The sequence below is a fragment of the Ciconia boyciana genome, chromosome 7 (genome assembly GCF_034638445.1).
Source record: "Ciconia boyciana chromosome 7, ASM3463844v1, whole genome shotgun sequence".
Classification (NCBI taxonomy): domain Eukaryota; kingdom Metazoa; phylum Chordata; class Aves; order Ciconiiformes; family Ciconiidae; genus Ciconia; species Ciconia boyciana.
In genome coordinates, this window is record NC_132940.1 from 47,331,119 (window position 1) to 47,461,218 (window position 130,100).

Consider the following 130,100-nt stretch of genomic DNA (forward strand, 5'->3'; position numbering starts at 1 on the left):
ATTTTGCTTGTGGTAATGTATTTATCATCCTGATTTTGCTTGGCTCTGATTTCTGATTATGTATAATCCAAGTGACAAAATGTATAATAATAATAATAAGCAACTTTCACACAGACAAAAAGAAAGGTGCTCCCATGGGTTTCATGCCTGTCTCTGCTCCTTTGAAACAGTGAATGGGCTCTGAGTCATGACTGTAAGAAAAACCAGGCAAACAGAGACCAGTCCTCATCCAAACTGTGATCAGCACTGCCCCACCATGCCTTGATCCCTGTTTAGAGGGAAGCTAATAAATCTTTCCAAGGAAGCTATTCAGGTCAGCCCGTGCCGCGCAGAGCAGAGCCAGGCAGCGAGGCAGAAGGCAGGTCTACTTGCCAGGGCTGCCATCCTTGCTGAGCATCACCGCGCTCCCAGTGCCCCTGCCGTGCTCGCCCTCACCTTCCTCAGCAAAACAACATGCAAACGCATTGAAAATCAGCGGAGGTCCGTGGCAGTCAGTGGAGCTGTGCTACTCTACAGCTGCCGAGGCAATGAAGAATCACAGTTTCAAAAGCTTAAAACAGAATTAAAATAGAATTACAACAGAAAACCATTGTCCCGCACTTGACACGTTACTGGTACACAGACCTGTAACTCTACTGATTGCAGCAGAATCTCTTACCTTTCCAGATAGGTATTCTGTTGTATTCAAGCAAAACTACCTTTTCATTTACCATTATCTTAACCTTGCACAGGACAATCCTGTTCCATTACGCAGGCAGGACCCACCACTCCAGGATACAGGGGTATGGAAAGCATCAGTTTAAAGTCACGTCATAGCAGTGATTTTGAAAGATGCGTTGAGTGCACAGGCACAGCCATCTGCCGTGTATATGTATATGGATTGAAGACTCTCTGTACGCTGCCAAAGAGCTCCAGACTCACAAGGGATTCCTGTGGTAAAGCCTTTGCAAGGCGGAGAATATTCCCATTCATTTACCTCTCTCCATAAATTGGCCAAAGCCACCTCCTGCAGCTCAGGCCTCAGCAAAGCTCCTGGGCAGGGGTTTTATTTCTTCCCAGGAGCCTACGCACTCATAATGCTCAGTGCTCTTTCCTTTAACAAGATTCAAAACCCCGTTGCCAGCAAGGATGAAAAGCCACTGGCGGCACGTGCGTGATTTGGTATGCAGCCCTAGTCTCATCCCCCATCAGCATGTGCCTCTCTGTTCCAGTCCCAGGAGAAATTTGCTGAGTTTGCTCATGTATGTTTTTGCACAAAAACATGACAGATGTAGAAATATCTGCATACTACTTAATAAAAGATTTTAAAATGAGAGAAAAACTACTTAAAATACAATGAAACTGCTAGCTGTCTACAACTGTAATTCCCTCCCTGCAATTTAAGACAGCATTTAACCTGGAGTAGAATTACTATAGCTTTCTTTTTAATGGTTTTGTGGAGAATTAAAGATATAAGCTTGGTAACAACTCAGTGCAACGCAACTGTCCAGGATACCCCCTCTCCCTTGCAAAACCAGGGTGTTTTCCCTGAAAGCTGTACAATAAACAAACTCTAAGTTAAGGCACAAGAAGGTATTGTGAAAGTTCAGACCAAGGTTCCAAGACAGGGAAAGAAGAAGCCACTGCTGAAAAATGCAGCTGGTCTAATAAAACAGGTGACACATCAGTGTGTTGGTAAGCAGCTAAACTTTATTGCAAGGCCTCGTTGCCTTGTGTGGGTCACGGTTAGAAAGGACAGCAAGCCCATGAGCTGACAGGACATTAATCGCCGCAACTGTAATTGAGTTTCCTCACTCCAGTGCTGACTATCATATATATAGCACGCAGGACTCCAGAGCTTTAGAGCACACAAACCATTACTCTGACAAAGCAAGCAAGCCGCTCCTGCTCTTCAGGGTCATAGGGATGCTATGTCCAGGAGCCTAGTTGCATTTTTTAGCAGTTTTACCATTTTCATATTTGCTCTTCTTTTAGGATATTACGAGCAAAACTCAGCTAGATACTTCCCCCTCGATCAGAAAGAGGAATTCAGTGGTGGCATCACCCCGCAGCCCTGCGGTAGAAATTGATGCAGCGAGAAGGAGGATGACAAACTCACTGCAGAACAGCTGGGGAAAGGGAGGAGGAGATGAAGACAGATGAGGAAGAAGCCTCTTAACATTTCGAAGCATGGTTCTGCTTTACAAGACGACTTAATGCAGCAATGTGGGGTTTTGACATTGCCTTCTGTGGTGCTGGGGTGAATTTTCCCACTGTGCAAGCATAAAGAAGCTCCAGCAGCAACGAAGAGTTACACAGAAGTTTTCCAGAGTTACATACCATTACCACTTGTGAAGGTAATATAACATGAACTTAGGTAGCAATTAAAAATCTCTGTTCCCAACTGCCCTTGGCTGTACTCAGGAGTCCCTAGTGACTGTGCTTAGTGGTCTGTCTGCAATACAGACGAGCACTTACACGCTGTGCTTTAAACTTGCTTGTCTAACTGATTTCAGCGGCACATGCTGACGTACCTTCCCCACCTGAGTATCTGAGAGTGCATACAGTCAGTAAAATAAGCACTCGGAAAGGTGTTTAAAGGCAGGCACTTCTTTTAAAAGCTATTTTCTTGACTACTAGTCTTCTGCTACCTTTTAAAGAAAATCAAGTACTTACCCTTCAAATGAGAGCTGGATGAGCATGGGTGCCAGGGCATAACAAATATTCATTTTTAAATACAACACAAGTTTTGTATGTGCTTGGAGGAGGCGGCATGCCTAGCAGACAGCAGAACAAGAACCACACTGGGGAAGAGAGAACAACGTTCAAATTAGGTGGGAGGAAAGGGAGAGGAGGAAAAATCTTGATTTTCTGCAGTTTGAAGGTGCTTGGCCCAGAAACTATAAGCCTGAGAAACAAGAAAACACTAATATTTTTTTAAAAATGCCTTTTTCAAAGTATTTGGCTTCACAATTCACCCAATATATTTATGTTAAACTGTTTGCTGTTTCTTGGAGACTTGGTATTTAAAACACTTGTTAGAGACTAAAGAACATCCTTTGAGAAACAGATTTGCTAGCATTTCTAGCTGGGCATACTGAGACTGTAGTTTTGAAAGGTTGGGTTTTTAGGATGTTTTGTTTTTTTTTTCTCTAAAAAGAAGATAAAAAAAGACTTAAATTTTCCTTGCTGAAACTGTATTTCCCCTGAGGCCCCCCCTTGTTAAGAAAAAGAGCAAGACTTGCAAGTTTATGAGTTTGGCTTTTCAGTGACCAAAGTTGGAAGGATTTTGAAGGCTTCTAGCTTCAAAACCCTGGTGATGCCCAAATACCGTATCAACATAAACTGCAGGTTTTGATTTTCAGAAGAGTGCCTAGCACTCATTGTCCCTGAACAGGGCTTTGCTAATGGTAGCAACGTTAATCCTTATTTATAAAGAGTGCACCAAGAAACAAGTTTGTATGGAATAACCTAACCTTAAAAGAAAAAAAGACAGGAGATCTGACACACGAAGCCGTGTCGTGAGCTGCTCCTGCCACTCTCCAGGCGAGGTGGAAGAGCAATGTCAGGGCAGGCAGAGGCTGCTTTGCCGACCCCAGCCTGGAAAACTTTTCTATCTAAAACTTTAATTTCTAATTTGTTAGGACCTCTGCTAAATGGCAGTTAGATTTATGCACACTGCAGCTCCTAATGCATTTTTGCAAGTGTAATTTACTCATTTTTCAGTTGACCTACTTCCAGTCAGCCTTGGTATTAAAGAAATCTTTCAAAAGGCACTAAAAGCTCCACGCACTATATGCTAAATACTTATTTGTGCATGCCCACCAAAAAGCAAGAATTAGAAAGGGAAACCTTGATAGGATTTTATTTTAAGCTAATTCCTGATGAAGTCGGAGCTGAGCGCCACTGTTGGCCTCGGCCATTGGTGCCGCGCGAGCAGCACGCTCTGGCCAGCAGCCCTGCACCCTGGCCAGCTGCTTCCTTGCCACTCGGAGGCCGCCTGGGCTCTGCAGGTAGCTGCAGCCACCAACTGCCCAGCGCTTTCTGCCTCCACCCCTTGCCTTTTCAGGTGCTTGTAAAGCTGCACAAATGAAATCAATCACATGGAGATTTTTTGTCCAAGCCAGGTGTTTGCCTGAGGCTGAATTTTTCAGGAAGGTTTTAGTGGAAATGTTTCCATCAGGAATGGGAAGGGAAAAGAAAATTGTTGTTTTGACTCAGTTAAAATCTTACAGGAGTTTGTCCGGATGTGGAGCAGCACTTTGACATCATGGAGGGGTTGGTCTCAGCAGCCTTCAGTATTTCTGCGAGTACCTGCTTCAATTGGAGCACGTCCTACGCCTCTGCAGAAAGGTGCCTGGTCATACCACCACAGCCGGCTCCCGACTGGGGGACAGGGGATGAAATGGGGAGAGACAGGCAGTTCGGAGGAGAAATTAGGAATATGGAGATGAGAAGGAAAGCAGAACAGCACAGGGATATCAGCTAGGACGAGTGGGGTTGGAAGGAGCCATCATCACTGCAAATCTCCCCAAAGACAGAGCCAGTTTTCTGAAACTGGCTGTCTCGCAGCTGCCCATGACATCTGAGGGAGCAGTACGCGTCCCATCCCTCTCGGCCGCTGCCTATAGAAGAAACACTGGGGGCCTTCTGCTGCTGCTTACTCCAGGACCTTGCTGAAGGATGGTGGGAAGAAGCAAAATATACGGAGCACATGAACTGCATTTCAGACTGTGGGGTTGAGATAGTGCATGAGCAACGCCCCAGGAAGGGAACAGAGAGCTGGGGAGCCTCTGCGGTGCCAGGAGCTGGAGAGGAGCCTGCTGGACCCCTCTCGTGGAAACGGCTCAGCCTCTCCCGAGCCGCAGGCTCTCTCTGGCTTCTGCCCTGCGCTGGCGGCTGAACCACATCGGCTTGGAGCTGGAACGCGAGGCACAGAGCACGTGCTCACTCCCCCGTCGGACTTCCCATCTGCACTGCCACGAGATCTGCCAGTACTCGGCATCGCCAGCTCCCGTTAGCAGCAGCGTGCCACCGGCAGAGACAAATTGGGAGGTTTTGAGCAGGGAGGGCAGTTTTGTTCGACTTTTACTTGAAGGATGTTTAAAATCTGCAGGCAAGCAGCCCGTCAGCGAGCAAAGGGAGGAACCCAGCCCTTTGTAAGGGCTGTACTCTCCTGCAAGCACGCAAGGCCCTGCTGCCCGTGTAAGGCTTCGCCACGCAGGTGATGGCAGCTCGTTTTGGTATCCTCCCGCACTTTGTTCGTGTCCCTCAACTCTTCTGGCATTTACTTGAAGCACAAGAAATGAGCTAAAAATGAGCAATGGCATCTGAGGTCACAGCCTGTGCGAGGTCCTAGGGCCCAACTGTGCTTACATCACTTCAGTGCTTTTATGCTGAGTATGGAAATAATTTGAATAACGGACTTAAGGAGCTCTACACAGACAGGCTTACTCTGAGCAGAGCCTGCTGCCTGCCTGCAAAAGCAGCTCCGTGCACATGATTTTATTTAATTCTGGGCTTATCCCAGTGTAAATCTGGAAATCATTGGCCCTGAAGCTTCAGGGCAAGGAAGTTCACATCAGCATTACCTCCCCACTTTCTGGCGTCTCACTTTGCAGCCCTTCGCTGACTGCTGCTGCTCAGGACTCAAGAAGACTAGAGGTCTCTTGTGCATCTGAACGCTGGCAGCAGTCAAATTCTTCCTTTTGAGCATCTGCGTTACAGTATCAGCCCTGTGAGCCAGCAGAGCTGCTACCGTGCTCACAGCTGGAAGGGGGCTGTGGTGCCGGACCGTGTCCCACAGGGTGGAGCGAGGGGCCAGCGTGGCACAGCAAGCCCGCGTGTGCGACCACTGCAGCAAGGAGATGAACGCAGCTCTTGCCAGCTAACCCTGGGGACCCTGAGACACGCTGACAGGCTGGTACCGCAATATGGCAAAGGGCTGCCAGTCAGCTGGTGGGGGCACAGAAACGTCCCCTCCCTGCTGAGCTCTCACTGATCCCCAACCTAAGCCACCAGCTGCAATTTTGACATAGGAAACACTGCACTTGCCAATGATTTCCACTGCACACCATCAACCGCTGTGGATGTGCGGGAGCACCTTCACGGAGACCTGCTCCTCCTCTCACAGGCCATGGCTCCTGCCGTGTCCCCAGAGTGGTGACCACCAGCAGAGCCAGCGCACCCCTCCCCGGCCACCATGGCCACCCCTGCTGCCGTCCCAGCCCTGCTGCAGCCGCCGGGCTCCCCCCCTCCCGGGGGGCTGTTTTCTGCTCAGACCCAGGTCCTGGCTGCTCATGCTCCAACCATGGCAAGTCAAAAATTATAGAAAATAAAGCTCATCCGCAGTAAACAAGGATATTGTGCAACAGTCTGTGTATGGTTCTGAACAAAGAATATGTTGTCTTTTTTTTATTTATGGGGTATTAACATGGGAAAGCAGCTTAACACTGACATAACTACCCAAAAACCATTTTGTTTAGTTCTCCCATCAAACTTAATAAAATAATATTTGTATCAAAGTTAGTTTATTACAAAGCCCATGGCACAATCATAATTCTCAAAGGACATAACCTGCCAAACTCTTTCCAGAGAAGTTTCTATGTTTGCAACAAGTTATGTCCTGAGCACAAGCCAGCGAGCCGTGAGTGACAAGCTGCAAGGGTACTCACACCCCGGCTGCCTGTAAAATGCCAACTGGTCCCGTGGTCGATGAACAGCGTGTGGGACAGAGATACCTGATGGAGTTTCAGGCACAGTTTGCACAATGGCAAAGGATCCTATAGTTCCCCAGCACAAAGCAGTGAAGCTCTGCTTCAGTAATTTGGGGCACGAAAGGCATCCGTATATTGCTGAGAGCAGAGAAATGCCAGAGAGGCATTTATCTCCAGGGTCTTCTCAGGCAGGGAAGGAGCTCTGAAGATGGCATCCAAACAGAGCTGGGAGAAAAACAACTTATCTCTAAAACCAGAGAGACCGAAGGAGGAGGCAGAGCAGCTGTTTCTTGTTCAAGCGGCTTGACAGGCTCCGCAGCATCACATCGCGGGCTCCGGGCTGCAGCACGGCATTGGTAAACTGCATGCCCAAAGGGACAAAAGATGTGCATGGTTCCTAAAACGGCACAGAGAAAGCAGTGGAGTGGTGGGACTTTGCAGAGCAGAGGGCTGCAGGGGAACCCCCCTCTCCCTGCCCAGCTGAGCACTGGCAGAGGGGTTTAAAAATCTTTAAAACCCTATAAAAAGTCTCTTAAAAAAATCACAATATTCAGACTTACCTTTACCAAAAAGAGGTCTAAAGGGATTTTTGCAGCCTACTGCAAAGAAGGGTGGGGGATGCACTGTAACTTTACAGGCATGTATCAGCACTGTATTTCAGTAAGTGTTGGCCCAAATTCTTCTCAAAACAGTGGGAGGTTTACAATAACACCGCGACCCTGCTTATTCCAGGAGGGTTCCTCCCAGCTTACCCTCAGAGAGATGAGGCATATCTTATCCTCACTGAAAGATCATTCCTGTGAGTTCACATAATCCCACTTTTAATCAAATGATCATTTAAGTGTAAATTCCACTTCATGCTTTTAGGAAAACATTGGTATAATGTACACTGCTATTAAAACCTCATCCTCAAAAAGGATCGTTACCACAGTTGCCATTTAACAAAGCAGAAAAAAAACAGTACAATTCAGAATTTAGGCAGATATTTCATCTATATCTTTTTCTTCAAAAAGATTAATTCTATACAATATTAGAATCTCACATAGTACTTACAGAGTCCCCAAAGGGAAAGTACAGCAGATAAAGCACACAGAGATATTTAAGCCTGAATTTTTTCCTTCTGGAAGATAAACCTATACCATGAATATTCTGCTAATAGTCTTCCTTGAGTAATGTGTTTACAAGCAATTGCTTTGAAACCATCACTCCTGTGAAGTTTTAGGAACCTAATTGATTTGCTCCTCACTGGCAAAGATGTGAAAGTTGGAATATTGACAGGAACATCAAGAGAGTAGAAATGCATTAGCATAAAGTTCACATCAAATGCAAGGAGAAAAGCGAAATAAATCCACTCAGAAGTTTCAGTGCTCTCAGTAAAAGCCAAGACATTCAAACCACTGCTCGCACCAGGATGCGCTATTAGCTGCAGAGATGATAGGCCACTTCATCAGCTGGTGTATCATAGCAGACATGATGATCTGGCTCATTATTCTTGCTAAATTATGCATGCACGATGAGGGGGGTCAGGAGTGAAATCAGAAATCATTCCTGTTCATCACGTGCCAGATCACTGGAAAATCTGCAATAGATACCGCAGGCAACGCACAGGCTATACAGTCAGGCATTATATCTACAGAGATATTTCCATTTCACTTGTGGCTGCCCTGCTGGTTAATAGTAGGAAAGGATCAGAGCGATGCATCAGTGTCTTCTCTAGTGAGCTGGAGAATTAAAAAGACCTCAGTATTTATTCCACATTATTGCAATGATCCAGAATTACCTGGCTTAGAGTAATCAGAAACGAGCAAACGCTTCAGGGCCCAGCAAAGCCTTATTCCTCCCTCCGAGCAGCAGGATTGCCACCTGCACCCACTGGGGCGCAAGCAAGAGGAGGGCTGAATTCTCCTATCATTTAGCATCTTCCTGTCAACATGTGTGAAATGAAGGCACCCGGTAATGCTGGGCTGGCTGTTCCTCTGCATGGCCCCAGTGGAGTGTGGGGAAAGCTTCAAAGGTGGGTGCTGTAGGGAAAAAAAACCCAACCCGCATATATATATATGTATAGTTTTGCTCTGCCATACAAAAATGCACAAGCATTCAAACCCTTGAAACAGCCCGTCAGACTCACTCTCGCTTCGCAGCCATCCCTCGCTTCACACTCTGAGGGCTGCAGGGATTTTCAGACTGAACTGGATATTCCAGTTCCTCTGAAGATAAGCCCAGAATAGATTTCAGGGCATTTGCTTATTTTAATTCATATGCAAGCCCATCCCACAAGGGGTTTTCCTCCTTTTGGAGGTGGCTTATCTGGTGGCTGGGTATTTAGTGTTAAAAAGACTGAGCCCCCAAGGAGCTGTTCCCGAAGGTCTGGGATGTGGTGGCTCCCAGCAGACCCCCCAGCAGAGGCACCCCTGGAAGCCCCGAGCAGGTTGGGTGGCAGGCCAGCCCCAGCACATGGGGAGCGATGCTGTCTCCTCCGCCTCCTATACATGTCGAGTAGCCACAGGCAGCTCAGCAGCCCACATAGCTCGTGGCCTTACGGGAGAAGAGCCGTGCTACCACCCAGCCCCACACATGTGCAGCCCTGTCCGCCCCGCAGCTGTGCTAAAGAGAACCGAGGTCAGGAAAGAGGGATTATTAGGGTTTTTTCTTCCATTTTCCAACACGGAGAAACAAGACCGCACAGGCAGACTGTCCTAACACCAGTGATGCTTGGACAAAGCACAAAACACAGTTGATGGACCCCAGTGAAGACCGACCGGCAGCTAGTGGAAAGTCATTTGCTACTCACCAGCATTTTTCCCAGCCCAGCACAACGCTGGCAAAGTTTGTTTGCAAGCAGGCTTGCACAGCAGAAGCAACTGAATAAACATGGTCGTGGAGGTGGAGCCATCAGCGCTGGTAAACCACCACCACACACCGGGCTGCCGCCGCAGCGTGGGCTGACCGTAGCCTCGTGGGCAGCACCGCCGATCTCACACGATGCCTGGGGGACAGAGCATGGCCTCGCTCGGCCCCTGGGAAACCCACCAGCAGCCCCGGGGGCTCTGCTCACCCCTTGGGGATCTGGGACAGCAGCTAAGTGCTCTTTATCAGCGCTGGGAAGATACGACAGGATGAGAGCAGAATAACAAAAGCTCTGAGACGTGATTTATGGAGGAAAAAAAAACCAAACAAACCCTTAGTATTAGTTTCCAATGGCATTTAAGTTTCAGAGGCCAGCCAAGACTCCTTTTTGAAAAAAATCCGCTTCACTGAAATACTCTTTTCTACAGGGACTTTTCTGTGTTGTGCTCAGATGGTGTAATAACAATAAACAGGCATCTTTGCCTTAAGGGACTGCAGATACTGCCAAAGCAGGCAACATTTTAAACCTACAATAACCTTTAACTAATTGCAGAAGTCAAGCCAGACAGCCCAGCCAGGCACAGAGCTGGGCTTTGGGCAGGCTGGGAGCGCACTTCAAGGAAGAGTGACACAGCACGGGCTTTTACCCAGGCGGTGCTGCCAACTGGCTTACAGAGAAACTTTACATCACCGTAAAGCCCAGAAACTGCCTTTGAAAAACTAATCTGCTCCTTCAGCGTTCATACAGTTCATACGGTTTGTGAATTGAAGCCAGTGTGTGATTTCCCAGCCTCCCCGGCAAATAGCGGAGACCACGGCGAGGGAACGCGGAGGCGCAGCCCTGGACACAGAGACAGGCGTTTCTGCTCCGAGCCACAGAGGATGCTTGGCGGGAACCTGCTTCAGATGAGGGGAAGGCTGATGCAGCATGGCATGCTTGCTGAAAAATGTTAAAAGCTATGCCAGAAAGCAAGAAGGCAAATGACTTTTTCTAATCAATTCTCCCCCTCCTCAGACAACCGAGGCTAGCAGAGAGGTGGGACATGTTTGGGAAGCTGCTGAGCTTTGCTCATTAGTTGCTTATTGCTTTTCACTAATGAAGATCAATGATAGCTCATTGAACATCAGCCCTGTTACGGGGTTACTGGGCTAACAGTGCCAGTACAGCCACTGGAGTATTTTAAGTAGGTCTGAAAGCTCGTTCCTACTCCAGGGACGAAAAGCCCCTAAGTAGGGTAATCCAAATGGGGGCATTAATGCAGATGCCTTTGGCAGAGCCCAGGAGCTGGCAGTGGTCACCGACCAAGGCCACATGGCTGGGAGGAGACCTGGGCTCCCTTCAGGGGCCACGCAGCAGCACTCGGGTGAGAACATGGCACAAAGTCCGACCCACTCCGAGCCTTCCCCAAGCCTTTGGGGGGCTGTGAACCAAGGCCCTTTTGCCTGGCCCACATCTTAGAGCGGCTCAGGCAGTTTATTTTAAACTGAGATAATTTTTAGAGTTGCTGTTTATGAGCCAAGAGGATTTAATTTGAAATCCTACATTGTTTTTAAAAAAATAATTAAATTAAGAGCACCCTCCCCCCAGCCTGGTCCATAAAGCTTTCCCTGGAGATGCTCAATTGAAAGGATCTGGAACTCATCACGGTACCATCTGCCTCTCTCCGAGAGGTGATCAATCATCCTGAAAGTTTAAACACCCACAGTGCCTTAATCTGTTATAGTGTTCAAATCAACCTATTTTAAACAGTGGAGGGGAGGACATGCTGTCCCCTCACGGCGCAGCGGTCAAGGCCCAGCTTCCATGCCTGCCAAGCTATAAAACACCAACATTTCCTAATTTTTACAGGCAGCGCTAAGACAGAAATCCTTCTTCTTAGGGAAAGCACATAGACAGAAATGGAGAGCTGTGTGTGACACCAGCTCATATATTGCCTCTAAGAGGGACAAGGGAGCAGTGTGCATCCCAGCGTGCGGGTCTGAGGAGGGAAGAGCACTCCCCAAACCTGCTTTCCTTCTGCCCACATGCAGAAACTTTGCCTGGAAGTAGAGAGGAGTAAAACTAATACCTCGTCCTACCATGGTTAACATCGGGGGTGCACAAAGGGCTCCTTCTCCATAGGATACAGGTAAATTCAGAAGTCGAAGGACAGTTTTACAAAAGGCATGGAAACCAAACAGATACTGATGGCTCCATTCCCGTCTGCTAGGAGCAGGCGAGAGGCCAGGCCAGACCTACGAGACAGCTTTATCCATCCCAGAGGAACATTGATCAATCCACAGATCAAGTACATGGAGATTACTTTTCACTTGTGCTGCCTGCAAGCTTTGCTATTGCACAATGTGGGTGTTTTGGTCCACATCGAATCACTGCCTGAGAACAAGAGCGGCCCCTGATGCTGCCGAGGTCGGCTGTCCCCTGCCCTGCGGTGGCTCGGTGCACAGGCTGGGTGCTGCTGAGGAAGGTGGCAGGCGCCACAGCTCTGGTCCCCCCAGGTCCCTGCTGCCCGGTACAGCCCTGTGTGTCCAAGAGGCATCACCTGGTCTTTCGGGGACAGGGTGGTACAGAGAGACCAAGGGACCTGAAAAAGCTTGCCAGGAAAGCAACAACCAGCCTTTTAAATCCTGCTAGCATCACTGTCAACAACAGTACGTTGCTTCTACGACTGGGATTTAGGATGCACCAGTGCAAGCCATCAATGCCGGTACTGTTATGTGAAATACTGGGGGGAAAAAACAGTACAAAGCATTTAGTATCATTTCTGTTCCTAGCAGATGAGTAGGCAGTCTATTACGAGAGCTGAATTGAATGTAGGATTTCTTATAACAAGCTGGGATGAGACATGCTGTCATCATTGGCTTAGAACAAGTCCTGCTAAAAAAAAAAAAATTAAAAAAAAAATAAAATCACTGTTTGTCCAGATTGCCAACAAATTGTTTGTTTTCTTAGACAAGAACACTGGGTAGTCCACAAGTTTGTGATTCATTCTCCACCATGAAGACCTCCACCCCACATTTCTCTAACAGACGGCTATTTATTGACCTGCTAAACCTTTTCTTAGCTTACCTGGAGACACCATCCAGCTGATCTTCATCTATAGGGAGAAACACATGGGGCAGCTGAGGGTTCTTGCTCATCACTTCACACCAGGAGTTCGAGCTCCTGGATGTGGCTCTCCTGCGTTGGAAACGAGCTGTAGCCATGAAGGCTGCAATTCTGGAAAACACATGATGGTTCAGAAAAGCATGTACATCCCACCCCCAAAATTGTCTCTATTGGAGCTTAATAGAAAAGGAAGTAATTTAAGGTGCTGTTTGGTGTGCATATGCAATATCTAAGAGTTTAAGGACTCCCTAGATGGGTGAAGAATAATTCAGGTATGCTTACAGACCCAGACCTTGCAGAGGCTACAGACAAGCCTTCCACTGATTCTTCTGAGTGTTGTTATGATAGGGGGCGAAAGATGCAAATGTGGTGGGAAGGAGAGGGGGTAGAATAAAGTAGAAATATTTGAGGATTTTATAGATGAGTATGTGATTTAGGGGAGTTATAGGAGAAATTTATGCATTGGAGTTTTGCGCTAAAATATGCTGGGTTTTCACTCTGCGTGTCCAGGAGGCACCTGTGCAGTGGGCAATTGTCAAAGGGACACCAAGCCACACTATCACTTCAAAGAGGCCACAGTACGCACCACGGGATAAGTGAAAACAGAATAAATCTGTTACATTTATGGATTAAAAGAGAAGTTTCCCTGACAAGCTCTGAGCCCAAGCCAATCACGCTGTCCTGTGCATGCTGACTAGGAGGCAACCCAGGCATGAAATGCAACATCTGTCCCAGACCTTTTCAGTCTCGATCCAGCTGAGGATCTCTCAGTCCTGGCCATTAGGCAGATCAGACTGTAACAGAGATGAATCCAATTCTGGGTATGGATCCTCCTTCAGAGCCACTTCCAACAGCCAGAGCATTGCTGGGTGAAAAGGGATTTTCAGAAACCCTTACCTGCATGATAACTCATTGTCACTGGGAGCCAAAGGTGGCAATCGTCCCCATGCCACCGTCCCACCGGTTCCACTCTTCTCGGTTAGGAATGAGAAGGGAAGACCACAAGACCTGCTGCCTCTCTGAACTTCACCTGCAGGCCCACAGAGCTTGCCTTGGAGACAGCTTTCATGGAAAGGGCTTTCTTGACGTAACAAAGTCACATCAGGATCAGTCAAGACTGATAATCAAAAGCCACGGCAAATTATCCCTAAATCAAAAATATAGTCACCGCATGTACTTTGGGAAAGAGCACAAAGGGCCAAAACTTAGTTTTCCTTAAGTCAGCACATAAAATCTGAAACACAGCTGCCTCCATGATGCCCACTGAGATTTCTCTGGAGGAGAGAGGGAGAGAAACATATTCAAGACGTAATGCAAGTAGCGTGAGTTAAGCTTGTTAAATTCTGTCTTTCCCCATCCCCAGGTTTCGCTCCAGTGTCACTCACAACGCCAGGTTTTTACTGATGTCTACATCTGACACGTTTTCAAAGCCCAGAAGCAAAGAGTGCTCAAAACACAGCGAGAGCCGCTTGAGGACCGCTTTCCAATATTTATATGAACAACCTCGGAGCTTTGAAAACATCTCAAAGCCCCTGTGTCCCACGGAGGCCCTCCATCACGCCCGTGAGCTTTGGGTTTGGCCCAGAGCACAGGAAAAGCCTGAACTTGTGAAACAGAGGTTAGTCAGCTTTGACTAAACATCTGGTCATCGTCAGTGTGGAGAGCAGCACTCCGAGATGGGCGTTTATGATATTGGCTCTGAGCAATTGCTATTTCTTACGAAATGGAGAATTTAAAAGTTCGCTGTATACAAGGCTGTTTATTGGCTTCTGTTATTGTTTCCATCGGTTTCCTTTTCCAACACCCAGCTTGCAGAAGAAGCACTAATCGCATCCAGCAGACACTTCCCCAGTCACCCACCGCATACTTTACACTGTCAGCAGCAGTTGCACTGCAGTCTGCACTGCAGAGACAGCTCCACCATGGGCTGGGAACCACCCTGCCATGCATCTGCACTGCTCCTCGGTCCATCCAGGCTGTTTGCAGCACACTGAGATCAGCTCCATGAGATTAAAAAAAATACCTGGTTCCAATTGCAATGATAACGCTTACGGATTTGCAATTATAAAGAAAATCTAGGCCAGCAATTGCGAATTTGACTCTGCTTGGCAGCAGGGACTCCCCAGCACCTTCTGAAACCCAGCCGCTCTCGTCAGAGGTGCCTTCTTTGAGGCAGCCAAGTTGGAAAAACGTTGGCCAGAAATGTGTGAATTAGTCAGTACTGCTGTGAGTAACAGGAAGGGAGGTATAACGACCCAGACAACTGCTGCCTCGTCACACAGGCTGCGGAGCTCCACAGAAAATGTTAAGAGCATTATTCATCCTGCCGCTCACTGGGGAAATACACTTTCACTGCAAGGCTCTGGGGGATGGCATCCATCTCTCTGTGCCGTGTCCGTGTGGCACCCATGCTGGGACCCCTCAAATACCGCCACAGGACAAATGGGGAATGGGAGCTATACTGATGCTAAGACACCACACATTCCCCAAGCATGTAGAAAGAGGCGATCTCCAGGTCTTCTTTGGAGAGACAGAGAAGATTATTTAATTAAACTGCATGAGGTGACATCCCCTGAAACCCAGCTGTTCTCAATAAGACAGCAACCCCGCCAATGGCCAGTGCGTGCGTGCAGCGCAGTGCCCTGTCACCGTCTCCAGGCGAGCTCAGCCCGTGCCAACATTGCTCCAGAGCACAGAGAGGCCCATCAACACTGGCCGGGCTGAGGTTCCTCAGCCATGGAGAGGTCTGTCGATACAGCTAGAGCCCTCCATCAGACCTTGTTTGGGTAACTGCATGGTGCAGGTCCCACTACCCCATGCAGAGCACAAGAGCCAACCATACCCAAACCTTGCAGAGGGAGCTGCATACACTTACCTGTGTCTCTGAAGAGCCTTGTTGTGCACATCAGGGTCCTTCACACACTTTGCACTGAGCTTGGAGGGATTCAGAGCAGAAATACTTGAGCATGCGCTTTCCCGATCGAAGGTCGCAGCTCCAGATTGTTTCTCTGTGTTCAAACAATCAGGTTAATAAATCAAGATAAGCGCTCAGAAGATTCGTGTTCAGAAAGGACTAAAAACATCAGGGTTTTTGCCAGAAATAGTAGGCCCAGATACAGGGTTTGACCCCTCTTTTGCCAAACACACAGAAAACGTCTGCGCAGTCAAGCAAAACTATGTAGCAAATTGGATCAAGATGATTCTGACCATGTTTGTGGGTTCCTGAAATCCTTTGTTCAGATGGAAAATAAGCAAATTAATATGCAAGTCTTATAAAGTTGGGATATGCATCAATTTATAGGGGAGCTTTTATGCCTCTAGATAAACACTTCGCAGATTGCTTTGTTTAAAAGAGCACAAGACAAAGAATAGGAGCATTTTCACAGCACAGTATGAAGTTCACCATTGTCTGTAGGTTAGATTCAATGCACAAATACAATAAAAATTAAGTCGTGCTGACAAGTTGTATTTTATTCAACAACATTCTAAGAATAATTCAGTAGGTATGATAAAATAGCAAGTTTATGCCTGTTCAGCACTAGACAGGCATAAAAAAATATAGAAATAAATTTTCAATATTCACCCGTCACATAGCAATATCACCAGCAAGTCAGAGCCCTGTTAAATGAAGAACTTTACAAACATATAGCAGAAGACCCAGTTCTTGCCAACAGAAGTCACACTGACAAAAGCGCACTGGAGCCTGGCTGATTTAGGCAATAAAGTCACCTAGAGCAAATCCCAGTTAAACTAGGCATTTCCACCAAAGGTTCTCTCACCATTGCCTTTTCCCACCTAGATCCCTGTTATTCCAGCTGGGTATTTTCAGCTTTTGGGTCAAACCAAGAGCTTTGGAGTAAGTTGCTGCATACCCCATAACTCTGATTTGGAGGTAATGACCACCACGCCCTCTGAACGTGGGCTAAGAGGAACGGTATTTCTTTACCTTGTACAAACATTTGACCTTGTACGTAACCCAGATGAGGGTTTAAAAGGTGCGACCGTCTCTCATTTAACATTTCCATCACTCTCTCTCAGCTGTTTGCCTTCACGGATGGCCCGTTACCGCTTCGCTGCTTGAGCGCGATCCCCGTGGAGCACGTCGCTGCGGGCAGCTCTCCCAGGGAGCTCCTCCACCCGGCGAGGAGGAACCGCTGGCTGCTGCTGACAGCAGAGGCTTTTGAAAGATGATGGGCTAAATTCAATTGTTGTTGCTGAGGTTGTGCTGCTGAGATCTTATCACTCTGGGAAACACACATGGAAGAGATTTAAACAAATACAGACACAGAAAGCAGAGCAGAACATTAGATCTAAAACTACACCCATTAGAAAAAGTCCAGCAATGCCTAGTCTCTTGATAAATACTGAGCCTGTAGCGACGTCCTTTGCACGTAAGTCCTATAGAGGAGGGGTGGCCTGTCTGCCAGCTAGACTAGCAAAGGACAGAGGCAAGACAGAAGGTGTGGTTTTAGGCTATCACTGAAAACTCCTAATTTGAGTGATTATTTATACGACCAACAATCCCCTGGGAACAGCAGTACTCTGGACCCACCTTTCTCTTGGTAGTGTGATGACACAGGCTAAGGCACTTTGAAATCGTATGAAGTACTCTTATGTTTTAACTGGAACACTATCATAACTTTTTATTTCTTGGCTTCTATTACTCAGCCAGGAGCATTACTTACAGCACTGGGCCACCTTCCAGGCATAACATCTACTAAAGGCACTGAGTATGTCCTAGTTTTTCTCAGAATACAGACCAGCGCAAAATGACTACAACACGGCAAGTGCAGAAGAGAACCAGCAGCGAGGAGGTCAAATAGCAATTAAAACCAAACCAAGAAAGAAGCAAACCAAAACTGCCTAATCTGTGGCCCCAAGAGAAAATTATTGTGAACAACAAACAAAATCAGTTACAGTAACGCTTTGCAGAACCAGCAGTGCAACACAACTCTGCAGGGCAACACATGAGCAGGGGCAGCCCCAATATTCCCAATACCCAGCGCTGCTGGACCAGCATCTGTTTTCTGCCACCAGCAGGTAGGAGCCTGGGAATGAGCACTCCCCGCCTGCACGCTGAGGAGAGCACCCATGGGCGGACGTGGGGCTTCCTCAGCACCAGAGCACCTGAAGGAGGCGGCAAGCCTACTGCAGTTGTATAACTTCTAAAAGGCAACATCAACAATACATTAGCTGACTGACCTAAACCCACAAGAGACAAGCACAGCAAAGATATCTTAGGATCTACCCTCCCTAGTACCCAAATCACTGTACAGTACACAACCGTAACAAGTGCTTCTTGACTAGGGGAAGGGTAAAAACTCTAAGTGCTGCTAGAACTTAATTTCCAAGCACAATCAATGCTCCTGCCAAAGTAGGACCATCCACTTCCCAGGATCTTCCAGCAGCCTGTAGTAATAAGCACCTCCAAAGGCAGGAAAAAGAAGGAAATAGTTCCATTAACACATGCAAACACATATGGACCATGGAGATAAAAACATTCATGAGTTATTTCTGATCCCACCATTCACGTCCCTCTGAGATACCTTGTTGTCTGGGAATGCCCACATACACCAAGAAGTGCCTTAACTGTAGTCTAGCTGGCCTCCGAACTCTTCCTTTAGATGGAAGAAAGATGCACTAAATAGCTCATCATTTCTCCAAGCAAAGAGGACTTCGCTGTCATCCGAAAGCCCCTTCTCTTCCAGATGCCAAAACTTCCTTCCCTTCCACCACCACTGACCAGCCTTCACGGAGCCGTTCTCAGCCCCCAGCATCCCTGATTAAAGGCAACATCATCGTCTTGCCATCCCCCTGACAAAGAGGAATTATAAAGACTGAAACAGGGAGTGCTGGTACAGCATAAGAAAACAGAGAAACCAGCCTGAGTACCCAAGATCACTGCAGTTTGCATTTATGCCATACATCTGCATTTGTCCTCTTCCTAATTGTTCTTATCCTTCTTTCTAAACAATAACGGGGATTTTTTTCAAATATCAGACATAGGGTTCAAACCTCTGGATGCCTATTCAGGTGTAAAATCTTGGCATACTGTTGATTTTATGTTAAGCCAGCTCATTACCTCTGAACAATAGCCAGTGAATTGGCTATTGTTCAAAGAAATCACTTATCAAGGCCATGCCCAAAAAAAACAGTTAGTGCAAAGTTTTGAAGTGTATGAAAGGAGGATTAAGGAAGAAGGATGTTGTTGCAGTTAATGTGTAAGATTAAAAGATGAGATCTGTTTTTTATTAAAGGGACTCTCCCTGCGATGTTGGGCAAGCTGTATAAAATACCTTTATTTTCATTTCCCTCTGAATAAAATGGGAATAATACTATTTTCCTACCCAGTGGAGAGGTTTAGATCACTTCGGCCCTAATGCTCACAAAGTCCACCACCAAAATGTCTGTGAAGCACGAGGTGAAAGAAAAAAAAAAACAACTCAACCAACCACATCCGATTGACTGAATTTTTAAACTCAAATGAATTGACTTTCATCCAACTTCCAAAACCCAAACCGACTACACACCATTAGGCTAAGAATAAGCATGAGAAATGACACTCTACAGGGTAATTTTCTGGAGAGGCTGGAAGCCCCGGGAGAGGGACTGGGGACGAGAGCACCTCATCAACCGTGACCGCACGGCTGCGCCTATGACAATCTCATCAATTTTGTGCCACGGCACAGCGTCCCAGGGGCAGCTGGAGCCTGAGGCACGCTCTGCACCCCTGCCAGCTCTCACGCTCCTGCCCTGCACACCCACGCACATGCTGGGTTTCAAGGCATTAAATTGCATTTATGCAGCTGAGACCTCCACGGTCCCACAGAGGTAACTGAGTTTTAACCTGACACCTCTTCGGAGCAAGCTGGTGCGTTGCATCCTTTCCAGTGAGATGAGCGGCTTTGCAGTCTCGATGCTGGATGAACTAGGGGTTTCTGAGGAAAGGCTGAGCCCAAGTCTGAGCTCTGCGAGCTGCAGATGTGCAGGAGCTGGGCTGGGCTGGGAGGGCATGGGACCACTCTGCTGAAGCCTTGCTGGACCGAAAGGCAATCGCATCCAGGGCTTCATTTCCCACATTTCTGAGGAAAATACTGTGCTGCCTCCTACACACTTCGCAAAAGGATACAGCACAGAGCCGTGCTGCCTCCAGAGCCTGATCCTGTGCTTGGCTCTGACATGTCGCAGCTGGAACTGCTACCCACCACTGTGAGAAATGGCTTTCAGTCATAAAAAAAGAAGAAAAAAGAAAAAAAAAAAAGAATTTCTTCAAGCTTGGCAAAGCCTCATAGGAAATTTTCAAGGAGGCCTGTTTCTCCCACACATCCTCTGCATCAGCAAGGTTATTATTATTATTACAATTTAAGATTACAGACAAATAGCTTCTAGAACATACAACGGGTGACTGCTTCAGCTTTTAAAAATTGGCTGAGATGTTTTAGATGTTAAAAGGGGCTGCTGCATGCCCATAACATCTCCTTTCCCATTACCATCAGCAACACCACGCAGTCCTCCGCAAAGTAAAAACACATGCTGGAGCATTAATGATAATAGATGGATAGGTTGAGGTTGCCAACGTGCATTTCTGTGGGTAGGTCAAGCAAGACAGAACACAAAGGAGAAACATATAGAACAAATGCTCTCAAATAATCACCCTCCAAGCAGTAACTGCATATTGAATCAAAACCATGATAGATTCTCTTGCAGATAAATCCTACCCAGAATAGCAACTGGGAAATCTAGACAAGTACCCAGGAGGCCACCCGCTCCATGCACCATGGGTCAGCTGCTCGTGGGCGGCCACCACTGCTGTCTTCACCCGCCTCTCGGAGGTCCAAGATCTCTGTGGTGGGTGTGGAGGGAGGAGATCTCCATTCAACCTTGGCCTTGCAATACTTTCCAAGTATTTCCATTGTCAATACAGTTTCCTTCACAAACAACTCAAATCCAGGTTTTGATGGCGGTCTGAGGCTTGTCATTGCTCCTGCCATAAAAGCACAGCGGAACATGGAAAACACAGGAGTCCATCAAATCTCACAGTTACACCAGAATCAAGAAAAGCTCAGATTAAACCTGGAAAAATCCCATCCTGCTCTGTTTTTGCTAAATTGTGTGCTACCCAACTGCAGCAAACCACACGGGCGCCTCGCCAGGCAGCGCTGCAGTGGCTGCAGGGTGCGGGCAGCCCCCACGCTCCCAACACCCCTTCCTCCCCTCCCTGGGGAGCGAGGCTGTGGAAGCGCTACCTGGCTGGCTCACCGCGGACAGCATGAGTCACCGGGGGGACGGAAGTAGTCCGCACGCTTCCAAACGCTCTGAGACACGCTCTCATGAGTCAAACAGCTGAAAATAAAACCCAGCAGCCAGATAAGTGGGGCAAGGGCTGTAAATCTGTGAGACGTTGGAGGAAGTGTTTTACGGGTCCTCCTTCCTTCCTCTCCTCCCTTTCTTTTTTGGCTAAATGCACAAGGTTTTCTTTGGGACATGGCTTTCCGCATCACTTGTGAGCTTAAGTAACCCAGCTTGTGCAAGCGGCCATGCACCTGGCCATGACAGGGCTGTCTGGTTTTGCGGAGGGCCGCCGGGCTGATGTCAGCCCGTGACTCGGCAGCTCCCACCCTGAAACCGAAATCCTGGGAGCTCTCGGCTCCCAGCTACCATGTGTGCTGCTTCTTGGGTCGCTCTGGCTGCTGCTGCTGGATTTGTTTGCGCTGCGCTCCCCCGGCCGGATTCCGCAGGGACGGGCTGTGCCAGCAGCACATGCGGACAATGAGGAGGAGAAGGAGCCATTCCTGGCAGGTGCCGCGGCCAGCCTGCCCTGGTGCATGGAGAGGGGCCAATTTCAGACCCCGGCACGTGCTCCCACCACCGTCCCTGCTCCTGGTGACCCCTCCGTGTGAGCCCGCCTGCCAAGTCCACTGCACCTCTGACACCCGCACACCTCCTGCTCCCACCGATGCCCTGGCAGCATTTCTTTTTTTCCAGACTAAACCCAGGAACCAAATACAACACAGGGCACAGAAGGAGCATGATGGCCATTAAGGACCCCCACATTCAGCACCCACCTTACCGATGCCAGCAAATTGCAGACTGAATGTAATCTCTTTGAATGAGAGGCGCCTCAAGACATTGATCATTTGAGGAGGCACAGGGACCACGTATCCCATGCCAGCATGGTACAAGATAAGGCTTGTCCACAGTTTGGTTACACGTCGAGCAGAGCAGGGGAGAAAAAGCCCTTGGTGCTGATGAAGGCAGGCAAAGTCAGCATACTGACACAGGAAGAAATGAAATGCTGGGGAGGCATTTGGTCTGTCATCACTCAAAACTTGCAAACACAACAGTGGTTATTACCAGAGTCGAACAATGACACTGGAAAAAAAAGAAGTCTCCACTAAGACAATTGCTGAATCAAAACAGCTACAACAAGTAAAACTTTTGCTCTTCCTTAATAGAAAATGCTTGGCTTCCCATGGCACATATCTTGTCTCAGCTGTTTTAACACCTTGTGCCATGTGCTACAGAACAAGGTGGCTCAGCAGCTCAAGAAGGCTGTCAGAGAGCTGCAGCTAAGGGTGGCCAAAACTCCAAGTTTGTGAGAAGTCTAAACCTCTTGAAATCTGGTTTCACTCTGATTTGCAACAAAAACTAACATTTGCAAAATTTCTCATGACACAGAATGATCTTCCCATCTAAAAAGAATATCTGGTAAACATCAGCATGAGGCATTTCTGCAATCAGCTATTCCCTCTACAAAGCCCAGTAGCTCTGAATTAAATCAAGATGAAAAACCACAGTGAAATTTTCAGGGAACCTCTGCTCCCATCCCACCCCTTCCCCGGGTCTCCCAGCTTACACGGATAGGCTGGAAACCCTCACAGCCTGGCTTCAGTCGGGGTTGTAGGTTTTGGGGAGCCGGGCTGTGGGGCTGGGAGCCCAGTGCCTTCCTCAGCGTGAAGCCACTGAGCCTACAGGTGAAACCAGCTGGTGGCCAAACTGCCCCCACCGAGGCCAGTGGGAACCCAGCAGGACCCTCAGCAGAGCCCAGGCATCGGTGTTCAGCATCCGATCCACCGAGACACTTCTGGTGGTGCCAGAACCAATTTGATTAGTCGTCTTCAAACAACTCAACTCGCTTCTGGAAAGCGCATCTACGTTTTTAAGCACTGGCTGGACTGGCAGGAGGCCATGTAGGCCAACACGATAATGACTGTACCCAACGGGTAAGGAAGCCCCTGGGAAATGGGATATCAATGCTGTGAAATGCTGCATTTGATCTACAGCACAAGGTTTCATAACACTCGTTTACTTCATCCCAGTTACTTACACCCATCCCAGTGACCATTACCGGTTTCCCCACAGTTGTGTTTGAAGGAAGCTGCTCTTGGTGCCGTTCCTAACACATGTGGTTGCCCTGCAAGGATGCTTCCATCTAACACCACCAACATGTAAGGGAGGGAGAGGAACGCAACCAAGATCCGCTTGCTTAGATCCACTGCCAGGCTGGAAACAAAACTTCCAGCCGCTGGGATGGCCAAAACATGTTCCCTTTGTACTCACTGCACACTCAGAATTACATCTCTCATGTAGTCCTGGGAGTTTCCTTGAATATAATCTCCTTTGTTTGTTTTAATTGAGAATCCCTGGGGCGTTTCAAGCCAATTCTGGTAAAGCAAAAGCAAAAACACAACCCACGCTTCCACTCCAACCCTACGCCAGTGAAGCTTCAGATTCAAAAAGCAACATGGGAACACTGTGGCTCAGGTATCTCTCCATCCCCAGCCAGTGAATAGCTCACGCACTGCACTGCTGCTTTGCCAGGCAGGAGAGAGCAGCCGCCCGCGCAGGGAGGCAGGGCAGAGCACACAGCCGAGCTCCCCAGGGCCGCTGTGGTTTGTGCTCCCAGCTCGGAGCACTGCTGGAGAAAACAGCCCGGCACGCAGCACACTGCTGGCAGCGGCGTTTGCTCAGCCATGGTATCTAGCTGAAGAAGGAAGTCCAATGAGCCAGGCAGGCTCATTGCCAAAATCTAGGGCAGGCAATAAGCATTACTGCGTCCCAGCCACTCTAACCCTGATACACGTTCTCCCAGATCCCGTTTTCTGCAACAATAAATGCAGAGGAGGAAAGTCTTCCCTCCACGGTGAGGTGAAAGGCCAGTCCACAGGAACAGGCAGGTGTTTAATGACAGCAACCACGTGCCCAGGCCTGATGCACACTGCTGGCAGGATCAATGAGCAGCAGGCACACGCGCTGCGCCCGTGAGACCCGGTGTGCTCACCCCGGCTCACCAGCAACCACATCCCCAGAGAAGCCCAGCTCCAGCAGCCCTGCTCCCAGCACCGTGGGGCTGTCCTCTGTGGCATCCCCCGCCCAGCCCTCAAAACTGCCCCTCTTTCCCCCAAAGCAGCCTTGACTCCCCCCGCAGCCGATGGACTCGAGGACAGATGGTATGGAGGCTCCAGCTGCGGTAGGGCAGCGCAGAGCAGGGGACAGCCGGGGCAGCCCTCGGGGAGGCCAGCGGTAGCGTGTGGTTCTCAGCCAGCCCTGAGAAAGGATGATAGATGAGCATTTATGGCACGGGCACCCAATTTGGTCACTCCTGTGAAGGCCATAAGCATGGTGGACTCCAGCTGGAGGCTGATGAGAGCCCTCCCACATCTGCAGCCTCTGACCAAGCAGCACAACACTGTCAGACAGGAACGGATAAACTATGAGATCCAAGGGGAGATTAGGCTGCAGTTTAATATTTTGTTTCATATAAATATAGCATCACTCTAAGCTGCAGTCACCCATCCCACCAGCCGGTAATACTCAGGCCCTAGAAAAATTCTTCCATATAGATCAAAAGGGGCACTGCAGAGGCTGCTGCTTACCCCAAGGTTTTTCCTTACTGGTGCTCAAACAAACACTGGGATTTAAGGCTGACCTCCCCCCCTAGTAGGTCACCCCGTTCCCTCCTCCTGGGAACACCACAGCAGTGGCAGGGCACAGCCCTTTGCCCACGGCAGAGGCATGGAGCTGCCCGCGTGCCCTCCTGCCCCCACGCCGCAGGTCCTGGGTGGACCCTTCTCCTGCACACCAGCTGCAAGACCCAATGAGCAACATCTGCGGGACAGCGCGGGAGGGAACAGGGAAGGAGAAGCAGTGATGCTGGAATACAAAGTTGGGGCCAAGAAGAGATGCTCCGATAGCGCTCGCTCCTGGGCAGCAGTGAGGGGCAGCCCAGCGTTGCACAAGAGCCCTCTCCTGAGGCAGACTCAGGAGCCGGCAGAGCAAAGGCCGACGCTTGGCTGACGGGCACTGCCTGCAGCGGTGGCAGGGTGTTTTCCTGCCACGCAGGGACCAAGGGTGACTCAGGGCTGCGTGGAGCTCTGCAGAGACCTTTGGTCCCCCCAGCCCAGCTGGAGCACTCACTGCCACCACGTGAAGAAAGAGACAAAGGTAGCCTGGGCACAGGGCAAGCCACCATCAAGGAGTCAGAGCTCCAACTATGCCCCTTCCCACCCCAAACGCCCAAGTGCAGAGAGATGATGCAGGACCGACACTTGTCCCCATCATCGCACACACCAGGGACGATCCCAGTCACCAGCATGTCACAGCCAGTTACGTGTGCAAGGGCTGGGATGCCCCTGGACACCACCTCCTCCCTCTGTCTCTCCTGCTGCTCCCAAGCAAGCAGCAGTGAGCCAAACCAAAGGCAAGAGGAGGAGGAGGGATTTTCTCTTCTTCGTCCAAGCCAAGGCACTGAATCCCAGCTATGCCAGCAGGAGGGGGATTACTTCAGAGCAAGGGACATCTTTCCGCCTCCAGTCAGTTGTCAGGGCATCTCTCATCCTATCTTCAAGTTTTGGAAAGTGAGGATCAATCTTTTACCAGCTGTGACAGCCAAAAGCCCCAGTGGCTCCTGTCTGCTCCGTGCCTACCCAGGCCTGCTCACTACGAGGCTCCTTCTGATGCTGAGATGCAACTCAAGATGATCCCAATTAAAGAAGTGAGGCTGTCACAATTTCAGCTGCACAAGTGAGATGAGAAAACTAATGGTGTCACTGAGTGTCTGCAGGAACAAATTTACAAACCTAATCATCTCCCAGCATAGCCGGACTGCCAGTGCCTGAAGGAGGGTGATAGGGGAGGAGAAAGCTTTTGGGACTCTTAAAGAATATTAATTCACACTAACAGGAATTGGATCTGTCCTTGCCTGTAATCAGCAGCAGAACTGAGATCTTGAACTGGAATATTAATGTAAGTGCTCCATGGGAGATGGAAGCCTCTCAAAACCTCTCTCAAATTATGAGAATTAAACATTAGAAGAGCAGCACAGCAAACTGCAATGCAGTTGTGGTGTCGGGAGGAGTCTGCTGAAGGAGGAGGCTGAGAAATTCAGTGGAAGTATCACTGCCTCCTGGTAGTGCCCAGGACCACAGATCCCTACTGACCACTACCCAACACATCGGTTTTTCCCTCCAGACACCCTCCCAAAGCTGGGTGCGATCCCTGTTTCTCCTGTAAAAGAGACAACTGAATTTTTAATCCTGGGTTGGTCAGGCACATCCTCTGTGCTTAATGAAACCCACTACATGGGAACAGGAAAGAAATCGCTTATTGTGACATAGTTATTCTATATAACTACTGTTATGTTTGGGGGCAGGAAAATACCTCTGACACTTCTTTTCAATGAGGCATGAAGGATTTGGGGTGTTCAGCTTGAGATATGGCACTGAAAACAAGCAGCTCTTCCTGGAAATAAAGCTGATGGGGAATGCCTGATGCAGAGAGGGGGACAGATGCAGGACACCACTTGCTGCTGAAGCCTTTGGCAGAAGAGGTGCCTGACCTTGAGAATATACTGCAGGTGTCAGGCAGGTCTTTTAAAAGGCATTATTGTTTTCTCTCGTTAGTTTTTCCCTCCACCGTGTGTTTGGCCGCAGGGGTTACAAAGCAGCAGAGCACTTCCGTGGCACTGAGCCACCACAGGGATGAACCAGCCTCGCACTGGGAGAAAGTCCACAGCCAGATCGGCACTTTGCTGAATGGGAACACATTGTACTCCCTTCAGGTTTCTTACCAAGGCCCAGATGGGGCATTCAGGTCATTCCCATGCATCCCACCCAGTCCTCGGGAAGCTCCTGCTGCCAAGTCCCCAATGCCTGCTAGCAAGCAGTGCCCCAAGGCAGGGATGAGCCTCCTGCACGTACTGTATCAGGGCCCACAAGAGTGAAGGAAAAATGAGTTTTCAGCTCCCTGAGGACAAACAAAAGGTCCTGGCGAGCCTTGCATGAAAATGCTTACTGGAGAACAGGACAAAAGCGAAACGTCGTTAGGAACACACGCAGGTTGGGCAGCTCTGCACAAGCTGAGCCCCCAGCCCTGATGCATGCACACTCCCACTCCATTCCCGCATGTCCTATGCCAGCCGGCCCATCAGACCAACATGACTAATATTTAGAGGTTTACTCAGGGTTCATAGCAAAATCCAGCAGCAAGACCTCCCACCTCCACCACACAGGCCCAAGCAGCTGCTGCAAAGCCGGGCCTGTCTGCAGGAGGTGCCGGGAAGGACAGGCAGGGAGATGCCGGCGTGCAGGAGGGCAGCAGCCTGCCTCCCCCCCAGCAGTGTCTGCAGCACTGAGGGCAAAAGGGGCCACAGAGAATCCCCCTGATCCTGAAACACCCTTTCATTGCTCCTGTGCTGAGAGGGGTGACCTGCTGACCTGCACGGCATGGTGGGGGAGAGAAGGACATGTGCCACATGTAGAGGGTGCCACGAGGACCCCCCAAGCCCTCTGCCTCCCTCTCACAGCCCAGACCTCTCCTTGGCTTCGCTTTGGTTTCAGCAGAAGTTTCCTGTTCCTCACTATTAGAGAAAAGCAAAGCCTAAGGGCCTTTGAGCTTCATAATTAACTTTGCAAGCAAGCCGCGGGGCACAGAGCGACCGCAGCCGCAGCCCCGCAGCGCCCTGCATCTTCTCCCACTCTGCCCCGCCAAAGCAAAGGTCCGACTTCCCGCCCCGTGCCGTGGCACAACAACCTACCACGTCCGCCAAGGGGAACGGGATTAACTCACAACAACCCAAGAGTGATCCTTTGGTGCTTGACTATTGATGAAAAGCGAGAAGTCTATTTTTTTAACCTTTGAAATTAAATTACTCTCAGTTAAAACTAATTAATTACTTTTTGCTGTTATTACAGCTCAAAAGTTGATCTGTCGTAGCATTTTTTAGCAAAACATCTTTGTAACAAGCATGTCAGTAACATATCTTAATTTTTCTGTACACTCAGCAGATGCACAGTAACAACTGCATATGAAATTGCAGAGCATCGATGTCTGAGGCTGCCATCAAAACAATAAAACACGTTAAGGAAGGACTCTCTTTTTCCCTGTCACTTACATGACAGATCTCCTTAATTAACTAGTCTGCTGGCAGAGAAAATGAATGAATGAGAGATAAATTGGCTTTCTTTTTTATTAGTGTCTCTGTTAGTTTTCTTATATATCAGGTTAATTTAATGCTAACGAAAGTGAGGATTAAAAGCCTCAGTTACTGGAAGGCGGGGGGACTGAAGCGGCTTACAAGAGGCTCCGTAAGGAGCTCAGCCGCACCGGCCCGCGGCTGGGCCTGGAGACCCGATGCTGCAGGAAGCAAAGCCCGGCGGGGGCAGCCCCGGCCCCGGCCCCGGCCCCGGCCCCGGCCCCGGCCCCGGCCGCCGCTGCCGCAGCGCCCGCATGAACGAACATCGCCGGGCGCGGCCCCGGGAAGCGCTGCGGGGATAACGACCGGGGGTCCTGCCGGCCGCTTCATGAAAGCCTGCGCCACACGGGGCGGGAGGCAAAAGGCGGATCGACGCTGGGACTAAATTAAAAGGCTAACGAAGACCCTGAACTCAGACCGCAGCTGCAGCCTGCCCACCGTCGCCGCGCTCCCTGCTCCGGCTGCTCCCGGGGCGGGGGAAGCAGCGCCGGAGGGCGGGCAGCCCCGGGCAGGCAGCTCCCGAGGGCGGGCAGGGCACCCGCGGCAGCACAGATGCCGTTTGCGGGCACCAGGCGGAGCTGGTGCATCAGGGACGGGCGGCCCCGGGCTCCCGCAGCCCCGGGCACGGCCCCGCGCACGCCCCGGCCGGGCAGCTCAGCCGCGACAGCTAGGCTACACGAAAACAAAAGAAAGCAAACAAACGAAAGAGTCATAATTAAAAGAGGAGGAGGAGGGGATCTGGCAAATTCCAAAAAGACCAAGAGGTGAGGGGACAGGGCACCTGACTGGACTCAAGTCGTACAGCAGAGAGGCAATAGAGGAAAATTTACGTTACTGCTACAGCTCCGTGCAGATTAACGGAGGGACCCATCAGTCAGCTACTCCGCACCCTTCCCATGCAATTTACGGCAGCAGAGACCCGACGCCCGGGCTGCAGCTGCGCTGTGCATAGCTGCCGGGAGCACACCAGGGCCGAGGAGCTGGAGCTGCCGCACTCGTCTTTGGCTAAAGAGGCAATTTCTGGTTTGTGTCCCCAGTACGAATGCAGGATTTCTGATACATGTAACATTTTTTCCTCCACCAAGTGTCTGTGAAACTTTATCTGTCCTGGGCCCAGAGCACAGCACCAACACAGATGAAGAATATCCTGCCTGAGCTGAGAGAAGAAAACTCCCACCGCAGACCCACCAGTGCAAATCTGGAAAGCTTGGCTGTGCTCACTGGACTACCTCAGGATTTACCAAGGCATTCACGAAAGCTGAATTTGGCCCAAAACTCAGGAAAAAGAAGAGTGCATTCAGCATTTGCTTCCCCGAAAGAATCCAGCTTGCCAACTTCTCTTTAACAGGAGAGGCCAAGCCTGCGGCGTCACTACTGACTCCAGCGGCCGCGTGCCAACGCCAGGGTTGCCTGGGTGCCCGCCTGCACCCCAGCACCATGCCAGGTGCGGGGAGCGGGGGGAGCACTCCCTGCCTTTGTGCTCGTATCCAGGCAGTGGGAAGTACTGCCGCTCCTCCCCAGCAACTCATCCCTCACAAATATCACTCTGCTCGCTTCAGAGGAGACAAAAGACACCATTTCTGTAGCCAGGGGCTAAAGCAACAAAAGCAACAGCAGCCGCTTCTGCAAGTTTGGTTCAGGCGACTCCAGAGCAAGCTCTCCTGCTTTGCCCAGCTCCTGCTGCCAGCAGCTCCTGCTCTTAGCACACACCCTGCTCCCGCTTTGTCACCGTCAAGAACACATTTCCCTGCTCCATCGCCCAGACTGTGTGACCGGCCCAGGAGAAAAGCCTTTCCCTTTGGGCTGGGACTGTTCACCATCATCCTTTCCTGAGCACAGCCACGGCAGCATCTCTCCTGGGAACAGGGTCACCCACAGCCCAATTCGCAGGAGTCCCGGGGCCGTGCTCATGCTCCTGGGTGTGACAACACCTGACAGACGTGGGGGTGCCCACCACCCTCACAAATGCACACGTCTAGGAAAATTAAAATCTTGTTTCTCAGGTGCCCACCCACAATGACCACCTCAGCTGCTGTCCATTGAGGTGTCCATCAGAGGAATCAGCAGCTCAGCATCCATAGCACCATCACTCTGATGCTGACAGACAAGTCAGAACCATTTCCACTGGGCTAAATCATTTACATCAAGCACGACACAAATAGGTGGTAAAAAACTCTCATTTCCCTTCATTCAGGATTGCAATGCCATCATACCACTGAGTATAACTTTTCAAAACTCCCTCTTCAGTTTTCCACCAAGATCGTTTCCCCCCGAGTGCTTTGCTGGGACCTGCATGCGGGACAGGAGCTGGGCGAGAGAGAACCCCCTGGCTCAGCCCACCGCCAGCCTTGCCAAGCCCGCACGCCTCCCACGTCGCCCGTTCCCAAGAGGCTGCCAGGTCCAGCTGCTTACCTGCAAGCTGCTCACATGTTGTTTGGGGACAGAGCTTCAGCAGACCCCTGTCAACCCGTGGCACAGTATGTGAGGAAGAAACATAAAAGTCGCAGAGATACAAACAGTCTACAGATAATGTAACTTTGCTTGCCACTGCTGAATCCATCCAGGGAGAAACGGCACCCTCTGACCCTACAGCTGCCTGGGTAATAACAGCATTTATGCTAGGTGTATCCTGCACATGGATTTTATATACTCACTGTTACAAGCGTATTTTCAGGGCAATTTTCCTTTGACTTGAATTCCTTGTCTTCTGTGATCTGTTACAGGCAGGTGAACCTCATGTATAATTTTCTTCTCTTTTTTGGTTTTAAAATGATGCAGCATTTTCCCCATGCTGGATACTGACCTTCTACCCTCTTTCTCTTAGGTGAAATGGGAGTATGCTAGAGTCACACTCAAGTAACTTTGGGATGAGAGTAGAGAGGCGGCCATGAAATCTCTCTTTAAAGCCATTTGTCCCAGGAATCCCACTTCTGTCTTAGTTCTTGGTTCATGACTATTCCATCCATGCCCACTGACAGGACTGTAACCCCATGCCTCCTTATCTCTCCCAGCCCACCCTTCCACACACCACAGCAAACCCAGAGAGCTAACCCGCCTGCAAGCTCTCCTCTTTGCTGCTTTCCTAGCTGACCAAACATTTTCTCTAGCTCTGAAAAGCACTGGCTAAGTTTCTAGCATGCTAGGCAAGATTAAATAATCACCCTCACAGATGTAATGTGATAAATCACAGTATGATTTATTAAAAAGTCCAAAATTTTACGGAGCTTATGAAAACATGGTGGGGTTTTGTAAGTGTCCAGTGAAATAAGTGTCCTGTTCAGCTTTCTGCAGGCTTAGGTCTCTGAATCGGAGGGTGCATGAGCATCACTTCCAGGGCAACCCCAGCTGTGAGGGCACAGAGGCACAGAGCAGGTACAGCCCTATTCGCACCCACAGCTCTTCAGACCAACTTGGCTGCACCTTCAAACTTTCCCAAAAAGCTGGGCCTTCCCGAAGCCCGAGCTAACACCCAGCAATGGCATCGCTCTCTAGTCCCACTGGGCTGCAAGCCCTCCAGCAGCAGAGGGTGGGTTGGGACTTTCCCAGTAACACAGCTGTGGCAGTGCACCGTGGGCTGTGTTCAGCTGGCACACGTACACGTGTTGAACACCCATAAAATTGTGCAGAACCCCCCCGCAGGAAGGCTCTGCTGCTGCCCATCACCCTCTGCCTCTCCTTGGGCCGCAAGAAGCCATTCCTGTCAAACTTGAGTTATAAACTAAGAAGAGGCAATGAGAAGGCACTCTCCAAACAAATTCACACTTTTGTGTAAAGCAGAATTCAGATATATTTAAGGAGAAAACACCTCTTTGTTGTGCTGCTTGGAAGGTAAGTATGATCAGATTTGGCTTTTGTTTTAATAATTCCATTCCTCTGTCATGCCCTTCCCATCTCTTTCCCTTTGAGATTTACTTAATCCTACCTGAGAAAACTGCTGATCAAGATGGGAGTTATTTCAGCATCTGTTGCTGAAACACTACTTCATTTCTCCTGTCCTTTTTACTCTCTAGCATTCAGCAGTTGCCTCCAAGACTCTTAACTTCTCTTGTCTTCTGTTAATTAAAACCCAATTAGGATTGCCTGCTGATAACTGCACACTGGTCTAACAAAGCCTGGCTTGTTGCTGGGTTTATTTTGTTAAGTAAGTGTCATACGAATAGGCAACAGCAGGTCTTACTGGAGCATAAACAGATCAAACTACTCTCTGCAAGTGTTTGCTTTTTGCGTGTACTATGCTAATTTGGGGAAAAGGTCTCTCTAGAATTTTTTTTCTGCAAAAATATTTTAAAAGAATATTCTTATGTATCATATCTTGCATAAAATTGACAACATTGATAGCTTTTAAATACCAACAGCAGGGGAAGCGAGAAGGAGCACAAAGGAAAATCGGCATAACCACTGTGACCATACCACTGCCTTGCTCCAATACACCCCGGCGAGGGATGATGAGCCCCCGTGGCTGGGGACATCCAGCTGCTTGGGCAGCTCATGCAAACTACACCTTCTAACACCATCTGAAGATGTCACTGGCTATTTTTTAGCATCTTAGAACAGCTCTAGGAGTCATATGGCTTATTCCTATTCATTGCACAATAATCCTTCAATCTATTCTGCATTTAAAAAAATAAACCTTTCTATAAATACAGTGTTATTTTTCCTGCTTTCCCTGCAGCCTCCTTTGCATCACTCCATGGAAAGTAAGCATCTACCTCGGTGAACCCACTACTGAAATGTTGTCACAGCTACAGAGGTAAGCTGAGCATCAGTGGTCACAGCACGAGGAGATACAATACACACAAAAGCACTCTGCTGTCATTTGGAAATGATGAGTCCATCTGGCACATTTATTTTCAGTCATATAAAGAATTCCTCCTCCTCGTCCTCTGCTCTGTTTGCAGGCCTGGCTCGCGGTGTTTGCGATCGGAAGCCTGAAGCTCTTTGCCTTGCTGCTTTACTCCTTTTGGCTGCAGCGAACAGCAGCTGGGTCCCGTCCTGGGAGGGCAAGGTGCTGCCGGCCCCAACCGTGGGTGCTCGTGGCAGGAGGAGGCTGCTCCACAGGTCCCTGGAGAAGCGGCTCAGCGGGCAGCGGCCACGTACAGGATTCGCCACAGCAAGCCCGGTGTCGACATTGGTCTCGGCTGCCTGCCGACGAACGCGGCTCTCCTGGAGAGAAGCCTGCAGCTCGCTGCTCGCCTGCCTGTGGAGGGAGGTGGCATCCCACCACGACGGGGCCGCTGGACCACTGTGAGAAGAGCAGAAGAGCCTGTGGAAGTCACCACGGGCTTGCTCACAAGTAAGTGCTTCGCTTTGCTCAGATTTTGTTTTACCCTTCGTGGCTCTGACCTCCCGGCTTCTCTGCCCAGGATTACCCCACTTCACAGGGAGAGGGGCTGGGACAGAGTCCTGCAGGATTTTTTCATTGCCTGCATTATTATGCTGATGGGAAAGCCCAGCATTTGTTTCATGGGGCTTTGAGCTGTCTTGAACCTGTTGAATAAAATGTGGAGAGAACACCATTAACATATCATTCTAGCTTTACTAGGTGATGCTCTCACCCAGCCTTGCTGTGCTGAAGTCATCTGCGGTGTGAGCCAGTCAGCCCCCAGAGAACAGCATAGGACTCTTACAAGGCTGAGCGATGGCAGATGAAACAATGGTGATAATGTGATGCACATGGAGAAAAACAATCCCAAGCTTCACATACAAAATGCTAGGTTGTGAGTTGACCGTAACCCCAGGGTCTCATTTCTGTGACAGACAGCACCGCGTTAGCATCAGTTCAGTGCCTGGCAGCAGTCTAGAAAGCAAATGAAATCTTACGAATTATTCCAAACAAAATGGAGAATGTTGTTATGCACAGTGCAGCTCTGGTCCCCCAGCTGGACCATGGTGTTTGTGCCTCAACCACGGTGCACAACAGAGTACCACGGAGCTGGAAAGGATCAGAAATGGATGAGGACAACTGCAAGTACAGTAAAGGAACAGCCATGTATGCTAGAAATCTTAAGCCTGGGAAAAACAAAACAAAACAAAACACAGTTTGGGAGGAAGAGGATAAAAGGCTATAAAACCATGAGCCATCTGGAGAAACAGACAGGTATTGTCCAATCCCTGCCATTTGCAATGCAAGAAGCAGACACCATCAAATGAAGCCAGGTGGAGCCAATTTCAAATAAGAGGAGGTGGCAGTAGACCTGGAGAAGTCCCTGCCAAGGTATCTCATGGATACAAAGAGTTCACATGGATTCAAGGGGAGACTAGATAAACGCTTGGAAAGGAGAGTCACTGCCAGTTACCACAGCTGGCTTCAGAAGACCCTTGAGTTTAAAACAGGCAGCTCAGGAGCATATTGATGGGGTGTAACACATGCACTTGTCCTCTTGCTGTTCCTCCCAAGGCAGCCGCCTGTGACCAGCTGCTGGGGACAGGGAGCTGGGCAGGATGAAGCCTTGGTCTGACCCCCTGCAGACAGGCTGATGGTCTCAGGATTTTCTGCGGTCATCGCCAGCGCTTGGCTGAGCAGCTACGCTATGCCTGAGTGAAACAATCCCGTAGGCTCATCTGCCCTTTAATAAATTATAAAACTGAAATCACTGGTCATAAACCTTACTATTTTGAGAAAGAAACAAAAAAGTTACACTTGAATTTAGTTTTTCCCAACTTGTGCACAGCTTTCAGAGAGCTCTCAGGACTAGTGCACACACACGACAGATTTGCTGCAGGCGACCTAAACACAGCACACACAAATAGCTGTGCCTGTCCCAAAGCCTTCTTGGAGGCATCAGATCTACTGGAGCTCCTTCACATCTGCAAGTCCTGACCACTTCTCCAGAAAGCTCCAGATCAAGTGGAATTCCTCTGATGGCTGGACAACACATGGACCAACACTTCCTGGAGGGGAGATACCCATCAGACCAGCAAGGCCAACGGGACCAGGACCTGCTAAGCATGTCCCACTTGTTCCGGCGGAGCATGCCACCACCAGCGACACCAGCCCACAGCAAGGCACCCGCCTCACCAACCCTCTGCAAGACTAGAGACACATTTCATGTCCGTCTGTATGAAACGGCACATGGAGATGGTCCTACTCTCCTACTTAAGACGCCTACTTGAGCCTTAAGGCTAAACTTGGAAAATTTGAGCAACAGGGATCTCCTATAAACACTAGGAGAAAGGACATGGAATAGAACAGTAACTAGTGAGCGACTTCAGGGGAAAAAAAAAAAAGGAGAGGATGTGGTTTATTTACTTCTTCATCAAACTACACAGGACCAGCTTGTCCAGTCTAAGTGGGTGGCAAACCAGTTTATAAAGTGATCATGAATGAGAAGCATGCAAAGGCTGCCCTGAGGATTAGTGGTCAGTGTAGCACAAAAATAGGCAATACACAATAATTAAGCTGATTTGTAGCAAATGAGCTCTGGAAGGAAAATGAAAAACCACAGGATGGGCAAATTTAAATATCCAAATTACAACAAAAAATAATCAGAGGTGGGAGGGGCTGTTACAGCAGAAAGAAAGCACACTGAGCTGAACTGCCCTCCTGCTCACATGTATAATTCCCACTATGTATCATCTCGGCACAGTCGTCTTTGTTGGTTTTTATTTATTTGTATTCACACAACCTCTGGACTGCACACTTGAACAGAAAAGGCAGAGATTTCCTATGACACATTTCTTCAGCACTGTCGCCCAACTGCAACTCACTCGAGCTCACAAAATCTCTTACAGGCAATGTTGTCTCAACACTATACTTACAATACATCTGGTTTTGGATGCTAAAAATCTGCTTTCAAAAACGTTTATAACATAACGACTTATTAGAAAAAGAATAGGCTGCTATGATCATTTGATTCAGGCAGGGAAGGGAAGATGTTAAACTAGCCTGCTCAGAAAAAGCATTAATACTTTCAATTTCAGGCAAGCAGTAATGATGTTAATTTAACAACATAAAAATATTCCAAGGATCTGTGCTTATATTTATCAATGGCCTCACAGCACTGGCAGATACTGATTACTGCATTCACAAATGCAAAAGAAAACATAAACAAGCAAAATCTTAATTTCCATTTTTAACCAGTCCTGCTTTCCTTAAAGAAAAAAACCAAACCAAACCAAAACACAACACAAAACCAAAACAACTCCTCTCAGAGCACCACAGACACATACCTGAAGCAGAATTGTATTTCCTTCGTAGTCTTGTGTTTGCCACCTGGTGCTACTGATAGGAATACAGGGGTTAGGCAGGAGAGGCACCAGCTGCCCAATTTCTTGCACCTTGAACTGTAAAGCTGATGACTCCTTTGGCTCGGCAGCCACCCCGATGGGCAGCTGCTTCAAGCAGAGCTGCATGGCGATATTTTGGGTTGTATACAGCACAAAAACACAGAAATTACTTTTCTGCATAGTTGCTTCTTTCTGTAGGATCATCTCGTAGAGTCTCACTGCATCCTCATAGTTATCAAAACTGCAGTAGAGGGTGACACGCAGGATTTCGGGGCCACAGTGCACCCGCCTGATGCCCCACACAGGCATCTGGTCGTCCAGGCTGTAGAAGTCCTGGTGAGCTGGGGCATAGGGGTGGCTTTGCCTGTTAGCAATCTGGGCACACTGGTAGCGCCAGGGTGGATGTTGGAAGAGCTCATGGACCTGGAAAATCCGTTCTTCTCCCAAGTCTTCATGCAGAAAAAGGAGAACAGATATTCCAGGAAAGCTGCAGCTTCTCTTACGGTATCTCTCATAGTATTTCAACGGAGTAACTCGCTCAGACACCAGGAAAAGCTGAATGTCTGGGCAGATCCACTCCAAAAGCCGATCCAGAGTTTGCTGTAAAAGCAGTGAGTGTCCTGAACTGGCGAGAAGATGCACAGTCATCAGAGAGTCTGCTCTGTCATCCATTGCTGAGGTCCCTGACAAAAAATAAAAGTAGACAAATTGGTGCCTTCCCTTTCCTTCTTCCACTATTGAAGCCTCAGTAACATGAGGGGTGTACTGTAAGACTTAGAACGAATTCAATCTTCTACAAGCTTTGCAATAGCCCAATGAAATACGTAGGTCTGCACAGTTAATGTACACAAAGCAGGCGCAGAGTGACAAGGCATTATGTGACCAGTCCCAGGTCACTCACATCACAGAAGAGCTCAGATGAAGGCTCATTTTCCGACTCCAAGACTTGAGCTCTAGTCACTATGTACCTGCGACCGACACGTCCTGAAACACCTCTGTGTCCTACTGCTCCTGTCCTTTACAGGACAGGGCAGCAGAGGTGAAGAGCACTGAAGCACAAAAGCAGTAATTCTCTAAGATGAGATGACTTTGTAAGTATACTTGCCTGTCAGTGGTGGAAACGCAGGCTCCGGATCTGGCCGAGTCCCGCCGGTGCGCATCTCTGTGCAATCACTACCTTTTGCAAAGGCAACGTGGCACTCGTGTTTGAAAACCTTGGCATATTTTCTTGTAGTCAGCAGGCTGGGCTTTAGCTCGTTGTAAAAAGCTTGTGATCTTTGTGAGTCACACCCTTCTGGGGCATACAGATAAGCTATTCTTTAAAAACAAGGAAGGAAAACAGACTAACAAAAGAAAAAAAAACAACATGTGAACAGAACAGATAACAATAAGGGCAGATATGAATCAGCCTCAGGAAAGAGGAGCTTTGGGAAAAAACCTCGACTCCTAGTTACGTGCTTCACAACACAGGTAGCTCACTGCCTAGCTGGAAACCAGGCCCTGGGTTATTATACGTAGCCCATAAAAGCTGGGTACCAGGCTTCCCTCTTTCAGTGCCCTGTTTGCCTCTCCTTCCTCGTCCTTTTTTTTTTTTTTTAATGCTGAGATACCGATGTAATCAGCACCCTTAAGCAAATTCCAGGGTTTTTTTCCTTGCTCCTTGTGTTTACATATTGGTATTTAATTTAGCTTATTGTGTAGACTACAACAGGAATGCTGAAAATAAACCTCTTTCCAGGCCTCTTCTAGTGTCTAGACAACAGATCACACTGTCCCTTCATCTCCTTATTTTGCCAACCCAGGAGCAACACATACAAGTCAAGCCAACCCCCGTTTTCTATACAGAACTGCTCCCACCACAGCCAGTATTTAAATCAAAACTGGGGCCTCTGACGATGTATCCAGCTCCATCTAATGAAGAGCAACACATCTCTCCCTGCTAACATACCAATTTCCCTCTCAAACAGCCAAGCACACAAAGCAGTGGTTCACTGTGCAGAAATCCCAGCGTTAATAAGTGTCTGTTATTTAAAACTCTGAACTATTTTTTTTTAAATACAACCCTAGCATTATATTCAACTGAGCAAAATCTCCAAGGTCTAAAGGTACAAGTAGCAGTGCCTTGGTTTCCTTTACGTAGAAGATCACTCTCACTGGTAGAAATACACATTCATGCTTTAAAACCCCACTGACACCAACACACAATAAAAATAAAAAGGCTGACTAGAAAAAGAGAAAAAAATTAATTTGCACTGATAGAGACAAACCTACCCGCAGCAATTCCAAACAAGTAACAACAACTGTTGGGAGGGAGACAAAAAAATCCAGCCTTTAGACAATTGCAGGAAGAGAGTGCAAGTGCTCAAAACATTAAAATGCTCCAGATGAGCTCTGAACAACACAATTTTACTGAAATATGGAAAAGGAAATGATGCATCAACTCTTTGCTACAGGGCAGGGGCAAGCAGTCATCTGCCTTCCTGCATGTGAGGAAAAGGGGAATTTTGCCTGTACAAGAAAACACCAAAACTAAGAAAGCTCACTGCGGCTCAGTTTGTAGCTGGAAGCATGAGCTGCATTTCAGGGTCCCTGTTCTGGTAGGAGGCAAAGGTGCTGGGCACGGCAGAGGTGCCCGGCACGGCCACGGCAGCAGCGTGCCAAAGCAAAGCACCACCCCTGCGGTACCGCCTTAGGGTCAGGCAAACGGGCAGAGACCGGTAAGAGTCAAAGCAGGTAAATATGAGTGAACGTAGACACGGTGTGGGGGCGAAAGCAATCCTCACCCTGCGCGCACAGCCGTGGGTCTGCGGGCTGGCGTACGGCCCAGCAACGCTACCAGGGGCTGAGCAGGCAGTTGGGAGAAAGCGGCAGCTTTGTGGCCAGCAGCAGCCCGAAGCAACGGTATTACTAAGGAAGGAATAGGGAAGGAAACAGAAAATACTGTAGAGCAACATATAAATCCACAGCGTATCTGTGTCTTGAATAGTGTGTGCTGTTTCAGCTGCCCTTTAATAAAATAGATGAGGAGATTTAGGGAGAAAGCAGGAGGAGGAAGACAAGAGTAATGAAAGAAGCCACTTCAGTGAGAGGAGCAAGCAGACAAGGACCTTCAGCCTGGAGAAGGAACCGTGGCAGAATATGCTATAGATCTTTAAGGTTATGAATGGCATCAAGAGGGTAAAAGGGCAGTTATAGGCTAAAGTACCTTCCAAAAAAGCAGCAGGGGGATAAACTGCAGCTACCAACACCCATTTCCAAACAAGTGAGGAAACACTTCTCCACACAGTGTGTCGTTAAGCCGGCCACACGGCAATGTGATAGCAGAAGTTTTTAGGGATTCAGCAGGTGACTGAGTACACGGATTTGCCAGACTGCTAGGGGCTGGGTGATGAGTTCAGAGATGCCGAGCACGTGCATTTTCTCAACCATGGAGCTACCGGAACCAGCCACCTCCTCACGTGCCAGCGCTCGCTCCACCATGCCTCCCCTCCCACGAGCAGCCTCACCCCACCTGCATGCTTGCTCCGTGCACTATGCTCGCTCCCTCCCTGGATGATCACCCCCTTGGGCTGCTCCTAAACTACAGTCCCAGTACCTGCCCTCTGTTTCCCCTTCTCCCACTGTCCTGGTTTCAGCTGAGATAATTTTCTTTATAGTGGCTAGTATGGGGCTATGTTTTGGATTTGTGGTGAAAACAGTGTTGATAACACAGGGATGTTTTAGTTGTTGCTAAGTAATGTTTGCACTAGTCAAGGGCTTTTCAGCTTCCCATGCTCTGCCAGGTGCACAAGAAGCTGGGAGGGGACACGGCTGGGACAGCTGACCCCAACTGACCAAAGGGCTATTCTGTACCATATGCTCAGTATATAAAGCTGGGGAAGATGGAGGAAGGAGGGGACGTTTGGATTGATGGCGTTTGTCTTCCCAAGTAACCATTACACGTGATGGAGCCCTGCTTTCCTGGAGATGGCTGAACACCTGCCTGCCCATGGGAAGGAGTGAATGAATTCCTTGTTTTGCCTTGCTTGCATGCGCGGCTTTTGCTTTACCTATTAAACTGTCTTTATCTCAACACCTGAGTTTTCTCACTTTCACTCTTCTGATTCTCTCCCCCATCCCACCGGGGGGGGGGAGTGAGCGAGCGGCTGGGTGGGGCTCATTTCCTGGCTGGGGTTAAACCACGACACCCACGGAGCAGAGGATCTGGTCACCCCTCCACCAGTAAACTGTTCGTTTTCACGAGCGCAAAGAAGGAGCAAGCGCAGGTTGGTGCTGCTTTCCTTGTGCAGCCCCATCGATCACTACAGGCTTGTGCAGCTCTCTGCCCCCATCCCCACTCGAATCGCATCGGCCTGGCTGTTTAAAATCCCGTGGGGGCATCAGGATTGTAGTGATGAAGATAAAGTACCAGTAACGTGAACTCTCTCAAAGCAGCTGCACAGAGTAAGGGCTGGTGAGCTGGGAGGAGTGGGGGGTTAGGAAATGATGCAGACACCACATCTGCCTCCAGCTCCCACTGTAGTCAGTGGGAGCCAAACTGGTTTCCAGATGGGCATGTGCCTCCCACAGACACTGCTGAAGGTGAGCAGCATCTCTCCTGTGCAGAGCTGGGATCTGATGTAGCTGCCCTCCATTTCAAGTTCACCAGGTTTTACAACAGCCAAGAAACTGAGCCTAGGCACAAAAAAGGGCCAAATCCTGAACCCTGCCACCATGCCGCATTTCCTCCATGAGCAGCGTGCTTGCTGGGGTGGGACAGGGAAGCAGTCTCACCTGTGAGCTGTATCTGATGGAGCTGCCTGGAGAACAGCTTTAGGCCTGGTTCTCGGACCCGTAAGCTCTCCGGCAGCTCCAGGTCAGGAGGACTCACCATTCCTACCATGAGGAGCATGAGATGAACTGAACATCAGCCTTGCCTGAACCCCTCCTTCAGAGGGCAGCCCCACCATCCTGGCTCAGCATCATCCAGCAGAGGAGCGCTCTGCTCCTCTTCCACTTTCCTTTGACATCTAAATGTCCACGGGGAAGGGCTCAAACCCAGGCTCACCAACCTCAGACAAGGGTATTCTCATGCCCTCACTTTGTCTCCAGTCTATTGCCCCCCTAAACCTTGGGGCAAAGCCAGGATGCCATGGCCATCTGTTCCCTCACTGCTGCAGCCTGGTGAGTTTAGACCTCCTCATCCACTGCTTTTCTCAGAGGCACCAAGAAGTTCTCAGGTTGGAAATGGATGACTGTCATCAGAACAAAGTGCTGGCTTTTGCTGGATCTTGTAAGAAAAGGGAAGTGCTGGTTTCACTCTGATCCCCGAATGTAATGAGTCCTTGCCTTCCTCTCTGCTTCCCCTTTCCCCAGCTTTCCAGTCTGGCTGCCAAATGGAAAAGCACATTATTCATAGTGACCTCCTGAACACACCAAGAAAGACTTCCTTAAGAGATAAGAAAAGTAGCAGTTCAATCTTATGTGAAAAGTCACTCTGCTGAGGAGAGGTGGGGGAGAAATATTCTGATATGGTACTCAAAAAAATATATCCACGCACTGTTCCCACATGATAGTGACTGGCCACACAGCAGAACGTACAGTCCGGCTTTCTGTAAGAACATCTGAAATATGAATATTTTATCTACCACCAATATATACACTAGAGTAAGCCCCACATAAAATAAAGTCCAAACATAAACAACTAACAAACACGTCATTGCGTGAAGCCTCAGAGAATATTATCTGCTATATGTTTAAAATCTTACAGTGGAAAGGAACAGCAAAATAATTAAAAATTCCTTTTCATAATGAATTCCTAAGATGTGCCTAATCCTCCGCGGTGCTCAGATCCCTTCGCTCTAGCTGACACCAACAAGACTGATGATGATGCATCACAGGATTTAATAAGTTCATAGTAACATCTGTAAGGAAGTTACTTTATAAGGATTTAGGCTTTGTATACTAGCACATAATTAACTTCAGAGAGACTGGGTGTGAATCACCTAAGCATCTTGGGAGCAGGCCTCATTAAATCCATGCAATGTCTTGGGCTTACTAGCTTTTAAAAGACCTTTTTTTTTACTTTACGCCAATCTCAAGTCCTTCCTATAACAACAAAAATACTAAATTAACCTGCTAGATTACAATTATCTACAGCATAGACAGTACTGAGACAAAAAAATCAGGATTAAGGTCTTACACGAATACAGTAAACTTTTCAAAGAGTTTGTCTCTTGCTCCTAACCTTGTGACTCCAATTCATCATCACTTCGGAGGAAAGTAAAACCCCAATGACCAAAACAGGAAAAAAAATCATCTAACCTGTTGCATTAAGTAGACTTCTCTCCCAAATGGTTCTTGTTTCTTCTTTTTAACCAGCTAACAAAGAGTTGGAATCCAGCAAGGGTCTGTCAGCAGACACAGAAAATACAGAGCTCCACCACACACAGCAAATCAGGATCCAAGCACACACACACAAAACAAAACAAAAAAAAAGAAAAAGAAAAAAGAAAAAATACAGTTAGAAGGAGGAGGAGCAGCAGAAAGCTCGCTGCAGGCTGCAGCCTGCCTTACCTCGCAGAGCTACCAGGAGGGCTGACCCTCGGCTGCTGCTGGGAGTCGCAGCTCCGACCTGGCAGCAGCATCGGTGCAGCAGCCTGCAACTCCTCCCATTGACAGGACACAGCGACTTGAGACTCCTGCCGTGAGAAACACTATGCTAGGAGATGCACAGGCAAGATAGGGTTTCAAGACTCACGGGAGATAAAATGCAAACTAAAAATGAGAGAGGTGCCTCCTGACACTCAGCCGCAGCGGCTGGGGAAACAGGCATCCTCGCGGCAGTACGGTGCACCGTCAGAGGGACAACTAGGATCAAACCACATTTTCCCTGGACACTTAGTGACTGTATTTGTGAAAGTAAAGCAAGTAAGTTATTCTCAAGCAACACGGACTTTGGTGCAAGTGCAAGGCTGGGAGAGCAGTACTGAGACACAGAGACAAGGGAGATCCCTGGCAACCAATCAAACCATCACCCTGCCAAAGCCCATGTTAAAACAGCTGTAGCCTTTGAGGCAATCAAGCTTTTACCATTGGTACCTGAACGATCTCTCAGGAAAAGGAAAGCCTGGACTGAGGACTGAGTTTCCAAATATATACTGACTTCAACAGGATCTTGGAAACCTCATAAACTGGAGTTATTGCAGTGATACAAAAAGGCTGATATCACAGCTGCCAACCCCAAACAAGCTCCTGTTCTGCTTAAGCAAAGGGAAAGGCAATGAGGAGAGAGGATGCTGCTGCAAGTCCGTAATGGTGTCGGGCAAGAGCCAGTTTGCTGACAGCACCGACTGTGCAGCAACGCTGCCCTCACTCCAGCCCCACTTCTGCGCTCTACGGGGTGCACGAGATCCAGCGGCAAGACAAGGGTCAGGGAGAGGAACAAAGAACCTCTGTGTACCTGAAGCCTGAGTCAGCTTTCCCACTCCTGATGCCCTAGGACGCCCAAGACGCATGTGGTTATATAGATGCCTTTGACATACGCTGGCCTCCTTGCAGTTAAGTGGCTGATGGCCACTACAGCCACACACAAGGGAAATCTCGAAGAAAGCACGAACAGCAGAACATCATTCAGCTGGACTGCCTTCTTGAACTGCCCTTCCCAAGCAGTTTGAACACAGGGAAAAGTAGAAAGCCTTCCAAATAAGCGCATGTAGCCAAAGATGCACAAGTTTCTGCGCAGAAGCTCCTACATAGTTCAGACCTCAGCAGCCAGGTTCCCATACTGACTGGTACTGGCGGCATGCCTTAGCTTGCAACAATGGGCACACGCTGCCTGCCCCAAAAAGCTGTGAAATAGACTTTGCCCTTTATAGCTTCCTATTAGTAACAAATATGTCAAAAAGGTACAGCATGTCCTTGCCTGGCTACAGACATCCCACGGCAGCCACAAACACAAAGTTTGTGAGATTTGGATTTATACAGCCTGATTGAGGCAGCTTTTGTATTCGGCTCCAACCAAATGTGGGCTCTGTGTCCTCAGCAAAGTGCCACAGGGCACTTCCAGACACATAGATTCTTCCTCAGTTTTCAGTTTGGTTAAAATATTTCAGAAAAACCCCAAAGTACTCCACACACACAAACCAAGATCCGCTGAATATAATGAGCCAACAGGAGGTTATATCAGAAATTAGTATTAGAAAACAAAGTCAAGTTTGTTGACTTGACTACACAGAGCCAAAATCTAGCACCGAGCCGAGATGCTAGATGGTATCTTTGGGAGCCCTCTGCCCACATCCCCAGCATCAACCCCACTCCCACCCAGGTCAGTGTGGGATGAGGGGGGAGTCAGCTTGCCTACATGTGAATTTAAGTGCCTAGCTTCGGGGACTCATTTCTGAAAGATTTAACCTAGCAATTTTTATATAAATTACACTTCAATTAAACACCTTCCAGAAGAAGAAAACAGGCACATCTGAACAAAACCGAGAGTTGCAGGGCCCAGTGAAGTTGTTTATTTAATCAGCTTACATTTAGCATTGTTGAAGACAACTCAAGGCAAAATTTTTGGAAGGCCAGCAGCAGATGCCGAGAGAAACTGCACCCTACCGAGCACTAATAAGAGCAAGTCACCAGGAGATGGTGAGCTCGCCAACGAGTCCAAGCTCCAGCTTAAGGAACAAGTCAGACCTATGTGGTGTGAAGGCTTCTAATTACTCCCTTTACTGAGGACAACCCTCTTGAGATACAGAATAATACACCCCAAATTCTAATTTAAAAAAACAGTCTTGGCCTGGATCCCACATTATGTTGGAATTGCAGATTTGCATGATTAAGTTGATAACAAACGCTGTGACAGACAAGCTGCAGGAGATTATTAGCCTCATCTTTAACAGAATTTCAAAAGAAGCAATATCCAAACATTGAACAAGTATTAGCAGAAGTGGCTCACAAGGTCTAAGAAACTCAGGCGTTACTGGGATTTGGGGCACACTAGCAAACTTTGCAAAGAAAAAGCTGCACATGAACTCAAGGCCATAGTAAGGCACTATCAGGCTCTAATGTGGCTTCACTTTGAGGACTTCAGGACTTCCCTTCCCATTGTGATTTTTTCGTCTCAAGAACAGGACTGCTAAAGGCACTTCATAAACAGTGAATGGAAGCTGCACCTGCTGGTGGATCCCCCTTCCCTCCCAGCTTCTCCTCAGGCAAACAGGAGCACTTGGCTCCCAGACCATCATCCCTCCAGACAATTGCCTTGTCCTGTCCACAGCTAATCCAGGTCAGCGCTTCCAGGACTCGAGGAGGTGAAACAGGCCTGTCTCTCCTAAACAGCAGTACGTCTCCTTGCTTTAGGATAAGCAGCTGCTGAGAGCAGGCAGACTATGTCAGGCTGTCTGGAGACCCAGGCAGATACTGCTGTGTTAGTTACAGTTACACCACATTTGCAAGATTTTCTTTGCAGGCAAAAACTGTGAAAACAAAGATCAGATTGTGTTTGGTATGAGAAGACCAAAGGACCAGAAGCACCTGCCTGAACCTCACAGCCTTAGTGTGGAATGAGGCAGAAATATTATGCTGCAGAACCACAGTTTGAGAGTGTACTTCCCTAAAACAGCCGGGCTGTCCTTGAAAAACTTGGCTTAATTTCAAAGGTTGTAAAAATAAAGAAATTCACGTTAGATGTAAATACAATTATAAGCTTGTTAAAGCAAGAACCAATGCTGTGGCTTTCCACATACAGGATAAATACAATGTGATCACAACTGAGGTTCCAGGTACTAACCTAATGAGAATAATAAGTAACTAAGATTAAAAGCAAGAGGGTAAAAAACCCACCAGACTAAAGATGATCCTAACAGCCCACCTGGAGAGAAAACATAATTGTACCCAGGTAATAAGACCACTTCTACAGTGGATTTTCAGGGCACAACTACTACTGCAGCTAAAGTGCGGAAGATGCCAAAGAAGCTAAAGATGCTTGAAGTGCAGAAGCGCGGTGATTTGAGAACCTGGAGCATATCTCCTACCCTTTGGAACAGTATTTTCACTGTTTTCTGTCTATTATTCACCAATTTCTAGATAAAACCTAATTTTTCTGTTGCTCTTCATTTTATGATGCCATTATGACCTGAGCAGATTGAGTATAAAATATTATTCCATGTTGATGTTATTCTATGTCACAACACACGGACCAAACCGACAGACAAGTGCAGAGCAGTGCCCTTTCAGACATTACTCCCTCACCTGGGTTCCAGCTCAGAAAAGACTAACAGTAGGCTTAAGTTGAATCAAGACTTCCTAGAACTAGAGTTTATACTTGCTTCTTTGTGAAATCTGCATCCTAGAGGAGTGCAATTCCCAGCTTCACCCAAGACCACGACGAGCGGCAATTCCTTCAACAGGACAAGCAACTGAGATCTCTGTCTTCACTGAGCACCCAGCACTGAATGATGCAGCCTGGGACTGGGGATGAATTCCTAGAGACTTCAACAGGCATTTTGCCCAGCTGAGGCCATGACCCATAAATATAACCACAGCAATGGTGTTGGTCAACATGCCAACTGTTCACATGAAACTTCAGGGTTGTACAGTGTCAGCAGGAGAAAAGCACCCACGGTGAATATGCGTATAACAGGGTCCTTACAAAAGAAACCAGTGCGTCCTTTGGTCGCAGCACCTTTGTTTAGCGTATTAGTGCTGCCCCTACCTTTCACACACACCACCCAGTGAGTTTCTCAAAGGCACCGAGCAGTTGCTTACTGCTGCCTGATGCCACCCCACTCCAACAAAACCGTAGCATCAGTGTTATTCTGCCCAACGCAGTGCTTGACATTAAGAGCCTCTATAAACTGCAAAATTGCAGTTCATTATTAACACGCATCAATGAAAGAACATGAAAAAAAAAGCACAGGAGATGCCGTGCATTTCCAAGAGCTCGGGAAATATTCCTTTCGGGAGGGCTAAATCCCTCCCTGATTTCCATAATACACATTGCCTTATGAAGGCTCTTAGTAGCGAGCCCAAGTGCTGTCATATCACATAACCGCAGAGCAGCTGCTGGAACAACAGTGCTCAAGACACTGGGATTTCAGTCTAGACAGGGTTTGTTAGTATTTTTCTATTCATTTCCTTAAAACCCACTCCAAGTTCATGATGCACAAGACTCACGGTACATGCTCTATGTCATATGATACCCCAACCCTGTAACACTCATCCAAAGAGAAGGTTACGCTAGATAGAAGGGAAAATAAGTAAGCAGATAATAAATAATAAGCATAACAAATATATTTCTTGGTGCCAAATAATCCAAACACTTCCCGTGGCCTTTAGAAGTCTCTCTTTTTTTCAGCTTGCCAGAAACATTGAAGAGATAAAATCTGGCATTATAACTTGAAAAGGAACGTGTCCCATGACCAGACTGAAAACTGACGATTTTCAGACTCAGTTTCCAGACCTAACACTATTTTGTTTCATCAGCTGACGTCGTGTATGTAACTCTCAGTCCCGGTTTGCCTCATCCTTAAACATATCACAGTAAATGGGAAGAGAAGTTGCTTTTCCTGCCCCCATCCATGCCATTCGAAACATTCTGAAAAGTGTCGAGTCAGAAGCTGCAGGAGCAGCGTGCTGAAGACGTTACTGGATGTTTAGCAGAGCTTTGGTCAAGGGAAGAAAAGAAAGGGGAAGAAAAAAAAAGGAAAGCAAACGGGAAAGCCTATAGGAGAGCCCTGCGCGCAGGACAGCGGGCGGCTGCACCCCAGCACCGGGCACCCACGGCCGCTCCCTCCCGCCGCGGGGCGCTCCGCCGCCGCAGGGCCGCTGGCCGCCCCCGCAGCGCCCCGCCCCCGCAGCGCCCCGCCCCCGCAGCGCCCCGCCCCCGCAGCGCCCCGCCCCCGCAGCGCCCCGCCCCCGCAGCGCCCCGCCCCCGCAGCGCCCCGCCCCCGCAGCGCCCCGCCCCCGCAGCGCCCCGCCCCCGCAGCGCCGCTCACGGGGGCAGCCGGCCTCCCGCCTGCGGGCCCGGCCGCGCCGCCTCCGCCCGGGGACGCGCCCGGCCGGCGGCTGCGGCGCCGCGCTCCGCCCCGGCCCCGCGGCGGCTGCCGGGCGGCGGGAGGGGGCTCCCCCCATCGCCCACAGCCCGAGCGAGCGGGCCGGGCCCCCGCGCCCCCCCCCGGCCGCAGCGTCCGCCCAGCTCCCCCTCAGCCCGCGGCGGGAGCTGCGCCCGTCCGTGTGCTGCAGAGCGGCCTCTCCCGCGGGCGCGCTTCGCCCCCGCCGGCGGCTGCCGCTGCCCGGTATTCAGCGCGGCCGCCTGGCCTCGCAGCAGCGCCGTCGGCAGGCACCGCAGACCCCTCTCGTTGCACTCGACCCGTGACGAGACTGAGAGCGCGGGCAGAGCCTCGGCTCCGCTTCTGTCAGTGGCAACTTCTGATGTTCAAAGCGGTTTTGTACGGCACACTCTGCTTTTTTGGTTACCATCTCAATCCGTGACGAATACCAGCTTACCACCTTCATATAGAATGAATACAAGCTACTAAAACCACGTTTTGCACAAGGTTTGACAATACCCACCAGAATCTCGGAAGAAGTTTTGCCCCGCGCACCTCCCCGGCTCTCCCCAGAGATGCGCCTTCCTCCCTGCACGACAGCTGACACGCTGCGGTGACAGCGGAACAGCCCCTCGCTGCAAACACATGTCACTCCGCTGCCTAAACATTTCTTTCCCGAGCGTGCACAATACACTGCACCACCTTCGCTCTAGCTTCAGCTTCTGACAGATCAAACCTCAATGCTTTGCCAGCATTTGAAGGATAAGGCATACAATTAAGTGAACCGCAGCAAGATGTTGTTCCAAGAGGAGGAACAGAATAGCAGTCATTAAGACTGGAGGGTTCCTCACTGGCTGTTGTACCTGGAATAAAAGCTAAGTTTTGAAGTGTAGGAGAAAGAATAATTAACAAAACATTACTGCTGTAAGTTCAAGTGTTATTTCTTTCCCTATCCATAAACTTCACGTTCATCTCAATGATATGAAACGCATTAGCTCCCACCGACTCACTCTCCATCGAAGTTCCAGTTTTGGAGGAGAAATGAAAAGAGCAAGACCCTGACAGAAGTGAAGCTGTTTTATAAACTTGGCACGTACTAATGCCAACACAGCAGCCCCTTCCCGCAGCAAGAGGTCCGGTCACTTCAGTAAGGTTACACCAAACGTATGAACCGCAGCGCATCTAGGGAGACCTGCTGCTCTGCAGGAGGAGACCACCATGCCCACAAAATGTAAGCCAGGTTGCACTGAGGTGGGTGGTGGTGTGCACTGCCTGTTTATCACAGCTGTTTGTTAAAGGTGTGCTACTATTTTCATTTAAAACCGCATCTTTACATTTTTACATTAACATTCACTTCTGCCATGCCAGATACAGAGTTAAAACATGGATAAAGCCAGCTGAAAGATTCAGAATATTCAATCCAGTTTGTGGGCACACTGTGAACACTTCCCTACATACTGAAGGACAGACAGTTAGGTGAATCATTCTCCTGTTCTTTTATCCAGGTTTCAGTTGAAGATATATAAAGCTCTACATTTTACAAACTTTTCACGAGACACCAGAAGACAGAGGAGACATTAAGCTCATGCTTCAGACTGAGCACATTGGTTATTTCATTTACTATTCAAGATATCAAAATGAGTATTAACAGAAAGTGGACTCCGGTACAGACTCAAACAAGATGATACCTCTTACCAGCTCTACACACTACTGTGAGCCTAGCTCTGGACTGTTAAATCCTCGCTCTAATCCACAGGGACTCCGACGAACTGGGAGCTAATGATCAGAAGCCACCTCGCCTCTAACCACTGTGATGAACAAAGAGTTAAGGAGTTTTAGACTGAGGTATAAAGGTTCCAGCCAGTTTTGGACATACAACTGGAAGCCACAAGTAGTTCCAGTTTTTGCTACCTTTGACAAAATGGGAACTCCATCTCTGTGCAAGCTTATCCCCTGAACCATGCATCACGACAGGCTCTATTACCATATATATATATATATGCGTGCCACCTATCAGGTGCTGTACGATTTGATTACAATACACATGAATAACAATACTTCAGTCATCCAGAACATTTAGTGCAATGCTTCTGTTTTTACAGGTCCAGAAAAGTAAATCTTAGGGCAGCTGCCGATTCTCAATGAACAAAGGTAACAAGAACAGACAGTATGACATTGAGAGCTTTAGGGTCAAGAGGGCAGAGTTTGTCTTTAGGAAAGGGGGCGAGGAGAGACATTTCATTCAGGAGTAGCTTAGCATCCAGACTGAGTCTGCTTTGCAGACACACGTAACATTCACTTGTTCTGTAGCAAATGGGGAAATTGTACAGATTAGTTCTAGGAGACAAAAAGAGCAAATCAAAGCTGTAAAGGTAGCTAACTGAAAAGAGCAAGAACTAAATCAGGGATACATAGGAAAATCTTATTTGTATGATGGTAAATGAAGTGTACTCTTGACCCTTTAAAATAAACTTGTCTACAAGGAAAGTACATGCCTATGTATCTTCAAATAGCTATAAAACTCAAAACCTACTTTTAATTTTAAAAATTTTAAAGAATTAAACTCCATCTTTATTATGTCTTGTTACTGCATTTAACTGCACATTAATGCAAAGAAACCAAACTTACTAATAATTACACTCGTACATGTAACTACAATCCTGCTGATGAAATTTTAACATAATTGCAAAGAAGTTTTAAGTGGAAATCAAGAAAGGAAGCAAAAATGAAATTAGGTGAGGCATAGCAGAATTCTACTATGGACTGTAAAAGAAATCTCACTAATGTACACAAGCAGCTTAAAGGCACGAGCATCAAACTCACCTTAAGCAGAGTCCTAGTGATGTCTTGTTCTCTCTGACCAGTTTTCACATTCTCCATCTTTAAATCCTCAGTATCATGATCTTGTCATTCAATGGTGAAGGGCACATTTCCAAAAGGTGACTTCAGCAAAAGTCCCTTCCTGAATAATAGTGTCTTCAAAATTCCATTAATTTAAAATGGAAATTATACTCTTAGTATTTGTTACTGAAGATAGCCATCACCACCTGTTATTCTTTTAGCAAACACTCTTGCCCACATAGCTTGTAAAAAAAACAAACCCACCCTCAAACACACAATTATACAGTCATTCATGTAACATTCAGGCTCAGCACTTCTAAAAGCCACCAGAGGTAGAAAGCTTCGGCTGATACACAGCAAAAGTACAATCACAACGCTAAGGACAAAGTCCTCCTGTCACGGGTAGCAACATTAATATCTCTAGAAGCTTCCCATGGAAAAAAAGGATGTGAACCCATTTCTCCATGAAAAGCACATGGGGAAAGCATTAACATGCAATTATCACAACATTCATGCTATTAAAAGAATAAGATATGCATAAAAGAAAACCTTCATACTGATACATGGAAGACTGATTTACATTTTGAGGAAGATGTTTCTGATAAAAGACACAATGCAAAACCCAGATCTCATCCAACCTGTATTTAGTATTGTTCTATGGCTAAACAGTGATTACATTTCTATTGAACTGTTGCATATGCTGTACAGACACACACAGGTGTTTAGTAACAGTCAGCAAATACATTTTTAGAATGGCCAATGGTCTAGCTGTTTTCTTTTGGGGCTAAATCCTTGATGAACAATGCCAGAAAAATCCCTCAGCCACCTCCCCTCTGATGACTTAAAAGCTGATCTCCTGTGTGTGTGTGCTGGGGGTGTGCAGTAAACTTAAGTAAAGCTTCTTAAAAATGCTTCAGAATAGTCAAGCTAAAATATCAGCCCAATTCCAGTCCCTCTCTTAAGAAGAAATGTCCTACTACTGAACAATAGCCAGGATTTGTATTGTTAACAGGCTGAAGAGGGGTGAAACTGGGGACACATTATGAAAAATACTCTCCATTGCATCGCTACATTACACCACCACCACGTGTTTGTTTAATACAGCTAATCAAGAAATGCTCTGGCAGTATCCTAATGCTCTACACAACCAAATTTTTCTTTTTGTTTCAACTCCAGCTCTACATATTGGGGAGCCCATCCCAACTACATTTTGCTTTCATCCATAGATATTGAAATGTGAAGCAAGAAATAAAAATATTGTTTTGAATTAAAACAGAAAAATAGCTATGGCAGAGAAACCATGTAATATGTGCACTGGAATGTCAGAAATACTGTTTAATAAAAACTCTGCAGTACAATGCACACTTCAAATAGTTTCTAACTATGAGAATAAAGATGCCACAAACCTGCAATTTTTAATCTGTTTTTGCAGCATACTGACAAGAAGAAAAAAGTTCCAGGGTAAGAACTAAAAATTTCATTACAGTAACAATTTTTTATTGCATGTTTAAAATGCATCTTTTAAAAACAAATCGTGCACACTGGCTTCACTTTCATCTCCTGAAATATGCACTTATGATGGGAAGCCCTGGGGCTACAGATCCATCTATGATGTTTATTAACAAAATAGAACCCCAGTACGTTTCCCCAGGGGACAGTATTTAGTTCCAAAACATTGTCAACCCTGTACTCTAACACACTTGAATTAGTTGTTTGTGTACACTAAATCCATTTATTTTATTTTGTCTACATTTAGTGAAATAAAAACATCGCCCTGTACAATCCACCATCAGCAGTGAGTACAACAGCAAAAATTATTATACAGTTTATACACACTAAAATCTTTTCCTTTTTCCTATAAAGAAACCAGAACAAACCTAATCAATATAGAGTTTAATTTAGAAGAACTCAAATTACAGAAGGGAAAGCCAAAATTATTACGGTCTTTTCTGAGCCCCGAGAAGTTCCCGATTCATGTTGTTGGAACAGTGAGTGCAGCTGGAAGAGTGAAACATGCTCAAGTTGTCTTCTTGGGTCTTCAAAAAATTACCAAATATTTAAATTAAACATGGCTAGTTAAAGAAACATTTGAAGCAGAGCAATATAACTGGGAATTTTGCCTTACCAGTTGTGGTTTCTTTTAAACCCAACTTATACAATGCGCGAAGTGCTAAGCAACACTACAGAAACACATTTACATCAACACTGAAGATCTTGGGAAATGAAATTCCAACAATTTTATTTTTTAAATGAGCTGTATTTTCTAAATTTGTTTTTATTTTTCTGTTTTCATACAGTATTGAAAACAAACGCGGCACATTCACATTTTCCCGAAGAATTGTAAGGATGATCTCTACAGGGATAACGTTGAAAAGCCTGAAGCTCAATCAATTGATGTTGAAAACTCTCAAAAGGAGTAAAAGGCTTGATCTGAATGGTCTAGAACATGTATTGTAATTTAATAGAAGAGATGGTCGTCTTAATATTAATGATTTAAAAGAACTTCCCAGTTCATGCGAAGAGTATAGTCCAAGAATAAATCAAATTTTCTGAACGCATTTTATGCTACGTAAGTGTATACTTTGCGATCCTCAGGTGTTCGTGCCAAATATTCTCTCTCAATAAGTCCTTCAATACGTTTTTTAATAACAACTGGACTTGGTAAGAATCGGGCCTTCAGCTGCTGAGTTACCTAAAACATAACATCAAAACCAATAATAAGATCACCAGGCAAGTAAGATCATTAAGTATCCTAACTGACCAAAATAATCAGAAAAATATATTTAGACAGGGCTGGCTACAACCATGAAGCATAAGAAACAGCCTGCAAACTTCTGACAGTTTTTTTCCCCCCATCAGTTGCTTGCTCACTTTGGGGTATGATTCAAAGTACTGACCCTCTACAGAGGCACGGTCACAACCAGAGAATCCTCTCAATTTCACAGCCCTAAGGAAGCTCAAAAGTGGAAAATGCTGTTTTATGTGGAAAACACTAAGTACTATTCCTGAAGCGGTCAGAACTTAGGAGTTAAGAGCAGCAGAACTCTTTCTCTCTCTAAGAGCTCAGATCTCTCAAACCTGGACCCAACAGTCAGTAACAAGATCAAAGCAGAAAATAATTAAAATTAAGTAGTGGTTTTTGTTGCCAACTGTTACTTCAAGGAATTTGATAGCATCATAATAGCACTAAAAGGAGGAAGGAAAATTAGATATACCCATGAGTACATCCTAAACCAAAGCGTAAAGATTTAAATGTCTTCAGATAGACAGGGAGAAAAAAAAAGGATGGATTAAATACAGCATCCCTCAAAAGCCTTTCAGAATCATGTTAGTGAGAGCTGTGTATCTTTCATGAATTAATAGGAAAAGCAAAAAGAATTCCCGAGCCTATATCAAAACTGTGTACAAGTATACCTCTGCTACTAGCACGTTGTGTTGCATCTTCTTCCTAGATTTCATTATCCGAACTATAGCAGCTTCTATCTCATGTTTTCTGTCATCATCTACTTTCTGCCTTGTTTCTTTCCTTTCTGGATCAGACTCTCCTTGTTTGGCAGCAACTTAAAGGAAAGAAAGAGAATGTAAAGTATGTTAGCAAAATTAAAATTAATTTCACTGTGTGTTAGCTTCACTATTTATTTCATGTAGACATCAAGTTGTTATATTTTCCTGAGTTTTGACATTCTCAAACTTGATTTTTTTAATGAAAAGCAGCCACAAGAACATATTGACAATTTCTGGCACATTTTGATAGCAACTGACAAGGTAACAATCTGTTATTTAATTATTGCTATGTTAAAATTTGAACAGTATTCAAATCTGCTTACAGGCACCACCAACCCCCATGCTCCCATTAAATATTTTTCTCTTTAATATAGCAAATAATCCATTAATTAAAATAGAAAAAGGATTGAAAATTTACTTCACAAACTAGTGAAATACTTTAAAAGTTCAGTCAGAGGAAATAGTCCAATTTTATCCTCTCCAACTGAATTATATTCTTTGTATTCTGTTCTCCTCTATTTATGCTTTATTTCTGTCCTTACATCTAGCTTTTCTTACCCTTTCACCCAAGCATCATTATAACCAAGCCCTCCTCCACACTACTATACCACTTTCCCCCCTGCCCTTCTTCACTCAAAAGCCCCAAGTGTTTATCAGTTTTAAAGATATTCACATAAGAAGTCTTTTGTGTAAGACAGAAACATAAAATCACAAGTATAAAATTTGCTCTAAAACCATCTTGAACCCCCAATCATATTCCCCATTCACAGACATTCGTGGAGTGGAAATGAACAAGCAGAATTCCACTAAAGCTCAAACAGTTGTCACAGAATTTACTGCAATTATGCCAGGGAAGTGCCTTGGGCCCTGATCAGAGGTTTCTCAACATCCTCATTTGGCTGCTGCGCTCCGGCTCACCAGAAAAATTCTCCAGACATGGCAAATGTGTTGACACCATAGCACTCTGCATGCGCATGAAGACAGTCTAGTTATCACTTATGCAGAGGGATACATGTAGTGTAATGTATGTAGGTACTACTGGGTTTTACATGCTTACATCCCTGGACACAGCGGGCTGCACAGAAGCCCAACAAGTCATATTACATGCAACAAACAGCATGTGAATCACCAATGTTGCACTTAAAACACTGCCAATGGTGCTGTATATTTTATGTACTGAGATTTGCAAAGTCAGAAAATATTTTTAGGTGTACGAAAACTAAGAATGAATCTTCCAAAACACTCTATGAGTTGTATCCACGGCAATGCTACAACTGAGAAATTATTTCCAGAGAGCTTTCTAGACAAAAGCTCTCAACATTACCCATGCATAACACAAACCAGCACTTTGATGAGCTAATGAAGTGGTATGTACCAATCAGCTTCTCGTATTTGTTAAACCCAAATCATTGCTCAAAAACATTATAGCTACCTGGCACTTGGAAATGTCTGTTGTATTGTGGGCTAAAAACACCACTCAATTTCACAGCAGTACAGCAACTTATGATGCAATTTTCCTATTTCTGAATCAATCAGTAGCATATTTTTAATTTTACTATTTAATTTGAATTTTATTTCTCTTTCAACATTTCCTGTTAAGAGATAACTACAAATTTTGTTAAGTAAAAGGCTTAACTATGACTTCCACACTTTTCTCAGTATTTAAATTTTCATTTTGATGCAGCCAATCATCAACAAAAAAAACGTATTACTCTCTTCCTTTTACTTGTATGGACATCAATCCTGCAAAAGATAATTTGACATTTGAAGGCAGTTTTGGGACTGCAAGACAGTAGAATATAAAGCTCACTTACCCGTCTGAATCTTGACTCTGTGTAGTTTAGATGTGAACTGATCATTCACTGTAAATATATGACCATTTTCTATTTCTTTTGATTTAGGCTCTTTTGTAAGAACACGTTGTGTTGGTTTGCCACATGCAAGGGACTGTAGGGCTCTAACCAGTTCTCTTTCGGGGATATCAGTTTCTTGTTGAATTTCCTAAAGAAAAATACCTTAATTAGTTTATGGCTACGGCAGAAATAAGTATAATGTTTTGCAAACAACAGCACTGATTGCTTGAAATGTCCACCTTCAAGAGTGCAAAATAACACTATTGAGTGCAAAATAACACAAGAGTGCAAAATAACTATATGACAGTTGTGAGGCTTGAAAGGTTAGACTTCATTCAGTAGCGAAGTCTCAATATGTACTATACAAAATAATCCACCTGGGTCAATGCACAGACAGTGAATTCTGTCAAGTAAATAGTCACCATGAGCTGAAAATAGAAGAATGAATAATCAGCTGTTTCATTTCACCCTAATTTTTGAGAAGGCTGAAAGGATTTGTTCGCTGTCTCCAACATTTGCTGAACAGAGTGAAACCAAACCTTCTAAGTAACTCAGTGATGGAAAACATCCATGATGTTCCTGAGCATTCCTGATGCAGAACTGTGTAAATGCTTTTGCATTCAGCAGCACTGTTGAAAATAAGATCTTTACAAATGGAAGCAAACAGTGCCTAGTTTCACAGGAGCATAGAAATACTCTAGATTAATACACCTCCTTTCTGAATAACTTGAAACAATTTATTTAAAGCCCAGATGCCCTTGGCTAGGACTTCTCCAGGTGAAATACAAAAAACCCCCATCATAATGCAGCAAATGTATGAACTTTGAAGAAGAATGTTTGTAAAAACATGTACATAACTTGTTGCACCTCTGTCAGTATTCTTAAGAGTTCAGCTGAGAGCTGCACGTTAGGCAAGTCACCAGTGCTCATGAGTTAGTAAGCAAATTATACTGGATGCAGAATGATGTCTTAACATCCTCTGCGAGTAGGCCAGCTACGACTGCTTCCTCAAACCTAACTTGTTTACTGAGCTCCCACTCATTAGAAATTAATTTTAGCCTTATCTCTATTTTCATCCTTTTTCTAGTTAGAGGAAACTGCAGACATCTCTGATTTCACATTCCCATTCAGACTCTTGAGGGACCTCTAGCAGCTAAAGACCAAACAGAAAAAAACCAAACGTCACAGACATGTAACTGTCCACAAGAGCTGTCACTTTCCTGGCTTCCCCACCTTCAGTTCCAAGAGCAGTATCAAGCTCTTCCACTGTCCCCATAAATTCCTAATGCTTATGGCACACAAGTCAAACTGATGACCTTCAGGCTAAAAGCAGCAGTAACAACTCCCAGTGACCAAAATGCTAAGATCTGTAAAGAACTATAAAGAACTCGTTAAAAGTTCTTTAAACAGTGACAAGGAAAGAAAAAATTAAAAAAAAAATCAAACTTCAGAGTACAACTAAGTTCTATTAAATGATGTTATTTCTTGAGTGTATGTACTCAAGTTTTTTAAAATCAATCCAGAAAAAAATGCCACTCTTCTGTGGTCATCCACCACTGACAACATGCAATAAAAATAATTTGGATGTACTGGTCTCTACTCTGAATCTGTCATTAATTACAGTGTATCTCATATACATCTCACTACCAGGTCTCTGTGATGCCAAGGCTCAGACAGAATATGCCTTACTTTTCAGCTAGAGACCCAACATTACATGTACAATGTTAACTTTATGTGAAATCATGTGAAATTGTATTTTTGACACGAGTTCAAATTCATTTGAATGAGGTAAATTAAAAATAATAATCAGTAAGTCTAAAATTAAACAAAAATCCGAATTTTTGATACCTACTGCTTATGGATGATTGGGAAATAATAAAGCGTTTAAGTTTAAGAGTATTCTTAGCATAATGCATTCAGAAATATTCATAGTATTTCAAATAAGTGACATGTATTCACATATTTTAACTATTTGCTAGTATCAAAATGCCTCTTCCCAAGCAGCTCACAGAAATTTACTATTTCTTCATTTGTTGCTTTATTTAAAATAACAATTGCCACCTTCACGCATTTTTTCCGGATCTGGCACAAAGTAGTATTAAGAAACCCCCAAAACGCTATAATCCTTTACATGGCCACAAACAAAAAGTCTTACTGAAATGGATTGATCAGCATAAATTTAATAAACCAAAGGAAGGTGACACTTAGATTTTAGGACTTGGGTAAATGTAAAGCCTCATGGCTACAAACCAAATCCAGCTTATTAATTATGTAATGCCTGTGACATGCAGGCTCCCAAACTTTACTTTTTGATCAACACCTAAAATTAATCCTTTCAAAACTAAATCACTTCTACAATGAAATATATTTTGATGAAAGTAAAACAAAGACCTAAAATGAAACCTGAGTTCTTTTGATGCTAAACATCCTTATACTAACCACTATGTATTTCTGTGTTGATTTTACTTCACTCTGTAGCATTCCAATTCAGCCACTAACGTATGCAAACCATTTGGGTTTCAGAATTTAAGCTAGCATTAAAATAAGAACCACAGAAAGAATTGCACTGCAATATGCTGCCTCAGAAGAAAGCAAAAACTTCAAGTTGGATGAAAAAGTATAGCTATGAATGTAAATGGGGATAACAGATGTTCCTGTGCTCTCTTTTTCCTTCAGTCTGTAGCATATAATTTTTCTAAACATATTTTTATATAGACATTTGATGTAACAGTGAAAAATGGATAAGTTTTTTCCCAATCTCCAAAAATGCCTTATTTTAAAGACCACACTACAGTTGTACACAAGAGCAGTACCCATTACACAATCTTAGTTCTAAAAATGTTACCAGGTGAGCTCTATCTGGAGGCTACAAAAGAGATTATTCTAGGCATGGAACTTCCTCTGTCCAGTTCTACACAAGAAAAAAAGTTTATTAGAAGGAAAACGTGCAGAACGATATTAGAAGGAAAAACATTATGTAATTTTGTTGAAATGACAAAAAAAAAAGATTTTAATTTTTATTTAAATACTTCAACTTTTATATCTTCCAAAGCAGAGACTGGCAAAAGAGAAAACAGGTAAGCCAGTTTTAAGTTCTAATCTCTCATTTTTGTGGAATTATTCAACAAGTTTACTTCTACTAGTCACATTTGTATTTCTTGTTTGTTAAACCTAAAGAAAGAACCAAAAGTTTTCCCCTTATTTTTGATGTCATCATTAAAAAAATTGTGCATTTCACCTTTTAAAATACTGAGATGTACTGTGAACTAACAGAAAAATATGTTGAGTATTAGAGGACACTTGATTAGAATAAATTGATTTCTTTGAAAAAATTAGCATTCTTCAAAGGCTTGCATGAAGACCCTGCCTCTTAGATTCAAGTAGCATTAACCTAGACCCATATGGCCACCGGTTCTTTTGCATATATAAATAAAACATTGCTGTATAGGAATATAATAAAGTCATACACTTTTGTGAAGGAATTTTGCTATGCAATAACCCTTTAAGTTTCTGTAGCATCTTATGCACAATTTTTGCATCATCATCATCTCATTTGTCTCTCAATCACATGGCTTAATGGCTATTAGTCTTATTGTGAGGATCTTGTCAAGTTTGCAATTAATACACTGAACGCAAAACAAAAGAGCAAAGTCTCTTCAACTGTGAAGGCAACTTCAAATTACTCTGTTCAGCTGTGAATCTGCAGAAACACTTGTATATCAGACAGTTTTATGCTTACACAAGCACACACAAGTCATCTCATGCTATATTGCAGTTCAAGCACTCACATTTGATATGACAGAAATAACAGTTGCCCAGCACTCAGCAATTAATGATGGTATTCAATAATCAATGAACAAAGATAAAATTCATTCTACTCTTAAGTTTTCATAAGCTTTCCTGGCTGGAGTTAAAGACAACTCCCACACACTTCACCAAAGAAACCAAACAAAACAAATATGCCTTCTTAATGTTTTAGTTACAGTGGGACACAAAATAAGAGTTTAAGAACTCCCAAACCAGATATAAACAAAATATACACAACCTAAAAGCACACAGACATATTCCTCTATCATCTGGTCTTAATAAAATAAACTATAATTTAGAGCACATATCAAAAATTGTATTTTTCACTGCTCTACCAAGTATTATTTATTCATATATGGGTAAGGCTCTACTATTCATAAAGCCTACAGTTTTGTAGAATAAGGTAGCCACCAGCCCAATTTCAATACCAACTTCAAGAAAAAAAATGAGCTGTTAAGTCCCCCTCTTCCACCTCCCCCTCAAGTATTCTGCACAGAAAGTACTCAAAGCTCTAATGCCCCTGCAATAAGATTTCACAACATACAGGACTTGCTGTGCTCTGAAATAATCTTTTTCTGAACTATGAGCAGTTTATTAAGAGCCTCTTATCAAACCCTGTCTTCCTTAATCCCAACTGAGACGGTTTCAAAGAAACATTCTTCATTAACAGCCTAGAAGTAGGCCAAATAAGCTGAAAACAAAATCCAAACAAAAAGGCAAATGATTACTATGCATAGCACAGTCAAAAATAGATGAGAAAACCTGGAAATCCACTGTTTCAAACTGTACTCATACTGCTTTTCAACGCTGCCAACGCTCTCTCAAACAGAAGATAACATCTAAAACGAAACTATTGATTGACATTAACAATATAATGCTCAAACCTCATAGCACAGGATCCTCCTCCACTCCCAAAGGCTTCTTCACCATCGTCTATGAGCTGACCAATTCAACCTTTCCTAGCAATGCCCCTCTAGTCTCCTTGTCAAGAATCTGCCTGGACCTTCTTCATTGCCCTTTCTGTCTCACTAACTTAGAGAAGGGATGAAAGTTTTGATTCATCCTACAGCTCATCCCAGCCTGCCAGTTCAAGCACTTCAAGTGTTTAAGAATCCAGGATACAAACCCTTCTCCACCCTTTGGCCTCTAAATCCAGTTTTTCAAAGACAAAATGAGCAAAGGGAGCCACCTGCTGCATTCCAACTTCAGCTTTTCTATAGCTCTATGGCCTAGGTATAACCACACTCACAACTCTTCATTTCTGAAAACTTCTGTTCCCAAATAATTTCCTCCCCTACAACTGTTTCCTAGATGCATTGCTAATGATCTGCTTCCTGTATTTATTGGCCTGATCCACACTCAAATAGAATGAGAGGCACCTGGTCTTCAAAGGTCTATTCGAGAGGACAAGAAAGTGCCTGAAACAGTTATTTAAAATCAGGTGAGAAAACCACAATGCTTACCTCAAATGTGTATTTTTCTCTGTTGTTAAAGAGCATTAATATCGTCATCTGGAAGGTGGAGACTTGCAATATGTGCTTCCGTGTATTTGAACCAGTTACTTGGGCACCTCCTACGCCAACCTCTGAGCCATCTTCCTATTTTAAAATTACAAAACTACTATTAGATTATTCTTCACTGCAAAATACTTTACCCTCGGTAAGATGAAAGTTATATGATGAAATAGTTATCTAGGAGATCAGTCTATGCAAGTGATAGAATAGTATACGCCTGGTGGTGTAAACAGGATGTCTCTCCAGTAGCTGTCTTAGAATCACAGGGTGATTGAGGTTGGAGGCACTTATGCAGGTCCCACAGTCCAGCCACCACTCAAAGCCAGGCCATCTAGAGCAGGATGCTCAGGGCTGTGTCCAGTCAAATACTGAGCATCTCCAAGGACGGAGACTCCACCACCTCTCTGGCTCCTGTTCCACTACTTGCCCATCCTCCAGTTTTCTTACTCTTATCTTTAAAATTATAAAAATATTTATCCTACAGTAATACAATTTTAACATCCTCACAAATGCACATTATTAATACTTTACAGTATAAAAATTTTATTTTCATTTTGCTTTGCCTTCTATGTTCCCAAGCATCATGCCATTACTACCTCTAGCTTAGCATTTTAGAACTGGTCTAAATCACTAGCAAATTATTTTATTGTATACATAAACATTAAACATTGTACTTCTATAAACTCTACTAAGATTCTCATGTTTGAAAAAGTGTTGTCTACATTGCTAGCACTCTGCATATGAAAAGCAGGCTAAACTTGGTTTAACAACACTTTTTCACATTAACAGAAATTACTCTAAAGAGAACCAAGTTTCATTTCACTTTTGACTGATTCACAGTCAAAAAACCCCAAAGCACATCAAACCATTGATGTCTCTTCAAGGTCAAATTACTACTTTTCTACGAGGTAACAAAGAGGTGATGCTGAGTGATGCATTCAGATTAGATTTAGAGGGGGGAAAAAAGTCAAACCAAAACTGCTACAAAGGAAGAATCAGACTATAAAGCCGATGGAAGGCATCTTTTTCTTATATTATTAATGGGTAAGCTCTTATTTGACAAAGTGCTGAAGTTATTACAAATGTGCATTTGCTTACTTTTAAAAAAGATACTATATTTTCATAATCTTGATACTTTACCTTTTTAACAGGCCCATAGAAAGTGGCATTAAGATCTGCAGAACCCATATGATGTTGGAGTGTCAGCTGTCGCCCACTATGTTTGGCTAGATAAAATCTGTAATATAATTGAATCAAAAACTTAGTACATAGTTCACATTTTGTATCTAAGGAGAAATTGCTTTAAACAGTTACATAGAGTTTTCATAGCCATTAAGGACACTAAAAAATTTCTAACTTTTGCTTTTTCAAAACATTACCTCTTGTTAGAATTCTAATTAAAAGCTCCCCAAAACTCAAGCCTCACAATGTGACTATTGCATTCTCTAATTTTCGCATGAACGGAAGAAGAGCGGTATGCTAGCATGTCTTTAACTCTAATGGTAAAACATATCTGTAAGTTAAGTTTAGAAAGTTTCTCCTTAAAACCTCTACCTAAAAATCTGTTTTAATACATACCTTCTAAATATTTCAAAAGCATGTCTGGGAGCTGGAGGGATGTTGCACTTTGGTGTGGCTGACTGAGTAGGCCAGTAACCTGTTGTGAGGACCCGCACTGTAAGATCAACACCACCTAATGAGACCTAAGGATGATTGGAAGAAAACATCCACTATTTTAAAAGAGGATCACATTTCACCATTTTTCTGTATCAGTGTAGAATGTATAGAATTTTCACAGACTAAAAAGACATATATCTATAAATAGTATTTTTTACAAAGCCAGACAAATGAATTCATCACTATCAGAGTAGATGGTACAGCAAAAATACTCCATGTTATTCCCCTCTGGCATTTAAGACTCTACAGAATTTAACAAAATAAATTCTCAACCAAGAATGAAATGCCTGTGATCATACACAGAACTCGTAATACATGTAACAATTCTTTCTAAACACGTTTTTGATGACATACAGTAAAGCCAGGTTGCTAAATCTATCAGTTTCAAACTAACTGTTTATAAATTTACTCTCTGGAAGCAGAGAGTAAATACTGAATATCTAATGTTAAACCATAGGGAACTTTTCCTGCAATTTACCTCTGGACTGCAATGTAAACAGTTACTCACTTCTACACACACAACCTAGCCACTTTCCCTAAAGACAGTCATTACCATAAATATTCACCACTGGTTAGGAAACATTCTACAACTGAAGTGCTGATCATAAAGTAATTGTGTTAGTTGGTGATAAACATCTGGCTACCAGTGAGGCGTAATCCTTCACTAGGTATCTCAACTAAGCTGAATATTATTAAACTTAAAACTGACTACTTTCAGCTCTACGAGGTATAACTTACACCTTCAAAGAACACACATTATGGACAAGAAAAACCAAAGCATACTATATGCAACTTGTTATAAACCTACTACATACAAATAGAGCACATGATATTTTAGAAGCTCAAAAACTGTCATATGAACTCAGAAACTTCCCGTATTAAATAGCAGAGTAGCATTTTCATGCACTATGGAAAAGTTTTTGTATTGTGTGTGTTGAATGCCTGTGTGCATCAACAAAGGCAACTTCTGAAAAATCTAGACAAACCGGTAACAGGCTACTTATACAGAAATCCCTTTGATCGAATTTCATTAAGGTTTAAGACGAACAATTTGCAAAAGTATGTAAAGACCCCTATAAAGGTTGCTCTGTAGCCAACATTACTGCCATGCTTCTAATTTCATATCACCAATGTCATGGGGCTCACAAGAGAAATTCAAACAGCCATTTAGACACAGAAAACTAGTTAATCTGTGAATCATCTGAAAAAAAAGCTTCAACAGTTTTCTCCCTCCAGCCAAAACGTAGGGAAAGGCCATCAATGCAGACAGAACGATACAGAAAATATCTTTATCTGGAACTGAAACACCTTAGTTGAGATGGCAACCGTTTCCCCAATGTTTTTGGTCTTAGCCAAACCAGGACACAGCATTGATTTAGAATGCCTCACACCACACGTGGGGGGGCACAGCTGGGCGGGGAAGGCGGCCGCCGCCCGCCCCCTGCCGGCCGCAAGCGGGAAGAGCCGCTCACCCGCGCCCCGCTCGGCAGCGGGCCCGCAGCGGGGCGCCTGCTGCAGAGCCCGTTCAGAAGAACGCCGATACAACAGAAGCTGAAACAGGATTTTGTGGCATGAAATTGGCACTGCTCAAGCTGTGGATCAGGCTTCGAACGGACTGTCGTATTTCGGGAAATACTAACAAAGTTTGTAAGATTAGAAACACAGTAAGAGAAACATAATTTGAGGATGCTAACAACATCCTTCTTTCCACATGCATATACTAACAAATTAAAACCCACAAGCCTTGGTATAGGTCCAGGGTTTGTACTGAAGTAAAAGGACAAGCAAACAGACCCCCATACTCTTACCCCAGTTGCCTGAAGATGCTGCCTGAACTCATCCATCGTCGTGTTTGAGATGCTCATGTCCCTGAACATTCCTTCCAGTTTAGACGTGAACTGACATCCACATTCAGTCTAAAATACGCAAAATAACATGTTGTGCCAGCACTATGAAAACAGAGCTTCTGGTATGTGAACGGCAAGACAGAGTTAGTTTATAAATCTCATAAAAATGCTATTCCTGTACATTTGGTTACTGGGATTCCCATTTGCATTACCTTCAGAACTTAAAGTTTCATTTTTCATATAAGGATCTAACCCTACACATATCAAAACTTGCTTTCCTTCTCTTTTCTTCATTATTGTATTTTTGGTTTCTTTTTAGCTTCCTATCTCATCTTAGAAAAAAAAAAAATCTGTGAAAGTTTATCGGACCAAGGCATATACACTTTCGTCTGCTTTTTAGCATGATACCGTAAAAGGAAATAAAAATCTTTATTTGTATCAGAAAAAAAACGTGTTGTCCTCAGAGTGTATAATTTTAAAGGCTTACTTCAGATTACCAAGTAAGATTACTAGACTGTTTGAGAATCAGGAACATATGCATGTGTAGATACATGTGCAAACACATGCATTTCGGTCACACATACAGGACTTCAGGCCTATTTCTAACACATATTTTGACATGCATGGTAAAGGCAAGCATGTTAGCTTCAGCATCCTAATCACTATGCAAAGACATGGGAAAAGAGGGCAGTTCTGGTCCACCGATTCACCTTGCAAATGCATGCCCTGGTGCCTTTTAAATCACCAGGCTAGAATAGGTGGAGAGGTAATTGGGAAGGAATTAATACTGGTAATTTGGAATTAATGCTGATAATTTGGAGAAATCTGATGCAAACAGGCTTTGCTCACTGATAAAATACAAAGGTCAAAAGTGAGAATCAGTAAAGTTTCTTTTAGGATCAAATCACTCTGGTTTGGAAGTTTCCCAGCCATTTATCATGCCACTTAGGAAGAACCTGCATTAGAACATGCTTCAAAGACTGTTCACCTTTAGGCTTTACTTTCTTCATCTCTTGGTTTATTTAATCAGTAAATTGAACCAACTAAGGAAAACCTGTTTCCAGACACTGATATGAAGATCTTTCTTTTCAATCTATCTCAAACTACTTAATCAAAAAGGAATCGAGCATTATCACCAGTCTTCAGATGAAGGCAACTAAAAAACAATAATGCATGCAATAAAAAATTCTGCTGTGAGTAACAGAAAACCTAGGATAAAACAGAGTCTTGTCTTCAAATCCAGTCACTAGATAACAGGAATTGTCCTCTTATTTGGAAAGCCTTAACAAATTTGGGGGGGTGTGGGGTGTGTGTGTTTTCTACATTGCTGTCTCATCACAGGTGCTTTCCAGTATTTCCTTCCTTTTATTTCCACCAAATTATTCAGAAAAGCCTTTCATATTTTCTGTTGGGGCTTTAAAATCAAATCTGTATTTAACAGCAATCAAGATATATGTTATCTATATATCCCTTATGTAAAAACAGAAAAAAGTGTTTATGAAAAAAATGAAGTAAAAAGTATACAGATACTGTCTTACCTTTAATTTAGATATCATATTTTTCTCAGAGTCATCTGAAACACTCTTATTTGTGAGAAGTCTTCTTGCCAAGTGCTGCTTGTAATAGCGTTCAAAAACATCTTTCTCTTGCATAAATCTAAATAAAACCATTGCCTTATCCAATATAGTTTCTACTTCTTGCTCCGTTAGCTGTAAAATAAATAATTTGCAGGTTTTAACCTTCCAGCACAAGCGTCTTATACAACCTAAATACTTAAAAGTAATTCGTAGCAAGCATACGGTCTAACAGTAGCTTATAAAGAAGCCAACAAAACTGGTCCAACATGTGAACGATAGAGCCAAAAGAACAGTGCACAAACGCAATAGAGCGGGGAAAGAAATAGATCTAAAATGGAGGGAAAAGCAATTGTGAGGGGGAAGGGAGACGATGGATAGGTACAATGCCTGGTAAATATAGCAAAAGGTCCTGGATAAGTTTTTAAGTATTTTTTAAAAAGCACAGATGGAAACTAGTATTAGGAATATGAAAAGTCAGCTTGGAATGAAAGCTTTGAAATGTTAAGACTCATTTTGCTAAGCCTGTCTAGTGCCACAACCAATACAATTATTACTTATTTTATAAATAAAGAGAATTTACTATTTGATTCCCAAAGCATAAGATGCATGCAATAATATTCAGCTTTATTCAGAGCCACTGAAGCCTCAGCTGAACCATCCTGCCCAGTTCCAGGTGCTGTACCTCAAAAAATTTCATGAAACAAGCTATGAGGCAAGACTGAAGGAAACAGTTGTACTTAAGCTAGAAGAGAGAGGTGTGGTAATAGTCCTCCGTTATGTAAAAGCAGTACAAAGCAGCACTGTTTCCTCTACCCAAATGACTTAATATTAGAAAGAAACTATTAGATATTGAGAATAACTGCCAAACTATAAAGATATTTAAGGAACTGATATTTAAGGTTTCAAAGGAAGGGAGCTAAAGAATCTACTACAATCTAATTTTGTTTTTTGAGAGGGTATCTGCCAGAAGTAATCGAGGTATACTGCTTCAGAGATGGGGGACAAGCCACACAACATCTTGAGACCTCCTTGTGCCTTATATTTCTGTAAGTTTGAATCTAAAGTGTTATGAGCTCAGATGTGTTACATATACTTTTTTTTTTTAAGGCGCTACTGCCGTTTATCTTAATATAAAAATCATTCTTGGAAGAGTAGCTTAGTTTAATCTGATCCAAGTTAACAAAGAGAATGATCTTTTAGTTTAATTTATACTTACTCCCTTGACTCCTTTTTTCAGCTTATCATCAATAAATAATGAGAGGTACTCTGGAGACCTAGAGTTGAGGTTGAGGAAGTACTCAAAGTCACCCGCAATAGTCTGTTTGAAGAGTCGATCATTATTGAAAGATTCTTGAAGAAAGCGGTCAAACCTACTCTTCAAATCCAGTAAACCCTTTTAAAAAAAAAAAGTATAAACATTTTCATTGATTTGAAGTTGCAAGCTGTAAAACAGTAGTAAGAGATGAAGCTGTTGTGAAGACCATGGCTACAGTCAGAGATTCTGCAAAGCTCTCTATGTTCGGCATTGTTACAAAGTATCTGAAATTTCATTTCCATTTTTAAATACCTACAGCTGCCATAAATCTTGTATGGAAGGAATTTTCAGATGAACTGGCTAAAATATTGGTGTCAAATACTGGTGCAGTTTGCTGTAATAGGCTACTCAAAGATTAAGAAAGTTTTTTAATCACCCTTGTTAAACAGGTTGATTTACCATATTTTTAAATCCACAACTTAACGGAGGTACTTGTTAAGCCTTTTCTATTTCAAATAACGCTGACAAAATCACTATCATAAATACAGGATACGGGAAAGATGAGGCTAAGCACCCATTAACTGCATCCCTAGAGCTACTAAGCAAATTTGAGGAGAAAACACACTGCAACAACAGGCCTAATCTTGTCAGGGCTTTTTCCCCCTCTAATTTCAATCCAGGGACATGTTCTGCATTATTTAGTCGCATGTTTCTTACTGATCTTTAAGAGTCACTGTGAACATATGAAAGTTAGAAACAAGCAGTAGCTCTCCAGTTATCACAGTGTGATGTTCACAGGCCTGAACTGAACCACTTCCTCTGAGCTAAACCATTAGATTCTTGACATAATTTTTAGGGTTTGCACCATCTTCACAGAGTTAAAACAACTGGGTGCAGAAGGGGGAAGCATCTTAAAAATCACCTGAGCACCTTGCTAAGTATATACAATGCACACAGGGTTCCAATATAATTAACACGGCATTGGGGAGGGGGGCAGAAAATTTCACTCAAGAGTTCATTTATCATGGATAACTACTGCCCACAAACTGTTCAGGTTAAATGATCTTAAAGTCCTCGGTTTCTTAAGAAATTATTTATATGTGGTTACTTAAAGAAGCCATTCAAGAATTACTCAAGCAAGTAGTAATGTTTCTTAGGAACTCACCATCTCACTTAAAGGAATGGTCTTTAGACAGGCTAATTAATGCGTATTAGAAATTTTAAATTCAAAGTAAATCCCACTATCTCTCTGTTTACCAAGGTTAGCTTATGCCTCCTCTCCAGGAGTACACCATCTGAACAACCTGGTGTTAAACAGGAGAAACTGTTAGTACCTTAAATTACAACAGCATTTCAACATCCCTTCAAATTATTATAAGAAGTTTTAAATCTAATCCCCTGGCAATGCTTTTGCAATCATCTCACCAATTATGCTCAGGGTTTGGTGATGTCATGTTGCAGAAGCAGTGCTGGACTATGATGAAGTTTTTTCTTGGTGGTATAATGTAGCTTCCTTGTCTGTCTTCTTACTGCTATTTAAGTCCTTGAAAGATTCAGATGAACATGGCTGAGGTGAGAAGAGCGAGGTGGTTTCTAAATTCACAGGCATTTTTCTCTTCTTCCATCATGTCAATGGAAGTGGAGGATAAACCTGTTTGGGGGTTTAGCGGTAATCAAATATCAATCCCTTCCCTAGGACATCTTCATAAGATGGCTGGGGTACATGCTCTGCCAAAGCACATGCAGTATGGCTGTAAGTCTTCTTCAGCTTCATTATGCTATTTGCCTTTGTAGCAGGAAACATCAACAGCATCTTTATAATTTTTTAACTCTTTCTCAGTTACATTTTTTATTATACCCATTTAGGTCCAGCAGGATTTAAAAGGAGTGAAAAATTACTTCCAAGTAATCAAGACACTTATTTTCCACATCACTTGCCTTTTTTTTTTTTCTTTTTTAAATCATACCACCACAAAAAAAACATAACAGCCCTTAATCATTAAACCTAATAAATTTCAAAGGGCATTCTCTCTTCTTTTTAACAACCCTTGGAAAGGTGATTCTTATCCAAGCTTGGTAAGAAGTTTGCTTCAGCATTGCCAGAAAATCAATAATCCAATCAAAAATGTGTTTATACTCAAATGGCTTCTTATAATAGTAACCAGTTCTAGCAAAGTTATTGATTTCAAACAAAACAGCAGAGATTATAATAGACATACAGCATTGCTTCTCAAAGACCAGGCACAAGGACTTCAACTGCACATTTAAAACAAACAAACCTTAACATTCAATGAATACACATTTTCACATTAAGTATAAACCATCTTCCAGCTATAAAAACATTTCCTTTAAGTTCAATGAACTCTAAAGATGTTATGTGCAAACTGAAAACCATCTTCTGAGAGACAATGGGAGAGAAAAGATGACAAACACTCCTGAAGCGTATTTTGTGATCTTGATAAATTAATGGTACACATCACTTCTTAGCGAGAGATGGAGAACAAGAAAGAACACTTGTGTCTTCTAACATGCAGAAGTGTTCTGTTTCTCAGGGAGGTGGAGAATGAAGCAAGTAATCCGTTATGATTTATAACACATTCACCTCTCAGTCACAGTTAATCTTGCCATGAAATGCTGTCATGTGATTTTTCTCTCAATGAACATTGATAGCTAACATTACACAAAATTAAACAAAATAGACTCTATAAAGCTATTTGCCAGCAGACATATAACTCACTCTGGAGGCAAGTATCATTTAGGATAATCCAAAAAGTTCCAAGCAGTTATATAATTAGCCTGAATATGTTGTTTAATAAAAGCAGCTACCAAAAGCACAAAAACCAAGCATGTACTTTCCAAGCGACTTAGGTAAAAGAAGAGTTCTAAACACATCATAAAATTTAGAAAATGTACATTTTAAACAAAATTCAAAATGTAGCTTAATAATAATAATCCCTTCTGAATCAATATTAAGGTTTACCTTATCAATCATGTAGTTAACTACTAGTCTGGGGAATGTGGGAAAGGTGGAAGAAAAGAAAGTTAAAAATATTTAACTACCTGAATGTAGTCAACTGGATTCTTTCCTTCTCCCTCTTCAGAAACTAGTGCTTTGCCTTGCTCTCTCAGGTATGAGCTCATGCACTCGCACATTGTCTTCAGACCATTTGGCACACGGCTAAACAACTTGTACATGCAAGCAAGGTCTGGAAACAAGAATGAGATATTATGCAGGACACCCTCTGTTATACTTCCGTAACTCATTCATTTCATAGCAAAAGACAACAGTAAAAGTTCAGCCACTTGAGCCACAAAAAGCATCCCGTAACAGCTCAGGCACTGGAATCTTCTGATGCCCCCTTTCCTTTACCCCTGACAACATGCTAACTGCAGCAGCCACAAAATTAAAAAAAAGGTTGTATTCAATTATTCTAGGTTATCTATAGCATGGAATCTGCTATTGCTGATCCCCAGGCCAGCAAAAGTTGATGCTTGCGCTAAAGGATAGTGCACTTAAAGCTTCAGTAAGATTATGTCTTCCAGCAGTATTTAAGAACGTGGCTTCCAAGATCATCATCCCGAAAATCAAATACTGTATTAAAAGTTATTAGAAAAATCTAAGTTAAAGCAAACAGGACAACACTAATGAGATGCTTGTTTCTGTATTAAAAGCAAAAACTTTTAATAAAACTAGAGTAAATTCATATTTGTCTTAAAGTCAGGCATATAATTTTACACTACCTTGTTTCATCCATCTAAAACCATGAGAAGTGGCTTAAACATGGCTTTCCAAAAGAACAATCCATCCTTGTACATTTATGTAAGTGCAATCTTATCTTCACAAGGCAGCAAGTATTTCCTCTCTAGTATTTAACTAAATCAAACCAAGGCCTATGAAAGTTATACTAATTCCTCTCTTACGAATACCCTTCAATATCATTGGACCCTCAGCCTGAAGGCTATCTTAACTGGATATTAAAGAAAAAAGGTTAAGTATAGTATCATCACTTTCCTTTTCAATACAGTAATTCTCTTTTCTTACAGCTAAGAGATTTGCTAACTTTGTCACTCTATCACCTAGTAATTGTGAAGCTGCTTTAATGAACAAAGGCCATTAATCTAAGCAGACAGCGTGTTCCTCACTCTCACAGCTTTAGCATGAGCACCAATTTCTAAATATAGATACTACAATCACTCTCTTCATTATGCTGCTTCAGAAACTTATGTTCTATCTCTTTCCATAGTAACTATCATTCATTCATTCTGTCCCACATTAACCTCTATCAGGGAAAGCCAAATCAAGCCAAGCCCTTCTTTTTCAACCACTTTGATAAGCTGCTTCTTCTCCTTTAAAAACAGCCAACTTTTTTCTGCAACAAAGCCCTCTCCCCAAGAATTGGTCGTGCAATACTTCTATTAAATAAGTCATTTACACTAGCAGTTTTTAAATACCTGCCTGTGGGCCAAAAACACTTTGATGCATTTTGACAGCTACATACTAGAGGAATGAAAGTAATAAAATGGCTCATGGAAAACAGATAACAAAGACCACTACAATAGATTTGTACTTTTCTTAACAGATACTTGGCTTACTGAAAAAGTACCTGTATCTGGTACTAAATAGAAACCAGTTATAAGTATGAGCTCTGTTTTAAAAAGACCTCTAAAAGTCTCTGAAGTAATATTCTCACATATTTGCAAAACAGAGCCACCAAAGTGTTTTTACAATTACACAGGAACACAAAACATTAAGCTCCACTTATCCTATGTTTAAAAACAATAAGCAGTATCATAAGCATTTCTGTCTCCCATACGATGCAGTCTTACCTTCTGTCTTCCCATTTTTCAGCATATGAACTAGCCCAGAGTTCTCCATTTCCACTATAGTTTTCATATGCTTGGAAATAAGCTCCCTCTCAACAACTTTCACAATTGGTTCTTCTGTTGATTTATCCAGACAATGCATCACCCGTTCTATTTCTTCATTAATTCTAGCTTCTACTTTCTTTATATATACAGAAGCACTGTTTTCAGCTAAAAATTTCTGACTTTCCATCTGTGATTAACACAAATTAATACTTTAGACTTTTTTTTAAAGGGAAAAAGGAAACATACTAGTTATTTCAGATCAGCATTGATAAGCAAGTTCAAATCAAACCCAGCATGTCCAGCAAATGAGATCATTATACCCCCAAGATTTACATACATGCTTAACAAAATAAAGGTTCTATTACACTGATTGTGTTATATACATAAGGGGGTACATGCAATATGAACATGGTATTTTTAATACTAAAACAACCTAAGCCAATGTAGTTTCCAGTTACCAAGTAGAGTTTTAGCCAGAGGTCCAAAGAAAACAGAAGGATGGGGAGAGGGAAGAGGCAAAGATTCCTTTCAAAATACCAGTTTATGGCATATTCATGAGTTGTGAGGATCAACAGTTCTCATTATTTTCGTTAGTGACAATGCTGAGCACATTATTTCATGTCAAACTGTTTTTATCCGTACTGGTCAACACCTGGTCACCACAGTCTTTTAGAGGAAAGGGTTTTTTTGTTTTGTTTTGTGTGTGCCTTTTTTTTTTTTAAGGCAGAGCTAAGAAATAAAAACTTAAGTGAAAGTAATTATTTTTCTTAATTTTATGTAGCACCAATAAAAACAGAATGCAATGACTTTTAAAAGGTTGTGCAACATATGCTTCTGATTTTCAAAGAAGTTTGGAGATCAGAGCATATGACAGACAGTCAGTCCTGCAGAAGAGATCTTTTAACATGTTTTACAATTTCTATCAATCTAACAATAGAGGAGCATGATTACACTCAACCACCATTCAACTGACTTTTTTCCTGAAACTATCTCACAAAAAACCTCAGGAAATATTTAAAATGTGTTATTCAGCAGTTGGTCAACAACTGGATAGCCATTGGATACACTTAATTCCTTGACTCAGTTCATTTTATTACAAAATATAACTCATGAATGTAGAAACTATGAAGGAAACAAAGTTTACTCAAAGGCAGTTTGACAAGTAGTCTGCCTTCTCCATTCCCAGCCTGAAACAGTTTGAACCTTTCATGCTACTGGTATTTCAAAAAGACTGTGGCTGCAACACAGGTATAGACTAAGTTGCATGAAATAGCTCAAAACAGGCACAAGATTAGCATAATGATTATTTTACATGCTATCAGCACCCATATTTCAAAACATTAAAATTATGGTAATTCTGTAAAATTCTGTTACTTTTTTCACAAAGTTAGTAAACTTTTTTCTTATTTCATTGAACAAGATGGACATACTCATCAAATAAGTAGCAACTACTTAAACTACCACCAATTCTCACAATTCCAAGCAATTATAACAACATTCCAAATATGATATTACAACATTGATGTACCTGAAAAAATTCTGCAGACATCTCCAAAAACGGAGCCTCAAAGTCTTCTTCATAGACTGACCTTCCTTCAAGACCTAGAATCATTAACATCTGGCAAGCATTTCTTATTGCGCCTCTGCCAAAAAGTAAGTTGTTAACAACTTGAGAAATCTACATGCTTGCAAGACAGAGTACACAGCAGAATAACAACTCAGAACATAATATCAACTTAAATAAAATATAGTAATAGAAAGTCCATCCTAAATCTGTTTGGTACATGACAGGTTTTCAAGAAGATTACAGGAGCAAGATTTCTGTTCTAAACTAAGGAGCTGACAATGTTTATTAAATATTTTAAATACAACGATAGGGAAGCAGGTCTCAAGTTCTACTGACTTGGAAAACTATTAAGAATATATTTCAACATATAAGAAAATAACAAAAAATACTTCAAAGAAAACTGAAAACTGCACATGTAGGTTGTTATTGAGCAATTCAAAACAATTGCACAGACGGAAGTTGCTATGCAAAGTCTGGGGTTTTTGTTTGGTTGTGTCATTTTTTTAAAAAACAACACAAAATGAACATGTATTGGCAAGTTAGGCACTTGGTTAGGCACAGAAACACATCAATAAAATGTGAAAACAAAAGAAACTGCATCCAGGAAAAAATGCCACTTTCTGGCAGTAGGGGACAATACACAGCTGTTGCCAGGGAGTATTTTTCTCTTTATAAATTGAGTGTTGGGCAATCGCCGTCACAGAACTGCAGCCAAAGTAGCATGGAGTTTACATATCTCCACACCCAACAGCTGCTCTGAAACTGGAGAAGCACAAGAAAACTTGCAAATTTGAAGTTACTTCAGCTGCAGTCTCTGCAGTGTGTGGCACAAAACTCCACATCTACTAAACTGGACGGAGAACACAAGAAACAGATTTAAAAGCTCAGAGATGCAGCTGAACTACCAAGAAACAGATGGATCAAAACATGAGGAAGGGAAACAATCAAAAAAGAAAACTTCAAAAATAATTTTAAAAAAGATGAAAAACACGTACAAGAAAGTTAAACCACCTCTTAGTACAGAGGAAATACAGGGTAACAAGAGGCAGAGTGTTGTCAAAACTCCACTTTATAATCAAATGCTCTGGCACAAGGCAGTAATGGAGAGATTTAACAAAAGTTTTAATAAAAACCACAAAATAAATACTAAAAAACCATATCAACGAGCTTCCCCATTTACCATTACGCTAAACCTTAATGTACAAAGAAATATATGTTATTCCAGATTAAGGAGAAATTTTACTTGTGATCAGAAATGTGGCCTTAAGTAATTATTTATTTGTGTATGCTCTTGATTCACTCTTAAAAATTAACAGGTATTATTTACAACAAAAGACAGTCACTTACAAACATCTTACCTGTCTACAACTTCTCCTTTCCTCTCTCTTGCAATCATATCCAGCAGAGTTTGCCGCAGGTGATCCCTAATACAGCCATAGCGTACAACTTGATCTCGAAAAATAATCAAGCCCAAATTGTAGACATTCTCCACATTATTTTGTTGCACATACACACGGTCCTACAACAAAGGCAAACACAGCAATAAAATTTTAAATTCAGTACACCCGAGCTATTCAAAATTGCGAGAGATTGGTCATATTTGCACTGTACAGAAATAATCAAATTAATATTCTCCCTTTCTTCATAAGAAGAAATTATGAATACCTTCAAAATCAGTCCCATTTTCCAAAACTTCATTTACATAGAACGTCTACTTTGCTTAAGAGTGTAAGCACAGCATTTATGACTAAAGCATGCCAGAACAAATCTACAGCCTTGCCACTTTTTAGTTTGGGGGCAGGGGAATCTCCAAATACTGACAAAATTCATGGCACAATCTGAAAGAGGTTTTACTTATTTACTCAAACCCCTTCCATCCACCCCTTGTTGTTCTTTAAGAAAAATTAATTAATTTTTCCCCATCTCCCATGCATCTTCCTACCACTATGTTTAGGCAGACAGTTCCCCCTCAATATTCAGGGAAATTTCCTGAAATAGCATCATTAGATGAATAGAAGAAAAAGTAAAGCCAAAATGAGAACAGTTACAATCAAAACGTTTATGCATTGGTACTGCAAAATTGTACATAAGGACTTTTTGTTGAACCCGCACAGAAAAAAAAATATTTCACTTTCATTCAACTTGAGCAAGTATCTTGAAACCTTGTTATGTTTCATTAAAATCGCACACATACACATGCTCCCCCGAACAAAGAAAAGGGGGAGAGAAGAATAATTTTTATGTTTTGATATGGGTTTAAATTCTATCTCCCTACATAATCTCAGTCTATAGGAAGGATCAAGCTCCTCAGCTATCCACTAGCCCTACACTACCTACATTTACAGTGTAAATGTAAGTTGAGGCTGATCCTCAGAACAGTATTGCAAGTCCGTATAGCCCAAACACCACCATAAAGAGTTGACTGAGACGCTGCTGAGCGGACACCCTGAGTTTCTTACTGCTACCCGCAGAAACGCTCCAAAATTGTCTCTCCCCTTTTCTATTCCTCTCTCTCAACTTATCAACTCTCTAGAAAAGAAAGACTATTAATAAAGTTACTAGCAGACAGAAAATGAGTGTATTCACTTAATATCCAGTAGTGCTGTACCAGGTAAGACCAGACCATTTAAAATAACATTAAGAAAAATTGTGAGTTTTTACAAACTATTTCCAAGATGAGCAATGATTATTTTTTTCATTTCTGTCAGGGCATAATCCATTCCTCTAATGTAACAGTTTGGGTAATTACTAAAAATACTGCTTTACTAGTATTTTTAAGCCTCAGGATGATATTATTAGAAAAAGTTAAGAGTTTTGTACCCACTCACAAATCTGATCACGATAAGGTTTTCTGAGAATTTACATAGCTATAACAAAATTTAAAAAAAAAAAAATTATATAAAGGATGAAGGTCAATGTTTGAAATTGAGTACAAAGATTAGCTTCTCCAGTGGTTCCATCAATTATCATAAGTGCTCTACCACACTCAGAATTGAAGTGTAAAGGTACTCAACCACCTAGAAAATGAAATTATTTTTTTAAAAAATCATGCTTCAGACTACAGAAAAAAACATTACAAAGTTTTAAGTTTATATAATTCCACAATTAGAAGAAATCAAAAGGAACAGACACCACGCCCTTTAGTATTTTAGCAACTGAATTTACATGGCAAAATTATTCATATACTAATTATATGCCAGATTGCCACTTGATGACCAGAGGAAAGTGAAACACTGGGTTCCACAATTCAGGAATGATTTCCCACTCACTTTCTTCAGACAGACAGTATTTAATTTAAATGAAAAAACAAGATGGAAACAGGTCAGATATGCCTACTCTGTAGCTCATGAAGCAAGCTCAGTTCTGCCTCAAACCAAAGAGTTTACTAATTGGTCTCATGAAGTCAGTTTAGCGACACATGGTGGTCTAGATCTTTGGAATATGTTGCTTTAATTTTTTCTGTTATTTAGAAACAGGGTTATTTCACTCCCTTATTTACACACCTGCATCAAGAACATAAGTAAATGTGATACTAAAGTAAGACAAGCTTAAAATACACTGTCAAAGACATGGAAGAGAAAATTAAAAAGTAATGTCTAATATACTATATAACTTGAGGAGAAAATAATATATGTATTACTTCCAAAGAATATTCAGGCCTCTGAAGCACGGGCAGGGCAGCAGGGTATCAAAATGGATTAAAGCCATGGTCATGACTCATCTGCACAGTTTCTGTTGTGGCAGTGCTAAACACTGCCATTATGAAATTAAATAGTAACTGCACTAGAAACTCTTCTCAATGTAAGAGCAATGCCTCTTTAGTAAGCCAGACCACTCTACAATACCCAAATTAGAGTAGCGGCATCAATGTTTTTGATACTGCTAATGTGCTTACCCTCGGTAACAGATCACTTTTACTGTTTACTGGAAGCTCTCACAACCTAAAAAGAATAATCTTAGAGACAGGAAGCCCCATTTGGGAACAGGTTTGACTGCCAAGGCTACATGCTACTGAACAGCAATCACTCCCCACATGGAGAAGCAGCAGGTGCTTAAAGGTAAGAGTAACTCTCAGGAGACAAGGGTGGAGCTTCAGCCAACAATTATTCACAAACTACAACGCTGCTTACACTGCAGAATAATTCTGATCTCAATTAAAGCAAGCTACCTACTGTAAAATATCACCAGCCACATTTTGCCCATCTCTGCATCAATGCACTACCTGGATGATGTAGCCTTCAGACACCGTTGTGTATATATATAGGAAGTGTCTTTGATCCTAGTTCTGAAAATAAAAACAACACTTCTCCCTACCACCTTGTGCGTAAGCCATGAACAATGACATTCATATGCCCCGAGGTCAAAACTCATATAGCCAATCTCTCAGTGCTGGCCTAAATCAAGACATCGGCTTTGTGCACTGCACAGATGAGAAGGGAATGCTCTGCAAAATACATAGCTGTATTCGCCAGAGTAATTGTTCATTTCTGACAGTGTTTAACTGGCACTACCCATATGCCTATAATGCAGCTAGGGGTGTGACTACTGTGCTTGCATACCTGAGATTGCTTTAAATTTAACAAGTACAGGTAGCGAAGAAGAGACACCACAGAATCCAGTTTAACCCAGTTTCCATACGACGTTCCAAGAATACTCACGCTCATGTAGCGTGAAGAGAAGACTGAACAACTGCACCTCCACTGCTACTGTTACATACAGAGGCTAAATAAAAACGATTGTAGGTACGCTTACCTACACTGCAGCCATAAGCGAGACTGAATTTCAGATATGCCCAAACACAGTACGTTACTTCACTACTTGAACATGTCTTAGTGAACATGACTTGATTTAGTGAAGATGCTACTTAGGACATGACTTCACTGCTTCAGTGCCTTACTGCTTGCTGCAGACTGCCATCAATTTACAGAGAGTATTACATCTATTCTGGCACTGATTACTGTAGCCTAAACATGTAAAACAAAAGGAAGAGAGCTACTGCACATATACTACAAAATACAGTGGAACTATGTAAACTTGAAATTCAATTGTGGAAACTGGAATATCTCAACAAAGTTAATTTGCCTTTATTATGCAATTCCAGGTTGCAAAACCTTACACTAGAACTATATTACACAACAGGCCTGAAACCAAGCAGACTTTTACCAGACAGCGCCACGACACAAGAGACAAGGTAATATACTTTTTTTAAAAATGCAACTATAAGGTAAACTTTACAGAGTGTCTTGTGGAAGAGGTTCTGCACATAAAATGAAATCCTGTCATAAGCCTCAAACAGCAAGTAACCTAGTCATTAAGTACCATAACAATGCAGAAACCCCATTGTACAAAACATATAACTTCTAAAAAAAGATCCTATTGAATTAATTTTTATTTTAGAAGTGGCAAAATTAAACAGAGGAAAGAGATTAAGGTGGGTTGGAGAGGTGTTTGTTTTGACTTAGATCATATGGGAGCTAATGGGTGAAAATAACCTGGAAAACAAACATGGCATTAAAACAGATATAGTTTAAAGATGTACCATCACTAGGCTGAAGCAAGAATTTAAGAGAGTAAGATCAGAATTCAAGAGGATGTTAAATGTTTTACTTTCACTGATGTCAGACTGTGGCTTGTTGGGTACCAATAGGTACATTTCCTGAAACTGACGGGTAAGTAATTGGGATGGCCTACAAAATAAGAGGAGAAGGATTGGGTTATCCTTTATTTATAACACATTATAATTGCATATACTTCTCCTGCTGGAACACAAGCATATCAATTAACAATGCCTGGTGACTGAGTTTATACAGTGTTTGGGTTTGGTTTTTTTTTTTTAAGATAAAATATTTTTAATATAAATTATATTAGCTGTGCTTGAATAAAAAGGTATAAACAACTTCCGACATAAGCATATCACTATTAAACTACATTTCATTCAGATTCAAAGTCATAAAAGAAGAACAAATCACTCGCTTATTTTACAAAGTTACTGAAAATTGTTTCTTTGAAGAGCAGTCAGGCCTCACCTTTGACAAATGTTCCTCCACTTCATAATTTTTTGGTACTAGCAGCTTTTTCAAGCTTTTTGAATGAACACGTACTTAAGACTAGAAGCTTCCTCCTCTTAGTCTCTTTCCAAAGAACAGAATTATGTTTTACTCAACAGGACACCCCAGTGACAGAGGTGAAATTGCCAATCTTTGATACTAGTCCCACTTTAAACCATAGCTCATGCTTTAATTTGTAATCAAAGCATGTATTTTTCTAATGACAATTTGTCTTATGCCCCTCCAAGTCAAAGAAAAGGAGGGAGTCTGCCCATTGTATCAGCTCCTTGCATTAGATAGAACTATATAACAAAGATTAAATTTATAATCATAAAAACCATGTTACATTATATGTGTTTAACAGATATCAGTGCTCCTAAAGTTTGAGAAGTTTATAAAAGCATTTTGAAAGAAAAATTTATTATATGTTTACTATTACTGTAAAAATATTTTATTGTAGATGTGTCTTTTCTGTTTCTTTGGGTCTCATTTTGGTACAAGGAAAAAAGCCTATGGGAGGCAAATAATCAGTCAAGTGGAGGGCTCAACTGAACATCCACTTGAAATAATTAGGAACTGTCAAACAGCACATTAAAAACTATATATTCCAGATGTATTCAAATTTACTTGTTTATTATTCTGTTCTGAATCTAAAATATAACCCAATGAAGTCCAATTTGTACTTGTAGGAATGCTGCAGGTCTCCATCTTCTGAAGTTTTGGTGGAAAAGAGAAGGCTGTCTGTTTGTTGTAACAGCACTCGCAAGCTTCAAACAAAAGTCAAGGCACTGCTCTCCTGAGCACAAAAAATACTTAAGCAACAGCTCTTGTCTCCCCCCAAAAGTGCTAACTGAAGCATGTAACCCTTCCTCAAAGAGGGGACTTATTGTTCCTCAATACACTAAAACAGCAACAGCTGATAAACCAGCTTTCTCTGACACTGACGGATCAAAGAATTATTGAATTTAAGAGCAGCAGATGACATTGCATTATCCACTCTGACCACCTATGTACCTTGGAGAATCCAGGACCTCCTGTAGTGAAATAATACATAGTATTTGGCTAAAACACAACAGCTACTCCCCTAGAAAGCTCTGGATTCCATATTCTAATGTTTCTGAAAATTCACCACTAGCTTTGGTAGATTATTCTAATTGTTAACTATTCTTGAATTTGCCCAGATGCAGCTAGCAGCAATTGATTTGTATTTGTCCTTCACAAACACATTAGAGATTCCACGATTTCTCATAGCGAAGATAGATAGTACATCTTCAAAACAATCTCTCAATCTTCCTTTTGGCAAGATAAGATACACAGACCATTAAGTATCACTGAAGGCATTTTATCCAGCCCTCTATCTTTAGCTATGTGGTCTTTTCCCAACTTAAAAAACAAACAAACCAAAACCAAAACCCCAAACAAACAAAAACCACCAAAAAACCCCACAAGAAACCCAGAACATGAAAGCCAGTAAATCCTTTAAAAAAAAAAAAAAGGTGCTATGTGGCTAATTCACAGCTAATACAAACAGGTTCAATTTCATAGCATGAGATCTTTAACAGCTACAAGATAGATCTTAACTCCAGTTGTTCAGATAGAGTACAATCTCAGTTAATCATATTTTTTGACAAAAAAAAATTGCTACCATTATCTGTCCTTCACTGTCTAATACTGCATAAAGTACTATCTTCAGTATGATATGGGGGGGGGGGGGAGGAGGGGATATTTTACATTTTAAAAAAGTGACAACATGTATTTCTTTTCCTTATGAAGTTAAACCCTTTGGCTAGAAGCTATGCAAAAATACACTCTCCTGCATCCTCAGAGCATGCCCACCATTCTGGGAATTTAAACATATACCAGCTACCTAAAGCATAACACAATCCAGACACAAAAATGTAAGGCCCTCTCTCTTCAATAAAGGCCTTTTCTGTTAGCTATCAGGTAAGGAATGCTTTTCTTTTTTCTTTTAAAATTACAACCATGCAACCAAGCATCAAATTCTCATCTATGTACACTGCTTAATCTTGTACCCAAGCTCTATATGAACAGCAAAGGATTCAATTAGAATTTAACATTCAAGGACACAGACTGTACCTAAGCAAAGTTATCCTCTTCAAACCCTTAAGCTTAAAGAACAACTACATTGGAAGTTTGAGTAGGCTTTACACCATGATGCTTTCCACAGTAAGAAACCACACTATGTGAACTAAAACATGCAAGTAACATCTATAACCTGCCAGAATGGGGCTGACTAGCTTATTTTTTAAGAATTGCAAAATTCAACCATTTTTCAGATGCATTTTTCAAGTGATAATGAGATAACCTGAAAGAAGAATCCAATTATAATTTGTCACACACCTGTAATAGTCTTGCATGCACATAGGGAATTCAAAACAAGGGACAGACAGTAGTCTTAGGAAGACAACTGGTAAGTATTCCTTGCTTTTTACCCCCCCAGCTCATTTGTTTACATTTGTCAAAAGACAATTTACTGCATCAAGTTAAATGTGTGAAAAAGCAGAATGCCCACCATGTACATCAGAATGTCTCTAATCATCACCATTGCCGTTTGATGATCATTCCATGCTTGGTTTAGTGTTTGTAGAAAGTTGTTATTCAAGGAGTTTAACACATCTTCTCGCACCTGAAGCAAAAAAATAACATATTGTCATAAACCCAAGTCAGTTTCTCCTGCATCATTTATATCTTAACAAGCTTTGCTTAAAAAAAATAATTCTTGCTCCGCTATGAACTTGAATATTATGACCAAGTTCTTGGCTTTCCCTGGGTGCTGACCATCCCTACCGTGTATTTCACTTCTGTGGAAAAATAAGACTTCACACGAGTTAAGAAAAAATCAGGCTAAAAACAAGAGCAAAAAAATAAACATGGATATTATGTTTCAGAGGAATACCTGAAATATCAAATGTGAAAAATATTTTTTTACAACTCCTCAAAGGTTTAATTTCCTATACTATAGTGTTTGAATTAATGTTAACTTTACTATCACAAGTAATTTCAGAATATTGGGTAGTACTGGTAAATGTTACAAACAGGAACAAGTACAGGTGGAAGATTGGCCATGATGACATTTAGAAAGACATGCTGAGATAGCATAAAGTTACAGCAAACAACAGTTCTGAAAGGAAACAATCACTTGGTAAAGACCAAACTGTTATACTAATAGTCCATAATCACCAACAACAAGACTCCAGAGAATGAAAGAAAGTCATCACTGTTTTTAAGAATTGATTTGCTTGTTGATTCATTTGTCCCATCAACTTCACACTTTATTTCTTTTTGACACTACTACTCCCTCCTAATGAAAAAGAACATCCAGTTTCATATTTTGACTTTCATGCAGTAGGCATATACTACAGTGCTCAAGCTTTAAACTCATGTAAAAGAGAAACCTGAGGGAACATAGAAAAATTATTCCAGAGTTAACAAAACACATGAGTTGACTTTTGACATAACATGCAGAATACATTTTGCCCTCTGTTGTAACCGAACAGAATGTATTTTTACATTTATAGATTTGCATTTATACTTGTGTGATAGTGTAAATTTCAGTATAGAGAATTCAAACAGGAAAACAAAACACACATGACAGGCAGCCACAAGCTGCACCAACATCAGATGCAATCACCTGACAGATTTAATTCTGTCATTTAAGTTTTATGAAGTCATTAGGCAAAACCAGCATAACAAAAAATTCACAGTCTGCCACACTACTATATATACTCCATAAACTTAGATGAGCAAACCAGAAACATAGCATAGCATATCATACAAACACAGTGGTCTCAAGCAGCTGTGGAAACTTATCCCCATAATATTCACCTTGTTATTGAATCTAGGTAATATACGTATGCTTGTAGGTTGTTCAAACCTTTCTGAAATCTTCAAACACCTACTCCCCAGACCTGAGCAAGGCCTCTCCTCCTTGCTGTTGGAAAACACAATATGCAGTTCCAAGTCACAACCAGCACTGCTTAGCTGCCTCGTTCTTTCTGATAGTGTACCCTTTGGTCTCCCAAATGTGTGCCCTGTTGTCATCCAATCTATGTAGTTTTTGGCTAAAATGTAAATATGCATTAAAAACTTCACCAGCCATACCTGTAAAGAATACACAGAATCTCCCAGAACAAGAGAAACAAACATGACATGGTTGCTTTCACTTCTTTAGTCAATACGGAAAAACACTGGAAACATTATTTGGTAGATCATCCACACTAGTAAAGTTTACCAAAGCAAAACTAAAAGCATGATTAGTTTACAAGCACAGATAACCAGGGTAGGGATTGATCAATTTTACCCAAGTGTACAACACCATCACAGAACTCTTCAAGGATCAAAGATTTTATTTTTTTTTTTTAACAACACAGAGGCAGCATGCCTTTATAATTACACACATCCATCACAATAATCCTACTAGACCAGGCAGTCCCAAATCACATACCAATTGGTAGCAAAAGGGGGTGCTTGCCACTAGATAGCAATCATGACTTGCTTCCAAGCAGACACGGGAGCGCTCAAATCTGTGCCACCTCTGCTCCATACAGTATGCCATGTAGCTTTCTGGAAGTGTCTTTTAAATCCAGAAATGAGTGCTGTACAACCAAACTACTTGAAGATTCTCTCTGTGAAGCTTCTCAGTGACATTCTCCTAGGTTTATTTTAAGCTGCAGACAGGTTTGGGAAGCTGTTCTTTCAGTTGCTACAAAAGCCAACCAAATTTTGCTTACAACAGCTGTTTAGTTAATAAGCGTTGAACACATTCCTTGTATGGGCCACGAATACAACAATATTACAGGAGAACTACTATAATGCACAAAACATCTTAGCCACGCAAAGGCGCAGAGTCAAACCACTTTGGTGGAATAAACGACTTGTAGTAAAAAAACCTGGATACCCACACCCTTCTATAAAGAAGGAAGCCCTTCAGAGACACAGCTGCTGCTCTTCCAAAGCCTTAAGAAAATTTCAATATCAAAGATTTTTATCAGCAGAATGTTACTTTCAATTAGCTGAGCTTGTAGTAATTTCTATGACAATCTTTCCAGCTATGCAGTAAATTGGCAGGCATATCCAGCTTAAATAGGACCGCCCATATACAGTCTCAAAAATAAATTAGCAGCTTCAGAATCTATGTAAGGTCTTCTTATATTTGCAAGGATAAAATCTTGTATATACCTTCAGGCTCAACTGTATTTTATACTGGATATAGCTCTTAAGGAAATATAGCACCCTCCCCCGCCAATCTCTTAAGAACAGTTTGTTGGCATAAGCTTTCAATACCTTTAAATAACTCTCTATTAAGTGTACACAAAGCAGACTTATGGCCTAGTATTTTCTCTCTTACAGTGCCTGGTCTGACGCAGCAACACAAGTAGTTCAATTATGTAATTTCCACTACTGTAAGGACAGCCAGAACCTTCTGTGGGAAGCAGCAGTATAGAATGGCACTTTCTGAACTAAAGCCTCAAGGTCTCAGAACTTTTATACACAGTTTCTTCATCTTCTACAAAAGTCCTAGTAGTCCAAAATATAGTATTCTAAAATCTTAGAGTTCCAGCTAAATTAACAGATTAACTATGACTTTACCAGAAATGTCTGTTCACCCCTGCAGCTGCTATCCTTTTCCTGAAAGAAAAAAAACACTGAAGAATATTGATGATTCTGAATTGCATTTACTTTCTGACAATTCCCTCACATCCTTTTGCCCTCCATATAATTGCAGACTTGCACAAGATCATCTTAAAACATCATTAAGGAAAGATAAAGGCAGGTAACACTTCATACATTGTCAGTCAGGCTTACAGTACACCCTAATGCTCACTAATTAATGTCTCCTACACGACTCCTATGAAATAGGGAGGAATGACATGAGATGTTATGGAAATAGTTTCAAACTCCTTGTAGGAGATTTCTATCCTCTCTCTCCCCTTCTCTCTGCAACACCATGATAGCAAACATTAAAGCTTGCCAAGGATCCTAGACATACCTTTAATAAGCCCCACAGTAGACATGCTTCCTTCACCCCATACGTTCTGCACGAGCATCCCTTCTGCACTTAACACTGCCACAATGACTGGCTCTGTGCCGCCCTTACTGAAGGCTTTCTTGCATGCCTGCCTTTATTATTATTCTGAAATAGCATGCACTGTTGCTACCGAACTCCACCAGTTGTATCAGCAAAGACCACCATGTCATACGGCATTCTGGCATGCCACCAACAGACGGTAACAGAAATGTTTGGTAAGGTCAAGAAATCTTACAGGACATGGGAATGTCCCAAGCATCTCTTCCTTTTCAGTAATGCTCTAGTATCTCCCCAAACCAGCTCGTTTCAGCCCATTTAAGTTTAGGACAGTCCTTTACATCTCTGAATCTGACGTACACCGCACAGAAAACCCAACAAACCTATATTGGGCTTGGACAACAAATCAATCAATTCCTTTGTCACACACACACAATTTACAGAATGTATATGATATTTTGCATGTCATGGGTTTAGATTTCACTAGACTATGAAGTGTTCATAAAAATGAAGGGAACTTTAAAAATATTATCCTGCAAACTTTTAACTTCAAGATTTTTTTATTCTAAACACAAGTGACCTTGCTTATCATCAAATGGTTTAAAGAGCTGTAAACTAAGCTTTGTGTGTTTGTTTTTTAAAACACCTTTACAACATTTGTGTGAAGAAGTAACAGACTAGGCTCAAGAAGCGTGAAGAAGTAACAGACTAGGCTCAAGCTACAACATTGCCGAAGGACAAGAAAGGGAGAAATCAATGAAGTACCAGATGCGCAAGAATTAAATGCTTGAATTAAGATGAAAGGTTTCATTACTTTTTATTCAACAGTATTTTTAAATTCAATTCTACATGTACTATACTTTAATAGTGATGTCAATACGCAGGCAAAGACAGGTTTTAGCATATCCTTACCCTATAGTAAAAACAAGGTAGTACAAGACAGCTGACTCCTGTCAAAGATGTAGAGGAAGCTACCTGGCTTACTATTGCCTTCATCAAGCAGCCAGAACCTGGTGACTGTAACTACAAGCCATTAGGGTCTGCAAGTTCAAAACCAAGCATACGTCATCGTAACTTGCTTGCTTGCATCTTGTATTGATCACATTTGCACCTTTCATTTTATTTACAATTAAACAAGCTGTAAAGACATTACACAGTATTATATTTTCTTGTTGAGAAGTTAAATAATTTTCTTCTTTAAAGTGTTTGGTTTCTTTCTAATAAAAATGCTGAGTAAGCACAACTTTCATCTAGCAATTACATAAGCATACAGCATAGATACAGCTCTTAACTGTGCCACACCAAAAATAAAAACTTTCGCTTCCCAAGCTTGAAAACTATTTGTAAAAACATCTGAACAAATACATTGGCTCTACCTAGTCTCTTCATCTATTCTTAATTAACAAGCATGACTTGAATACTACAGGAATGTAATTCCTTTGTAGAAAGATAACCAGCAGATGTGGACAGCAAATAGCAATTCTGTTTCAAGGATTCTAACAATTCAAAATTTGGGTTTGGCTCCTCAGAAGCACTCCCTGAACTGAGTGTAGTCCTTTACTAAAATCTATTAGTTTCTGCACATTTTTGTTTTGATAAAAGTTAACAGATTTCATTAACAACATTTCAGTTGGCAAAATCCCCCTCTTCTAAACTCTAGCATCCACCATTGATTCTCTGAATAGAAGTTTACAAAGACTTGTGATGAGAGCATTTATTGTTAATTAGCTACTTAACATTTAACAGAGAACTGCTCTTGGAAAGAGACATTGAAAATACAAGATTCCTCTAAAATTTCTGTTACATAAAGTGTGAGGTTAAACAAAAACTTTTTATCTATCTTACAACAAGTACTAATGGCACAATCATAAAATGCCATTATAGAACTGATCTTATTCTTAATAAGCAATGCACTATTTTTTCCATACTTCCATCTATAACTGCCTCAACATAACATCCTTAAGCAAACCACCAAAAAGGACAAGGAGTAGCTTTGAGCCTACAGAAGTTTTCTTTATAGTTCAGAACTTTTTGACAGAAGTAACATTTTCTTTTTTTAATATTTTCCTGGGATTATTTAATTTATAGAATGGCATCATCAGACATCTGAATAATTTAGCCTTTTTAACTTTACAGCATTTAACTACTAAAACTCAGTAGCTAGCCTTTTTATTTAAAAAACTTTTGGTCATCTATTTTTATGTTACCCATACACATAGATATAATTTGATTAATCATGTTAAAGATCAGAATACTAGATCACTGGAGAATATTTTTAAAGCATCAGATACAATAGCATTAAGTGTCAGAAAGGCATTTCTGTACACTGGTTATCTGTGCAACCTTCTCAGCCAGTGCAGTGACAGTACAAACTCACAGGATCTTCTGCTCTTTTGTCAGTTTGCCACGATCAGCACTTCAGAATAATTAATTTTGCATACAGATAATTTTCAATATGCAGAATAGCTAGGAACAAAGATAAGAAGCTTTCCTCAAATTAAACCAGGATAAACCAAAGCCTAGGAAGAATAAGAGTTTAGTGTCATGATTATTATTAAGTGTAGACTGTAAACATAGGCATATACAAGAACAAGGCACAAAAAGCTTCAGCCATTTGCTGCATTTTATATGAATAGTATAGATTATGAATGCACAGATTATGAAAACAGAAGTGTTTGAGAGTCACAGATGTGCTACAATTATAGAACAGAGCCATAAATTATTTAGCCACTTCATACAGGATGTTTCCTCTCGTGCAAACAGTAAAAAAGCCCCATATTCAAAGCAGTTTTAGACTATACTTGTCTGGACCACACCTTTGAAAACTAAGATTTTAGAAAAGTAGTAACACACTTCTCTGCCACAGCAGTAATTCCAGTCAGAACGCACGAAAAGCTCCCCAGCATTATGCATTATTCAGACATAATCCTCCCATCCACTCTCTGTAATTCAGCCAGAGGTAATCATCCAAGACACATGATGGTGTATGACTTTCCTTTTCAAATGTTGTAGGACAAAAATCTGATACTCCATGTGGACCCACAGCCAGTATATATGGGATCAAAGTGGACATGCATCTCTTTTCTAAGATAAGCAGCAATGGATGTTACCACAAGGAGTAAAGGCATCTTCCCTACACTTAGGATCCTATTACCGCTAAATATTATCTGGACTCATTGAAAGTGAGTTTTAACTTTTTTCCAATGACATACTTATTAATCAACCCTAGACTTTCCTCACAAAGACTGAAGAGGTGGTTTTGTGGTTTAACACGAGATGTGAAGAGCCCTTTTCTCAGATGATACATCTTCAGAAACAAGAAGCTTCTGCATGTCATTTTGACTGAATTACATGGTTTTGAAAAGGCTGAAATGATAGAACACAGACTACTCAGGACTTTTGTTGTTGCTGAGCTGATGTTTTTGTACATTGCTTACTGCCTCTTTAAATAGCATAATGCTAGCACAACTCTCTCATTAACTTGTGAATTAGTTCATTAGCCCATAACAAACAGGTTCTTACATTGGTATTTATTTTGTTCCACAGATGAAAAAAATGACTGGAAAACAAACCAAAATTTGTTCTGAGAAAGTCACAAAATGCCACCAAAAGGCCACAAACCTTTTTTAAAAAATTCCCCGTTCTCAACAGTTATGCTTCAGCTAAAGTTGTTTCCTGTTATACACTTTCAAATACTTCCTATGGTCCGTCCTCCATCAATATCTTACAACAAACAGTATCTGGAATATGAAGTCATTTAAGCTTGATGTTAGCTCTAAGCTACCATTTGAGGGTAGCAATATAATTTCAACACAAGGCAACATAATAACATAATAAAGTTAGACTCTTTTGTCATTTAAATAACTATTCAGAATTCTTTCATATAAGACACTTCAATTTTAATTCATAAAATGACATACCTTGTTTATTAGATGCTCAGTGACCACTTCTCTTAGTCCAGTGTAGAGTTTTTCGCCATGTTTATGCAACACCATTGTATATGCATTCCTATACAGCTCCTCAAAACTGAGACCACTATTGTTCTTACGCTGGATCTCTTGGATTGCATTTTTTAGAAGATCCCAAATGCTATTCACATACTTCTCATCCATAGTCATCTGTAAAAATAAAACAATACATTATTGTTTAGAATCAAGAAAGATCACTACAGAAGTTATCTTTAGAAGTTGTAACTCCAGGAGCAGTAATTGCTTCTGCCACATTTTGTTGATTCCATTATTACAAGATTTTTCAAACTTTATCAAAAGAAAAACAGTAGTTATGAAACTAGTAGGGATTTCAAGAAATAGGTATGAAAATTGTAATTTGTAAAAGTTTAATGCTTTTCTCCTTCAGAGCTGCAAGTCCACAGAACCCAACTCCAGAGCCTGTGCAGGTGGGAAGGCAGATAACCGTGGACATGAGACTCTTCTCTACTCTTCCTCCACAGTGTTAACAGTCAGTTAACTTTCCTTTTATACTAACATGCTACTTGGCGCCTCATAAATCATACTGCAACACTGATCTGCTTAACCAGACCCCAAATCAACTTGTACAATAAAAGATGATAAAGTCTGACACAAGAGTTATCAAACTTAGTCATCTGCTTGAGCTAACTAGATATTCTTTATCACAGCAATGTACTAATGGCCAAAGAATTATGTGCCTACAGTTTAAATACTTATAGGTGTTCTTGAAAAACCCCATAAATGTCCAAAATTAACATCTGTATTGAACATATTTCCATTGCACAAATATGGTTAAATAACTTGTTACAGGATATGCATCAAGCACTAAGCAGAATATGCATCCGCTTGATCTGTTATTCAGACACTAAATACTTCAATAAATACATCACATAAAAACTACAGCAATAAAGAAAAATTCAGAGAAAGAGAGAAACTCTTATAAGAAATAGTCTCAATATAACATCAAACCAACTTTCTTCCTCCTCTATCCAGTGCTTAGCATGAATCAGTTTACAATTGTGCTTTATCATTGCAAAGGTGCTTCAAAATATGATGCTTTATAGATAAGGCAGTATCTGGGATGGCAAATAAGCATAGCAACAAAATATCAGATGTCAGTATTTCTTAAAGTTTGTGATCTAGCCAAGTTTTACCACCCAACTGAAAAAAAACCCCACTTTTTAATTGAACCAAATTTAAAACACAATGTTTAAAGTTAAGTTTGGTTTAGTTTATACAAAAATGAACCGATCTAGCATTTTACATCTAAAGAAAAAGGCTGAAGAGAGGAAAAAAAGCCACTATTCATAGAACTACTGTGGAAAAAGAAAATATCCCTGACTCTACCAATACTGTCAAAGCAGCCTTGAAAGTAAGAGCTGAAAGTAGTAAAAGAGTAAAGAATAATGGTATGACATTACAGAGGAAAATCATGACCAGCCCTGGTCTACCTCTCTTCTCCCTCCCCTTCCACCCAAAAAACAAACACTAAGTGAGTTGAGGAAAGACATGGAAGACTAGATTTGCCTGCATTTTTAATCAAATGATTAGCAGAACTTTTTTCATTAAAAATACATTTTTACATGCAATTTCAAAATACCAAGTTTTCTAGGCATTATAAAAGTACAGCTCATAATAAGGATAAGCCATTCACTGCCTTGGGAGGGAATGGGCTGCTGAACAAAATCAAAGCAAGACACATACTTCCTCCATCCTCCTCATCTTTTGGAGTTTTGGTTAAATACTAAGATTTTCGTGATAAAATAATCCTATCGCTACTTTTTCCGCTCTCCTACTACCAGATCCACTAGCCTACTAATCTGTATGTACCCAAAACTTAAGAGATACATCATTGTATAACTAAAACCAAAGAAATCACAAACACATTCAGAAATTCTTAGCTCCCTATCTCCCAAAACCTCAAAGTAACAGAGAAATGGTGAAATGCCGTCATCCCCCTGCTTTTTGCTTATTCTGCTATGTATAATATTGAAAGGTCAGTTATTTGCTTTTTAATTTGCATTTGCTACATTGGTGCCTCTTGAGGGAAATTATTTTCTAAAGTCTTCCTGAACAAGCAATTTTACAAGTACTCATAATGAAGGCAACCATCTAGAATTGCAGACAGCAACCCAAGTAAAAGTTTTTCAGTTTTCCTTCCCCCCCCAAAAAAAAGATTTTGTTTTCAAAGCATAGACTCAAACCAACACTTCCCAATGCCATTTTCTCCCCTTGCTAATCAAAAATCTCCCAGCCAACATGACAATATTTTTACCTCAACTGCAATTTAATTGCTCACTGTATTTTAAAAAAAAGTATGATCTGTATAAAGCAGGCAAATCACCAGCCAATAGTCTGAAGAGCTATTACAGCATTGCTGTTTCTGGGTTGGCCAGCCAGTAAACACTTCTGTATGTTACAGATAAGCAGCACATCTAATAGTTCGGATCTGTTCAAGAAAAAGCTAAAAGTGAAGTGTTTAATTCCTCTACTTTTAATCCAAATGCTATAAAAAAAATGAAGGAATGATTGTAACATTATTTGCTCCAAACTCACTGAGTACAAACGTGAACACAGAGCTTTCTGCCACTTAACAATTGACACACCACAAGCGGCTCTGGAAGCATGAGAAATATCCATAAAAGGTAATTTTAAGGAGTACACAGCTCCATGGATAACTATACAGAAATATTTGAAATAGTATTATAAACTTATCTTATTACCTTTTAAGATTAAGCATGAAAGACTCTGCTTCTCAGTGCAGCTTCCTATTCTGCTACTGACTTACTTTAGATTAGTATCTGTGACGTTTTGTGGGAACAGGTTTACTAAAGTTCTAGGATATCAAGTTAGAAGAGCACTGCCTTCCAAAAAAGATCTAGCAGAGGTAGCGTGTTTGCAGCAGTGTTTTCTAACAAAGCAAAGACTCATAATACTTTAAATAACTCCACTCTATCTGACAATAAGTCACTGCAGTAAAGCTTTAGCAAAAATTTATTATTTCCTCTCCATTGCTGAAAAGTTGTTTAGCTTTTCAACAGAAGAGGTCTTCCTGTATCATTATCCTCAAAGTTATGTAAGAATTGCAATGACTAAATCTACCCTTGGATTACTTAACTCACAGGTTCATCTCTTTTCATCTCCCTTCCTTAAGTCAGGCTTGTACACAAATTTAAAAAAAACACAAACAACTAAGCAATAAATAAGTTTGTGATGCTACTAGAACATTTTGGCATCTTTCAGAATTCTGTACAAAAGCATCTCTAAAAACGCTATTAGAGAACTGTGATCCTAATCCCCCAGTCTGACCTAACAATGAAGATTTATGCAACTCTCAAGATCCCTATCAACAAAGCCTGTAAGTGATCTGCTTCCACAAATATGAATACAAGATCAGAGCCCAAATGTTTTTTCATGCTCATTCCCAGATTTCTCCTAACAGTTATATTTTAAGTGAACTCCACAGTTGTAATATAGTTGCCTTGCTTGTGCCTTTCTATTCTTGCAGATTTAAGTGGAAGCTAGATTATTGCTGCTGCTGGTGCTTTGAAAAAAAAAAACAAAACAAAACCCACCCAGGTTCAGAAAAGCTTTCAGAAGCAAAATCCCAGTAATTTCAGTAGTGTTTACACCCAGATTCACCCAGATAGTAAGAAGTCAGTGTCCAAAGAGAGGAAATGTGTTAATGTACTCCAGTTTATCTGAACATTACCTTTCTTGGGGAATGGGAGAGAGATCAAGTCTGTTATTGGCAGGAGAGATAGTTGTTTATAAGAAGCCGCTAGTTGGACAACTTCCACAAACCGCTGCCCAAATGCTAATGACTCAAAGATGCAACTTGAACACAAACATCTGAACTCAAAGTGTAGCAGAAGTGCATCTTGAGGAAATTAGACTAAAATATCAGTGTACATGAAAGTGCAATCGTTTCACCAAAAAAGAAGTCTGCAAAGGACTCAAAAGGTCCTTTATTCCACAGTACTGCCGCAGTGCAGGATCAGATAAATGCAAGCCCTTTCTTCAATAACGTTTGTGTATCCTATTAAAATCTCCAAGACTGAATAAACAATCACTTTCAGCAAGCTATTGCCATTATCACCTGAAGAGCATGACACCAGCAGGTAAAGCTAGTAACAGTCCTGAATATACTTCTCAGTGTCTCCCTCCTAGAAGCTAACACTACAGACACCACCTCTTCTGAATAACTTTATCAGTGTTCCTTAAGTCAAAAGGGGCAAACAGCTAAACTCCAGTAGTTTTGGTATTAACATACAACTTCATACAAAATATTATCATCTCCCTTCTAGTCATGTAGTTCAAAGGGAAGTGCAACATCCTGTCCCTGGGGAGGAACAACCCCATGCATTAATACATGCTGGGGCCAACTGGCTGGAAAGCAGCTTGGCAGAAAAGAACCCGGGACTCTTGGTGGACATCAAGTTGACAACGAGCCAATGGGCCTTTGAGGCAAAGAAAGTTAATGGTATCCTGGGCTGCATTTGGAGGAGTGTTGCCAGCAGGTCGAGGGCTCTACTCAGCACTGGTGAGACATGTGTGTCCAGCTCTGGGCTCCCCAATACAAGAGAGACATGGACATACTCGAGAGAGTCCAGTAAAGGACCCGGCCACTAAGATAACTGACTGGAGCACCTCTCATATGAGGAAAGGCTGAGAGAGTCAGGTCCATTTAGCTTGGAGAAGCCTCAGGGAGATCAATGTATATAAATACCTAAAGGGAGGGTGGACAGAAGAGGGAGCCAGGCTCTGTTCAGTGGTGCCCAGTGACAGGACCAGTGGCAATGGGCATAAACAAACACAGGAGATTCCCTCTGAACATCAGGAAAACTTTTTTTACTGTGAGGGTGACCAAGCCCTGACACAGGTTGCCCAGAAAGGTTGTGGAGTCTCCATCCTTGGAGATATTCAAAAGCCATCTGGATACAGTCCTGAGCAATCAGCTCTAGGTAACCCTGCTTGAGCAGTGCGGTTGGACAAGATGACTTCCAGAGGTGCTTTCCAACCTCATTCTGTGATTTGGTGATACACATTACAGTTGTACACCAAGGAAGCCAGAGCTCCCTGCATAAGTGTGACCTATTAAAACTGCCAGTACCAGTCTTCCAACTGAAATGCATCGCAGGATAACAAAGGTGAGCAACAAAATGCTTATGGTCACCACTGGAACTAGGCGTTTGCTCCCTAGCTTATACCAACTACAGTCAAAGAACAACACTAAAACTCCCAGATTCACACAGAACATCAAAAGAGATGTACTGCTGGAAATCCAGATTGCTTTGCATAGAAATAAACACTTTCAGGTGTAATTTCCATTCTATACAATTTAGCTTTTACAACACTGTTTCCTTTGAACACAACTTCATTTCATATTCTTGTCAGTTGGTCATTTTGCTCTTAGCACTACAGAACTTGCTCCTCTTATTTATATAACCATGCTTGAAGTGCTGTGAATTGTAAAGAAAGGCAGTTACAGGAGTAAACTGTTAAGAACCTGCTGAATTCTTGATGGTTTACACCAGCTTACTTTTACTGGAAGTAGCTACTTAGTCTTCTTAAACAAGAGGTGGTTAAGAAAGAAGTGAGGAAGAGGTAGTAATGCCCTACAGAATCTCAGTAGGAGTATCCACAGAGGTTTACCAATCAGCAGAAACAGGAGGCACATGAACTAGTGCTCACAAGACTAGTGACTAGACACAGCTTCTCATCCTTCTTGCAGAAAAAGTTTCTAGACAGGTTCTATAAAGTTCTCACAGAGATCTCAGCCCAAACAGGCCATTGTTAATTCTCAGAAGTTTTAACATACTGTAAACACACTTGCAGGACATTTTTACTTTTTAAGTCGCAAACGTTACTACTCAATTTTTCTACAGACTAGCTGCAGAGCGTTTATCATGATTCTACACACTACCAGGTGGAAATGGATCAATTTGGAAATGATTGCTGCAGAGCAATGTTTCTCAAAATTTTCAAAAACCACAACCATCATCTGCCTCATTCCTTTCCATGACATCCTTTAGGTCTAATACCCCAGAGCACTGGAGTGAGAACCGACTGAAATTACAGAATGCAAGTGTTTATGCTCTCTACCTTGAAGGAAGTGAGTGGATACCAACAATTAAAGTTAGTTAGCAGCTCCAGGAGTAAACATTTGCACCTAGTAATTGCAGCCTGTTCTCACTCCCCCATTTCCTATCCCTCAGCAGACAAAGTGAGCAGGGACTGACTGCTGCTATCTAAAACTGCCACCACAGGGGACCTGACCCACAGTCCAAGAGGCCAGGGAGGCTGTGAAAACTAACAGTCTTCACTTCCCTTTCAAGACAGGGCATTCATCAAGATGGTATTAAATAGCCTGTTGCACAATAACTCTGCATCCTTAGCCTGGATCCTTCATTCTGGGTGAAGCTTGGCTGAGGTTATCCAGAAAAGGGCAAGAGCCACACATTTCCTGCCACAGAACCTAATCACTACTTGAATTTTTATAAGCCCTTCCAATATTGTTAATTTAAAAGACAAGAATTTACAATGACAGAGATATACTGTCTAGTGTTTGCTCCAAGAATAACTCCAAAAAATGGCATACTAAGATATGGAACTACATATTCTTCAACTATGGAGCAGATAAAATGTACTCCTATTAATGACAAACGGAGAGCTCAATATTCACACTTCTCTGAATTTTGAAGTCTTCATCATAGCATAGCGATGAGCATATCTGGAAAAGGATACATTGGCTACACCTCATTGCCTAGGAAACATCAGTATGTCAGAAAGTGAGCAACTCCGTAACACACACGCACAAATAAAACCAACTATTTCTGAACCACCAAAAACACCAGGCACAAAATTCCTCAATAGTGTTATCTGAATAGGTTGACTGTTACACACCGAAAAAAAACCATTACTGGAAGCTAAGAGAAGGAGCACGAAGAAAGTAAGGGGCACCCTGACCTACCGCTGTTCTCCTGCATCTGGGCTACTACTCCACTTTGGCCATCTGCTGAAAGAGTCACAGGGAAGTCATAGCAATGTGCTACCAAAACAGGTCCTAATAACTAGGCTTTTGCTCCTAGGTGACCTATAACAACAACTGGAGATGATGATCCAGTATTATCCACATCTCCTAGGAGTGACAGGAAATGCCTACTACACTATTACGCTCCCTCAAGAGGGTGTGTGTGGTGGTGGGGAATCTATGCCTATAGTTTGCTTATGGCATCTGCCAGTTATCATTTACAACATTAAATATTGACACCATTTTTAATATCTCTTTTTTGTTCTTCACTCATCCCTTGACATTCAAGCCTTAACCTTGTTTGGGTGGGCGATCTCTACACTAAACTTCTCCAGATTCCTCCTGCAAGGAATATTAATGGCCTGCACCATGCTCCAGTCCCGGCTCAGAAGATTAGTTGAGTAACCAGTGCTGAGAGTAATCCCATAAAGGCCAAGAGAAAAAATCAACTCCAGTCTGGCCCCAAAAAAGGCTCAAGCCTCTGTAGAATAGGCAGGGCTCCATGACAATACTCAGTCAGCAGCCGAAATGCAGGAATCACAATATCCACCTGTCCCTCCCAGCTCTGTCAGGCTTTATTCAGCAGAAGCAAGCAGAATGCACAATTAAGTCAAAAAAGGGAATCCTCTTTGTCAATTGAAACACCCAAAAACTATAGGATTTTAAGCAAAACCCTTTCCTTCTCCACTTTGCTTAAATGGGTTCTGTAGCAATGGAAAGCTATTCTGCCAGCACGGAGCAGAAGAGGTAAGCAGATTAAAAAGTGATTGTTCTGTAAAAGATGGAGTCATACCTCCTGTGTAGTGATTGACAGATTTGGTCTACCTCCAAGGCATTGTCTCAGAGCACTGCTGGTCTCATCACAAAATAAGTGCTGCTTTGGGGTGGGGGCTTGAAGAGGAAGGGGTTTGGTTGGTAGGTTTTGATAAGCCTTACAGCAAACTAATATCCTCCAAGAACTTCCTTTTCTAGTAAACCTAAAGCCCAAGAAAGAAAGATTTGCTCCTCCTCTCAAAAGGTAATATTTTTCTGCATTACAGGTAGACCTGACAGGAGCTTCACCACACAATAGCAATTTAACACTCTATATGAAAAGTTTAAAACAAGTCTTTAATAGAAAATGTCACACTGCAGCAATAGTTTTGACACGTTTAGGAGATTGAGCAAATTTAAAGAAAAATCAGAGACTCATTTCTCTTTCATATTTTAGGAACTGATTCAGAAGAATGAAACTAATCGAACTACCAAGATACCTCAGTTATTCTAGATTTCAACTTTTATTTAATACAATTTCTTCCTTTTTCCCAAATGCCCCTCCTCAACTTCAGTCTTGCAAATCTGTGGAACATAATATCCTGGAGGAAAGGGCAAAAAATGAGAAAAACAACTCCTCCCAAACACCTGTTTCATCTTAACTGTGACTATGAACTATGTAAATTTGAGCAGCCATCAGTTATTGAATAAACACAAGGCAAAAGATAATCTAAAATTTTGTTTCATCTCTTCAAAAAATGCAAAAACAATGGAGACAATCTGGAGAGGCAGACAACTAAATATAAACTGAAACATAAAGTTACACAGTGCTGATTCTGTGAACATAGACATCTTTCCATTTACAGACCTTCGCACACTTTCCCAACACTAACTCATACTAAGCATTTGTAACTACTAATGAGCAACTGTAAGAATGCATCATATACACAAAGACTAAGGTCAACAGTCTTTCATAAAAGTTTCACAGTATATCCCAACTGTAAAAGACAACATATTTAGTCAGTGGTAAATAGCATAGTATGCAACAGCACCTCTTTCATTCAAAACAAGGTCCATGTGTATTCACCGCCCTCTAATACCATTGTGACTTCCTGATTTCCTAATTCTTTCAATTTTTCTATTTAGAGATGCAGACTCTTACACAACACATTTAAGTCCATGGACAAGACTTATCTAGCTTTTTCCTCTCCTGCAGCTCCATTAAGGGTAGTCCACAAACTATGTTATACTGTCTAAAAATCAACTTATGGGTTCGATTTGCAACTTATGATGCTCAACTTAAAAAAATGCACCTTCAAACAGTCATTCTCATTAATACAGATAAACACAGACCTCTCATTAATACAGATAAAAGCAGAGTATTACTTGTCTGAGTGGGGCAACGAAAAATGAATGATAGCTCACCCGCCTCATTTTTCATTCACTTATTGGTATACATGGATTGACACAGACCAGTCCTTAAGGTTCTGTATAAAAACTACGCCAGTAAGTTAAGTAACAACAAAGGATAATCAAATTCAGTAAATACTGTAGCTAAGATCACTTATACAAAGCTTAACTCTGTCTCTTAGACACTCATCTGTCTTAGTATTTATTTTCTACAAGACCCAAACCCCTTGAAATACACATATGCTTTAGTCAGCAAGGACTGAAGGATGTTGTCCTCCAGCAGGGTTGGATACTGGGGAAAAACAAAGAAAACAGACCAAAACTTCTTTTTAACATAAACTTTCAAAGATGCTACTAATTACACTAGGGACTTTATCCTAGAATCACATGCTTTGCCCAAAGAGGATAGCAGAATAGTATTTAAATAAAAATACAGAAATCCAAGTTTTTAAGTTACCTTTTTTTTCCTCCCAGCACCCACAGACAAATATAAATGCCTTTTCAAATACCGAAAGGCGTTATCTGTAAATGAGTAAGTCTCCCCCTGCCATGGTGCAAACTTCTGCCCACCTGCCATCAGGTTATGAAACTTGTTTTTAAAAAAAGTTGTTATCTTTTAAATACAATTAACTGGTTTTGTTCAAGCTTCTAGAAGAACTGAATTGGTACGAGGCTAAATATAGGAAGTTCTAGTTCAGAAGATAGTTGTCACTGCTATAGAATGGAAGTGCTTATACAGCCAAAATAGTGACATCGCCTGTATTATTAACCCAGGTTCTTTTAAAAACATTCATTGACATTTCTACAGCACTCATTACTACAGTGCCTGAAAACGGAGGAGGATTATAAAACACCTATAATGAAACTACTTATTTCCTAAGAACACTTCAACCTAACAACAGTAAGGAAGAACTATCTATACTTCTGAAACTTCTCTTACTAATTTGGAAACTGTTAGAGCTGAAGTCTAGATCTAAGTTTATACTTCAAAAAGTCTGATCTTTCACGTTTAACTTTGCAAGGTAACAGAAGCATTTTTGACATGAAATAAGTTTTTGGCTTATTTCAAAACTTGTATTGAAAAAAAAAAGTGTATCAGGTCAGGACTGCTTAACTCAAAAAAATTCCATTCTGAATGAAACCGAGGAATAAATACAAAGCTTTGACAAAAAAATCTGCCTACTTCCTCCCTCCTGCCCAAAAGAATAAAAGAGAATTATCAGTATTTTGAAGACTAATGAGAAGTTCAGAGTCCTCTTGACTCTCTTCAGAAGGAACAATCCTAAAACAAGTTTCCTGAAATTAGTTATGGAAAAAAAAATTCTGAAAGGCTTGTGTAACAGCAGGAAATATGTTCCTGAAAGAAATACAATAGCTTTAAGGTTTCTATCCCAAACAAAGTTGGTGTTAAAAGAAAATATTTGAACCTAATTAGAACAGCAGAAATTGAATGAACAAGAGCTGAATTTCAGGGAGTGAATCACCCCTCTCGTCTATCCGCAGGATCCTGGAGGTCTAGAAGGCACGGGGAGAGAGAGGTAGTTCTGCACTTCAAGAGCTCAGCTGTGTGTCCGTAGCTGTCAAACAGGTTCTTGTCAAAGGTGACATGACAGACAGTGGACACAGTGACACAAAATTTTATAAACTACTGAGCGTGCCTTTCTCCATTTACAAACAAGGGCGAGATCCTAAAAATTTCATTCAAGTCATTTAGCATTCCACAGCAATAAAAATCTTAGAACAGCCAAGGACATGCTTTTCAAAATCTGAAGACTATGTGACTATGAGCAAACTACCACAAAGTAAGTTCGACTGCAAATTTCCTCAAAGCAGCTTACTTGGGATAGTTGGCCATGTGCAGGCTCTTACACTGTAGTAGAAGGAAGGTGGCTCATTCCTCTTCCACTGGAATTATTCCAATCTATTAAAGACTTAAGAGCAGAAAGGAAAGTTGTTTATTTACCTATAACCTAACAAGATTTACAAGCAAAGATTAAAAATTGCTGGAACCCTCAAATTTCAATGGGATTTAGGTCCCTGACTCTCTTCATCCCCTTTTAAAACCCAGATGGCGGGACTGCAACATTCCAGGTAACGTGCAGTAGGTTGTCTTAAAACTCCCATAATGGATGACGGGTCACTGTCCACAGAAGCAGCACTATTACACCCCTGGCCTGTTACTAATATCAATCCTAACTCTAAAACAACAGAAACATTTATTTTTTAACCTAAGTCAAAACGGTTTAAAACTTTGATTCAGTATGTGATCATACTTCTATTAGTTTTAAGACCATCACTCTGCAACACTACAAAGTAGAAATAAATAGCATTAATTTAATAAGAGGCAAATTCATAGGGTTTTTTGGCAAATCTTTTATATTGATGCCTTGTATAATATTAACATTATAATGACTTTAAAGCATAACGGAGATGCTTCATGCCTCAATCCCAGTTAAGAACTGGCAGGGGAAAGAGCAATGCCGTGCTGTACATCTGTACGTTCTGCGGAAGGCACCGAGTCTCCTCAGGGGTATCAACTCTCCAAGTGAAAAAATCCATTAGTTCATTAACTTCCCAGCCTCGATGACCTGGATTCAGAAAGCTTCCCTGAACACAAATGGCCCATTCCTTGCCCACTCAACTTCAATGCAAACCCCACAAGAATTATTTCTGTTTTTTTTCAATTAACCTACAAGTAGTTCAATATTTTACAATTGTTCAAAAATCAACACTATTTAAAGAGGAAATCTGTGAAATACACACCAAATTATACAGACTGTAGACACACTTCCTGAAGCCATTTCAAAACAAAGAACACAATGAACGATTTGAGGGGCATGAAGGTCCTTTAGAGGCTTTTGGGGCTTGATCACATCTCCTCCTCCATAATAACAGCATAACAATTTGCAAACTTTTACAGTAAATAAAAGATAAAATTTTATAGCAGACAGAGGCCAACAGAGGATTTTTTTTTTTCCTCAGCTTACTTCAGGGAGGGGAAGGAAGATACACTTAAAAAATCACTTATACATTTACAAATAATCAATACTGCTGCATGCTGACAATAACCTTTCTCTGGGGGATTTTTGCACCATATAGTGAATACACCATGATTGGATGCACAAATCAGCAGTGCCTGGAAGAGCAAGGCTAACACTGAAACAAGTGCAATGGAAAAACAAATCCAGAGCTACACATGGAAATTATATCCATGTGTATAATATAAAAAAATAGGTCCACTCAGACGCTACCAACACTTTAAAAACAATAGTGTGAAAGTAAAAATAAAGTATTTATTTCAATAAAGATTCTTCACATACAAAATGTCAGAAACAGACATGCACAGCCTGTACTCTCATTTCTTGTACTACATGCAGTGTATGTTATGAATTTTTGGTGATATGAAGTAGTCCAATTTTATATCACTCACATGTATAATTTAAATTATTGTCTTCATTTATGTTTATTCTCATTAGTATTAAACCAAAAATTGGCATTTCCACAAATGCACCTCATCCATAAGCATAAACAAATAAAGCAAGTTATCTGCATATATTTTGCATACTATTATACCTTATTTAAACTACAAGCAAGACCATTTCAGCCCTCAAACACTAATTTTATGCACAACTAATTAAAGAATCTAGGCAACTCCACAGCAAGCACCATCCAAATGTAAATGTTTATTACAGTTTTGTCCTCCTTGCTGTACTCGGGTATTAAATGTACTTTATTCCTTCCCTAAAATGCATATGTTAAAAATGTTGATATGGAAGTTGTTTTATTAAGTCATCTAACAGTAGTTCCTTCTGCTGATATACCAGTACTCACTTTCACAGAAGAACCATTAGTGATTTAACAATTCTACTGGCTTTAACTGAACTTCAGAAAAATAACATAATCATATGATAAAAAGTATGCTGGGCTATGCTATGGTTTTCTACTACAGTATTTCCTACTCTTTCTTTCCACAAAAACTGGCTCAGAATGAGAAATGCGAGCTCACTACTTAAGAGTTGTTTTTCCACATGTATAACTACTAGAAACCAAAGATAACACCCAGTGATCATACGCACAAGGTCAAGAACCTATTTTGGACTGTAACAGAATCACTGTGCATTTTATGAATGGACTCAATCGAACCACCTTAAGAAAATCTGTCCCAGTCTATCACAAAATGTTTTCACCACATACAGCGAGATTATCAGACACTGCAGATCAGTCTCATGGTGATGAAAATTTAAAAGCACCTGCACTAAGACTACCTGTCCCACAGATCAAAGCCAAAGACTTCAGAACACATATTTGAAATTCTGAGAAATGTTGCCACTTATGCCATGTACACCTGCCCAGGAGAGATTAAAAAAAGAAACATTTTGAAACATTGTAACTTTTTTTTTTTTTTGGGGGGGGGGGGGGAGGACACAGGGACAGGACTTCTATTTTTACGTTACTTACTATTCTTATAACTCTTCATGTAGAATACCAAAAACTCTTGATCAATTTTATAGCAACTCTCAAAGCCCTTTTACCTACCACTACCAGGAAAAAATAGTAATTCTTGTTTAATAACACACTACTATACAACACAAGAATGAGGGGGTGGAGAAACCTACCAAGCCACTTGAAAAAACTCAGATTGAATTAGCCAGTATAAAAATCTTAACAGAATGCTAGTGGTGTTACTTTATACTCTTGCATGAAAATCAAGCAAATTTCAAATAGGGGCAAGATCCATAAACAGCAGTACGCCTTCCAATACCATGCAGAGGCACTTACTCAAAACTCAGACCAATTGAAAGGATGATTGCTCAGAACTTAAGACCCAACTAACAAGGAAAACCAAGAAAATTTGGAACTGAACCCTGAACATCTACAGAACTCAGGAATTCTAATGAGATTAGGTTAGACCACAACTAAAAGATACTATGTACAGTGTGTTAAAAAAACAAACAAACAAAACCACACCTACAACTAGTCAAAGTCTATGCTGGAATTAGTGTTATAATGTCTTAAAAATTCTAAATGTAGTATTAGGGCATTCAGTCTGCTCATAGCATTTCATTAAAAAAAAAAATCTGTGAAAACTGGAAAGCCTTCATAAGATTAACTGTCCAGTAAACAGCAAGTATTTCTGTATTTTTCTGTAATTTACACCAAAACAACACCTTTTTCCTTTGAATAAGATAAACAGTGTTTCAGGTTTTTGATCTGTTTTATTTCTAGGTTTTAAGCCTACTAAAATTTTAGTTGTGAACATGAATTTATTACTATTGTATACACTATATGGGTTAATAGTCAACATGCTCTTATAAATATGTTTAAGAATATAGAGCAATCAAGATTCACAAAGCCAACCACGTAAAACATTAGTGTTAACTAGATTGTCTTGCAGCAGTGGGTTTACATTATTTTCATCAGAGCTGAAAAAGCCTGGAGTAAACCATCCTCCAATTCTCTCCTCATCCCATCCTCCATGCCTCTCCATGCACCCACCAACACAGCACGCATGCTCTAAGGGTTGTAAGCCAAAGCAGAAATACACATATTGCTTATATAATCTGAACACTTAAAAATTTAACCACAGTTCAACGTGTTTCCCGTGGTCTATCTGCTGTATGATGCTCAAGACACAAAATTCACATCAACTTCTTGAATTGATAGATCTACATATTATAGGTTGAAGCATAAATTTAATAAACCTCATCTCAACTTGCATCATCAATTCCCCAAGATTCAAAACAAACCACAGAAGCAATCAGCACTCCCTGAGAAAAAAAAAAAATGCCTTCTGCCTACACAAAGCCTAAAACAAGCGGCTGTTAGATCTGAGGAGAAAGGAGCAGTGGCAATGAAAATATGAGCCTTAATACTTTCTCATGGAAGAGTTGAAGCCATTTACTTCTAAGATTACAGAACTTTGAGGAAGAAGTAACATCAATTGATAAACAGGGTTGAAAGAAACAAAAGGCTGTCTGCCTTTTTGCACAAGATGAAATGAGAATTTTCTTGGGCACAAGTATTTCAAATAAAATTAATCAGTGAAGCTTATATATATATATATATATATACACACACACGCACATACACACTTGAAAGACTCATTCTATCGCAAGTGCATGTGTAGGATCTCTCTAAATGCTTTCCAGAACATAATGTAACCATATAATACTAATCTACCAGAACAGTTCTGAGAAGTGGCAAAACACTATTTTGTAGCCTTGCGCTAGAGAGGAAAGACAGCTCTGCAGGAAATCAAAATGATTAAAAGCACTCAAAAAAACCCCAACCCCCAACTATAAAGATCAAACCCAATAACCTACATCGGGTCATGCTGGTTTTCAGAAAAATCTGTCCAACCAATTTTATGGTGACAGCTGACATATTGCACTGGGAGAAGGATGAGTTCTTGCAAACAAGTTCATTCAACACACCTTAACATTACTTGTATAAATTTTGAAAATGAATTCCCAAAATGCTTTCCAAATTCTCACATAATATTTCTGTAAGAAATGCGCATTTTTTATTTTGTACAACTTTTCCATCAAAACACATTTAAGGCTACTATTTTCCACTAGCTAAACAGTCACAGCAAAAGCTCAAAAACACTTCCAGGAAACATAATTTATACATGCTAGATCTCTATTATAGACATCACATCTCTCCAAAAGTTTTAAGTGCAAATCTAGCATTCTCTGGCACCACTTTTCACAGATCAACACAGATCATCTCAAAATTAGATTTGCTGCAAGATTTTTTTGAGAGCTTTTAAAGTATTCCTTTAGCCAGCAGTAACAGGCTCACTGACAGTTAAGCAATGAGAGCCAATTTGAAATCCTGAGAGTACTTTTAAACTAAACAAGGGAAAGTAAGAAAACAATCCCCAACACTTCTCCAAAACAGGTGCAATTAATTCATGTTTTGTGGGAGTATCAAACCTGCATTTTTGCATAATGCACATACAGTGTATCCAGCAAAAATACTACTGCACTCCAAGTAATTAAAAAAAACAAACTAGCAACTCACAAACTATATCCAACTTACATCACTGACAATTACTTGACATTTCAGAAATTGTTATTTTTAGTGTCCAACCACAACATATTTGTATTTCTTGCAGTGTGTATGAATTTGAAACAAGAAAGTTTAAAGATTGCTTAAGAAAAAAGAACCTACACTCACTCAAAAGCCCTCTTCCACTATTTCATCTCTCGCTTTAACTCTAACGCTGCTCTGAATGCCATCTGAATAGACCTTATACAAATATAGAACAGCTAAATATTATGAAGGTGTTAAAAGTACCATAAGTGGTTATTAAAAGTGGCACAATAGATGTCTTCTACAGTGGTACATAAGGTTACTTAACTGCACAAGCTTAACCTCATCAGTTTGCTCTACTGAATATACAGTAAACTTTCACTAAAATTTATTTCTATTATTCTTTCTAGATTTAAAAAAATGCCGAAGTCTGAGGTCCCAAAAAAGAATAAATCCTCATCTAGACTACTTCTGATGCAAAGATTATCACTGCCTTTAAGTAAAGCCCAACAAGAGAACACAAGAAACTTCTTTTTAACAAGTTAAGTTTTTAAAAGAAAAGAAATGCATTTTTTCTATTGTGAACAGAAAAATTGGTTAAATGTATGGAAAACTATTGTCTTCAACTACTTTTGCTTACTCTACAACCCACTTCAGCAAAGCAGTACACCTTGTACCCAAAGTCATTGCCCTTGAGGTAAGAAAAAGCACATCAGAGCACAGACCAGGAGCTAGCAAATATTAATGGACACTTGGGATGACAGATAATCTGCCACCAATTACAAGAAATAAAGGAATCTAGAATAAAACTAATTCCAAAACATTAAGATCTCTAGGTACAATATTGGTGGTTTTCAAATGTTTTGGTCAATTTCTACTTAATTCCTAGTAAGGTAGAAAAAGAAAACTTTGGAGTAGTAGTATTTTGCAAATTACTATTTTTCCTTTCCTTTAGCTACTGTAAAATACAACAATAACAGAAATAAAAAACATTATGAAAAACAGAAAATATTAAAGAGACAGAACCTACACAGAGGGAGTTACCATAACACTGCTATGTTCCAGGAACCTTACCTCTCCAATTTGGCTACTTCTAGTTTAATATAATAGTAAATAGCTACCTCCATGCAAGAAGCGAACTAATCTAAAACAGGTAGAGCTGCTGAGGAAAGATGATCAATAAAACGACAAATTGAAGCAGCCTACAAAGTCACCTCTGGAAGCACTCTTAATTCAGAACTGAAGAGCAGAACCACCAAATTTGAGATAAAAGAGTGAAGATCAGTAGCTGAAGTACAAATAGTACACTTTCTAAATATAGACTCTATCCCACACACAAATGCAACCTCATTGACATGAATAATCCCACTGCAGTCACTGGTACTATTTGCAGGACCAAATCTATACAACCACTTAGGCCTCCACAAAATTCATGTTAAGATTTTTACATGAACTACGGTTAATCCTTTCTACAATTACGAAAGAGAAACCCCTCCAAATCTCTCAACCAAGTATATTCTTCTTTTCTATAAACACTTTATCAACAGGATTGTCAACAAAATGTCTTAGAAAAGAAAATCTATTGAAGGCAACACCTGAAAAATTGCAGTCAACAGATGTCACCAAACATTTAAGATCTGTAGGCCTTGATGCCTATTTACTTATTGAATTATTTTAGGGAGAAGATAATTTTTTAAAAAACTTGTAACCTAGACATTCTTTAAGCAACTGAAAAGAAAGACAATGCTAGCAAAAACAGTTTCAGAAGAAAAAAAAATGATGACAATGTTTAACTTTCTGTAAGAGCAGGGCTCTGCACGAGCATTCTTCACCCCCCAAACTAATTTCAGATGCTCATTTACAAAAGTGGTGAAAAAAGTAAAATAAAAACTCAAGTTTATCACATTGTTAAGTCTGCCTTTGTTGGCTGACCCGTATCTACATATTCATGGTTGGAATACATGAATCTGTTTATCAAATTAAAAGAGACTGCTATATTGTTAGTGTAGTTTGTTATAAAACATACATATTGTTTTTGTCATGGTTTATTTTTATACAGGTTTTTCTACTACTTGTTAGTAAAGCCCTGGCCATGTTGCAGTAAGTCTTTTTCTTTATTCCTATAACCCAACACATCCTAACAACACTCACATTCTTGATGAAGGCTGTTTAAAGAAATAAATGCAATTTGGAGATAAAAAAAACCTCTCATCAGCTAAAATTCTTAATTTCATAGCCCATTTTTTTCTTTTGACTTTTACCACTAAGCGCAACTGTCAATGATTAAAATTAGAGGAAAGAGTAAGAGGAAAACAGTATAAATCTGATTGCTATGATTAAGCCAGCTGCTGAGAATATAAAGAATTCTCTAATTTCATCAGCAAGAGTTTTGATGAAGCAAATGTATTGATATATTTCTTGCCAGTGAAATAAGATAAACAGGTATGTCCAGTTTCTCTATAAAGACAAGGCGCATTAGTTCTACACTACTGCCTACTGGGATCAGATGTAGCATCAAAAAGTTAACACTAAACCTTAAAAGCTAGTGACTCAACTAAGTATCTTCTTTTTAACGTGTACACTGATGAACACATACACACTTCCTGGCAATCCTCTGGCAGACTGAAGCTTTTCTATTTCTCTTGTTCCTCAACGCCATTAATAGTACTGTAGTTGTTATTCTGTTGTAAGCTTTAATTGAACCAACTGTCAAAACACAGCAAGCTTTATGGCAGTATAAATTCATAATCTGGCTCATTCCCCTCTGTAACTCAAAGGGATGGCATGCTCATGGCTCTGCTGAACATGCATGAAAGTTACCTATGCCTAGATGTTTATAGCAACATCTGAACAGCTGGCATTATGCCACCTAAATCTTATAATCATACAACTTATAGCCTCTTTTACGGAGTGGAGAGTGAAACAAATTCGCCAAGAGGAAACTCTCCAGAAGACATAAATAAATACCCCCCTCCCCCCTTCCGGGGTTAACGAATTTTGTTGATGTAGGCGTACAGCCTTCGACTCCTTCTTTGAGGCCTTTTCCTTGAAAACAAAGAAACCAGCCCCCCCCCCCCCAATGCCGTACGTGGATTTTCATAATTGATTTGCTTGACTGATGAGGGAGACGATAATCGCGGGGACCAGTTCCTCCACCTCCCACTCGCCGTGCGGCGGGTAGCACTGCTCCCCCGAGATGCAGCTCCCGCACGTTCCCCCCCCCTGCCCGCAACTCGCACGGGGGGTGCCCGAGGCCGCCGGCCGGCTGACAGCTCACCCCACGCCACTCGCACCCGCGGCCCCCTCCGAGGCCGCCTCTGCCCGGGGCCGGCCCGGCTCGCCGCCCCGCGGCCCCGGGCACACGGCGCGGCTGACAGGGCGGCGAGGCCGCGGGGCCTGCGGGCAGGCGGAGGCCGAGGCCTGGCGCGGCCGCTCAGCCCAGCCTAGGCCCGGTACTCACAGGGAAGGCTCGGATCCGCATCTTGGTGTCCTTCCGGCTGCCCGTCCCCTTGCTCAGGTTCGACATCTTCGGGCCCGGCGGCGGCGGCGCCTCCCGTCCAGAGGGGCGCCGGGGGACGCGCGGCGGGACGGCAGACCCCGGGAGCGGGGCCGGGGGCCGGGCGGGGGAGGCCGCTGGCGACCTTCGCGCCGGGCTGCGGCCCCCGGGGCTGCACGGAGGGCGGGAGGGCCGGGCCGAGCCGAGCCGGGCCGAGGGCGGGAGCGGCGGGGGAGGCGGCGGCGAGGGGCGAGGCGACGGAGCAGGCCCCTCGCTCCGGCGGCGGCGCTTCCTTCACCCTCCTCCTCCGCCGCGATGGCGGACAAACATCGCTCAGTGCGCAGGGCCGAGCGCCCCCCCCCTTCCTCTCCCTTCCCTTCCCTTCCCACCGCCCAGCCAGCAGCCAGCGAGAGACAGATCCGGCCGCGGCGGCGGGCGGGGGCGGCGGCGGCGGGAGGGCCGCGGGGCGGAGCGCCGCCTGAGGGGGGTGGGGAGCGCCTCTCCGCCCTCGCGAGGCTTCAGCCGCTCTCGCGAGACGGCCGGTCGGCCCCTCCCCGGCGGGCGGGGCCGGTTGGCTCCGAGCTGTCACCGTCGCGGAGGGCGGAGAGGGGAGGGCGGGGAAGGCGCGCGGGAGAATAGGGCGCCGCTGATTGGCGGAGAGCGACGCCGCGGGGGGCGGGGCGGGACTAAGCCAGGCGGGCGGCACGTTCAGTCAGGGGCGGCGGGGCCGGGGTGGGCGGCGGTGCTGCCCGCAGGGAGCGTTGTGCGGGGCACCGCTGGCTTTATTTGGGTTTTTTTTGGCAGAGTTTCCTGCCCCGTCGATATCCCACTTCTTGGGCTTGTCGCAGATGTTTCATTAGGGTTAAAGTGCAGGTTTTGGCACCCATACGGGGAAGCGTGAGTGGCCCTCGCAGCGTTGAGCGAGGCTTGAGCGCTGCTGCAGCCCCACCGGCCTGTGGAAAACGGGGCATTGCCCTAGCCCTGTCCCCACATGGACAGCACCTACCCCGTGTTTTGGCTACCTGTTAATAACCTTGCTATGCACAGATAAAAAGGAAAGGCAGTTTGTTCCCTTTGCTATTCCTTACCCTTTGAAGTCTTCCGGCTGTCAATTCTGCCCCTCTGAATCATGTCACCGGTAGGCGTATCCCTCCGCGGAGGCTCACAGAATGGCATGATGCAAGGCGTTTTTATTTATTTATGTTTTGTGTTTTCGTCACAATGCATGCCTGAGAAATGAGGGTGCTACCTGAGGCAATGCTTATATGAGCCCACAGTTAAATACAGGTCATACAGGAAAGCGTAGTTGCTGTAAAAAGGAAGAATGTTTTGAAAATGTCAGATTCTCTAAGTTAGTAGCAGCATAGTACCTGTGAAAGTTAGGCTGGTCAGCCAGAAAAAATCTAGGTCCCAGTCGCCAGGGAACTAACTGAAAAGTTAGTGGATGAAATTGAAATCTGTGTCAAAACATGCCTTGCTCAAGATCCCCCAGAGGAAGTCTATGGCATAGCCAGGAAGATCATTTCTTTTAGGTGACTCTTAAACTGGACTCGGAATACCAGGGCATATTGTGATGTATGTTTTGCATCCAGCTCCTCTTAGCTCTATCATTACTGTTTTCCTACAGGTGCCTCTGTGCAGCACGTGCCCTCAGGCCACAGAAGCAACATACCTTCTCTGAGCTAGTTTACCTTCTCTAAGAGTAATTTCACCATTTTTGTCTCTTTGAGTTTGTTACAACCACTTCCCATTGGGACTATGCATGTTCATATACGACACATTTTTTAATCTGATGAGAATTAAGTATATACGCCTGGAGAAGATGTTATATAACAGCAACACAATAAACAATGATTGCAACATGACTATGCAATACAAATCAGTCCTTTTCAAAATTACAGTATAGTCAAAATGCAGATGAAACAAAGATGAGATGAGAAGGGAAAGATTGCCATTTGTTAATGTGACGAATATGGCTTCCACATTGTTTCAATATAATTTCAATCTTATTTCTCCTCCTAAGTACTTCCTTTGCCAAATGAGGACAACCTCTTATGTTAATATGGGGTTTTTTTCCCATTCTGTGACAGCTAAGATTAAGTCATGTGAAAAGGTTTAGTTTTGACTCTTGTAAAAAGTTTGCAAATCTAAAGTAAAAAGTAAATTTGTACTGAAACAGTTTTCATTTTGAAAATGTTACAAGACTACTTTTCAACAAATATAGCGCTGTTTTCAGAACCCAAAACTTTCCCCACAAACTGTTTTTGAGGAAGTGGCATTTCTTCTTTCAAGAAAGAAGAAAAAGAACAACTTTTACTGTATCCATTACTGCAGATTGCTCTGAATTAAATTCTCTAATTACTGCTTTTGTGCTTTCTCTGATACTGGCCTTATGCTTATGGCAGCCCTGGACCACCAGCTTCTTGCCTTCTCTTCATCTAAGTTGCTACTAATGCACATTTTTATCTAAAAGTCCAAAAAGTGCTGACTCACTCTGAGTTGCTGTTCAGTCCAGCACAAAATGCTCAACAAAAAATAAAATTACTCTCCTACCAAGTGATCTCAATTCTCATGTCAAGTAGCTTTATTTTACGCTGTGAGCTTATAGCTACAACACACTAGCATAAGTGCATTGCTAGTTCTAACTTTATTGCTAAAAGCCAAATTTGCAGTCTGAGCCTTCTTTTTGTGCAGATTTATGACCCGGTGGGGATATCTACTATATAGAAAGTCACCCATAGCTCCTCCCTTCATGTCTGAGGTCTGTTCTGTGACTGTCCAAGGTAGAGACAATTACTATTTTTTTTAGTGCAAATTTTCAATTTCCACATATAATATACAAAATGAAGTTTCACTAAAAATTGTAGCCTTTGAGCTTACACAAAGAACTAATTTAGAGGTTCGTTAAGTGCTTATAATGTTAATTCTGGGTGGGTCAAAGCCAGAAGGAAGACAGGAGGGTGGAGAAGGATGGATTAGCATAGGAAGAGTTAGCCGCCCTATTGCTTAACTGGGTCATCTCAGCTGTCTCACATACATATCTTATGTATCTTCTGTTAGTCCGGCAGTGAAATAACGGTTCTTGTGCAGAAGAATGGTTGCCCTTGTTGGAAAGTTCACATCTGTGCATTGTAGCAACCTTAAACACATCTCACACACAACCACAACAACATGCAGAGGTATGAAGGCCCCCAAAATAACTTACACTGTGCAGAGAGGAGCTCAGCGTTATCCAAAGCAGTCATTTACTGTTTTTTTTCTGAGGTCCTATCAGTTCTCTGATTTTAGATATTGATGCTATCACTAAATAATAGTGGAAGTTGCTCAGGTGCCTGCTAATCCATACAGAATATTTCCACCTGAATGACATGTCACCATTTTTCTGTCAGCACAGGAAGGATGACCCTTTTCTTTGACTTGTGTATCTTGAAGGTGGCAACAAATCTTTAAGTATTTAAACACTGCTTTTATAATCTGATTTAGCACTTATCTTAATCATGTGGAGGGTGGCAGAAATTTTAGAAGAATGTGAAGAGTACATGACATTAGAATCAAACTAAATTTATATTTTTATAATCAGGCCTTTAAAAGCAGAACATGGCTCTTGTTTAACTTACAGAAAAATATTCTCTATATACATGTGAGAATATGATTTCTTTATTTCAAATGGTGACTTTTTCCTTGGTGAGGCTTGATTGTGCTCCACCAAAGCCAGGAACCAAGATTTTTTTTTGAAAGTAACCATCACTTCCAAGGAATAATACATATATATTTTCAGGTCTTCCTTACATATTCCTTCACCCCCGCAACCATCAGTGATAGCTGACAATTGAAATACACAAGCATAATGAAAAAAAAGTATTTCTGTCACAGCAGGAAACAGAATGACGGCATTCTGGTCCGCAGAGCACCTAAATGCTTGACTGCAAACACATAGGTAAGCATTTCAGGACTTGACCTCACTGTAAGGTCCTACTGCAGAAAAAAGGAAACAAAATAGCATTTGCATATTGTGGTGGGAAAAACAGTGAGTTCTCTCCCTTTAAAGCCCAGAATCGGGGGGGGGGGCTTGTTTTTTTTTTTTTTGCCTTTTTTTTCGGTAAGTGCCTGCATCACTTTGCATGTGATGGTTGCTTTCAGATTTGCATGAATGATATGTGACACAGTAACCATGTGTATAAGACAGTTCTCTCGCTTTCCCGTGTTACTATTTTGGGAGATACAGTAAAAAAATAATTCTTTTTGTCACAATTTCTACAACCTGAGAAAAAAAGTATTTTTTTGTAACAGCACAGAGATATGCACCAGCAAAACAAGCATCCAATGAATGAACCACAGGGTGTTTTTTAATAGATCGTATCGAGGATTCTGCCAAAAGTAGTTCTGCCAAAAGCAGAATCTTACTCCAAATCACTGAAAGAACAACAAAACTCAGGACAACCAGATAAATGTATACTTTTAGTGCCTTAATCCCTCCCCTGCACATTAAAACAATAACTGACTGATTTGTGTACAAGGTTCATAGATTACAATAGGTACAGGGACAATAGGGTCCTGTAAAACCATGATAAATATTCAGAAACATTATTTACCAGGGCACTATTACATTTCTCTTCAAAGAAACAGAACAATTTCAAGGCACACTGTTTCACATTGTTTCTATCCAATTTGGGACTTTTTCTGTTCTTTCCTGCATGTCCTGGATAAAGAAAAAGCTTGTTTTTATCTTCCTCCATCACTGCTTCAGCAGACTTTAGGGAGAGGTGTAACTCAACATAACAAAGCTACCAACATATCAGGTAGATCTGTAATTTTGGAGGGGTTTTTGCTCTCCTTTCTTCCTTCTACAGAAATAATGTAAATACTATCTTTTTTTTGTAAAAAAGGAAGACAGTTGGGTTTTATTGTTTGTTTGGGTTTGGGGTTTTTTTATGTGGTGGAGGCAGTGGGGGTGGCTGAGAGGCTTGGGGGTGCAGTGAAAGGCTGTGGAGGGGCAAGGCAAGACGGAAAACAGGCAGCATAAAGTTATTTGCTTATTCCCTCATGGAAACTCGTTGCTTAGAACATTTGGCTGGGCTGTGTTTAAATTTAATTTCTGTTGCATTTAAATGCCACCACAAATAGAGTAAATGCTAAAATATGACAGTCTAAACAAGTCAACAGTTTCAAAATTAAAACAGACTAAAGTACTTCCAAATATTCTTGCAGGCAGGAAGAAAAAGAGATGTTGAGGTACTATCTCAACCTTATTTTCTCTGTTAGTGACCTGACTTAGCAGGTCAAAACAAAACCCTTGCTAATGTGCACAGCTTAACCCATGCTCCCCCTTAGAGCTCTGTGTATCACTTTCCATCCCATCAGCCAACCCAACAGCAGACTCCACCACCAACGTGTTGCACAAGATCTGCCCCTAGCGCCGGCGGACTCGGAGTGGACTGTTTACAGGCAGTGTGCAGAGGACTGGCAGGAGAGATGATGAGGTTGCTGTAATGAGCACATCATGTAGTGGCACATTTTAAAAACAGGTCTAACCAGACAATGCACATAATAACCAAAATTAATGCCGTCCAACCAGCACTGGCTTCCCTTTCAGTACCTGACCCACTTCAAGATTGTTGGAATAATACGTGGAATAATAATGAAGTCCCTAAGTGAAGTCTCAGTTCAAGTGCAAACCCACATCTCTAATGCATGCCTTTGACAGTCATCTTGCACAATATGACTGCAAAATACATTGGCAAACTGATGGCCTGTAATTCATCAGCACTGCAGCTTCTCTTATGGCAGCAATTGCTGTAACTACTGTACCATCGGCTTCTTTCACACCCTGCCTTGGTCTCTGTCAAACAAGGACTACAGCAGTACAATGTAACTGTATAAATGCCTGTGTGCTCACTACGCTGCGACTGTTAGAACAGGGGATGCTATCACATTGAGAAAAGGCAGACTTATGTTACAGCCCCATTTTCTATCTGAGAGACCACTGCCTCACTGTCAAGTGGAGAGTTTTTACAGGCTTTCAGCAGTGTGACAGGAGATTTGGTCAGAGCAAATCTTTTGTGCAATGCTCACATTACAAAAAAAAATCATGCTACAGCAGTTGCAACCAACAGTGAAAGCTGCAATGGTGCGGTTAGACAAATGGTTCAGGTTCAGAAATTTTTCCTACCTCATCACAACAATCTGCTCTTAGAGGTGAACAAGTGTGTACATAGTGTGTCAGAAGATGGCCTGAAAGAGCCAGATGCTTCAAAACACTCAAGGCAAATTTTCAGAAAAAAAAAAAAAAGGTTCTGTTACAAACCACGGAAGAAAATATTGTGCACAAACCCAACTGAAAGTTAAAAGGTTACGCCAGTACCATCATACTACACAAACACCTACCAAAAGGTTAGGGGTGACCTGATCTTGGTGTATAAAGCACCCACGTGGGAAAGTGGTTTCTGAGAGTACTGCCATTTAAATCAAGCAGGAAAAGACAGCTCGACAAGATGGTTGGAAAGTGAAGCAAGATCAAAAACAATGCAACGCCAAAGGTAATTATTCCTTAAAACTATTTACCTACAGATGTGACAGATCCTTCATTATTCAACCTGTCAAATGAAGCTCAGTAACTTGCTAAATACCAAGTTAGAGTCCAAATGGGTCAAGTTTTGTCAGGACTAGATAACGCCACTTTCTTCCAAAACAGAAGCTCTGGATTTACGGAGGCACTCACTTCAGTAGTAATACCATCAGCAGCTCTTGGCACCATATACACATGGGGGTGGGTAACATAGCTATTTGGTAGCATTCACCCGCCGCTTTGCTGTGGCATACACAATGCTGGTGGAGAATATGTGCTCTGAGAAGGTTGACAAATTTTTATTCTTATGAGATCTAGCTTCTTAGTACCAATTCAGTTTCTTTGGGACTGGAAGAAGTTGCTTTTAAAGTTGAGGGAGAAACACATTTCAAAGTTTTCATGGTTCCACTCACCAGAGATTACTTTATTTGTGGCTGTTACTGACTTTCATGCCTCAGCTATTTTGATGTTTCCTGTTAGCTAAGTAACAGAGAATTGGTCGCCTTGCATACTTAAAATGCCTGTACTTTTGTGGCCTTTTCACATTCAGGTAAAAACTCTAGGTTTCCCACGTGGGAATTTTGTCTTCCTAAAATATATGCATTGTTTCAAAAGTTACTTCTGCACAGGAGAAGTCTCTAGCCAGCTGTAGTTTGCATACTTTCCAGGTGCTTTACACTGCCATAGAAAGCCTTGGGCAGCAAAGGGACTAATCTTCAGTCTCGGGTCAGGTATTTACTGAAGAAGCAGCTGTGCCAGTTTAAGATGTGACTGACATCCAGATGTTTGTCGTCGCTCCACAGCAGCTGTACAGTCAGCTCTATCGCATAGTGGAGAATACTGTATAAAAAAATCAGTGTTTAAATTCCAGTGGAAAGTCAGGTGGGTAAACTCACATGACTCCTACCAGCACTTACTAACCTGCTACCTTTGCACTGAAACATGAGGGGTGCGCAGATGATTTATTCTAACATCTGAGCTGTACCAGGAAGAGGGTAATTTCCAGTTTACGGGTGCGAATGGACGTCTTCAAGTGCCACAAAGCCATTTCTACAATGACCACGTGACTGTAGCCTCAGAAAACAGTCATTATTTTAGAGGCTGCTAGTAAACATCCTCTTCCAGACCTGACTCTGCAGGCTAAAGATGCCAGGCATCTGGAATGGGCATTCCCAGAAATCAGGGCTCTTCCCGTAGCTCCATAAATTGGAATTGTGCTGCTGTTTTCCTAATCTGCCTGAGACAAAGTGTGCTGGTTAGTGCAAGCCTGCCTTTGTCAGCTGTTTGAACTAACCCAGCGGAACTTGCCTGAAGCAGGGTAGTGTGCATTTATTCCCCTGGCTACACCTTTTTGGCAGAGTTGTGCCGGTGGTAGCTCCTGGCTATGGTGAAAATGCAAAATTGGAGGTACAGGGAGCAAGACTTTCAGCAGTCAAAGGTGTTTGCGAAGTGGTAATGGCACATGACCACCAAGTATTTAAGCACGTTGCATAGTACAGCTGTCCATCTCTTTAGTTCCGCGTAAAAAATGTGAAACATCCATGAAAAACACAACTGTCCTTCAGCCATTAAACAGCTCTGAACTCACAAGGTTGAGTTCAATGCAAAAAGTGATCTTTTAACAGATTTTATACCATGACAATAAATTCAGACAAGGTGCCTCTTTAAACCGAAAGATTATTGCTACTATCTTTACTACACTGTTATCTAAGGGACAAGAAACAAGACTCATATCCGGCACCAGACAAGCACAAAAAAAAATAGACAGTCTTCTACAAAAAAAGCTCACAAATGATGTCGATACAGCAGGTTATGGGGAAGGTGTGGCAGGAAGGAAGGTATGTTTTCAGGAATGGGATTATGGTTCTTGGACTTTCAGTCTGAAAGGAGGCCTAAAACAAATGAGAAAAAAAAAAATCACATACCAGATATCTTGAACCTGCTGTGAACATGCATGAGATCACCTATGCATGCATATGTCTCTCATGTGGAGAGTCCAGTGGGCTTGGTAAATCAGGCCCACATGTGCAGAGCCTGGCTTTTTGAACAGTCATGACATGGATGCAAGGTAAGGATAAGCTTTTGATGTCAATGAGTTATTTGTTTTACCTTCAGGAAATACCTAAATAAATAATGTCTTCATGAGAGGGCGTGGTATGTTAATACTTGGTAGCACAGACCCACTCCCATGAAATGGCTACAGTTTCTCAAGACATTAAAAGACAAGGTGCAGAAAAAACAAGATCATAATGGATGAAGGGCTACATACACTAGAATAAAAATCTATATGCAAGGCCATTTTTCCCAGGATGGGTGCATCAGATGTATGGCAAAATCTTCCTAATATAAATGCAGTGTATATTAATAAAAGTTCATTGTTACTGATGTACTTTACACAAGCCTGCTATGCTGATTAAAAAAATAAAGATATTTGAACAAACAGTAACAGCTTTTCCAGGTGGTACTTGGGTTGGCAATTGCATTAGTGTCTCTTTCTTAGTGTCTCTTTCTGTCCCAAATTCTTTCTAGGGATTGAAATCAGTTATGGCCAGATCTCAAGGCATATTTGGCTCCAGCTACCTGTCTAGGGGATGTTTTATTCATGTCATTACTAAAACCACTACTTTGATTTAAAATGCTGTTAGAGAGTCTGCAGGTTCTGCCCATATAGCATAAGACAAGCAATATTCCTCAAATGAGCTACATTGCGCCTAGCACTCTTGAAAATCATTTTTTATTGCACATATCCATGATGTTCCTTAATTTGAACAGCAAGTTTGGTACCACTATAAAGAAAATCTGAATCTGTAAAACACTTTTGTTTCAGTATGGAGAGAGAATACTAGTAGTAAATTTAAGATGGGCAATAAGAATTATTTCTGGAATATAATTTTCTTCTTCTCAGTTCAATGGGATCCTGCCTTGTCTAGCTGGGAGTGGAGGAATAAAAAAAAATCCTGCACATTACTTAACTATAATCTCTCTTTCCTACTTTTCTGTTTCTTCTAATTGAGGAGTTGTAACAACTAGGGATAGGCACGTGCTATCATCAGAAACCTTTTTCAACCGATAATATGGATTCGGTTATATGCTTCATTACTTTCTATTGGTTTCAGGACTGTAGTATAAAAAACAAAAATTAGGTGAAAATACAAACCAATCACAATATCCTGGCATTTTCAAAGTGATACAATTTCATTTTTTGATCAATATTACTTAACATTTCCTTCAATTTCTGTCATCTCCAATATGCAGGACAACTGTGTGTATACACATATATTAGAAACACTTCCCATTCATTTGTCTGTGCAAAAAGAGTGTTTGTCACTAAGGCTCCAGCCCCTGCTCCCTGAGTCACTGAGCAAATATTTCCTCCAAGTTCAAGAGGTGCAGCAGCAGCGCCAGTCCCCTCCCGGGAGGGCTGTTGGAGGAGTACCGGGACTCGCTGGGAGGCAGCAGGGCTTCCTCTCCTGACACCCCTCTCCCCCCAGAGCCTTGAGTCCTCCTGGTGGGGTGCAAGGGGGGCTGGCACCCCCTGGGCAGAGGGGTCCAGCTCCCCTGTCTCTCAGCAGCAGGTTAGCAGAGGAAGGGCCACCTCCGCCTTCCCATGGCCCCGTGCAAACGCACCCACTAGCAGCAGCCACCTGCGGGGAGAGGCCAAGGTATGCCAGTGCCCCAGTTTGTCTGCCACCGTCTCTGCGCTCTAGAGGGTCCGACCAAGACCGGGCTGACCTACGAGCCTGGCAGCCAGCTCTCAGGCCTGAGCATTTTTGAGCATGTCCAGTGCCAGATCCAGGCACCGAGCGCTTTCCAGCTAGACAAAGGCACTGAGCAAGGTTTCCTTTTTTTTCCCTTTCATTTTCTAGAACATAATCATTGATCTAGACACCCAGAGTTCCCCCAAAAAAGGCCAGTGTCCTTTTGTGACCTTGCCATCAATCCGCCTGCCTTTAAGAAGGCTCTTAATTAACTTGCAAGGATTTGGGTTCACCTTAGCTAAAGACCTTCAAGAGTTCTCCTCCTCAAAGATTTCCAATTTTATTCTATTTTTTAAATCAAGTAGGCATCTTAGCAGAACAGGAATTTAACAAATGTCTGCATTAATGAAATACATGTGGGATGAATGTTAACTGCAAACCTCATCTCTACTACTGGATTGTTCAGCAAAATAAAAGCAAGTAAATTCTAGCATAGTCCCGAGATGTTTTAGAAATAACAGGAGCAACGCTTGTGCTATTTTAGGCATTTCATTGTCAAAATGCTATCACACTTTAGCAGCTCCTAGACATCAGGCAACAGTTCAGCAAACCTCGCTTAGTTTGCAGATTTCTTAAAACCAGGAATGCCAAAGATTTTCCTTCTGCCAAATTAGGTGAAGTCATCCAAATGGAAAGGTGTAAATCCTGTCCTCTTGTGTACTCGGTGTCTCTAGCCATTCTCAGGACCTGGCAGAGACAGAAGTTGCCTGCTATTAGCAACTAGAAAAAGCAGGAGGCAGAATGCCAGCTTCTAAATTAAACAAACAAAAATCCTTTTCTTGTTAACTTTTAAAGACATGTATATTTCTTTCACACCTAGTGCTCAATACATGGTCAAGTTTAAGTGAGTGGCTGGAAAAGTACCAAAGACTTACATATACTTACATTGCTAAAAGAAAGACTGCATTTTTGAATGCATCCCAAGGATCTATGAAGGCATCCTGCGCTCCATCTCCAGGACAGCTGGACTATTAGGAGTTGGGAAGATTTTTGATCAGAGTGGAAAGTCCTAAAGATCATTTCACAAGCCCCATCAATCAGCCTAATGCTGGCTCAGTTGCTGTAGCAGAAACATGTCTGAAGAATTTTTCAATTAGTTAGAAGGGTGATTCACTTCATTGTAGATTTTCACTCAGGGACAATGGCATGGGTTTGTTTTGGTTTTTTTTTTTTTTAATTTTTTATTTAATGCTGCTTTCACATTTCAGAACTACCCTGACTTCAAGGACTTATCCCAATGAACAGTCAGACATCCAAAAAAGCCCTTACTCAAATACATTTGTTACCCTTAATAACATATTCCAAACACTTCTTCACCACGGGTAAGAGAACACATATATAAATGCATTTCTGAAACGGGGGAGAAATTATTAAAAGTGACTTGTTTATTGAAGTTTTGTGTAATGTATAGCTGGTACATCATATATAGGAGCTGTGGTATTACTTACCACATACACTCAGGTCCCAGTAAATATGGTGCTGGGCTGTTTAAAGGGTGACATATGATGCTTACTAACAAGAAAACATGTATAGATGCCTATGAGAAGAAATGCTATGATATTCCAGAGTTGCTTTTTAGTATTTGTAGGAAAGCATCCAGAAATAAGAGACGATCATCAAAGTCTGGCTCTCCATGCCTTCTGCCAAACTCCTAAAAAACTTGCTAGGAAGCCAGCATGGTCTGAAGAGGGCTAAATAGCTGAAAAAAAAAATGTAGTGAAATAGATGCAATTCTTTTCATAGGGAAAATTAATTTTCTAGTCATATCTCTCCAGAGCCCAAACCATTAACACTCTCTCTTCATGTCCTCTTCCACTTCTCCTCTCATTCCTAGATATTCGCCACCAAAAAAAAAATCCAAGCCAGCCTTCCCTGCATAGAAATCTATACCATACCAACCAGTTCTTTATGTAACTCTGCCAAGGTCTTTCCACGCGTGTCAGCATCAGCCTATGACATTATTTTTAGGATTTTCCCTTCTGATCAAAACTCTCTGCACCAGCCTCTGTGACTTCCTCCTCCTGTGCGCAGCTGCCCCAGCCATCAAGGTCTTTGAAACTGCCACAGCGCTGAATGCAAACCGGAGCAAGGCAGGAGGCTCTCATTGCTGCAAAGTCGTTACTTCTGCCAGATGTCTTTCTTTAAAAATATATTAATATATATACACACACACACATATATACACATGCATACATATGGGGTTTTTTTATTCTCAGTAGAGAGTTTTAGTTTGCTTACCAAAAATACATGGCTTAAGACCTAGCTCCTCATTCATAGTAGCATACGTATTACTGACACATATCTTAAGGAGGCCTTCTAAACTTGAAACTTAAACATTTAATTGAAAGGTAACATGCCTTTCAGGCCTACTTGCACATGAAATCCATTGAGGCCCAGTTGCTGCATGTGGCGAGACTGTGCCAAGCTGGCTGTCAGATGCACACAGTGCTTGATCAGACTCATTGCTGACAGGAGCTTCATCCAAGGTCTCATTTCTGCAGCCATAAGGAAAAAAGACATCTGCTTTAGGTTGGCAGGAATTTAGCCACTAGAGCGGAATTTTTACTCACAGTGTTTTCTCCTTGGTATTACGTGATGGGTGGAATGCAGAGGATTTTGCTCTGTGTTTTCATGAAGACCTGTGGCAATGGCAGAAATTGTCATTCAAGGATTTCCCAGGCCTACGAGAATGACTTGGCTTGAAGGATTGTGTGTCCAAACACACCGATTACCCAACAAAATTTATTACTTTCCTGGTGCTCATCAGTCTTAGTCCTATGAATCAAGAGCTCTGTTGGGTAATCCTGCATCTTAATTATATTTTGGTGACATGCATGGATTTGAAAGATTCTTCAGGATTACTTTGACCACAAAGTGCTCTGGTGCTGGATGGTTGTTCAAACAGCTCTGCCTCATTTTCCCTTTGTTTAAGCATTGTGCAAGGAAATATTTGCAATGCACAAGAAGATGCAGGGGTCATAGGAACAATCCTGAATGTGGGACAGATTTTCAGACAGTTACGCCATAAGCAGTGCTTGTCAGAAGAGCCCAAAGCCCGGGCAGCCTGCATGACAGCAGCGACCTTGCTGCTCAGGGCCAGGCGCTGTTTTGGCATCAGAATATTCCAATGCTATTCCCATCTCTTACCCCCAAAGCATGGGAACCAAGGCATATAGCTGAGGATGTTAGCCTATATTAAAAAAACAGCCTCAAAAGGTAGTCTAATATTTCTTGCTCAGTTAACAATTCTCTCACCTTAGGTGTGGAAGAAGGCAATGATATCTTCTCTTTAATGCCCATACTTACAGGTGAGGCGAGAGAAGACATGCTGCCCTAGAAGGCCCAGCAAGTTCCTTACATAAAACTGCATTACAATTTTGGTAGCTGGATGTTGCCACAGGGCAAAATGAGGAATGAAGCTTTTGGCTTAGGGGCAGCAAACGGAAGTCTGGTAAGCAGTGGAAGCCAACGTAACTTAGAGTCTGTCATCTCAATGGCCAATCCTTTGAAAGACGTGTGGCTATAGATTTGGGTTGGCTTTACCTGTCATATTCCTTCTTGCATCTCTGCTTTCAGCTGTAGTTAAGATTATAGTAACTAGCCTATACAAGTTACTGGACAGCAGGATTACTGTTGTTGTTAATGTATTACACCATCAGGCAAGCTGTTGGGACAGAACAGCTGGACAAGTTGGAGCTAGCCTCCTCCCAATTAGCTGCTTGGTGGTTCTGCTTCTCAGTTAGAAACTCACATCTCTCCAGTTTTACATTTGTACTTGCTTATTTCTGCTGAGAAAAGAAGGTCCAGAGTACAGATCTGATGGCCAGCAGCTCTGGAGTTATATGCTGGATCATGTCCCCTATACCCCATTGCACATTGCACCGCTTTTCTGTTCTCCCTTAGGAAAATGTGGACGCCACCATTCACCTGCATTACAAATATCGCTTGTATGAGGCTTTGAAGAGGTGGTACAGCATACTCTGGTAACTGATGTTTACTTTACACCGTGTACAGGCCCATCAAGCAAAAATAAATTAACATTTTAAAACTAATTCACAAATTAGTTTTAATCTATTTCTCACAAACGCTGCTACTGGCAAAAGACTGTGAGGATGCCTGGTCCTTCAGGCTCCTCACCAGCCTGGCAGTCTTTTCTAGCAGATCACACATACTGCATGCTGTGACAGCTATGCTGTGTGGCACTGATTTTCCCAGTCAAGGTTCATTTGGAGCTGGTTTGTTTGCATTGCAGTGCTTCAGAAATACTCAGCTTTCCCTTTCCCAGAAGGCTATTCTGTCAGAGTAGGAAAAAGAAGGGAGAAAAGAAAGTGGGAAACTGGCCAAGCAGCAACAAAGGAGACGAGCAAAGCCACAGCATGCCCCTTGGGGGGCTGCAGACACTGCTGTGCATGCAGCAGAGAAGACAAATTACTCCAACAGCAGTGTGATGATCCTGCCCACTTTGAAACAGTTACATGCACGCAAACAAATTACAGCATGCTTGCTGGCCACACAAACAAAATACAGCGTGTTTGCTCTCTCCATATTATTCCATGCAGCCAAAGTTAGCATTGCACCTCTGAGCTGTAATTCGTATTACAGTACAGCTCCTGTTTACATGTGCATATACACATCATCCCACTTCACTAATTCCACAGCCATGTCCCACCCTAGCTCTTGTCCCCCACCTCCATGAAAGACCAGGACTTGGATTTCCCTTGCTTTCAGCAGTGAATGCAGCAGTCCTGGTCAGGAAAAAAGGAGCAAAGCTGGCACACACACAGCAGTAAGAGGTTAGCTGCAGTTGCAAACAATTTTTTAAAAGGCTGATGACATGTCCAGATTTTGGCAGCTTTCTGCTATGTCCATTGTGAGGTCAATGCCAGTTTCCAAGTGTATGACCAGTCTACACGGGAGCATGGGACACACGCACACTAACTGGCCAGTTCTGATCCTACAAGTGGCCTAGAGCTGAGCTCAAGCTATTTATCCCGCTTCTCAGACAGCTTTTACAGTTTTTGTCAAGTTCTTTGTAGCTACAACTAAACTCTTTCATCCAGCTGGGGCAGAACTAGTTCAAGTGAACTAGAGAGGGGTGCAGGAATATGATCTTATTCTAAACAAAATAGCCTTTCAATGAAACAATTCCTCTTAAATAAGAAGGAGGCGTTTATTCCCTAGCCTCACTCAAAGATACACTATATAGAACCATTTTTGATGAAACCAGGATGATCTAAGTCAAGAATGGAAAACACTGGGTTTGGCAAAACAAATTATCAGAGGAAAAATCAATCTCAAGGGGAATTGCTGGAGATCTCAAATATACGTAGCTCCACATTTAATATTAAAAACCTCAAAATCTCAGTTGTATTATATCTAGTATTCATATCAGTGCAAAACCAAGCACAAAGCCAAAAACAGAACAAAGACTACTATTGTCCCCAAATTAAGCCATTAGAGCTATTGGATAGCCACAGCACATTATAAACAGACTAAAAAGGTACAGTGCATTTTCAGTAGCTAGCCTGGGCTAGTAAGACTTTATTTTTTACTATTGCTAGTTTACAGAAAGGTACTTTCTGTTCCTGAGGATTAGTGTAATCAGCCACAGCAGAAGTTAGACCAACAATTTAAACTTTGGGGTGAATCTTTCTAAATGTCTAATAGCTAGCTGTTTTGGCTATATTGTTCTGATTTGTGGGGAAGGACCTTCCTGCATTACAATATAAATTCATTGTATAGAGATACACAGGGAAGACAGAATACACAATAAACATCAGAAAGTGCATCAGAGGGATCATTTCTCAGGTTTTCTCGGCAGTGTAGAGCTTAGCTCTTCTCCGCGCTGCACATATCTCAACAGACTGTGCCTTTCAAGTTTGTTTATCATTGATTGAATGGAGGGGGTGGTTTAAGGCTGAAAGGAAAATTATGGAGATTTTTGGGTAATCCTCCGAAGGGATTCGCCAGAGTGACAGCCACTCCCCCATCACAAGATGCAGCCGCACTCGTCCCTACCCAGCCCTCCAAGGACAAATGGCTGATGAGTCAGGATCATCACCAACACCTACAGTTTCGAAAGGAGAGATCAAAAAGGAGATTACAGTTGTAGGTGGAGATGCAGAAAACACAAAGCTACCTTCAACTACCTCTTACTACATGCTATCAGCTAGTCTGTATCTGAGTTTCTTATCCCACCAACTCACCCTACCACAGACAGGTGGGTAACTTTAATTCTCCAGTTAAGCCCCTAGCCCTTGTAGAGCCCATTACAAAAAATAAAGCTGCTCTAACAACCAACCAGCACGTATCGCCTTCCTCACTCCTGATCACGGCATTGCTCCCTGTGCAGGAGGAACAGGAGCCTTCATCCCACTGTGCCTTTAAAGACCCACAGGCACACACTGGGCACGGAGGCAAGCACTCCATTATTTCAGTCTTCCTTTTCCTTCTGCTTCACTGGAATCTAAATTTCTTCCTTAGAACTTAAATTCTTTTAACTCGTTAGCCATCCTTGCTCGGACATTTAAAAATTTCTGGTTAATAGCCGTTCTACTTGACAAATCTACAGAGTTTCCTCACAGCTCCTTAGTCGCCTTTCTCAGCCCTTTGGCCTTCTCTTGTATTACCATCACAGATTTCCACCTGGATTTTCCAGGAGAGTTTACTACTCCCTATTTAGCACTCCCTAATTACTTACAAGCTTTACTTCTCTTGCTTAAGCAAGGGAAATTTTTTGTATACCTCCTCCTTTCCCCAAAGTGCATCGCTGTCAAAGCTCAGGTCCAATTCTTCTTGGGGATCATGGGAGCTGTAGTCCTCTGAAAACTGAGACCATGCTGGGCTTGTGCCCTGCCTAAAGCTGTAGGACAGTCTGTCCCTGTTGACAAAAAATCATTCATTTCTTCCACTCCCTTTCCGTCAGTGTGGTAAAGGGCACCTGTGAATAGGTTTTGGACCTGAGCTGGTAACTTTTCCCAACAGTTTTGCAAAGCTGATTTAAATACCATTGATCCAGTCTCCCATCTCCAGCTCAGGTCAAAAGATAACCAGAGGAGCTGGGGTTTTGAAAGCTTTCTTGAGCGTAAAGCCTGCACTAGTACAATTTCATTGCTGTTGAGTTAGTCTACATTAACAACATTTAAGTTTTGCCCAGGACCTTTAATAAGAATTCAAATATAACTGTTGGGGTTTTTAAATATATATTTCAAAAATTGGAGCCATCCAAGCTATGCAGGGCAGCACATCTTCTGTGTTTATTTTTATTCCTAATCTAGACTCTATATCAGCTGTCCTCATGGTTTGGTAGCGTGAAGTACTGGAAGCCTACCAATACATATATATAAAACTTCCTTTTTTGTTCCCATTGGTAGCAGGACAGATTCTTTCTCTGTTCGAGTCACTAAAAAGTCACTGTACAGGTTAATTCAAGACAAATGTGAACACCTGATATGTGAACAACGGATGTGAGGCTGCGTTTGAAGGAAGTAAGCTAAAAAGGACTGCGTCCTAGGGGTCTTCAGTAGGAGAGAGTGCTGGCAACTACTTAGAGAAAGGATTCTGTTACTGCTGTGGTATTTTGGGCTCCAGACTGCAATGTTTAGAATGTGCTCTGCTCAGACGGTTATGGGAGCAGCCCCTCCACCATGGCAACTAACATATGGCTTTGCATTGCTGCTAATAATCACACAACAGAAAGAAAAAGAAGTAAAAAGGAGGACGTCCTTGCATACACAGACTATGAAAGTCTCTGACTGCATTCTCCAAGGCTGTAACCAGAAATTATAAATTGCTATATTGCATATTTTCACTTCTCATCTAATTGAAAAAACAGTGTATGCAGTTTTTGCAGATAGCCCATTTATTTTGCTGAACTACCTAGAGCTCAAGGATGCTGTTTAGTACTAGCTGGGTACAAGCACAGCAAAAGGCCAGGGGAAATTGGCTCTTGATGTAATTATTTTTTTGTCAGGTATGAATGAGTATCTTTTTTGCAAGGCCACAGCACCCCCTTTCTGAATTAATGGATCTTTTGCCACAGAGGCAGAAGAAATACAAGACACACTCGCTCACAAACTGCAGGGAAGGTTGCAGAATTTTGCAGGGTTAGCAGCACGGTCCTTAGGCTGGTGTTTGGCTTCCAGACACATCACTTCTAGCAATTTATAAGGGACCGATGCACTTGATCAGTAGCTGACCCCATCATCAGCACTGGGCACCGAGCTGGTTATGGGAGGAAGGATAGGCTGTGCACAGGGGAAGCCCGCGCAGGGCTTTTAGGACATACTTCAACTGAAGGTATCCTGTGCCCTCGCAACGGGGCTCAGCCGCACAGGATAGAGACCAGGAGAATACCAGTGCACAGGTCTGTCTGAACTTACCCCATCCACCCTGTGTGTCCTGGGAAGCAAGAAACCCTCTGAAACGAAAGACATCCTGCTCCAACCTCTCCTTTACATACCCAAATACACCTGCTCCACTGCCCCTGCAGCAGGTGGCAATTTGTGTCAATGCCAGACCACTGCAACGGGCTCCAGTACAGACTGAGAGACCTGAATACGCTGCGCCAAGAGAGACCATAGTCACTGTCACTGGAGCACAGCGACAGATTGGGAAGGGGAGTATTGTTGTCTTCATTTTACACAGTGGGCTGAGATACAGAAACATGTAGGGTGTTCTGTCTTTGATTAAAGACTGGTGATTATGCACGGAAATAGCTGCTGATCTCAAAATTCTAGGACGCACTGATTACATTGTGCCAAAGGAATAAAGAAATTTTGAAAAGAGTCACACCGGAAGCGTATTATAGATTTTTCTCTCTTGCTTTCTGTTCTCTTACTTGGAAGGCTTCTGTTATCCAGCTGGAGATGACAGAGGTGGCTGAGGGCACATCACGGGCCATGGACTGCGAAGGGCGAGCAGCCTGACAACTTGCACACAAACAGTCCTGTCTTGAAGATTCTTTATCCAATCTTCTCTCATAACGACAAACAGACCTGAAAAAATAGCAGGATCAATTCACTAACCAAAGAAGGGCTAAAGCGATAGTGATAAATTCAATTCCAGTACGAGCTACCTTGTACAATATACATTTAGTAAACAGATATTAATTTGAATTTTGGGTAGCTTATTTGAATTGCATCTCCAAAGCTTTTCGATAGTTGCTAATCTTTGTTACTAAAAATCACTGGATTGCTTATTTAGGTGTCGCGCATACAATAAGAAAAAGAAAAGCTACTAAAGTACTAGAAGAGAAGATACTGAAGTACTTAACTTTATTTGCAAATCCCTCCAGTGATTCAG

The 130,100-nt window shown here is 42.3% G+C and overlaps 2 protein-coding genes across 2 annotated transcripts; both read right to left on the bottom strand.

The window, feature by feature from the left end:
* Positions 1-31,363: 31,363 nt before the first annotated feature.
* Positions 31,364-37,024, bottom strand: FAM124B (family with sequence similarity 124 member B). Its single transcript, XM_072867380.1, has 2 exons — positions 36,290-37,024; positions 31,364-33,607 (listed from the first exon to the last, which is right to left on the bottom strand). Exons 1-2 carry the CDS (start codon positions 37,016-37,018, stop codon positions 32,975-32,977), a joined length of 1,362 nt encoding a protein of 453 aa, XP_072723481.1. The 5' UTR covers positions 37,019-37,024; the 3' UTR covers positions 31,364-32,974.
* Positions 37,025-53,447: 16,423 nt separating this feature from the next.
* Positions 53,448-110,920, bottom strand: CUL3 (cullin 3). The gene is made up of 16 exons (XM_072867619.1): positions 110,439-110,920; positions 90,697-90,894; positions 83,264-83,377; positions 76,042-76,202; positions 74,645-74,759; positions 73,075-73,303; positions 71,308-71,453; positions 68,209-68,385; positions 66,954-67,124; positions 65,377-65,484; positions 63,470-63,594; positions 63,032-63,128; positions 61,841-61,975; positions 56,532-56,718; positions 54,628-54,773; positions 53,448-53,905 (listed from the first exon to the last, which is right to left on the bottom strand). Exons 1-16 carry the CDS (start codon positions 110,502-110,504, stop codon positions 53,774-53,776), a joined length of 2,307 nt encoding a protein of 768 aa, XP_072723720.1. The 5' UTR covers positions 110,505-110,920; the 3' UTR covers positions 53,448-53,773.
* Positions 110,921-130,100: the final 19,180 nt, after the last annotated feature.

What these genes read in the sequence shown, in the direction of transcription:
- FAM124B (XM_072867380.1), bottom strand. Translation starts at nt 37,018, where the DNA reads ATGGATGACAGAGCAGACTCTCTGATGACTGTGCATCTTCTCGCCAGT. An exon ending in GAAATACAATTCTGCTTCAG is followed by an intron (nt 33,608 to 36,289) that starts GTATGTGTCTGT and finishes TTTATTCAACAG; the next exon opens with GTTCAAGACAGCTCAAAGCC.
- CUL3 (XM_072867619.1), bottom strand. Translation starts at nt 110,504, where the DNA reads ATGTCGAACCTGAGCAAGGGGACGGGCAGCCGGAAGGACACCAAGATG. An exon ending in CTGAGCATCTAATAAACAAG is followed by an intron (nt 83,378 to 90,696) that starts GTATGTCATTTT and finishes TTTTTGCTTCAG; the next exon opens with GTGCGAGAAGATGTGTTAAA. An exon ending in AGCATCTTCAGGCAACTGGG is followed by an intron (nt 63,595 to 65,376) that starts GTAAGAGTATGG and finishes AATCATCCTTAG; the next exon opens with GTCTCATTAGGTGGTGTTGA.